Source organism: Larus michahellis, chromosome 2, assembly GCF_964199755.1.
Source record: "Larus michahellis chromosome 2, bLarMic1.1, whole genome shotgun sequence".
Lineage (NCBI taxonomy): Eukaryota > Metazoa > Chordata > Aves > Charadriiformes > Laridae > Larus > Larus michahellis.
Window position 1 is genome coordinate 10,604,356 of NC_133897.1, and position 116,527 is coordinate 10,720,882.

The 116,527-nt window shown below is 38.2% G+C and overlaps 1 protein-coding gene across 1 annotated transcript; it reads left to right on the top strand.

Annotated features, from left to right (window-relative positions):
• Positions 1-27,322: 27,322 nt before the first annotated feature.
• On the top strand, positions 27,323-106,847 carry UBE3C (ubiquitin protein ligase E3C). Its single transcript, XM_074574136.1, has 23 exons — positions 27,323-27,527; positions 37,785-37,838; positions 40,617-40,691; positions 41,384-41,530; positions 42,280-42,395; positions 44,231-44,388; positions 46,472-46,625; positions 47,414-47,634; positions 47,913-48,067; positions 49,855-50,042; positions 57,387-57,473; positions 58,169-58,326; positions 58,894-59,126; positions 64,090-64,194; positions 65,310-65,397; positions 68,768-68,865; positions 72,125-72,257; positions 75,948-76,195; positions 87,694-87,906; positions 98,321-98,509; positions 98,607-98,673; positions 99,550-99,680; positions 105,164-106,847. The coding sequence occupies exons 1-23, from the start codon at positions 27,462-27,464 to the stop codon at positions 105,332-105,334; spliced, it is 3,255 nt and encodes a 1,084-aa protein (XP_074430237.1). The 5' UTR covers positions 27,323-27,461; the 3' UTR covers positions 105,335-106,847.
• The last annotated feature ends 9,680 nt before the right edge of the window (positions 106,848-116,527 follow it).

Below are 116,527 nucleotides of genomic sequence, written 5' to 3' on the forward strand. Positions count from 1 at the left end.
TAAACCCACAGTCAGAGCTTTGGTAGCTGCCCCCCAGGACGGGGATGTGGCCGCAGGCTCCCAGAACGGGAGCAAAGCAAGCCCCGTTTTCCACTGCAGTTTTGCAGCGACCTCGAGGCTTACCCAGGAGTTCAGAAATCACGTCTTTGAAAACTTTCTTAATTTGTTGCCTGTGCAGACTTTCAGATTGTACAAAACCATCTGTTCTGATAAAAAAAAAAAGAAAAAGTTTAAGAAAAGCTTAAAAGTAGTTCTAGTCTTTATACCCCCAGAACCCTCCAGTACCGAAACAGAACCACAGGGGGAACACAACTACGTAGCATCAAATATACATATTTTTGGGTATTTCACTTTCACTAAAGGAAACAAAGTCTTAAGAATAAAGCTCCTACTCCAGGTATGCAGTAAAGTTGGAATTTAAGACGGTGGTGGATGGATTCAAAATCTGACCATGGACTGGGTTATATCAGGGAGGTCGATCTACCTGCGCAAGCGGCCTGTAAAGCACGAAGGAATATACAGAGAAGCAGGGGGTCTTGAAGTCGAATGCAGCAAAACCATTTTTAGTAGATTAGGCTAGTGAAAGATCAATCACAGATTACGTAAATATTTTTGATCGCACCCTGGGGCTGGATCAAGGGCTTCTCAAGGTCTCTGACGGCCTTATTTTCTGAGATCTGACAGCAGTTCCAGGCTGAACTGCTGAAAAGCTGCTATGTAATATAATTGATTTTAAAAAGTGCTATGAGTTATTCCGGCCAATCCAAGAGAGGGAAAATGTCCCTTCTGTCCTCCTGGCGTACAGATCATAAGATGGATAATAAAATACAGATCGTGACAGAATTGCTTTCCCCTCCATTTTGGAAATGAATGACTTCAAAGCATTGGCAGTCTCCTCTTGCCTGGGTTTTGAACTCCCAAACCCATGGTTTAGCATGTGAGGTTCTGACCATTGCGAAAGGCAAGGTAAGCATTTAAACGTTTTGGGTTTTGGCAAGCAGGGCAAAAAATCATCAAACCCTACAACTATTAAACTCTTGAGAAAACAAGCAACAAAGTCTGCAAAAAGCTGCAGCAAAAAGGAACCTCTCTTAATGAGGAGAAGCCGTGGCAGGAGGAGGAACACTGACGTTACTCTGGGACCACAGGGATGAAGAAGTTGACTGTCTGTCAACCCCTTGAAAAGGCAGAAGCTGAAGAAGGTCTGATGTCCCACTGGAACTTGAAATGGGAAGGGTGAAAAGAAAAAGAAGGAAATAGCTGGCAGTGACTGAAAGCACGCGCAAAAGAAAAAATTGTGAGAGCTTTGAAATCAAATCCCTGGAGAAGGATGTTTGCACACCCCTACTTATCAAGTGTAAAGAATTGAAGTGGAAAAGCTCCAGTTCAATCTGATTAACTGTGGCAGAGGAAGGGGAACCAGAGTCCACCTCTCCGGATCCTTGACCTCAGCAACATAAGGAATTTTTTAAATTTTTTTTTCCTGGAAGGAGAATTTTTTTTCCGCATGTTTAGGAAATCCTTCCCAAATACAGACCTTTACATAGCCACCTCCATAACTCATCTCCCTCGACAAGCAAATGACATGCAAACAAACAGAAATCTGCTGGTTTTCTTAATGGAAAGTACTTCTGGAGCAGGGATGTAGTTTAAACAATGGTATGGAAGTCTGAAAAACAGTCAGAATTTAGAAACACATCATCCAGCGGTAGCTTAGGTTTGTTCAATCCCACCCCAGGCGCAGACCAGAGCCTCTCAACAGCCCTACAGTTGACTGTAATGGAACAACAGTTACAAACCCTCCTTCAATCTGCTCAGTGAATAAAGCTGTGGTTTCCTCTTGGACTTCAGGCAGCATTAGGTTATGCTGCTGCCGAAGGAGTGGTCTCCTCATCCTCATCCAGGGGCTCCTGCCTTGTGTCAGCTCTAGCAATCATCCGATTGCAATTCATGTTCTTGGTTTGTCTGCAGACTAACCATTTTTGGGTTTAGGGTGAGTTTTTCAGCTGATAGATGGATTAACCCAACACACTGTGGCTTGCAAATTCACTCATAATCTCCCACTCTGTCCTTCTTTGCGTCTTCCACCCATGTGGCTCCCATGCAGGCTACCTGCAAGACTCCTGGGGACAGCTTACCCGGGCCTGTCTGAGAGCTCCTCTTGTGAGATGCTAAGTGACCAAGTCTTGGGTATGAAGGATTCCTCATGCCCCCAGTGAGCCCTAACACACCAGTACTTGAAGATCTTCTCTTTACACAGAGAGAATCTGGCCAGGAAGGCTGCCTTTGGGTGGTCTTCAACAGGCAGGGTAGAAACACCCAGTCTTGGATGCGTACAGGCCATCTCACAGGAGCTCACACAGACTGACGAGTCCTATGTGAAACAGAGATGCTCTTTTCACTTCTGTCCCCAGTTAGAAAGCAAAACTAACAGCCATCGCGGAAGCTGTTTGGACACACCAGTGTATGGTAACCATCATGCAGATTCCCAGCAGCTGTTTGATTCAGGTGTGTCCTTGTCTTTTTTCATTTGCTCTTCAGGGCCAGGCCAGTGTATGGTTTGTGTCTGTGGAGCGAGTGTGTTTTCTGCCCTTGTTCTGGGTCACCACATGAATGTCAACCTTTGCCAATGGGAAACCTTATTTTCTTTACTGGGAATGGCCTTTACTGTGAATCATCATATTTCTCATGCTCAAAGTTTTCACCCTGCCCATCAATCAGCAGGAAGATCACCATGTGGCACATGTCAGAGAGAGAAAATACTCCATGAAAAATAACTTCGTAATTTGTAAACACTTGCTGGAACTGTTAACCCAACATCTTCGTGACTGCTTACAGCTCCCAGGGGATTTCTGAGTGATCTTGCAAAAGAATAAAATGGAAGAGTTAAATTTGTCCAGCAAGGAACTGCCTTCAAGTTCTTATTTCCCTTGTGCAGAAATACTCTCTGTCAGCATGGCGGATGTTACCCGTGACCTGTTCTGTAACAGGCAAATCTCACGGCTGCTCTGTGTCTCACTTTCCCTATCTGCGAATCAACAGTAACTTCATGCTTTGAAGTTACTTTGATTAATGAACCGTTCTTACATTTCAATGGGTTTGGATGGGATCCCGTGAACTTAGCATGCCTGATGGTCCTAATGCTACCTCAGGTGACATTGCAATTGCCTTAGCAGTTATTTATGAGCAGCAGTTGCCTCTGATACAAGGCATCAGAGAGCTTAAGTGGGTTCTGGGGTGGGATGAATGGGAAAGAGTGATGTTTGACGCTGCATGCAATGATGGTTTCCCACATCCATAGGTCTGGGTCCCTGGGATGCGGGTTCTTGTCACAAGAGCATGCCCAAAACAAGTTGGGGAAGGGATGTGCCAGGGCTGGGCAATGCTGCAGGCACTGTCAGAAAGTCCTCACATGGGCATGAAGGGAAGAGAGCAGGCTGGACTCTGTCAGTGGAAAGCACGGAGCCTTGCCCACAGACCTTGTTAAAAGTACCAAACCTGGTGGCTGTCAGCACTTGCTTGTGTAAGAGATGTGGTCCCTTTCCCCTGGAGGCAAGCGAGTCCTGAAATAATTTTTTTTATTCCTCTCTCTGGCCAGAAATTCCAACCAGGAGTGAGGAAACATTTTCTCCTAAACCAACGTGTTTCTGCCAAACACTTTGTTAATTGGAAAGGGTTTTGTTGAAAAGTTTCTGGTCGGCTCTGGTGCATGCTGACACCAAAACTCGCAGCGAGCACGGTGGGACGTAGACAGACCCAAACCAGGATGCTACAAACTGGTGCAGCCCCAATCAATGTAATCAGGACTTAACATATGTTTCCCGTATATGTTATATCAGTTTACCTAGTTAAATCCAGTTAACTAAGTATAGCAAGAGGCAGGGGTTGTTCTTTCGTTCTGCGCACGCTGCCTGGAGTAAAGCAGCCCTTTAGGTTTCCTTACAGTGTTAGAAATTAATATAAAGTGAAGACATATGGATTCATTCTCCTCCCAACTATTCTCAAGCAACCTGGGAGCAATTTCACTAAAATCAGTTGTTACACTCTAAAGGTCAAAAGCGCAGGATTTTTGTAAAGTTTGTTCTGACAAAGAAAATCTGCCTTCGTTTCTGGCTGCTGCTGATTTGCTGAGTTGTCTCTGTGGTGCCGACTCCAGTATCAGCGAATGGGTTTCTCTCCAGGCATTTTCTCCATGAATTTCAGAATATCCTCGTTGGTTTATATTTTTAATGTGAGCTGAACGTTTGGTGGCTGGAAGAGGGACAAGTGCAAGTCTCCACTACAGAAGAATGGCAAACGATTGCAATGGGAACATAAAAATGATACCTCGTGTACCCGCGTTGAACGCTGGGAAATGTCATATCTGGCTCTCACTGAGTTTTAATAAAAATCAGTCAAAAGTGGTCACATCTGCATGTGACTGGTGACTTCCGTACCCCTGATGCAGTGCAGTTCATTACCTTTCTCTGTTAAAAGAAGATGGGGGCAACCATTGGACTTAGGAGTGTATTTGTGGATCCTAAAAGTTACAGGAGAAGAGACAGGGGGATTCTCAAGTGGGTGGTAGGACGGTGTGTAATTGTGGTCACTGCTGCTCCTGAAGAGAAGTTATCCGAGCCCTCCCACATTGAGGATTTGATTCAAAGCCCACTGAGGTGGAGTAGGAACATTTCTGTGGACTTCACTGGGCTCGGCCCAGAGCTCAGAGCAGGGAGTGTGTTCCCTTGCTTGGACGACATTTCTGAAATGCCCATACATGGGAACTTCATGGCACAGAACTGAAACAGGCCTTTCCAAATGTTACCTGACCCTCTTGCTTACGGCCTGGAGCCAGGCCCTGCGCTCACTGTGGGTGTTCCTACACAGTGGACTTCTGCCGGCTTAGGTGAGACAGCGGGAGATGTAGAGGAGCGTCCCCGATGAACACACCCTACTGTGGGTACCAGCCTTCGCTCCCTGTTGTTTCACCTGGAGATCCATTTACCTGTTGTTATAGCTGCCTACGCACAAGGACATTGCCTCCGCGCTGCTTCTCCTGTCCTGGTGAAGTGCTCACAGAGCCTTTGGAAAAGCTGTTTGACCTTCAATAGCCAATACTGAGGAGAAATATTTGTACTGGCCCAGCCTCATTCTTGTTTAATATCGAGCCCAAAACTCCCTAGAGGAGAGAGTCTGAGCTTGCTTGGCGCCTCAGCATTGGCCTGGCCATTTGGCTAGGAAGATTAAAAAATATTATAGCCTACTTGGCCAGCATATATTCCAGGCTTGATTCTTTCTGAATTCAGTAAAGATGGTTAAAGCCCAAGCCCTGGTGAACTGACAGCCAGCAAGGTGGAGAGAGATACCTTCAGTGCTCTCAGACCCGGTCTTTATTCCAGAACACAGGCGTAGCTGTACTCCTGGGGACACAGTTCTGTGGAGTGTGGTTCAACCCTGTCATTAGGATGCCACAAAATTAAACCAACGTGGTATTTTGCCCTCCCCCTTCCAGTGTGATTTAGAGAAGTCAGGTGAACCTTGTTTCAACCTTGTTCTTGGGTTCTAAGTGGTTGTTTCATTTAGGACATTTGACTAAAAGCCCTTTTCATGGAACCAGCTCCTTCAGGAAACATGCCAGCAATTAATGAAAGATGATAAAATAATAAAAGAAGTAATACATTAACTATATTATCCTTGCACATTTGGGCAGTCCTTTTCATTATATCCTCTTTATGGACATCCTCCAGCAACAATTGAAGAGCTGCTTTATTGCTGTTCTGTGACTGTTTTGGTTTCCAGACATTAACAAGTTATTTAAATGCAAAAGCTCTCGTTCGCTCTTCCATTTCCTACTGGTAGATTTGATGCAAATAACAAAAAAATTTCAGTATGTTACATTTATACAGTTTCTCTGTGTGTGGATGAATATTCATATCAAGCAGAATTTGGACCTTTGACTTTGTTCTTTTTCTTTCTCCTTCCTGCATATATACCTTATGGATACTCTTCTGGCTGAGTACCACGGTACTATGTGGCCATAGTAGCCACAGCCTCTTGATGTAAATGATTTATCTAGTGATAAGATAGCATCTTCTGAGTAGAGAAACCAGAGTGAGTCCAGCAGCCCACAGCACAATGATTTCTCAGTGCCTTGGAAGCAATAATGTCCCTCCCTCCTGGGCTAGGCGGGAATCCCACTGGAATTTCGGGACAGATTGCTCTCTTACGCAAATTTCATGGCCGTGTAACTCCTTTGGTGCTAGTTCCTCTGGCACCAGCACAAACACTAGCCTGGAGGCACCATTCAAATCATAGAATCATAGGATGCGTTGGGTTGGAAGGGATGTTTAAAGGTCATCTAGTCCAACCCCCTGCAGTGAGCAGGGACATCTTCAACTAGATCAGGTTGCTCAGAGCCTCATCCAGCCTGGCCTTGAATGTCTCCAGGGACGGGGCCTCCACCACCTCTCTGGGCAACCTCTTCCAGTGTCTCACCACCCTCATTGCAAAGACCTTCATCCTAATGTCTAATCTAAACCTGCCCTGCTCTAGTTTAAAACCATCGCCCCTCGTCCTATCGCTACATGCCTTTGCAAACAGCCCCTCCCCAGCTTTCTTGTAGGCCCCCTTCAGGTACTGGAAGGCCGCTATAGGGTCTCCGTGGAGCCTTCTCCTCCCCAGGCTGAACAACCCCAACTCTCTCAGCCTGTCAAAAGCTTGACTCCGTTTTTGCGCAAATCAGGAATAGCTCCCCAGGCAATTCTGACTGCTGGCACCAAAACAGGGCATCAAGTGGGAATGGTTATTTTTGGAGCCTAGATTTAACATGCAGGTTGGATTATTTTGCGGCAAGAAATGTAGGTATGGTCAAGCCCAATGAGAAAGCTAAAGGGGAATTGCCTGTTATGTTATTCATTCATTCCACTCCCCGCAAATGCCTTCAGAGAACTCATTAAGAAAGGCAGCAGCGGACCTAGGGCTGAGAGGAGGCGATTCCTAGGCTGCTTGGAGTATTTTTATGTATTGCGCAAAAATCAAATGCTGTATCTGATTTTTCATTCTGAAATAACCTTGTGGATACAGAGGTTGATGAAAACTGCCAAGGTTCTCACTGTTATTTTTATTTTGCCTTTATTTTCCCAGCTGGTTTTCGTCTGAAATAGCTGTTGTTCTAGCTCCATATATACAGTTGAAAATTCTCAACTATTACATTGTAGTTTGCCAGCCTGGAAGAAGAATGTCAATGAATTGTCAATTCTTTCTACTGGGTAATTGATTAATTGGCACAATGATAATCTCTAAATCAGCAGCAATAAATTCTATCATTTTTAATCTTGACCTAAAAGTACTAAAGCACTTCTAATTGCCACTGTTGCTGCTGTAAAATGACTGATTAAACTGCATTCATATCATAATCTTTGTTGCTCCTAAAATGTCTAATTGACAGTCACATCAGTGACTCAGTGCCAAGAAAGGAAAGGGATATCTTGCTTCTTGCTTTCTCTCAGGAATGCCTGAACGGGAAAACCTGGTCATTTTCCCTGGCAGTACCGGACACGGGCCTCTAATTGTAATTATTGTTGCAATGTTCTTTTTTGTCCGTGTTGAGTCCCAATGTGCTGGGTGTTTTACAAACCCAAGACAGAAGAGTTCTGAGAGCTGAAGAATAGGGATAGGTAGGAAAGCACAAAACAATGATGAAACACCACAGCAGACGCCAGTTCCAGTGTATCAGAACTATTGACAAGTTTTCATCAGGCATCAAAGCAATAATTTTATTTTCTACTTTATGAAATTATTTTCTAGCAATTCAACGCTGCAAAGACCCTGGAAGTCAGCTTTACCCTGCCCCTTGTATGCATTCCTAGGGAAAGGGATATAGCCAAAATCCCACCGTTGTGGTGAACCATAAATCCTGGGGGCCACGGGCAGCCGGGATTAATGAAGAACAGCCCAGTGGTCCCAGGATTAGGATGCCTGTGTCCAGGTTTCCTTTGTCCTCGTGGCTTCTCTAGGCTGAACACAGCTCAGCCTGAGCGGCGAACCCAACCCTCTTGTACGATCATCATGTACAAACGGGATTTGTAAAGTGGTACTTTAACCTTGTGAAAAACAGCATTTTCTGACAAAGAAGCAAAGCAGACCACGAGGATCCAGCCCTGCCTTCTTTGAAGTCGGGGGAATTGGGGATGTTTTCTGGCAGACAAAATACAGCTCACCCTTCCTGTGTGAGTTATCCAAACTGCCGAGAAACTTGACTGGCAGCTTCATGTTGTAAAAACCTAAAAAAAATGAAGTAAAAATAATAAAAGACCCAAATCCTGCTGGATTAAGCTGAGGCCCAACTTCTAAACTTTTGGGAACTAAGTATAAAAACTCGGCTAAGAAAGTCACAATGCTTTCCATCCCGGATCCTTGGATTCCGTTCTGGTTTATTCATTATCAGCCCAAGTTCTGTAGCTGCAACTTTATTATCGTTCTCATTCCACATGCAGTTTGCAGATGAAAAAATGCTGAAACTGTACCAGATGTGATCTGAAAGAAACCGAGAAAGAAATAAATCCAGACCACCATGACACTCTAACTATGATTTTAGATATTGTAAACTTTATCCTGCATTATTGCATTTGACAGTGTTACATTGTAAGTGGCTCTATTGCCTTAAAATAAGAGTCTGCAAAGCTGAAAACCTGCGGTTTAGCACAAAATTGGTTAAAGGAATCCAAAACATCTAGAAAACCATCATCAGAAGGATCAGAAAGCAGCACGAGCAACATCATTCCTTTCGCCTCCCTGCATCTTCCCGTGGCCCCAGGGATAACAGTGGGGGCAGCTGAGTTCTGTAGGATTTTGGAGAGAGGTACTGGCAAGGCAGAAGGAAATAAGGAGAGGAAGGCCATAGCTCTTAGCACAGGTTTCTCTCAGTAAATAAAGGTCAAACACCTGTGGGTGCAGATTTGCCATATGTGTTCTTAAACATACGTGTTGCCATCCTGGGGAGTGATACAAGTGACGGGGACAGACATGTCCCTAGAAGGACAGGGGGTTTCTCATCTCGTGGACATCTGAGGGGCTGGAAAGGCGGAACGCCTCCTCCCCACGCTGGGAAGAGCCCCACGTTTTGCTGCTCCGTGGTGCACGTGCTGTGGGTGCGGATATCGACTGGAGCGCAAGTGCAGTGGTGCAGCGTAAACCTGCTCCCGTGGGTCAGCGCTAAGGCTGCCCGAGGGCTACGGATTCATGCTGGTACCACACTGGCAGGTTTTTTTTACGTTTTTCAATCAGTGAGGAATACATTTAATGCTTTTAAAAAGTATTTTAATAAGTCTGTTTGGTTGGTAGTTTTTTTTGAGGAAAGGGTTTTGTGGGCTTTCTCATATGTCATTCTTGTTTGCTTTTGCGGGGCAGTTCCCAGCTCTAACGTTGGCAAGGGGTGGGCAGTGGCTGAGTGAATGGAGCAATGAGCTTAAGAGGAAATAGGGCTGTGAAGGCAGCCAATTTAATCTTCTCCATGTAAAATCTTGTAGGTGAGGAGGAGGAAACTCCAGCTGATGGCCATCTTTCATCAGACATTCGTGTCATTTCAAGTTTCCTCTATAAGGATTAGGAAGTATAAAAGTACGGAGTATTAATCATAACTGATTTGGTTGTTAAATTTGCCTCTATAATTTCCTTAGGGTTTTCCTTTCTTTCAGAACGCCCAATTGCTCCATCTTGTGCTTTAAAAGCAACATGAAAATGACTCTTAAGAACAGGTTGTGTTTTTCACTTTAAGCTTTTATAAAGAACACCTGAAGAGTTTGTCTCATTTCTTAAAGAAAAGGTTTCTTCAACTTCATTATTGCCTTAAAATTAGCAGAGGTTTTGTATCCTGGTCATTTCTGTTTTTCCGAGGTGGGGTTGGGTAACGTGGAAGGCGCGTGCTGCGATTTCGCTGATCACAGGTGTCAGGGCGGGAGTATTCTATCTCCAAAAGAGAGAGCTGATGTCTTATATCCCAAATGTCAGCAATTGAAATGAAACAACCATTAAAACCAAACCCACCCGTAATTCCTGTGGAAGCCACCTGGCTGATCAGCTCCACCACTGTCAGTCTCTTGTCTCCTGTGATGTCTTGACTTACCAGCTGCAAGGCACCACGGATTTCTGGTCCAGCCAGGAGCTGGCTGAAGAAGCTTAAAGAAAGAAATAAAAGCACACCATAAAAGAATTTCTAGTGAAGCCCAGACTGCATAAATGCAACAGATTTTAGGCCTTCCTTGAATGTTATGAATAAGTGAAAATGGATACAAGCCCAGTTTAAATGAAAATTTTTCAGGTTGTCTTTCTTCTGTTACGGGGAAATTCCTGGCTGATATTCAGGCTGTCTCATCCCATTTCCTCTTTTTCTGTCTATGTGTGCATGGTAATACATGTTATCGTATTGCCGCGCAGAGATCGAATACATCTGAAATGGCTTAACTGGAAGAAGCCACCATGTAAGTGATCCTTCATGGGAAGGTGTGGGATCGCTTCCTTGGTTTTAGCTATGTGGGGTCAGAACCATTTCTCGTGGTTCTCTGGCCTTCAAATCTGTGGCTGAGCATCTTCACCACATTCCCAGAGCCGCTGTATCAGGTTGGTGCACTGAAGCAGCAATGATGGGGTTTAAGAGCTGTGGGAGAATCCCGCCCACACGGGAACAGAGGAAGACACCAAACTGGGTCACTCTGAAAGATCTCACGCAAGACCTTGTATGTCTTAAAAATTGTAACAAAATCCATAAATAGTTGAGTGCTTCTGATGGCTAGCTTATGACCACCCTCGGTTGATTTGCATTTCAAGCTTTTCTCTAGAGCCGTGGGAGCTGTAACTTTGAAAGCTGGGACTCCCACAGAGCCACTTGTTCTAGGAGCCCGCAGAGCGGTAGGGAGACAGGAAAAGGGCAAGTTTGGGACTCAGACTGTGGCGATGGGGCTCTAGAGAGGGGCTTCTTTGGCCAAGAGGCTCTCATCCTGCAGGAGATGTGTTTGTAACTCGGCAAAATGCTGACTCACTCAACGGGCACAGCTGAAGTTACTGCTCTGATAAAATATGTTAACTCTGCTGTTCTCTGTGTGACTTGTCCTGGAGAAACACAGTGCATAGCTTATTCTTCATCACAAGTAATTAATACAAAATCAATTGTCTGACGCAATATTTGCCATGAAAAAAACTTTATGACAAACTAATATGGAAAGTAATTTACAACAGATATATTTTGGGAAGAGTGTTATATGGCAAGCTCTGGAATGTGACACTGTGGTGACTCAATTAAAGCCAACATTTACACATTAGTAAACCTTAAAATAGCCCATGTCCTAGATTTTAAAATAATCTACAAATGGCTCATTTTTCAACCTACAGACTTCAGAAACTATTGTCAGACAGATCCAAAGAAGAATTTTATTTGCCAATAAAATTTTCCAAAGGAACTGCTTTAAAAATGGTTAGAACATAATGTAATGGCTTTATCTAACATTTTCAGCTAATGGTTTTGGTTTCTTATGACTAAGAGTTTGGGACGGATACATCTTATTATTCATATATTAGAAAATAATTTCATTCCTATTTTAAATGCAGATGTCCATGCAAACCAAAGTGCTGGGCTGCCTTTTAAGTATTTGTCATCAAATCCATTAATCTTCCAAATTTTAAGTCCATTTGTGATTAGATCCATTTGTCACATTAGACAATGTTTCTTCTAAAATGATCATCAGTGGAACATTAAGTGACAACATCCACATGATGATCTGCAGATTGCAGAGGCAAGGCACAAAAAGATATTACTGAACCAACTTTTAATCTTTTCCCATATTTATAAGATTTTTAAACTGCCAAAATTTAAAAATAGTATACTGCTATTGCCATGAACATAATTAAAAAGAAAAAGGAAGAGTAAATCCAAGGGGTAAGACATGCTACATTAGCAGATTCATACAACTGGAATGTACCTTCTGTCTTTGTTTTGCTGCAGTCCAGTGGCCCGATTTCAGAGCAGTAAATCTGTGAAATGTACTTTTTTACCTTTAACACTGCTTTTCATATGAAGGCCTCGGTACAGGGTAAACATGACCAAAACCTCATATTACTACTACTAGTAAAGAGAAAACCAGTGAAACCCCCAGAAGAACCATGTTGATTTTCTTACATTGTGTAAGCTGTTCGACATATGCATCTGTAAATTTTCAGAAAACTTACTGTAATCAACTACAACTTTCTATAGTATAAAAACATCTACATTCCTGCTTTAAGGGCATATCTCAATGAAACCTTCAATGGAGAGACATTTTGGTGGTTTCATGTTAAACGGTGCCTCCAAAACTGGATCCGTCATCTTGCCATAGAAATTAAATGCACAAGAGAAATAATATGACAGGACTTGGATTATTTTTCTTTTCTGTGCAAGATGACTGCTGATTGCAAAGGACTGATGCAAAATTTGTACAGCTAAATGACCTCAGCAGTTTTAATGTCAAACATTAAGCACGAATGTTCTATTTGTTGGGGGTGATGGAAAATTGCACCATTTGCCAGCTATGGTCTGATACTTGGAGGGGTCATGTCCATAATTGCTATGAATGAGTCTAGCGTTAGTAGTGTCATCACCACAGAGGTAACACAGTTTATTTTCCCTCAGGTTTCTTTTTCTGAGCTAGCTTCACTTCAGTTGAATGACACTGCAAACTAACTTTTGAATTGTGCCCATATTGTTCTGCATTTATTCGTCTGACAAAGCCAAGTTTTATAATTCCTGGCAGTGGTAGAAGCTGACCTGCCCAGCAACTTCACTCCTAGTCAACATGGAAGAACATTTCTTTTTGGGCCCACAGAGGAATTGGGAGACGGCGTTGGATGAACAGAGCTGGTCTGGGTTCACACTACCTAGTGGCTGTGCAAGCACCAAGCATGGACCAGGCTGCTTCAGCATCTCTACCCTGGTGGCTTATCCAGCTTGAGTTCAACACTTTTTCTCACTCAGGCTAAAAGCTTCTGTCTGTGGACTGAACTAGAAATTACATTTTAATGATGACATCAGATAACTTTGCTGTAAGGCAGCCACAAGTCTATTTTCTTTTAATTCCAAAATCATTTGTCACTTGGTTGCCTGAACATCGATACCTGTTTTTGAAGGATCATGGATTAACAAAAAGAAGTAAAGTGTCGACAAATAGAAATAATGTGGGATTCAATAACTTTGGCATGATTGAACACGAACAATAGGTAACCTCACTGCAAAGCTACTGATAGCATTTTCTGCTTATAGGTTAAATTCCCATGCTGAAGTAAACCTTGGCAGACCAGCCTGCTTACAGGAAATAGGACAAAAAGTGATCCATGCCGAATTCTGCTGAGCTTTGCTAGTGCCTTCCTACCTGATCTTGGGCAACCCATGCAGTCTCTGCCTTGTCTCTTCAGGGTAACAAATACCTTCCGCCTTCCCTCACTCTCACGTCTATTAGACTCAAACTCTCAAAAGCAATGGCTGCTTTTTACTACTTTTTTAAAAACAATGAAACTCCAATTTCAGGAAGTCTCTAGATGATCTACCATGATCAAAATTACTTGAATTCTTGACATTTCTCCCTCTCGCCTTGTTTTTCCTTGTCTGTCACACTGTATGTTTTTACAGCCATATTTCTTGTTTTCACGTTGCAGCATTCAATCACGTGCGCTCTGGCAGTGCTCGTTGGGGAGCGTTTCCCAATCATCTTTCGCACTTTGCTACAGTGATCTGTTCATCATATTTCATTACCAAATGCAAGGTTAAATACATTATATAGACATTTTAGGCATGTGACTTGCAAGGTTAATGCAAGTACAGCAATAACGGCTCTTTGAATATAATTATACTTTCTCTGTATTCACTCAGCTATTATTTTTTTTTCTAGATACCAGGGTTGTGCTATGGAAAATTTTACTTTCCATCAGGCCTTGTTATTGGACTTCTTGAGATGAATGTTCTTAAAACCAAAATACAATCTACAAAAGATGTCATGTCTCAGGAAATTGTTACCAGAGATACTTTATTTAGTAAATTAATGATCGGCAATGACATATTGCTAGCATATTAAGTACAGCATGAGACTGCTCTGCAAAACTGTCATTCTTGCAGCAACAGTCTGAAACTAAGTAAACAGTTAAGTTCAAAAGTTAAACATATCTGTAAAGTTTGGTTCCCTTTTCAGTCTTGTGAACTCAATAGATAGTGGGCAGTATGGCGCCAACAAATACATTTCACAGGCTGTATATTTTTTTTCATCACAGGGTGTTTTGTTTGCTTGTGTGGCTCCTGAGGAGAGGAGCTTTAACTAGGAAATACATCAGTTCAGTGCAGAGTCAGGAAGAAAGACTGAACGTTATCACAACAGTTTCTAAAAATAACTTAATTGCAAATAACAAAAAGCTATTATTCAAGATCTTGTTGTTCTGTCTCTATAGCCAGGTAATCTTCATTACTACTTCATAGTAAAGTAATCTTTATATCTGCAGATTATCTGTGGTATGCTACCTGGTGACTCCCAACCACATAAAACATGCCACATCATTGTAATTTAAAAACAATGAAGGTGGAGGGAGGGGATTTAGTTAGCTGCAAAATAAATAACAATAAGCTTCCTAAAATCCTTTAGCATAGTCACTTGAAAATTATTAACACCAGTTGTAAGCAACAAGGAGATCAGATGCACGGATCAGTCTCATGAAACAAATTAATGACCTTCTATTCACTTAAAGGTAACTTTAAACTATACTATTTCCAGGAAGACTTCCAAAGGTAGTCTACCCTAGAAACAAAACCTGTTTAAAAAGCTTCATATGAACAAATGAAAATAAAAAGAGGAACACAGTAATTGATGATATTTAACCTGTACATCTTTTACTCTTTTCTCTTTTTTACATTTCTTCTTGTTTAAGCTTTACAGTACTTTGGACAGTGAGGAAAGAAATCAAGGTCAAATTGTCTGGCATAATCTGGCTGCTTTGCAACATTCCATCTTCCTTCAAATGACTGTAATCCAAATTTGGTGAAGAAAAACCTCAGTCAAGCAGATGTCTAAGCCGAAGGGTCACCAGTGATCTTCTCTAGTGCCTGTCCAGCCTTGGGCCCATCTTGTACAACATTTCTATCAGTGACTGTGACACACACATGAGGAATTTGCCAATAGTAAAGAGCTGAGAGGCACTGCCAATAATAAAGTGAATATGAATATCCATTAGAAAGAAAATACTGAATAAATGAAAGTACTGGAATCCAAAACTGAGACCAAATTTCATTGTTCAAAAGCATCCTGCCTTAGGGGAACCATCAGAAGAAATTCTGCCATGAATTGAACTCATGAACTGAAAATGTCTGAGGAAAAAGTCTATACATATATAAAAAGTCTGAGGAAAAGGAAGGTCAGGATGTCCCAGTGAATACCAGAAGTATTAAGAGAGAACAACATTATGCAGAGATGAGAAAAGTAAATGGAAACGATGCATTTACAGAACCGCTTCAAAGAGTGAAAGGAAAGCTTCACTATGACAGGGAAGACCTGCTCTGCAACACAGCACCCAGCTCTGGTCAGACGTGTTGACAAGAAGCGTGAAGAAGATCTAAGAGGACAATGAAGGAATGGGGAGCCGATCTTACCAGAAGACACAGTCGGTGCAGTTCCTGGAGGTGGCCTGAACCAGCCTAGCTTTAACCACCAGACAAACTGACCCTGCTCACTAAACCAGCAGAAAACTCTTCATGTCTTCTGTTGCATTATTTTTCTGCCAGTTTAATGGGCTAAATTGCAAGGTCAGACAAGAGCCAGAACCAGTTGCACAGGAAACATACACATGGCCAGGAGACAGAGGAGGAGGAGAAAATCAGGGATCATCCCTTTCAATGGCAAGAGGCTGACAGATTGACTCAACCTATTTCTGGCAACCTCACCTAGCTCAGCAGAGCACAGCTTGCTCAGCCCAGCAAAACTTGACGGGGCAGAAAGAAGATTTTGTCTATCAACACTCAACCAGATAAGACAGAGGCCAATGCTGTTGCAAGAACAAATGGATATAAACTGGATATACAGTTCATATCCATTGGACAGAAATGGATATAAACAGAGTTGGGCTAGAAATTGGAAGGGTTTTAGGCTCTGTATCAGTCATATTCTCCAACAGTTTCTAATGGGCTTAGTCAGGAAAATGGGAAAGGCATAAACACTGAGGGACAACCAATAAATACTCAAGCAAAAAACTTAAACAGAAGATGTTACTTTTTCACACACAGAGCATTTATAGGCATGCAGCAACAAGATTCTGCTCTTGGAGGATGTTACAGAGGTCAAAAGGATAAATGTAGTCAAACAGGGATTGGCCAAATTCCCAAAGGGGAAACCCATCAGTTTCTACTTCCAACAGGCCAAGTGTTCCCAGGATGCCGCTCCATAAATTTGTGCAAAGGATTGCATGTATGGACACTGTGGTAGCAGGGGACTGGAGTGCATGACGCAGGATGCGTTTTCAAGTCCTACATCCAAAGTGTATGGATCACTGAGAGGCAAATGGATCAAACTGCATGTCCTGTATTCCACAAGAGATCAAACCAGTGTTCTTATCTAGCCAAAATATTTGTTTGCTTAAGACTAGGGCACCAGATAGTGCAAAGCAAGCAAAGCTTGTAGGCAAGTTTCCATTTCTCAGTTAAAAGTATTTGTTTTGATTCTCTACTATTAATCACTGTTATTGACTTCAGTTGCTGTAAGGACTAATTGGTAAGCATAGAAAGTGGAACTGATACAAGTTAGTAAATAATTAATGCAAAACATAATTTAGACGTTGTTTCTGTTATTTGATTTACATGATTTAATTTTTAAATTACAGGTTTGTGCTCCAGAGATGTATAATACACAAAATTTAGCAAATGGTCATACCAGTGTGTTACACAGTTCCATAACATATTTTACTGCCAACCCTAAATATTCAAAAATGACGAATCAGACCCCAATAATCATGATACATCCTAAAAAATACACTCTTTTTAAAGGAGTCAAGAAAATCCTGGCTGCTTTAAAGTCAATGACAAACCTTTTGTAAAGTCAATGACGAAATCCATATGGGATTAATTTCAATTGCCTTTTGTTTTATATGAGCCTTTAGGACTCACCTACTTGCCATTTCCAGTCTCTGTAACCAGAAAATTAATTTTCCTCTTTAACTGACTGCTGGAGTTTTCCTACAGACTAATAACTCCAGAAGTGGAGGCAATAAGAGTAGGACACATTATCATAAGGTTTGTGCTGTAATTATGAGGGACAGCTGGAGAACAAACATTTCTTTTAAACTCATCCTGCAAGGAAAGGGTAGAGTGTCTCACGGGGAGATTTGATGAACTGGGCAGGAGTGCCCTCGGGATGAAGGGCTGGGAGTGTGGTCCAGACAGCTCTGAGCAGGTGGAAGGACCAAGCTGGGAGGGAGAGTGGGATGCAGATCCCAGCTGAGCTGACCTTGCCACTGCTCCTCAGGGGATAGATGGGTTGGGCAATGCTGTCTACTTTTGGGACTGTCCACCCTATTCCTTGTTGCTCCCACTTTTTATTACCCATTTCCTCCTGCAGAGGCAGGAGTTGCTGGCCTTGCTCTCCAGATGGCACAGTCAAGTGTGCACTGAGAGCAGAGCTGCTGTCCTGCCCTTGACAGCTGGCTGCCCAAGGCAGCTATCGGCTTTATCTCTGCCTGGTGTCAACCCTGCTTGCTGGGCTGCATGTGGGATGGAGGGAAGAAGATGATGACCCACAGAAAATATTTGATTTTCAGGCCATTTGCATTCAGACCAAGCTTGACACAAACAATGTCAGTGGACTAGATGCCATTTTTACAGAAGATGGACTTATCTTCTGCTGATGTTAGCTGACTTTATTTTTCAGACTTCATTGCTGGTTGAACCTCCAGGGAGCTCCTTCACATAAGAACAGTGATAGTGGAGCAGTGAAGACCTCTCTCGAGGCTGGAAAAAAGCATGGAAAAAGAGCTGGAAATATCCACTTGGAAGATAAGAGCTCAGTCTAAGGACACAAAAAAAGAAATCTGCAAGAAACAGGAATGGCAGGAGGGGTCCAAGAGGGACAGAAGCATTTTAAACTAAAAATAAACCTCAGTTCTCAAACTTAAATATATAAAGCTGTCTATTAAAATAACAGTACCAGATTACATCTCTACAGTGCCAAATAATTAATGACTTTTAATAACCCTAATAAATTTGGATTTCATCAAAACCTTGTTGCATACCATTGACTGTTTCAAGCAAGGACTATGAGCTCTGAAGGGAGACTAGCATTTGTTTTAAAATGTACACTGCTGACATCTTTCCCAGGTACATCAATTATAATTAAAGAGTAATAAGAATGCCAGGATGGACTTCTCAGGCACTTTCATGCAGGAGCCCTAGCATTTAAAATTAAATCCATTAATTGTAACTACTGTACGTTTGTGATCTCTCAGATAACGTACAAACTAATTCATTGCTTTTGCAGTCATGCCAGTCTTTGTTAATTAAGGTTTGTGATTTATTTAATCTGAGCAGGGATGTATCAGAGTGCCCCAAAATGGACTGATAAAAGGTCATTAGTTCATACTGTTCAAGACAATTTGGAATCTGATAATGAAAAATGTTTCTAGGCGCCTGACAAAAATTGATTAGCAAAACGGGCTCTAATTGTTTAAAGGAAAGCTCCATATTTTCTTCAACCCAGACATCTGAAAGTTTGTATGTTAAGAAGCTCTTCTCACTCTGAAGTGGCTCTGAAATACGTTTGAAGATAAAAGGCTGTTTTAAAATTATTGTTGGCATTGCTTAGGAGAGGAGGGAGCCACAGTGCTGTCATCATCTGGAAGACTTTATTTCTTTTTTCTCTTTCCATATATAGCAGCCAACATCACAGTCTCTGAGTGAGGCTCAAATATTAACAAATGTGTTCCTCCAAAAAAATACTGAGGTAGGAGCTTTACAAATGTGAAAGAGAGGCAAAGAGTGTGGGACTGATACGACTAAGTCATTGTGGCTTAGAAGGGACTCCCCTCTGTCTCAGCAATTGAGCAACAATATTGAGCATGGACTGGTATGTCTCATCTTAAAGTCAATGTTGGATGAGTCACAACGCTGGTATGAAAGGGAACCCAGAGCAACCAGCTCAGATGTAAATGACCACACTATAGCTATTAGGTGAAATGAATCACAGAATCACAGAACAGTTGAGGTTGGAAGGGACCTGTGGACCCTGTCCAAACCCCCTGTGCAAAGCAGGGCAACAGATTGCTCAGCACCTTGTGAAGGATTGGACATTTCACAAGGTATCTATCTGGATCCCATTCCAGTGTTTGACTACCTCCACCATGAAAATTTTCTTCCTAATAAACAGTTGAAAATACCCTAATTTCCTTCATTGCAACTTGAGTCCATTGCCTCTTGTCTTTTCACTGTGCAAGACACTCCAGGAGGAGTCTGGTTCCACCTTCTCTATACCCTCTCATTAGATAGTTATAAACAGCAATAAGGTCTTTCCTTCAGCTTCTTGTCTCAAGGCTGAACAAACCAAATTATTTCAGGGTTTTTTTGTACCATATGGTCCAGCTCCTCATCATTTTGTTAGTCGTCTGATGGATTTGCTCCAGTATTTCAATGGCTTGCTTTCCCTGAGGAATCCAAAATTGGGAAGACTCGCTTCCATCAACCCTCTGTCTACGCTCTATTTCATATAACCTACTACGCAGTTGGCTTGCTTTGCTGTAATGGCACACTGCTAACACATGTTCAACTTCTTGCCTAGGTCCTTCTCTGCAAAGATGTCTTCTAGCTCACTTGGTTACACAGAAAGTTAGTGGGAGTGCTGGGCATTTAAACCACATGTCCCAAACCCGGGCTGTGGCATCTTAATTTCTTCCTGACGGTATTTTGAAAATCCAAATTTACTGGCAGAGGTCAAAAGACAAATGTCATTTCTATGTTTTTCCACAGCAGCAGATGTTAACTACAGCCTTCAGAATCAGCACCAAAGTAAAATGGGACTTATTCAACAGTTTCTGGCACTTTTCTCAACATCCTTCTGTGACACTAATAATAATCCTGAACAATTTTATTGCTCATTTGTCATTTAGATCTTAAAGTCTGTTTAGAAGTGTCTAAGCATCATTGCTCCTTCTTTATGGATGAAGGATAAATTTCTTCTTTATTGTCTGGCTTGTCTTTAGTCACACGGAGGGTGAACCGCCCCCAGCTAACTTCAGCCACGCACATGGCAAGTGCCTAATCTCATCATGAACTTTCAGTCAATAAACACATCCAGTGAGCTGAGCCCATTATAAGAGAGGCGTTTCGAAGAGGAAGTGCCTCTCTGTGCTGAGAGGTCTAGATGGAGAGGCTAGACTAGATGTCTAATATTTAGACAGCTAAAATTAGATGACACTCATCTCACTTATAAAGAAATATAAGAGCAGGTAGGAGTAAAATTCATGAACTTCATTCTAAGGCAGCATAAACTGTCTTCACCCCCATTGAGTCCTGTGTAACCACGCTGATTTTTATCAACCACAAAGCTAAATTAATGGATCTGAGCCATGCAAAATCTATACAGCTCACACTAAGCTAATACACCCATGCAGAAAATTAATCTGGATAACTTGAATGATGCACAGAGGGAAGTCAGAACAATCTTCCAGGATTCCATGGCATTGCTGTAATAAATTCTTCTGAATAGTTTAAAATATCAGAATACTACTGTTTCCTCTCAGTTATCTGAATTGGTTTCTGGGACTTTTTTCTTGCTTTCTCTTAATTATTTTCCACAAGATCATAATTTGTGCCCCTTCAATATATTTTGGATGAGTCTTCACAATATGAGTTTATCAGCTGCCTTTAATTTCCCGTTTCCAGTAGGTTTTGAAAGTCACTTCGGTCTCATAAGAGCTGGTCAGTGAAAACTTATCTTCTAAAACTTATCTTCTGAGTGGGCATGGTACTGGCATGTGTTTTCATTATTTTTTTTCACTATTACAAGAGCCAAAGCCCTGTACATCAAACAACTCAGGTGAGTGTTCGTACTTCATGAACGTAGGTTGGGATGTACTGGGATCTACTTTTTCAGACATCCAAAACCTTTAACATCTTTAATTATGAGTAATTTGTTATGAAGGACCTCTTTAAATTCTTCTGAGAACTTCTGGAAGAAAACACTTCCATATATCCATATATCAACATACACATATCCACAAACACATACAAGTGTGCATGTACGTGTGTTTTTCTGGATCAGAAGGAAGTTCAGGTGACCTAACCCAAAGAAATAATATCTGGTCTGGTTTTCCTCAAACCACATGAAAGATATGACTTTGATAAGGTTCTTGTTTACATGGGCACCAAGGGAAGGTGAAAATACTCCAACCAATTTGAATAGGAAATGAAGTGGAACACGTTTTAACAACAGCTAGCTGTGTACTAGCCCATAGCACATATGTTTCTGTCAGCATAAAATCAGCATGTTGGAATTTGCTTGGAATGGCAATTTTTGTAATGCTTATATACAGGGAAAGCTTCCAGGTATATTAAAAGTGAGCCAAAGTTAACAAAGGTAAATATGAAGTTATATTTGTGCTCACATGAGGGCAATTATACTTTGCAATTGGGCTTTCAAAGACATCTAAGGATCCTGAATGCTTCATTCCTATTAAAATAAATTGATACTTAAGTTTTTAGGCACACTTGGAAAAGAACATCCTAATCTTTTATTATTTAGCTGAACATCTTTGTAGCACTAATGCTGGAATTAAATATATGTATAATTTTTAAACCCAGAAAACAAACTAGGATTTATGGTTAACTAATACTTGCCAAGTAACATAATAACGTCTCTCAATTATAGCTATAAAACTGTAATAAGCCCTTACCCCAACACTCCTCAGAAGACTGGATGTCTAAAATAAATATCTTGTTCAATCAGAAGCTGGGAATGAAATGTAGGGATCTCTGGGGGGATTTTTTTTCTATGTATATCTTATAAAGGAGCTAAGACCATAGGGTAATAACCTTTTCATTTTAGAAACTATGGCTATAAGGTTCCTCAGACTCTTCAGCTTGACATGCCTACGGAGGAACAAGGTATGAATGGTACAATATTATGAAAGGTACCAATTGTGTTTGACTGTTCTAGCACCTTGGAAGCAAGGACTGCAGACAACCTATATTCACGGATTTCTGACGGAAACCCCCAAAATCTCACTGAACCAAGCCAACAGAACACGGAACAATCACCCCGGACTGGAATTCAAACGCACCACTGTAGTTCACTGATCTGATTAGCTCTGTAGTACAGGATGGATCCCGTCCATTTTTCAAAACTGGGCTGAAGCCTTGAACAGTTGTTTTGGTAATGTAGATGAGGCTTTAGGTCTTAATAGTTCCTACAATTACTGCTGAATCTGGCCTTGGCTCAGGAATAAACTCCTTGTATTGAAAAGATTTACTACTCTAACTATATCTGTATCTCAATTTAATGAAAATGTTAAGGATAATTTGATGGTCTCTTGCCAGTGTAATTTTAAATAAAATGTCTTCATTCCTTGGCAGTGTCTATTGGCACTCAGGTTTAACTAAAGGAAGTGCTTAAGTGAAGTGCTTTTTACATTACAGTCTTGCCAGTACCTTCTGTAATAGAATAGATTTAATTTTCAGTGTTTTAACCAGAGTAAATAAATTAAAAAAAATAAATTACCTCCCACCATCAGTCCGTATGATAGCAAACCTTACTCAAGCATTACTAGAAATCAGATATTGGCCTATCACAGCCTTTGGACTAATCTCAAGGCTCATCTCCTGCAAATTAAAGTATTTCTAACTTATTTACTGTTCATTTATTATGCACTCTTGTAAAAAATGTTTCTGCATCTTGGGAAGAAATGTAGCACATAATGAGGCGCTGTCAGTGCATCTTAGATTTTCATCTCAGTTCAGCAAGTCAGCATAAAAGTTTAGGACACTTTATTATAATTGCACAGGGAATGGAAAGTAATGGTTAGATGGTGACAATTTGGCCATGATACCCTACAGTACTGAGCAATTGCCAAATATACTTTTGATTGCTTACCCTGTCTAAATAAGGAATATATGCACAGAGTGGGGCCAGAAGGACAACGCATCAGAAGTTAAATCGTCCGGGGATTAGTTTGACAATAGAAAAGATTGTAGATGTAAAATGGTGCTCATTCAAAGGGTAAAAACAGTGCGTACAATATTTATTTTCTTTTTAAATACAATTGATTTTTTTTTAATGTGTAGAGTGTTTACGAAAACTATAAAATCTGTCCCTGACAGAGGCAGTGTCTCAGTCAACTTATAGTAAGGTACCAGTACGTCCATAATTTTAAACATGCATAAGTCACCTCAGTAATGTTATCCTTAGCACCTAGTACAACATGAACTCAAGATCTTTATCACTGTGGGGAGGGAATTGTTTTCTCTTTCCATTATTGCTCCCCAACAAATTTTCATTCCTGGTTTTCTTCTGCTCAGTACCAAGGTGTCAACAAGCCACATTTAGAAGACAGTTTTGCTCCTAGTCACTCATTTGGAAAAGAAAAAAAGTTCAGGGAGCACCATCTTACAACAGTCAGATATGAACCACAAAATTTTTCCTGTCCTTTGGTACCATGAGGCATGCTCAGGAGAGAATCTATAAATAAGTTTCTCTGTAATGTGGATTGAATCACACTTTGCCCATATTTTCAACACATGTGACTATCTTTGTGTTGCTGTTCTAATTTCTATGGTGTGTATTTACAAGAAAAAGAAGGTATTTGCACACCCCCGGAAAACTTACCGTCACTCTATACCAATGCCAGAGCTTAAGCGCACTTCTGCTCAGGCATAGCCTCCTCTGATGTCTCCATCTCTGTACCACATCTGCAAGCAAAAACCAATATAGACTATCAAACCTAAGGACATCTCAGAGAAGACGTAAAACATGTTGAGACTGGGTCACTTTACATATACATTATGATACAGATTTGACTTGCACAAAGGATGGAAACATAAATTGGATGCTAGGAGAAAATCCACGACTTTCTGTGGTGAGCAGATAGGCACATTGTTGAACTTCCCCGTTTGCAGTGGTTTACCTAAACTATACTCAGTACTGTGTGTAAAAACTGCTTAAGAGCAACATATACTTAGAGATATATGTATTTAGAGATAATTTATATGTACTATCGATTCTTTTCTTAGAGCATGGGGATAGACTAGAGGTTAGTCCTACACCTGTATTTCTAGAATTCTTTGTTTTTAATTCACCAGGACATCCATATCTACAGTCTTCTTAGTTAATTAACAAATACACGGAAAATAAAATAAATTCATTTTGTTGGAAATGGAATACTTGCTGTTGGTGATTCTCAGACATACAGATGAAATGGCCCTGAATACCTGATTTCAAATAAAAAGCAGGAGAGGTCGATATTGATTGCAGGGAGTGAAGAAAATGTTGAGTAATGACATCTTTTTAACGGACTGCAGTCTGATGAACAACTGGACTTCTGCAGTCCAGCTGTACCTGGAAGCAACATGTACATATGCATGCAGAGGGAAAAAGGAACAATCAAAAGGCACAGACTGTGATTAAGAGAAAGCAAAAAATCTCGTGGAATGCACAATAAGGAGATAAGAAAGATGGGAAACTGTGTATGGAGCTAAATTCATTGCAGTGGGTGAGGCAGGTGGGTGATAACACAGCATACATACAAGAGCAATATTCCTAGATCCTCAAGTATGTGTTTGTCAGGGCTCTGAATGCACTGACAGGGCTTAATTACCCTGAACAGCTTCAGTTGGGACCCCCTCTCACTCACCCCAGTGCTCATTGGTCCATCTAAGCTCAGGCGTACCTGTCTCCAGCCCTGCCTCCTGGATGGACCTTGGACCTACATCGCAGCACTGTCTTCTGCTGCTTGTGACTGGACTCCCCTTGCACTGCCTGGAGCTGTCAGTGGACCCTGTGACCATTGCCAGGCTCTGCTCACTGTGTCTGTGGGATCATGTCCTGACTGGAGAGGGCACGGCCTGTGCTGGAGTCACACTCTGCGCTCATTCCTCTTCGTTCATGGAGCAGCCCTGTTCTTGCTGCTCCCCGAGAACATTAAACCAGTCTCCGCTCAGACTTTTTGACTAATTGACACCGAGTTTTCTGACTTCTGTATATTTTCTCCACTGTGATACAGATGTATATTTTGTCCTAAAAAAATAAAAATAAAACACATTTACAGTTTCTTTTATGCTTCCATAAATTCACTATATTCAAGATACAAAGACTCAGTTTATTCTGTTATGTAAATTTTCATTTAATAAAATTACAAGTAGAGTGGCCTCTAGGGGCACATGCAAATCACTAAGACTTCTCAGACAAACATTCATCAGTTGGACCCATGTAATTTATCAACTACTTCTTCAGAAGGTAACAGCCAGGGTTAGCAGAGGAGCTTGTGTCCTTCTGACACTGGAGCTGGAACCTGTCAAACGCGTCTCAGTCCAAAAACTACTTCATAGAAACCCTGCTCTCTGCAATTTCAAGTTTCTTTGGCTTCTCACATGAGGAGGGATTAAATCCCAAAATTGGCTTTGCTAATGATAAAAAATTTGGCACAAAATCATGACCTAACAGTTCGCTTCCGCCCTAATGAAAATCAATGAATTAACTGCTAGGGTCACCTAGACTAGTCCTTTTCTGTATGAGACTTACAAAGTTTATCAAGCCACTTGAAAAGAATGCTGTCATGCTTGGGAAAAAAAAACTTGCTACCACTCCCACATAGAGTGGTGTGATCAGCAATGCAATGCACTGACACTATTAATGAACATTTGACGTGGTATTTCACAATGCCCTAAACCTCAACTGCATTTGTAAACAGTACTTATAGGAGGCCAGGCTTCCTTATACTGAAACTATGTTATCTCAGGAAATGCAGGGTTAATATTGACTCTTGCCAAGCACTTGTTCCCTTATGAAAAGTCAGAAATTTTAAAATTCAGATTCTTCTGAATCATCCAAACCCAAAGAGATCTCAACAACTATTACATTTGTCACTCAGCTTGGCAACAGTTAAATGGCATTGTTCTCTCTGTATGAAATAGCTCTGAAGCGCGTACATCATCTCCTGACATGGATCCTTGCCATTTGTTTGTTGTGATATGCCGATGCAAGAATTCATGAGTTAGGGCTCAATCAAATTTCCACTGAAGGAAATGAAAGCTGGATTTGGCCACATATATTTATTTAGCACCTCATAGCTGCAGACTGAATAACTGCTTTTTGTTATTGCTGTTGGGCATATCACCTCTCTATCTGGAAGGATGCAATCACAGCACTGAAAAATGGAGAACAGGCTGAGAAATATTAAAGGAGTCTCAGGTGCAGTTTCACCATTCAGGTCTGTTGCTTTTATATTACTGCCCTTTTCGCTCACTGCTCTTCACCAAGGCCCTGATCCTGTGCAGACCCCACCTGCGCCAGGGACTTTCTTGATGGATTTTCAGGTCTGTGTGAGCTCAAGAGCCTGTACTTGGGTGTCCAGCGTCCCGCCCTCAGACTGCTCGTGAAGTCTTTGCAAGGGGGTAACGTCTGTCATACGCTTATCCTATGAAAAGGACAAATTATACACATATAAGGATTTGTTACAAGCACAAATATTTAGTATTTTTGCCTCTGCTTGCTGTTCACGACACACAGGTGAGGCCCTTTCGGCGACAGCAGTGTGGGGGTCCTCACCGAGGCTGAGGAAGGGGCCCCGCACCAGGCCCGAGCAAGACCCTCGGCTCGGCCCCGGCCCGGAGGCGTTCCGACGGCTGGAAGCCCAACTCCAAACGCCCCCCTGCACCCACGGGAAAGAAGCTTTAGAAGTTTCGGGGCTGGCGATGAGGGCGGGCGGGGAAAGGCGGCTCCGACCTACCGCCGCCGCGGCCTGAGGCGCGGCCTCACAGAGCCCGGCGCGTCCCCGGCGGTTGCGGGCGGTGCGCGCGCCGCCGCGCCCGGTCGTCGTGAGCGCGCTGGGGAGGCTGCGGGCGGCGGCCATCTTCTCTCCACAGCCGGCTGCTCCCCCAGTGCAAGTGAAGCAGCCCCCTCCTCCGCTCCCTCCCTCCTCCTCCTTCCTTCTCCCTCCCACTACACTCAGCCGTCGCCGCCGGTCAGAGAAGGGGCGACCGGGGAAGCGAAGGCCGCGGGGCGGGGAAGGCGGGGGAGGGGGGGGTGGGAAACCGGGCCGCCGTGAGGGGAGCAGCCCCGCGGGGGCGGGCGGGAGGGCCGCAAACTGCCAGCCCGGGGAGGCGGGGGGGAGCGGTTTGTGCCTCCCCGGGGCCGGTGGCGGCCCCTCCGCTCGCCTCTACCGACCGGCCGGCGCCCCTACAGCGGGGTCAGCTCGGGGGCCGGACCCCGCTCTAGATGGGATAAGCTGTAAACATGTTTAGCTTTGAAGGGGATTTCAAAACAAGGCCCAAGGTGTCCCTCGGAGGAGCGAGTAGGAAGGTAAGAAGCGGCGCCTGTCTGTCTCCGCGTTCGTGTCTGTGTTCGGTTCCCTTGTATTATCGGTATTTTCACCATTGGGCCTTCAAAAATGGGAGCAGCTATGACTAAGGTTTAATAGAGGGGGGAAAAATCCTCCCCTCCTGATGATGTGTTTATCTCAGATCTCTCTGGCTCTGTGTTTTTTTTTTTTTTTATTTTTTAAATCAGACCACACACCCCCTCCCAGGCTGGCAGTGTAGTAAGAATTGTGGGAAGCGAGGAAATGTCTCTAGCTCGCCCCCCCACCTCGCACGGGATACGGTGTGTTGTGGCTGGGGGCACCTCCCGGGGCTGTGGGTCTCCCGGGGAGGGGGAGTAGGGAAGGATGCGGCGACCCCCTGTCACCTCCCTCCCACGGGAGAGCCTGGGGTGAGCCCCCATGGAGGGTTGGGGACGGCCTGACACGACTGGAGGTGAATGTGAATGGCGGGGGTGGGGGCTTCACCCACATGAGAGGGGGCTGCGCGTCACAGATTTCGCATTTCTCTGTCAAGTTTGCGTTCCGTCAGTTTGTCGTGTGCAGGGTGAGTAGCAGCTAATTGTCTGCGCTACCAGCCTGTTCCATCTCCTTGGATTTATTGACGGAAAAGAAGCGACGTGGTTTATTTAGGTCTTGCTGATTGGACAGAGTAGTCAAATGTTTAGTCAGGCACTGAAGGGCATAGAACTACCGAAGAACGAGAGAAAAGACAAAGTGTTTCTAGAAGTGGCCTCGTTTGTAAGGGTCACTCTAATTCAGTACTAAAATACTGATTCCCCACGTTGTCATTGGGCATGGTTGTGTGGAAATATTAATGACTGCTTTCATTAGTATTTTTGAATTTTAATAGGGGTAAAAGTAAGTCGTAAGCTTTTCTTATTGTGCACTGTAAGCAAGTTAGGCTCTCTGAAACTTTTAAGGTTTGGCGGTACAGTTAGGAAACTTGAGCTAAAATACCGCAGCACGATATATTAAAATCACAGTGAGGTTTGCATTTTGGTGTATTGTCTTACATAGTTTATTCAAGAGAATGCATACCAGAACTGTATTTAGATTGTGCAGCTTTTCATCTGAATTGTCTTCTGTTTATCTTAAGACATTTCTGTTCATTGGACTACACAAAATAGCATTACACGAGTCAAAAATACCATAAATATTCCCCAGTTGAAGTAGGAATTGGCAGAACATACCCTGGTCCTTAGCTGTACGCTTGAGGTACTTTGCAACTTTTGACACTGACTTGCTAATAGCGTTACTTGCAGAACTTGTTTCCTTCTACAGAAGTAAACAACTGTCATAACATCTTCTTTTACATCTACTGATTTTTTCATGAAAAAATCAGCAGAATTCTGTCTATTTTAATTATATGGGACAAATTTATTAATGTTACACAGGTAGAAGTTTTCAAGGGCAAATATTAAGAGGTGAAGGAAGTGGAGACTGAAATTGGTGCATAACCTTCACTCTGTCCAATGCAGAGGTTGTATTTCATGGTCAGATTGATACTGACCGGTCCACAGATTTCATGATTTTACACTACCACATTGAAGTGCTTGAGCTGCATCAATGCAAATCAGTTAGTCACAGCTTTGGACATAATGGTTATATGGACATAGTAAAATGCCCTTGAAATAGCTGCTTATTTTCAGAAACTATGTGCAGTACTAATGAAAGAATTTATTTAAACAGTACTAAGAATTACTTCTAAAACTTTTATGTAAGCATACTACAGCAAGGATTGGTGTGGCAAGTGCTTATATGGGTTCCATGAGCTTCTCATTATCTCATGTCACAGGCTCCTTGCGATGGTGTTTCCCATGCCTATGGGCTTCAGTTTTACAGAAGGCAGAATTGTAAAATATTTCCTTTCAGCTTTTTGTGCACATGGGAAAAAAACACAATTGTTCTTCTACAAAGGGAACCTTCCCTCCCCAAGATACAGTGTAGTTCCATCCCTGCACCTCTGCGATACTGTTAGCTGGATGCTTAGTACTGCCTGTTTTGATTCCTTTGGTGGAATAAAGCACAACTCAGAAATACTGGTAGAATCTGTATGCAGGCTGCTTAATGCTAAGAATAAGTCTCTACCCAATTTGGGGACATTTCCCAAATGTTGTTGTACCTGTATAGCTACATTAGCAAGCCCCCCCCGCCCCCATATGAAAGCAGGGACTCCAATCTGAGGAGACAGTCAGTGCCAAAGATGCCAGCAGTCTTCCTGATGTGGATACAACTACACCAAAATAAACCATCAGCAAAACTGACTATTAAAAGAGTTGTTTTGATAATATAACTGCAAACAATAACCATGTTGGTCATGGGTTGGATATGTTGATACCCTGTCTGACATCACCATGTGTGTCTGTAGTGTTTCCTTAGGCCTCATGGATGTGCCACTTCAGGACATTGTTTAGTGGTGGACTTGGCAGTGGTAGGTTTACGGTTGGACTCAATGATCTTAAAGGTCTTTTCCAACCTAAATGGTTCTATGGTTCATTGTGGTGGTTAGAAAAGTACTGAATCTAGTGTGCTTTCTCACCACTAACTTTCATGGCATTTTTGAATAATAAAGCAGAGACCTTCAGGTGTGTTTTTACAGTGTTTGCCTCTTATGTTCACATGTGTTACGATGGTCTGAATTACGGATGCTGTGGAGGGACACTTCAGTCCAGCCAAACCTTTTGCCAAAAAAGTAATCTTTAAGTATCACTTATTTTTGTTAAAATCCTGGGTCACAAAATTAGTGTTGTTGAAATGACTAGCCTTGTTGACCAATCCTTTCAGAACATTATTTTAACATTAAGTGTAAAAATACAGGTAGTATTGTCAGTGTTTGGACTTTTCCCTCCGTATCTACTTTCAAAAATCTGCTGATTCATTTGGACTATTTGCATTAGTTGTATATTTGTTTGAGGGTATAGGTATTGTGTTTTATTTACAGTATGATAAGTTATTTTTTGTGGGCTGATTTTTATTTTTTTTTTTATTTTTGGGGGTGCTTATTGTCACCTTTAAAACATGATTCCCTGCTTTATGAGGTTCTTCAAAAGTTAATTTCAGGTTAAGTTTTAATTATAACTGGCAAAACACTTTTTTTTTTTTTTTTTTTTAAACTTCTGAAGTAAAATAGTCTCCAAAAATGAATACTGTTATTGGACTCTAGTACAGGAACATCTTGAATTACTCATGGACTTTCTGTACAGGATGGTAATTGTTGCCTGAAAGGCTGTGGCTGCAGAATTTCTGTGGTGTGTCAGGCAGGAAAAAAAGAGGTGCGCCTGAAGAGTTGGTTTGGGGTGAGGTTGAAATTGAGCTAGTCCAACCTAACTGTGCAGTGGACTGAAACAGATGGTCCTTCACCTGGGTGGTTCCCAACTCGTCCTTTGTGTCCCATACGGTGAACATATTTCTGCAGGGTGGAGTGTCACCATGCCTTCTGGTGGCAGCTGTCAGGTTTCACTGATTTTATGGTGAAGTTGGACTCTTGGTGGCATGATGCAGAATCTGTTTAACCACGTCATCTTGATTTGGTGCAGTCAGGCCTAGTGTTTCTTTATTAATTTTATCAGCGTTAAGAAAAATATGAGGTACCAGTCCTTTAGTACATCCATGCAGGGGGATCCTCGTGCCTGTGCTGAGGTGTATGAGGAGCTCTGTAGCTGTACATTATTCGTTTAGGTTGTGAAATGTCTTGATGACATCCTAAACCTTTAACAGGAAAAATGGTTAAAATAATATTATTAAGTCAAATTTAGTTGAGATATTGAAACCATTCTATTATAAATCTCCAAACTGTTTAAAATGGAGTATTTTTAAATTATAATGCCAGTATGAGGTGGTTGTTAAAAAATCTTCCTTTCCAGGGATACAGATGACTTAGCACTGTCATGAAAGTGAAACCAACTTCACTGAGTTTCTTTTTCGGTTTGTTATTAATGAACAAATAGGGATGACTCATCTGTATTTTAAAAAGTCTCTTTAATTTCTTTTAACATGGATATTGTTAATAATTAAAAATCTTTAATTTACAAAGTTTATTTTAGTAGTTACTGATACGTTTTCTTAAATTAACAGCATAACAGTAAGCATTAGATTCCTGCATATTTTTCCCCCTGCTCTCAGCTAAAGTGCAGAGATAGAACTGCAGAAGTACTTTGCTTTTTGTTTTCTGTATTTTATGCATGAAGTAACTTCTTGTGGAATAAAAATTAATGACTTAAAAACAGTAGGCTGTAAGATTACCAGTGTATGGAGAGGTCTGCAGAGGTTGGGATTGCTTATGGTGATAGATGTCTGTGGGATTTAAACAATGATGGGACAGATTTGAAAAATAGTTTTGTTTCTGTCTTACTGATTGATTGAGGAAAGATGTTAATAATTTCAGGAGGGAAGAATTAATGTTTTATTATATCTTACTTGAACCTACACCAGGTCACGATGGAAATGAAATGGTGCTTGGGATTTATAGTACAGGATTCTAGGTTACAACTACAAATTTACAAATTATTTGTAAATTGGTGGGAAAGAATTGCACTGCTTTGCTCCATAAGACCTTCATCCCATAAGGCACATGGCTTAGATCCTTATGCAAGTGCATACCTCCCTCTGAGTCAGAAGTGTGCTTTGTCCAGAACGTTGAAATGTCAAAGCCTAAGTCTTGAAATACTCTTTGAATTTCAGATCTGTGGTGTAGAAATATGATGAGACCATCAAGTAAAATAATGACCGTCAGCAGGAAACAATATAATAAACGCATACTAGATTCTTGTGGATTTTTTCCCTCTCAGTGACATCTGAAATTCACCTTATTTGAAAGGAAGCTATGAATGATGGACTTGTATTTAGCTGACAGCAGTGATTACACTGTTATTTTCACTTATGTGATAATTTCTCAGATTCAAACAAAAAATTTCTGCTTTTATAGATTATGTTTTTTTCCCCTGCATGTTTCTGAGAAAATGAAAAGTCACTCAACTACAATGATGTGTACAATATACATCTTAAAAATCATAATACAGACAAACTTGAGAGTAAATTTAAGAGCAACTTGATTGCATTTCATTTGACCTCTAGAGCCTCCAGTCAAGTTCTGGTTCCACTGTGCGTGGCTTTGTAGTTACAGAGATACAGGGCTTTCCAGATACTCCCTACATCCTATGTTAAAATTTGAGCAAAAACGCTGAGGTGTTTTCTAGCAAGTACTGTGACGTTGATTTCAGTGAGGCCAGGCTTTCCCTGGCCAAATGCCTTTTCCCGAGCATATTTTAAGTGCTTTAAAATACGTTCTTCGGGAAGATGGTGTTCTCTGTGTATAATTTTAACCATGATGTAAATAATCAGAGATATGAAGAGTCCCAAACTGTTCTAAAACAGAATTTTTCAAGCTGCTGAACATGTTTTACTCAGGCTGGCTGAGCTGTCTCTCCAGTGAAATTTAAATTGATGAGGTTCAGTTTCAGACATTGTGAGTCTTTTAAAGTGCTAATTTCTTTTAGTATTCATAAAAGCCAATTGAAGTGGCATTTATTTTGTCTAACATAATGTTGGTAACTAGAAACACTGGTGAAAACCACTTTCGAGGGGGGATGTCTCCAAGTGTCCACATTTGTTCTCTACAAAGAGGTGCTACAAAATCTTCCTTTTATTTGATGGACATACTAAATATGAGCGGTGAAAGGAATTTTATTCTATACATTTCTTAGGTCACTTAATTTGCTTTGGGAGTTGTTACTGATGTTTATGTGGTTCAAGCTAAATTCAGCTGAAAAGTCATGTCCCTCATTTTAAGGAAAGAAAAAAGATGTCCTGGGTTTTGTAGACTAAAACCATACGCGATTTTGTAATTGTCCCCAAAAGTTAAAAGATCAAGTGCTTATTTGTTTTTTCATGAAAATGTCCTAAAAGTCATGCCTTGTACTTTACGTGATCTGTTGTAATGTTAAATAGAATTGCATTCTCAACTAAAGAAAGACAATAAATCCTGGTGGTTTACAAATAAATCTCAAACATATACTAATAATATTTAAATTTTTGCATCAATGTATTTTTGTTATTTTTTTAAAATATGCTCACTGTTTAGGCAATACCTGAAAATAATTACTTGGTTTCACCTTTGCATCTGGCATATTTAGGTTTTAAATTTACTTGTGTGGATCTAAGATGGCTTGATTAACATGACAGTCCACGAGTGATCAATTTCAGATTTTAAAGAGTCAACAAATACTAGGAGTATTTGAAAAAAATTTATACTTTTTTTTTTCTGAACCTGAATTTTGAGCCAAGAGGGCTGAAAGTTTATTAACGCTCTCAATGCACAGTGTCAAAATGAAGGACAAAAAGAATCATAATTTGTGTATTTGTTTATGTTATTCAGTCTTTGTGTAGGATATGTAAAAGCTAGGAGTTGTGTAAACATACTTTTGCAGCAAAATAGTGTGTTTCATCAAAGTGAGGACAAGAAAGCAGTTTTCATTCAAGTTTTTTTTTTTTTTCATTACGTATTTGAGTGGAGTTTTTGAAGCACCGACATTGACATTTTTACACTGTCGGATGCGGTTGTTCTCGTCAACTGGTCTGTTACAGCAGTGGTGCAACGTTGACCTTTGCTGTGGTGAATAATACGGTACATAACAGTTTTATCCTGATGTATAAAGTAACATTTTAAATATTACTTAAAATTTCTTTGATGGTAGTCACAAGCTTTCCTTTCCGTATGCTGTCTTCCATCTGCTTCCTTGTTTTCACCTCTTTCCCCTTTCTGTCTTACTCTTTGAGTCATCATCCACGTCACATTGCGTTTTGCTGTCACATACTCTTTCTTTGCTTTCTTGTTTCTTTGTGTCATGCCTCACATATTTGGTGAAGAAATGTCTCAAACTGGGTTGTTCATGGTCCTGCAGCTGGCATGCTAGAGCCTGAGATTGGTTGTCTTTACCAAGATCTTCTGTTGAAGGAAGGAGCAGACAGAAAAGGGACTGTTAATAACATGAAAAACACAGTGTATTCCCTGCTCTGCACTTTGGAGGTCAAGCTGCTGCAGAAAGAAGACTACATCATAGAAGGTGTTGGGAATTTGGTTCACTAAATGGCTTTTCACTTCTTTTGAGTTAGGGTTGAAGGAATCAAGACAAGCTGGTGCTTCATTCCCCCTAATGTGTCTGACTGCCTACCGTGATAGGTAGCCGTGATACCTGGCATCTGCCTGTCTGGCAGGTGAAGAAACAAGGTAGCGTGATCATCACAGAAACTGGGCCAGGAAGGTGGGGAGTAGGAATGAACCAGGAGTAGGAATGAGCTAGGTGTGATCTTTGGAAGTCACTGTCGGATGGTCTCGTACTGTGAGTAGCTCTGGCTGTCAGTGGGCAGGGAGAGGTGGTGGAGCAGCGGCTGTAGCTGTCAGACTCACGTGACCATATGGGTGGGAGCTGTCAAATGTCCATCACTTATCATAATGCCATTGTCGTTCACAACCAGTCACAGAGCAACAGCTGCAGAGTTTAACTCCTTTTCACTGTTCTGATTATTAAGAGGCAAGGTGGGGAGGATTTCAGAGATGACTGTGCAGTTAGCTGTCTTAAAGAAATTTGTTAGAATGTCCTTTGTGGGCAATGAAGTTTATTTCATAGTTATTTTCACCTCTTTCTCACAGCAGGTTTATTTTCTATTGCATATTTACTGTTGCTTTTTAATTTCTGAAGAGATGGTGTGCTCCAGTTGGGTTGCATAACTCTGAAATAGGTATAGTTTTTTTGCATTTAATTTAAATACATTCTTTAGTCATAGTTGTGATTCTGTTCCTTTATATTTCTGATCTATGTGTGTCTTGTGAACAAGAGCAACAGTATCATTTGACCTGCAATAATTTTTTAAAGTTGGGATATACTTACCTGGATATCTCATTCTTTGTTTTAAGACAGTTTCTCTATTGTATTTAATTTACACTGTATCAAGTTGGTGTTTCTCTTTACAAATACTCAAAGCAAGTATGTGACATTGACTAGAAACTTAAGTTTTGTTATTTTTTTTAAAAGTGGTTTAGTTTAAAGAGTGCTTATTTCAAAGAGATCCGATTCCTGGTCAGTGCAAAGCTGGTGATACACTAAGTGAGGATACACTGCCCTCTTTTATCTCCCCCTCTCTCCAAATACTTAAGATTATTTGGCTCTGATAAGCCCTCTGGCCACTTATTTTCCTTTATTAACTAATCCATTGCATTTACTCTGGTTGTATTTTTTTCATACCATTCTCTTCTCTGCTCACATGTAGCAATTTGTCTTTCATTTGCTTTTTCTTTCAATCCGTTCTGAAGTGTAAGGACAAATTTAGCAACATTGCTTCTAAGCAGAAATTCTCTCTATATGGCACTGCCTCCAGAATGAAACTCCCCAAGCAGATTGAAGAGTTGTCACTGTGATCACTTCACTCTTTACTAACTTCTTTCTTTTTTGTAACTTTTTTCTTTTTTTACTAGCTTCTTTCTTTTCACTAACTTCTGTAATGCATTGGGTATTGGCTGTTGCAAAATAAGTGATCCGTTAAAAAAAGTTCTGAAACTTTTAGCCATCTGTTGGTTATTTATAAATTTAGTACATTATTTTGTCTTTTTTGTATGTGTGAGGTCATAATCTCTTGCCTCACATTACCAACAGACCTGGAGCCTTTCCTATTGCTTGAGTGGAGATACATCATCTTATGTATAGATTTTGTTATGATTTGTTTATACTGTATTTAACACATGGAAAAAACCCTGTCTTTAGAGGACAGTAGTGGTAGTTAGTGGTGTCTTTGGACATAAATACTGTCTTTAGAGGAGAAGATGGTTAACCTTCTTGTGGCTTTTTTTTATGCTTGCGCCAGTAAATGATCTGAAATACAAACCCAATTTTAAATTCATTTTTTGCGTCTGTGTCTGTCTTTTTTATTTCTCTCTTGGTGGTCTGTGTTAAAATATTTTCTATACTAATGAAACTAGGAGAATCATGACCTTGCTTACTCTGTATCATCAAAAAAGAAATGCAGAAGAGTTTTTCCCTCAGAGTTTGTACCTGCATATAGACATTGAAAATATTACAGCACAGTTGTTTTTGATGTGGTTAAATAGTTCATAAACATTTGTTTGCCAACTTCAAATTTATTTTTATGTATTTTGCTATAATACATTTTCAGCTTGAATGTATTTTATTTCTTTACTTCTCTAGACTAATAGGGGCGTAGGGTGAAAATGGAAGTTCTTATATGTGTAGAAGAAGCAAAAAAAGAAAATAGTTTCCTTAAATCCATCGTCTGTTTTAGACTGGATTTGGGAAGGTGTCAGGGTACTTTCAACTCTCATTGTCTGCAGTGGGAGCTAAATACCTTGCATCGGAAAGGAATTATTTTGTATATTTCCTTGGAAACTACACAGAGCCATCCAGTAAGAGATACTTGCAAATAAAGCTTTGTTTATATTTTGTAATCTTTGTGTACTGATTTAAGATTCTGGTTTAAAGAGCTAATACACAGGTTTTCTATTGTAATGGTATTGTTTTTTAGAGACCTCATAAATACTTCAGTGTTCTTTACTTTTTCTCTATTGGAGAGATCACTGTCCCTGAAAGTTTCAGTTTGTAGCCTTAATTTGGGTGAAGGGTTCAAAACTTTAAAAGAAAAAATTCCTTTCATTTATGTTATATAGGTCTGTTTTGACATCTTTTCCAGATAAGTTTTGAGGAAAAGGATAAGTAAATATAAGAACTTAATGCCTCTTTGCAAGTTAGACAAAAGCACGGGGATTTGGAACAGTATGTGATTACTTTGAACGTGCCACAGCTTGTTGCATGCACCTGGGCCAATAACTTACGTATGCTCCAAGCAAGGAAAACACTTGCTAAACATTTGGTACTACCTGGTAGGATTGGGACCCTGTTATGTTTCAGCTCCCCCATTTGTAAATCGATGATGTTTGCCTAGATTATTTGGATGCTGAGAACACAAACCTGGACAGGGTTCAGTACAGTTTGCTGCTGTTTGCCTGTCCCTTTTCTTCTTACATAGCTTCCCTCTGTCACTGTGCTTCCGACAGGGCTGCATAACATGTATTTGTAAGAGCAGAAAATGATTAACACTTACTTTTCTCCAGTGTTTTACATATTACATATCGTGAACAATCCCCAAAGTGAAGTCTAGATTAAATATCATTAACACATTTGAATCAAACGTTTGAATGAAAATGCAATTGTGTTTTTTTTTTTTCTTTATAGGAAGAAAAGGCTTCTCTCCTGCATCGTACTCAGGAAGAAAGGAGAAAACGAGAGGTAAAGTAGACTGTAAGCGTTTGCATGGACTTATCTTTGATGTAGTAACATTTACAGTCCAAAGTACTTCATTCTGCTGCAGTCGTACTTAGTTCAGGAATGTTTTGTTTCAGTTTGCAAGTTCTACATAGTCGTCCAGTATACTAGAATTGACAAACGGTTTGACTGCTTTTAAGGTGCTTCCCAGAAGTGATTTTCGTCTCAAAAGAAGGTAGTTAAGCATGCACGGGGTGCAAAGGGAATTTTTCCTTTTATTTTGTTGCTTATGTGATCTAGGCTTTGTTGAGAAAAGACAGATATTTGGATAGTAAATCGCATTTTTTTGGCGTTTTCCATAGTCTATTACTATGGGTTGGGCTCGGCAAACTGTTTTCTGCTCCTGGTTTTTCTATGGTTTCTTGGGTGACCTTCAGCAGTTCACTTTCCCCAGTGCATGCCTCAGTTCTGTGGAGGTAGAATCAAAACAATCATACTTGAGTGCATCCTAAACTGCTTTGAAATCACCTGATAATTGAGGAGCAATGAGGAGCAGTTGTGAGGCTTTAGAAAATCTTAAAAGTGGTTTGAGAATGAAGTTTACTGCCATGGATAATTCAGTCTGGAATAATGTAAAGGAGGAACAGACATTGAAAGGAAAAATAGCGGTTTTAAAACATTAATATATGTGGCAATATGAAATCAAAACTTAGTAATGTGGAATTAAAAGTGAATATCTTCATTTTGTCATTTTTCCACCTCTGATATGAGTAAAAACAGTTGTTGTCTTTAAAACGAGTTAAAAAGTGTAACTGTAGTTTTCATGCCAATCAAGAATAAAGAGCTGTTTGGCCCTTAAAGATGTGTTTGACCCTTGCTAGATTAAATACAAGTTCTGCCGTGGCTCCTCTGATTGTGAGGACGGTAACTGCTTTTTTTCTTTCCACCCTGGATGTATAATTATGGACCAAGTTAAAGTATGAAGTTACTAGGATTTCACCAGTTAGTTCAGAATGCTGTTTTATGAATTAAATTTATGATCAGTGAGTCCTTATCAACATACGCAGACGGAATTTTTTGCACTTCATAAACTTTTGGCCGTTAAGTTGCTTAATTCTGTCTGCTGCACAGCTGATGCAGAGTCATATATCTGTATATATACACACATACACACAACGATTTTCTGTGACATATATCGGATTCTCACAAAATGAATGACTCCTCTGAGAATGAAACCAGTTATGGCTTTTAAAAAAATGCCTGTATCAGAATCTTAGCAGTGACCTCAGACTTAAAACCTTTGCAATTACAGGTCGCTAATTGACAATTATGTATTCTAGGATAAAAACTGTATCTAGAGAAAAGGAGAAATACCTACTTTTCAGTCGAACATTACATTATGATTATGAAGAGACAGTGCCTCTTTGTAATTGAAACTCTCTCCTGCTTGCCCCTGTACTTTGCACTTTTACTGTTTTGATACTTTGGAGAGAAAAATACCCTTTGGTCTATCAAAATTTTGATTTTGATCTGTGCTCTAGAGGTAATTAGAGACTTTCAAGTATATGCTTATTCTGAGAAATTGCTTTGGGGGTTGGGGTTTCCAAGATAGGCATTGAATAGCAAATTCATCTGGTGTTTCTCTGGTCAGTTCAGGTTAAGTTCAAGTTTTCGAGAGTTGAAAGTTTATGTGAACTTTCCCAAATGTATTTTAATGAAATTTATAAAACATGTTAGTGGTTTGTTTTGCTTGGTGGCCGACAGAATTATGGGCTCATTATAGTGCAAGGATTCATGAGGTTAAATAAAATTTCTCTTCTCAAAGCAGGCTTTTCTCTTTTTTTTTTTTTTTTTTTTTGAACTCTTGATCTTCCTACTTTCCCTTCCTCAACCATTGCTTTGTAGCTCTAGGTTCATGAGAAACAACTTTATTTACTTCCCTCTTTCATCCCCTAAGAAACTATACGGACATTATTAGAAACCTAATTACAGTAGCCACTTCCCTTAGATATTTGTTGTGATGGAATATGCTGGGGCTGTTGTCAGTGGACTCACTGAGTGCTCTTTTCATAGTACCTGAAGCAAGTTGGCTTTCAGTTCCCCAGCAAGTGAGACCTTGTTAAAGGGATGATTTTAAATACTCTTTTCTAGCTACTGAGGAAGACATCATAAAATGACTCAATTTACATGTCTGGTTTGAAGGAGAGAGCAAGAATTTTTACTAATTTCCATATTGTGCTCCCGGGCTTAAAGCATTAAGCCTCTTTTCCTTTTGACAGCAGTATTGTCTCCAAATAACTGGGTTTTTTTGTTGGTTGGTTGGTTGGTTTTTTTGTGGTTTGTGTTTTGTCTCCCCCCCCCCCCCCCCCCCCTTCTAAACTGCACCAGCCTCATAATACTGATCTGTTATTTGAATGGAAACAAATAGGCAGGTCTTCAGTGTTAGCTGATCTACGCAGAAAGAGGAATGGTGTAATTGAATTTTATTAATTCTTTGATGTTTTAGTATTAAGACTTTGTCTAATGAAATACAAATGTGTTTATTTTGATTTCTGTAGTATTACATACTTATGAGTATTAAAAATTCTTTTGCAATATCTTTATGGTAAATTTACAACTAAAAAAATAAAAACTTTCTCCCTGATTTATGTATATTGGATGCAAACCTTCAGTTTATTTTACTAATGATTAGTGCTTAATTTTAATTTAAAAAAATCTTTTTGAATACCACTTTAAATATAGTTGTATGAATTAGAGTCAGCGCCATAATATTGATTTTGATTTTCTCGCTTTGCTTTAAAGGAAGAAAGGCGGAGGCTGAAAAATGCAATAATAATCCAGTCATTTGTAAGAGGGTACAGAGACAGAAAACATCAAGTAAGTATTTATTTATTTAGAAAGATGTAAAACAGTTTTGTTGAAAAATAGACTTTCTAGTAATAAGTAATTCCATTGGAACATCTTCACCTTTTTGAATATTGTGTGTGCTTACAAAGTGCAAGTTCCTTTTCCCTCTTGACATTTTTGTTTGAACCTCAATATTTTAGTAGATGAACGTTTATTCCACAAAGCATGTATGTGACAGTGGACTTCGGAATGATTACACACTGTTTTTTTGAGCTGACAAAGCATACAAAACCAGTTAGGTATTAGTAGCTTTCACACATCAGTGGAGCTTTTTATCCCCAGTATGTCTAAGGTGGTAGTTTGAGTCAAAAAGTTGTTCTTTCTAAGCTGCTGTTGGGTAGATTATTCTAAGAAAGGGTTGTATCTGTTTAAATTTACTAATATTTATTGAGTAAAATAGATGAAAATGTTTGATGTGATATTCTTTACTTGAAAAGCAACAAATTTGTTGCAATGTGTACTTTTTGAATTACAGAAAGCAGTTATGGCCTTAACTGTGTTACTGTGTATGTGTTTTGATCTTTTAACAAATATGTGTTGCATCCATTTTACTACTTTGCTAGCACTTTGGATGGGAAACTGCAATGAGGTTTTGAAAATTTTGCATCTCTATTTGAAATCATAACCATTATTGATATGTTGATGCATGTCTTATTTTTAAGCACTCTATCCAAAGAAGTGAATTCGATCGCTGTGCTAATTTGGCCCAATCTGGAGGAACCTTTTCCACTGCTAATGGAGCTAATTTGACTCTCTTAGTTCGTCAGTTACTCTTTTTCTATAGACAGAATGAGGATTCTAAGCGTTTGGTGAGTACTATAACATACTTTGATCCATAGTACTTTTATTTCATGCACTTTTAAAGTACTCTTTCACTTGAAAGATTTTGAAGGGACGCAAAAAGGGCTTTGACCAGTTCAGTAAATTCTTTTAAGAATTCTGGCTTTTGCTGGCCTGCACTCTTGTCGTTTAGACAGAATAGCTTAAAATTAGATTTTATATGTGCACACACACAAAAAAAATCTGTGAAATAAAGCCTTGAAAAATCCTGTGTTTATTATTCACAGTAATTTATTAAAAATATTAAACTTCTATTAGAATTTAATTTATAAACAGTATTTTCCACTTAGCCATCTAGTCGTTCCTAAAGCGTTTAGGTTTTTTGTGTTTTTTTTTTTCCTTGTTGGTCAATAATGCTGGCATAGCAATTGCAAAGTCACTGCAAACTTCCCTAATGTACAAGTAAGTATAATTCATAGCGGATATTAATAATGGACATTTAAAGAATTATGGTTATTTAAAACAAAAAAAAATCAGATAAATTTGTTGCAAGAGTAAAGTTATTTGCAAACGTAATTCAGTCTTAACTTTGAAAGTTTAGTTCTAGCAGTTGTGTAGTTTGTTGTGTAACAATTTTTTCTCAGCTGAACATGAGTGTCTTAGTATTTTTAAGTCCTCCAAAGGTATCCAAAACAGGATAGAAATATTACTATCTGTATTGCAATAAATAATATAACTTGTTGTTATAAAGAGTAAACTTTTGCATATCTTTTCCCAGGTATGGATGTGTCAGAATTTAATTAAACAGAGTTCTCAGTTTGTTAAGCAATTGGATGGTCCAGACAGACTTACTTGCTTATTCCAAATAAAAAGACTGTTGGGTCTGTGTTGCAGGTAAATTGTTTTTTCTGTATGCTATTGTCTAAAAAGTGTTCAGAAATTATGTTTGGCACTTCTTTTGTTTCTTTTTGCAGCAGGTGAAGTATTAAATGTAAATTTATCTTAGAGAGAGGACTGTTCATGTAAAATATATATGTAGGCTGTGGTATAGAATGCTTGTTCCTATGTAGGAACAATGGAATTGACTTTCAAGTTCAACATGTGCTTAAGGGATGCCCTGCCTAGGGATAAGCTTAAGTGTGTTCTTAAATGTTTGCTTATCACTATGTCATTAGCAATATTTGTGGAAACCAGAAGGTTTTATTGGGAACTGGTAGTGATTAGAAGGTATATCTGAATTAGACAAATGTTCCAAGGATGTGCTTTGGATATATTTTGTTTTAAAACAGTTAATCTATCAAGGTTACTTGAATAGCTGGCAGCTAAAGCCTAGTTTTAGAAAACAGTATATTTGCTCTTATTAATAATGGATACTAGTTATACTTTAAAGTAGCTTTAAAGTTAAAGCTTTAAAATAGCTTTAAAATAGGTTTTTTTTTTCCCTTTAATGTTCAGGCTTTTTTAGAAAACCGTTTCATTCAAGTCACTGGACCTTGTGTTCTGACAATGGTGTAGACTGTATGTATAAGAAACAGTGACAGCAGATACTAAAGACGACTTGAGTGGTGGGCTTCATAGTCCACATACAGTGGAATGCAGCTGTGGTCTCACTGGATTGAATTGTACATTTTCACTACAGTTGAAACTGAGGTTTTGTAAATGCAGCTCTGTTTGTATTCCCATTCTCCCTTTCTGACTGGGTGATGTGGGAAAACAGGAGTGGAAGAGCTGTTCCTGCCTCCTATACACATAGAGAGGATGGAGGAAGAAGCTCTTCCTGACTTCACCTTGCCAGCACGATGATGGGTGTCTATACTTACTTTCAGAGCTATTTTAATTTTCTGAAAAAGCCCAGACAGCGAGCAGTGGGACAGGTAGCCAAAAAAGTGTTTCCCTGGGATAAGCTCATATTAAATGAGAAGCTGTAGCTTTTGATGCTATGGAAAAAAAAGGTGAAAAAAAGGGTATTGTAGCAAAAAATGGCAGTGTGATTGCAGCTACATCTGCAAAAGAGATCTTGTTGCCAGAGTATCTTTTTTTTGGTTTAGTGAAATGTCTTAGCTATGGTGTCAAAAGAAATTTTTCTGATAGGTCCCATCTTTCTGAATGGCTGGGAAAGCAGGCACATTGCTAGAGCAACTATGCTTATATACATCTCATACTAACAACTCCTTTTAATTCTAAACAGACTCTTAATCTTCACCATTTCTGTTGTTAGTGGTGGTTGTTTCATAAGCAATTTGCTAGAAGGATGGGATGGTTGTATTTTTAGTATTTCAGTCTGTAATGAGGGACATATTGGTTTAGTTATACATAAGACGTTCCTCAGCGTTTGTTCCCAGCCCATGTTGCTCCGGGGCTTTCATGACTTCATTTTTAATATGGGTAGTAATACATGTTGGAAAAACATGTATTATTCTTTCCTTCTCTTCCAGTTCATGCAGTAGACCTTCAAACTGTCAAGTCATTGAAAACAAGAATTTAGTAGGATTTAAAGAGAGTGCTGTATTCATAGAAACTCTGAAATTGGGAATTATTATTATAAAGGTGCTAATAAAAAGATGTGGCTAAGCTACTAAGAACACTTGGAAAACAAATGGAAATAAGTTATTTTAAGGTGAATGCGGAAAGGTTTTTTGGTAGTTTTATTTTTAAATCAGTGTGCATATGCCTGTTGTGAAATAAAAGAAATATCTTGTTAAATAATTTTGTTTTCATTTTATTTATAGGCTATTGCAAAATTGCAATGACGACAGTCTGAATGTTGCACTTCCTATGAGAATGCTTGAGGTATTTTCATCTGAGAATACATATTTGCCTGTTTTACAAGATGTCAGCTATGTGACATCATTAATTGAACAAATTTTGCACTACATGATTCAAAAAGGTGAGTAGCTAGGAACTATAAGTTGTGAGAAATACTCAAAAATTAAACAGAACATGTAATACCTGAAGACCGTGTTGTTCAGTCACATTTTGCCTTTACCACATGTTGAATGATGACTTGATGAATTAAGTGCTGCGTACACTAACCTATAGATATATATTAGATGGATATTTTGCTTGCAATGAGATCATTGCTTGAGAAATTACTGTTTGACTTTTTTTGGAAATTCTGTTTATAAATTGAATATTCTACCAAGTTACTTATACAGACTTTTACCACAGATTTTGAGTAGGTGGATATTACCTAACAGGAGTTTTATTCCAGGATCTGTTTATGCACACACACACGTGCACATGCGTGCATGGGCACACGTACACACACTGTGCCAGGTCTAAGCTTTAGTTGTGTAACAGTTGGGTGTTGTTTCGCAGTACGGTTCTCTATAACTGCTAACGTTCGATATTATCATAAATTGGCATTGCCTTTTCATCCTGCTAACAGTAGAGACACCTTAGCAAAGAGATGGTAAACTAGCTTTTATTTCCCTTGTACCATCATCAGCAAAACTGTTTGTAACTGCAATCAGTTACACCTGTGCAAACATACTTGAAAGTTAATGAGTTGTGTAGTTATCACCAAAATTCTGTTTTGTCTTGATTTTGCAAGACTTGTGGATGGGGAGAAAAGACAAAACCATTATGAAATAAACATCTCGGATCCGTCTTCATTGGTGTGAAATGTAAAAAGAGCACATTCCAATTTGTTAGTTAATTGTTGGAATAATTCTATGTGTGTAGGTTTTAAAGTACGTTCAATGGACCAGGCTATCTTATCCTGTTATTAAGGATTTGGTTTTAACTACTACATGTTGAAGTTGCTATGAGGAAAAAAATGACTGTTATTGTAGCACACTTATTTTGCTTGCCAGGCATAACTAAAACTATAGAAGTATTTGTCTCATTGCTTACTATATAATAAGTATATCTTCCAGAATACTTTAATACGTTATACTTCGTTCTTTTAGTATAATATTCAGTTCTCGTAACTGATGTGTGAAAGTTTATCAAGATGTTAGATCATAAATTTTAGTAAAAAAAAATAAGCTTTCTGAACGCTTACAGTCAAACCAAAAAGAAGTGGTTGTGTGCAACTACAGATGTTCTGTCTCCTGTTCATTTATGATGGTTATTTTGTAAAGAATCTGTAATCAGCTTTTTTTAGTACACATTTTTCTATGTAATTTGTCTTGTCAGCATTGCTAAGGTATTCCTTTATAGTGATTTCCACTTGTTGCATTGTATGTCAAGTTAGGTAGTTGCTGATGAAGGGTCTTAGGGGTCTTAGACTGGGCCTCTCAATAACGCAATGCTATTTATGCATTTATAGTGGTTCCTGTAGTAGTGGAAATTGAGTTTAGGAGTTCATTGAGCAAGAGGAAGTTGGTTTAAGAAGAATGAAATCATATGATTCCATTTGTACTTTAGTGAGACAAAAACAGATTACACTCTACACATCTCTTCATGGCTTGGGTGGTAGCGCATTTTATTACTGTCTGAGAGGTCCCTAGTTTGGGAACAGTAATTGTATTCTTCAGCCTCCTAAGGCAAGGTGGTTATAGAATTGAGACATTGTGCCAACAGGACTGTTACCTGTATGATGCAGTCATGTTTTGGAGGAGAGGGGAAAATTCATCATTTCTGAAAGGGTGGAAGGGCAGCTGTCAAAAACATAACTAGAGTCACTCAGAGGAGAAAAGAAAGTCTTTTTCATAGGTTGTTGTTTAAAAAAAATCAAGTTATTAACTTCATCAGCAAGAGTGGTTGGTCTTTGAAAAATCAAACTGACTCTGAATGCAATTACCTATCTATGATTTTATAAAGTGGAGTTTCCAAAGAGGCTGTTGGTATATCCTGTTAGTTATGTGAATGTTACTTGGACTATTGTAAAATGTATTCCTTAGTAAAGCTTTGTGCAATGAATTGTAAAGTATTTTTCAAGTTAATAATGTTAAGTATATAAGTTGTTTTGTATGGAAAAGAAAAAAAAATACTGTATTTTAAAAGTGGTATTTCTTAATTTGCAGGCTACTACAAGTCGCTTTATTTGTTAATTAACAATAAGCTTCCCTCGAGTATTGAGTATTCTGATGTTTCTCGAGTCCCTGTTGCAAAAATACTTCTGGAGAATGTTCTGAAGCCATTGCACTTTACATATAGCTCCTGTCCAGGAGGTGCAAGGTAAATAAAGCTAATATTAGATATTTGTGTACTTACTTGTTACTGTCAAAGGTGCACAGTTTGTTGTTGGGTGTCTGGTTATTCTTTCAGTGCAGTTTGCTGATTCATTTGTAATAGTACTGATTTTTGGTAATGTTTTTCATTGTTGAAACTATGTAGTTTCAGGTGTGTTTAAGAAAAAGGCAATGAAACGCTGAAGACGACGATAAACGAGAATAGACGAGAATAGTGGGTATCATAATATGTGGGTACACAGGTGTGGAAAAAAATAGATGAGAGCAGAGATGCAGCTAAGGGCAGAAGAGAATTTTAGAGTTAAAAAGAACTTTGTGACAGAGGAACTGAGGTTTATGAAGAGAAATAACTAAGTCATAGCTATTTTTTTCAAGAGGAATGTCGGGTTTGTAGAAATCCGGTTGTATCACGTGATAGTGTTTTGTGTTAAAGTAGTATTTTGGGGGATAAATAGTTATTGTGGCTTTTTAATTTATTTTTTATGTCAAGAATGTAAACACCAAATTTAACTTCAGAATAGTTTTTTTCTGAGTTCCTGAAAAGTTTAAAGGATAAGATGAAATGTAAGATCATCAGGAAAAGCACGTAGTGTAAGAAGTTAATTTGTGAGAAATCTGAGAAATTTGGTTTATTAGCACAGGATTAATGAAGTGCATCTTTGCAGTCTCGTTGATGGACGTGTTCAAACTTGCAAATTGATCTATTATTCCATGGATATAAATGTGGGAAATCTTGTCTATATTTTCTATAAAGACAATTTTTCTTCATTTCAGGCAGCAGATTTTTGCAGCCTTCACAGAGGAGTTTCTGGCAGCACCTTTTACAGATCAGATATTCCATTTCATCATTCCAGCGCTTGCTGATGTGCAGACCATTTTCCCTTATGAACTCTTTCTGAATGCACTATTACTAGCAGAAAGCAGATGTTCAAGAAGAAGTGATCAAGCCCCATGGCTTTTTTATTTCGTGTTAACAGTTGGAGAAACATATTTGGGTGAGAAAGCAGAATGGTCAATTTGTTGTTTTTTCATATTTGAGTTAATGCGTTATGTATTTCTACAACGTGGTTCATTGCCAAGCAAAAAGGACAGTTTGTGGATAAAAGTGTTGGAGACATCTGTTTTATTAGCTATTCTTACCCTTTTCAGTAAAAAGTACACTTCATTTGATAAGATCTGGCATAATGTGTTTTGTTTGGGTACTTCTGGTAAAATACATTATAGTACAGTGTGATCTGACTAATGATCTTTTATTTCAATGTATGTGCTATAGGATCCCTTTCAGAGGAAGGACTTCTTGTGTATCTGAGGGTACTCCAGACTTTCCTCTCTCAGCTGCCTGTGTCTGCTGCTGGTACAAATTGTCAAGATGCAAACAGTGATTCTGAAGATGAGGATGAAGAGATCAGTAAAATGACAGCTACACCAGTAAGCAGTACAGAATTGCTTTGAATGAATTTGTATTATAGCAGCAGCAAATACAGGCAAAACCAGAAGCACCATGAAGTCCAGTGTTTTCCTAGCTGCATGTAGAAGGGAGCATGTTTAATGTTTACTTCTTAAAAATAGATGGCTGCTCACTGCAAGCGAACAGAATTGGATGCTTACGTTAAAAACAAAACAGAACAAAAAGTCAACAAACAAGAGGGAATACCTGCTTTCTGTAGTGTAATGTATAGAGACTGTAGTGTAAATAGAACTTTCGCTATAGTTTAAACTTCCACCAGTAAAATGAATCCACGCTAACTTTAACCTCCTAACACTCAGGTCAAGGCTTTGAACAACCGAAGTTGGAGAGATGTCAACAGGTTCTTACTGGCCTTTATATAATCTCTGAAAAGACACTACCATTCAAAGGACTTGTGCAATGTGCAGTCTTCCATTATGGAATATGTGAAATTTAACCATGTTTAGAGTTCATTAAAAAAAAAAAATAGCCTCCTAGATTATTTTAGCTCCCCACACTGAGCTGGAAATTCCAAATTTCTGTGTCTCAGGTATTCTAGGGCTTCCTGGCATTTTCTTAAGTGTTGAAAGCAAAAGCGTACCAGCTCTATAATGCCTACTTACATTTCATGTAAGGTGATCTACATTTCTGAAAGATGCAGCTTTTTTAAGACCTAGATGTTGAGAGTAACCTCCTATAAAGAACCATACTGTTGGGGAATATGGGCAGCCTTTTACTTGTGCATTTTTAGATGCAGTGTGTTACTGTTACCCTGGAATCTTTACCAAGATAGTGTGAATAAAATATTTAACTTACCAGCCACACACACACTGTATGTGATGTAAATATTGGCAGATTCTACTTGTGGCTTAGAGATATTGGTGATGTTTAAAAGGCGTTTAGGTAAAAACAAAGAATAAATTTCTATTCACAGGTAACTTACAATAATTTGTAAATTGGAGAAAATCTGCTCTGAGGAGGCTTTAATAGATAATACTGTTTGTTGCAATACGTTTTTCTTGTGTTTCTCCTATGAGTTTTTTATGTATTCCAAATTCCCATGCATGCCTGTCTTACAAATTAAAAAAAAAAAAGGGGTGGATGGGTGGGGAACCCCTCTTTCTTAAAAATTAATAATTAGATAACTTGTATCCTTCAATGATCCAGACTGCTTTGCTCTGTTGGGGGCAAGATAAAGAGAGGAAATAAGGAAAAGAAAATGCCGAGCTCCACTCAGTTTTATGGCAAGAGAAAGCATTCCTCTTCATGCGCTTCTGGTACTACCCAAACATGTGTGTTAGCCACCCTGAAGTGTTTTGTTGTTTGTTAACCCATGGGTTATGAATGAGAAAATACTGTTTGTAAAGGAACTTAGAGTAGACATCCATTTCTGGATTTCATGTCCAATGCTGACTGATGTCAGCGGGGAAGAGATGACTATTCACATATTTTATGCCAGTAAGTGATGTTGCCTTATTGTATCCAACTGTTTCAGAACATGCCTGCTTTAAAGGCAGTCTTTCCCACTGGACTAAGTGAAAAGGTCGATACCACAACCCAACAGTTGCCTACCCAGGGATTTAAGTTGGCTTTTGGGTCTGATGTTTTTAATAATGCTACTGGGATATACATATGTGCTTGCATTTTAATTATTGTACAAGAAGACTTTATGTTCTAGTAGAATTCTGAGGTGTTATTTTTTTTAAAAAAAGGGGATACTTGATCATTAAAAAGACTTAAAGCAAACTTTTCTTTGATATGTTTGTAGGGCGATGGGAGAATATCAGTTCAGTATATAACTGAGGAGTGTCTAAAGAAATTGGATACAAAGCAGCAGACAAACACTCTGCTGAATATGGTTTGGAGAGATTCAGCTAGTGAAGAGGTCTTTACCTTGATGGCATCAATCTGCCACACGCTAATGGTGCAACACCGAATGATGGTGCCAAAAGTCAGGCAAGTATAAATAATAGTGATGTTGAACTGTAGTACATCTAAAATTGGTTTTATTAGATAGAGTTGTTTCAAAGTCTTGTGGTGTTTTTTTTTCCTGTGCTTTCCTCTGTGATCAGATGAAATAAATAAGAATTTCAGAATTTAAATAATAATTCCAGGCGAACCAAAGAATGGATTCATTCTGTTTCTTATTTTACTTCTTGTTTATTGTGCTCTCTCCGGAGTAATCACTGAATCCAGAAGTGTAAATAAGTTAGCCTTATTTACATCATCTTATTTACAGTCATCTTGCAAATAAGTTAGTCTTCTATCACCACAGTGAGGACTGTGGAGCAGGTAGTATTTGTGATCAGAAAATCACACAAATAGGTATTGCAAAGATTCTGGAAAGGAGTTTATCCATCCGCTTGCTCAGAGGCAGTATTAAGCATTTTTCTAGCAGAATTTTGTCTAGGTTGTTTTTAAAACTTTCAGTGATACGTATTCCACAGTCTCTCTAGCTGGCTGAGCACCGAAACCAAAGTGTTCTCTACCCCCTTTAATATATAGCCAAAATCTCTCTTGCTACAAATTAAAACGATTCCTAACTGCTGAAACCCACTGTTGTTGTTTGGGAAGAGCTTTGGCACCTGAGACGGAGATAAAAGACTTGTTCATTTGTACAGCATTCTCTTACAAAGGCTGCAAACCACAAATGTCAGTAACAATGGAAGAAGATTTGTGACCTTTTTATCATCAAGCTAAGACCCATGAGTATTAACACTATTCTGGTGCAAGTAGTTTTGAATAAGTATGTAGTTTCTGGTAGTAAAGTAAGTATTTAGGGAATGTTGTAAACATAATCAATTCAAACTGCATTGTAAACAGTGATACAGAAAACTAATTAGGTGCTATCTTAGCCCAATGGTGTTTATAGCTGTTAGAGGAAGTAAGATGTCAGTGAAACTGTGATTGCTCGATTAGGGTAATTAGTTCTTTGTAGACTAATTGCATTAGAGCAGGATGTGAGACCTGAAGATCATAGCAGCAGTTGAATTAGTATGCCGGCTTTATTGTTGCAAGTAGTACATTGCCTTGGATAGTAATTACTGAGTTTAAATGCATCACTGCTTTGACTTGAGGTTTGCTGGTGACTGTGTGGAACAGGGCGTTTAATGAATAAAGAAGTCACACAGAACTTTAATTGTACGAGTGTAGCATCTGTTTCCTCTGAGAAGCTGTATTGGGTCTTTGCAGTTCTCTGTGGTAACAGGCTAGTTACACATTGGATGAATTCAGGAGTTAGGAAAGCTCTACTCATCATCTTGTAATAGAAAGTGATTTACAAATTTTAACTTTCGAAAAGCTCCAAAATAGTTGAATTCACTAATTTTAGAAAGAGGTAGCAGAGATACTAAGATTTGTGTCAGTAATACCAATGGAATTACTTTCATAGTAAAAATGAAGTTAATTCATACAGGTATTTGGTAAATTAAAGTAGGTATTTAATTACTAGTTCTGACTTCCAGTCAGTCATAACTCTTGGGTTTGCCAGGCATCATCGTGTCAGTTCTCAGTGTTTTGTCCTATTCTCGGTGCATTTTAGACCTGCCCTAAGTTACCAAGCAGCTATTCTAAACATTCTTTTTGGGTATTTTTTTAAAGAACATTTCATGTTGTTCTAAAGGTAGTAAACATGTGCCATTTCAAAAGACAATTGAAACATATATTTTTTTGTCATTAATTTTAACTTTTTTTCATTGCCTAATGATTTTTTAATTGCCCAAATGATTTTGTCAAATTTAATGATAATATTTTGAAAGATGCTTGACTTGAGACTAACTTTTAAATTATTTAATATTCAGAGTAAAGTGTATCTGTTTAATTAAACTGTGTAGAAATAGTTAAACAGAAATAATTTATTTAAAAATGCTCTCTTATTTTCTGTTCGGAAACATACTGGGTCAAATGGTTTAACAGATAGAAAAGGTTGTTACAAAAACATTGCTTATTTAACAGCATTTACAACTGTGATAGAAAATTATAATTAAAAACATAAAGGCTGCAAATCAAAGTGGGACATTAAAGAGAGTAGTAACTGAAAATAACTTTTCAATAACCGTAAAGAAAATTAGGCTGTTAACACAGACTTTGGAAGGGAGGAAACAACACAAACCTCTGTATTGTTTTTATAGTTCCGAGGCGTTTTTCCTTATTGAAAAAAAGATAACGGTACAGACTTATGTCACTCCATTAAAGCTGGATGGTTTTTCTTCTTGTAGCACCTCAGTAATCTTATTACATATTATATGGTGTTAGGAACATCAGTGTTGCTGCATTAGCTCAGTAGTTTCTTTGGTTTTGCAAGAGACCAAGAGAGGACAGAACAAGATACCCAAAAATACAATGTAGTTCTGAACAGAAGGAGCAGGCCTCTAAAGTTCCTTTCTGATTCTCTGCAGAGAGTGGTGGGATCCAAAGGTGGATTACTGGAAAAGCACATTGCTTTGGATTAGAATTTTGATAAATTCTGAGTAAGTTCTGGAAAGCTGCAATCAAGCCCAATTAAAGAAAAAGGCCACGAGACTGTAAAAAATCTAGCTGTAGCTAGTATTCAGTAAGCCAGACGAGAGGTCTAGAATGTAATGAAGTCGTTGGGAATTGTACTTGTTTTCAGAGGGGCAGGGCTTTAATCTTTCTGCTGTAAAGTTGATGTATATTATTGAATACAGTTAATTAAAAAAAAAAGAGAGAAAACATGAGTCTTGGAATGTAGTTCTCATTATAAAGAGATTTGCAAGACTTCGTTCATCAAAACTGTACTTTAAATAACTAGTAAATTCTGTTTCTGCAGAATATTTAGGGGCTTAATTTAATACCATAGACTTCAGGTCATCACTATGGCTTAATATTAAACAGTGATGGGAACTGTTCTTGGACTGGGACTTCACTTGCTATCAGCCGTCTGATTAGTGCCCCAGAGTAATTGCTAATCTTGGTTTAACAGTTTCATAGTGACTGTATATTACTACTATTTAATGAATATAACATTGCTAATCTTAACCTGTGGTTGAAAATTGTTTGGAAAACTGACATTCTGGTGTAATAGTAGCAGCCTGTCTTCATCCGTGTGCTGAAGATAGTTAGGCTTTACATGAGGCTATTTAATAATTGTTTAGGGAGTGTTCTTACACTGGTGTGTTTTTCTTAAAACCAGAATAATTTTATATGAATTTTTTACTTTTGTTTTTTCTTTTTTTAAGCTTCACTTTACATTCTTGGTCCAATAGAAAGAGAGGCGGAAGCATTAAGCAGCCTAAAGAGTGGTATAGTTCATTTAGGGATGGCTTTGCATGCTGTCTCCTACCTGTGACACCTTGCAGTTCTGAAGTGTCAAAATCCGCTGCCCCGCCAGCAGTGACCTTTCGCAGACTGTATGAGCTCCTCTCATTCTAGTGTATTCTCTTCATTAACTTAAATGGTCTCAGTGGGAAACTGGGCCCAATTTATGACCTAGACTGAAAATCTTGCCTTTAACTAATTAACTTGTAGTGGTGCCTCAGCTAAATTAAGCTTAATGGGTCATTTAATCTGTCCCATTGCACAGAAGGAATTTGACACTTTTTTTAAACCAGAGGTGCCCAAAATACTACTCTGGTAAGTACACATAAATCATGTAGCCTTTGTGGACAATTAGATACCTATGGAGAGAAACAAGGTTCTAAATAAATGATCGTTATGTACTCACTTTTGGGAGCAGATAATTTAATTTGGTATGATTAAAATAGATACTTAACAGAAACCACTGGAGTGAATTTAACTCTATCATAGCCTGTGGCTGAAACAGTGTGCCTTTTCGCGCTTAAAAGGAGCTTATCCTTTCTGGTAGTAGAAAAATGGTTCTTCTCCCAAACCACAGTGCTAAATCTGCATATTGAACTTTACATAAAATTGTTAATTAATCCATTCTATAAAACTATATATAGTGATCTCATAATAAAGGAAGTTGGTGGTATACAGTGAGATTTTCAAGAAAATGTAGAACCACTAGATGGGAGGCGTAAAAATCCAGGGTTTAAACTTTAGCCACTTGGTTTGTTCTTAGAACAGTACGAATATTGAAAATGAAACCTCTGAGTTAGATTATAAAAATTTACAGAAAAAAAGTAACATCTAATCTTTTTGATTTCTAGTGTTTGTGTGGGGGAGGGTTTTTTGGTGTGGGTTTTTTTTTTCTTTCTTTAAAGGAAAAAGTGATTAAGATTGTATGGACACTCAAGCTTTACGTTAACTGATTTCTAAACTTTTTGAGTTAATAATGCTTTGTCTTCAGGGTATGTAAGCTATCCCTGTAATGTTCTGCAGTTTATCAGGAATTATTATTTTGCACAGTGTCATTTTAATGTAGTTCTATCTGGAAATGCTGTTTTTTAGCAGATGCACATCTTTTCTCTGCCAAAGAAAAAAAAACAAGGTAGATTTTGACCTATTTTAATTATAAAAGGTTTTAATATTTACTTTTTACTCTTTAAATTTAAATTTTTTTTAGGCTTTTTCATGTTTTTTTTTTTTTTTTTTCAATGTGAAACCAGAAATTTTGGAACTTTTTAGTACAGCCAATTTCTCAAACTTTTGCAGAGATTTCAAGGCCATCCTTGCATTGTGGGTGGTTTTTTTTTTTTGGTTATAATTGTTATCTTCTACTTTGAAAGTCAATTTCTATACTTGGAGTGGGAGGGTAGTAGTTTGTTTCTGCTGTCGTTCCTTCTGCAATGGATTATATTTCAGGTGAATCTAGTGATGTGAAATTTTTGTAACACAAGGCCTAATTCACCCTTCTATGTTTAGTTTGTAGTTTCGTGTTTATTTTCTGGTAACAGTATGGAAACTTGTGAATTGATGAATTCCTCTGCTTCGTATTTCGTAGGTATTTCATATTGACAAAACAGGCTGTATGATAACGTGTTCTACCAAATTTGCATTTTTGTATTTAACCAGATTTTCAGGGAAGGGAAATGTGAAAGTTGAATACATTCAGCATTTCTGGAATTGGGCCATGAAATATAGCAGTTGCTACAATTGACTGCCTGAATCACGGATATGGAATAAAAATGGCTAAAACTTAGACAAAGGTTATTATTATAAGCTCTTAAGGTTTGTCTTTTTTTTCCCTTCATTATTGCTGAATATTGCTAGAATGAAAAAATGAATTACATTATGATAGGTTCAGTGTCCATAATGTTTGTTCATTTCTGCTAAAACTATTACATAATTTCCAGGGATGATTGTAAAATTAATAAGTTTTTACTTGGAAGCCCTATGAGACCTAACGGCACTGTGCCAAATTACTTTTCATTTCAAATATGAGGCTGAAAACTGAAGGTCACTGAGGAAATTTCTCATTTCAGAAACCAAGACATCTGAGCTATCATTCACGTATTTAAACATTAAGATACAAATCCTTGTTCTAAATTAGCTAGATATAATAAGCCCTTCGTTACACGATAATGCATAATTTCCACCCAAATGTCAAAATAATGTGACTTTACAAGGAAGTAAAATTCCCATGTATCCCATGTTTATTTTTTAAAAATTCCACATGTTTAAAGTAGAACTTAATTTTACAATAAAACTTATCTTAAACTGGCATTAGCTGCAGTTGCTTTAAATTTGAATCATTACTAATGATCACCAACATGCAACTTCTCTGGAATATGTGAAGCTCCCAACTCTTTTTCAAGGTACTAATCTATGCATTTAAAATTCAAAGTTTTTGAAACAAGAAGGGTGATATTTCAGCAAAGACGCACCGCAGACCAGCGGTTGCTTGTATTTCGTTTTCCCTTCCGCATGCCCCCTTTCTGTTTCCAAAAATCCCTGTACCTGTGAAACTCTGTCCTTTCTGTTTGGTGAACGATTTCTGCCCTTCCTAATGCTGCTTGATCCTCGCATAGTTCCTTGTCTGTGCACCTGGCTTTTGGTGAATACATGGCAGTTGAGAGCCTGAAGAAGGGACGAGCCGGGTGGGTGCATGAGAGAGGCTGTACTTCAGCCAAGGCAGCAAAAAGAGCCCGCAGGGCTTCAGCAGCCAGTAAGCGAGGACCCAGAGGCATGTGGCACTATGCAGGATTCGTGAGAGGGCGTGTAGGTTTTCTTGTGGGTTTTTTTGTTTGTTTTTGTCTTTGGTTTAAGTGGCAATTCATTTATTCTCAAATGTTTTTAAGAGTTTACTGATATTTTACTTTTTTCCCTTAGTGAAATGTGTGCTTCCTTTCCTTTTGCCATCTGGCAAATTTTAATTTATCCAGGTGGTCCATAATAAATACTGTTTTTTTCAGACAGTCAGGCAGCAGCTAGTCCACCCTCCCTGCTCCCATTTCCCAGCCTCCTACTTGTTGTATGTGTGGTCAGAGGGAATTTTGGTATTAGGAGACTGTTGACCTCTGAGAGAAGATGTGGATCTGAGTATCTGTTTTAGCTTATTTATTCTAATAGTAATTAGAATGAGGAAAGTAGCATTTAGGATAACTAACTGAATATAGTTCTTCAATATCTGAAAAATGACAGTTTAGTCAAATCCTTTTTGGTTTCCTAGAAGACATTAATTGTTACAAATTGTTTGTGACGTATGTTGCTTCCTGTAGGGGAAAAAATAGGCTGGGGGAGACTTTTTAATTCCAGGAATCTTTTTATTTCTCATTTCTATAAAAAGTTTATTATGGTTCAGTCCTGTATATAACTGACTTGTGAACACATACATTTATTTTTACAGGTGTGTAAACCATTTTCTGTCTACAGATGGATTAGTGTAATGTGTATGGGTAGCTGTCCGGACAGACATTGTTCTGTTCATGTTGTTGTATCTGCCAGGCAGAATATAGCAGTAAAATCGCTACATAATTGTAAATCAATAGTTGCTTCTAGCATAAAGTATTCTAATCTACTTTTCACAAAAATTGCTATGTTTGTTAATGTCAGAAGAACCACAGAAGTGACCTGTTAACTAGTTGGTGTGATTTTCTATATTAGAATTTTAAAAAATCTCAAAGAATTAACGCGGAGCATATGTTATTTTTATTTAATGTGTGTTTAATTCTGTGGAATACTGCAAACTTGGGTCTATATCATGAGGTTTGTTGCTGCATTAATGAGAACTGTGTATTTTAGGTATAAGGATTTATGTGCTTGTTTTTCAGCTTTGAGGCTTTCACCAGATTTGGTTGGAATAAGAACCTCCATCTTGAAACAATAAATTTGAATAGTTAATGTTTGAGAAATGCTTGACAGAAAAGTTCTTACAGAAACATTGTGCTTTGTAAATACAGTATTTTGGAAGGCATAATTTATTTGAACTTCCTCTTGCAGGCTTCTTTATAGTTTAGCCTTTAATGCCAGGTTCCTGAGGCATCTTTGGTATTTGATATCTTCAATGACTACACGAATGATTACAGGGTACGTATTATACCATTTTTGAAACTGAGTCTTTGTTAAAATAGAGTATATCTAGTGAAAAGAGCATGAGGGAATTGGTGGTATAACTGCCTGTGGAAGACAATTGAAAACAAAACTGTAATGATTACTTGGCTCCTATGATTTCATAAAACTGAGCAAAATCTGGGGAATTGGACAGTTGTAGATAATTATATGTAAATAAACAAAATATTTATTTAAAATAAGATGGATGGGTTTTAGTTTTTGGAGTGCTTACTAGCATCAATATAACAGACATTGAAGCTCCAAATACTTCATCCCAAGTGCGTGAGTTTTATCTCATATACTTTGACTAGTCCAGAAATTGTTGCTAGCAGAAGCACGTTCCCAGGAACTGAGGCACTGGACCTCCAGATTTTTTCTGTGCTGATATGCAGATAAATTACTCTTTGCTTTGTGTCTCTGTTCTCAACCAGAAAGTACCTGCAGCTTGCAGTGAATGCCAAAGTTTATATATCATCAAGACACTGAGATCCTATAGTGACAACAAATTACAAAGAACAACCTTATTTTGCAAGAATGGGAAATAGTTATTTAATTGAGAGTGCCATCCTTATTTTGCTGTTGAAACCACTACTAAATATTTTTAATAAAATGCTGAAGTTAATTAGAGTATTTAATTAACCACCTCTTTAATTTACATTTTATATTTTAAGGTCAATGGTGCCACTCCTTCAAGTGATTTCAAGAGGCTCTCCAATGTCTTTAGAAGACTCTAGTCGAATTATCCCTCTCTTCTACCTTTTTAGTTCTTTATTTAGTCATTCACTTATTTCTATTCATGATAATGAATTCTTCGGTGATCCAATAGAAGGTGAGTTTCAAGCATGATAAATATCAGTGCTTTGCAAAGTGGTTTTTTTCGTAAGGCTACAGAGTTCTCTGGGCAATGATTTGCTGACATCTGTGGGGAAGGCTTTTCTGGGCTGACTTGCTGATAGTCCCCTGAGCACTCAGCTGTCAGCTGGCTCTTTCATGGTGATTACATTTAGAAAAAAGAGGAAAAAAATGATGGTCTGCACCTTGGGAACCCTAGCTTTACAGGGTCTGATATTGAAGTTCTTAATCATGATAATTTTTAATGAGTTAGTGAAGAGAGTGAAGTTCTTCTGGACTGAACCTGTAGCCTAATGTAAAAATTCTACATAGCAGGAATCAAAAAGGAGAATAAGAGAATATTGTAATTAAAGTTATTGTGACTGCAAACAATTATAAGACTTGATTGCCTTTACAAATGGATACTCGTTCTCTTTTGGGGTGATGTTTCTTTTCTCTGCCTTTAGATTTTGCGTGTGAATATTAAAGTTCCAATTTAATTGTTTTTAATAACAAAATGATTAATAAAGGAATTTAAAGAATCTTAAACTTGTGTTTTATGTAGTTGTAGGTCAAAGACAATCATCAATGATGCCTTTTACACTAGAAGAGCTTGTAATATTATCACGCTGCCTTCGAGATGCATGTTTAGGAATCATAAAGTTGGCTTACCCAGAAACAAAACCAGAGGTTCGTGAGGAATATATTGCAGCATTTAGAAGTGTTGGAGTAACAAAAAATACAGAAATGCAGCAATGTATACAGACGGAACAAAAAAAGTGGATTCAGTTATTCAAGGTAAATTGTGTCAATTTTCAGAACATATTTAAATAAAATTTTCAGGCTTCTGCTGACGATATGAAATTAGGTAATTTTCTTTTCCCTAATTATACTTTTAACACAGTTGTTACATGCTTTTTTTTAACACAGTTGTTATATGCTTTGTGGCATATATGCTAAACTTTGAGTAAGTAAATTCTGATAACTGTAACAATTTTTATTTTTTTTTGCTTCTAGCCACTTTTCATGCGTATTCAGTTTATAAAAAAAATTGCTGTATAGAATTTAGGTTTTAACTTGAACTCCCATTCAGCAAGGTACTTAAGCGTGTCATTGTAACTTTATGCAGGTGTGAAGCTCTAACTGAATCATACAATTACTGAAGTACTTCTCTTTTGGAGGCTTCACTAAACTGATACTTTGCTGCATATTTTTTTTTTTTGTGTTCTACTGAAATACATTGGTATTACTTCTTTTGGGTTCGCTGGAATACTTATGGGATGGTGAATCTGGCTTAGCAAATGTAAACTTAATGTATGTTAATTCTGGTACATTATACCAATGTAATTCTGCTAGTTTTATCCATGGCATCCTACCTAAGACATGAGTTAAGAGAAGCTGAAAATGTTGGCAGGAAAAAACCTAATATAACTGTTGCCGAAAAAAAGGAGTGCTTGACTTGTCATGAAAATTCTGCAGCAAACACATCTAGTCAGCTAAAATTGCTCATTAAAGAAGTGGGAGCAGAAGAAATGCATTTTCCAAATTGAATGCTAGATTTACAGTCTGTTTAATACTGGCGACCTCTCGCACGCTAATGTTCAGTTCGAGTCATCAGCTGTCCCTTCAGGTCTTTTATCACTGCTTTTGTCAAGCTATCTATTTAATTGAAAGAAGTTAATTGAATGAAAATGATCAACTAAGCTTGTATTAATATTGCTAATGGAACTTTCTTCTTGGCCATGTTTGGAGAAAGATGTCATGCTAGACTTTAGGAAAGGCCCATTAAGGCTTGCACTTAACCTGATGGGCTAATTAAGGAATGCTTATTCATTCTACAAGTCTAAGATAGCCTCTATCCAGACTATTCTGCTTGATTTTACAACACATTTCACTTATGAGCATAAGCATTAATAGCAGTGAGAGTAACTGATAATGTTTTGATTGCATTGAATACAGTCCTAATGCACCACTGAATCTGTAATTTGCACAGATTGATCTAATATATGTTTGCACAATTCAATTTAATTACTTGTCTTTAAATTGCCAAATAAACTTTCGATTTAAAGGTCACAAGTGAAAACCCCAATATGTCTATTTTTCTAAGAAGGAAGGCATACTAGGGGTATTTTTATATATGCAGTTTATATCATGCCATCTTCTATTTCTTCTCTTTCATTTGTTATATTTAATCAATCTTTTTATAAGCTTCTTACATTTCAGGTGAATTTGATAATATTTTGCTGTCGTTCAGAAAGTTGTAAAATCCCAAGTTACTCTGCCTCATTTTAGCAGTCAGGAATTCAGAATGGAACTGTCCAAACTCGGTGTGCTCTTGCTATTTTCAGGAGCCAGAGTTCTCTTCCATTAGCTGAATTACAAATGTAAATCTTGAGGGTATCTCCAAGGCCTTGTTTCTACCCAAAAGGAAGCTAAGCTTCCCATGTTTACTCCTTCAGAAATCTATTGTTACAGATAAAAATTCAACGCATCTGAAGTTCATCTCATCGAGACTACCTGATGTACACAGCACTGAGTCTTTTCTGAGAGTAGTTTTAAAATAGCTTCTTGCAGTAAGCAGGCAGCAATACCTTCTTCCAAATCATTAAAACAAAGCTAAAGTAGTTCATCATAGATTTAAGGTGCTGAAGTAGAAAATACTTTTGCTTCTTTTACACTATGTCAAATATATGAGAGATTTATCTTTTCTAAAGCTTTTGCAAGCTGCCTGCAGAGAACAAGGCACGTTCCTTCCCTATCTGTGCTTTTAATTTCTCATTTTTATTTTTCTCTTTTCTCACATTTATTTTGCATATTTTTCTATGCCACTGTTATCTAATGAAATACATTCCTTGGTGGCAAGATTTCCATGTGAAAATGTCTTTATTCAGCGGAATCACCCTTTTTTGGCTTGGTATAATATTGAATAGTGTAGTCAACTGTTTTGGATTCCATAGAAGGACTTAAGTTATGAGTACATGAAAATGGGTTTTGTCAAATAAAAGAATTACTTCACTATCCTGAGTTAATCCTATGAAATTAAGTTGTTAATTCTGCTGAATTTTAGTTTCTAATCTTACTTACACTTGGTGCTTTATTGGAAGAAATACCCATTTTAATATTATTTATTGAAGGGTGTCTTTCTTTTCAATAAAACATACACTTACAAAAAATTTTACAAAGGAGTCCTGAGTTTAGAATGCTAGTGTTCTCAGTACCCATTTGATGTGCAGAAGGAACTCCATTCTCACCTATTTTGATTCATCTTCCTTTAAGGATTCTTTAACTACTTGTGAAATATTTTATTACCATTATCTTCACGTGAATAATTTTTTCTTATCCCCCCCCTTTTTTTTTTCTAAGTGTAGTGGTAATGGCACCACAGAGCTTCAGTGACTCATCTAACCTGCACTGAATTTTATAAGGGCAAGGTGATGAAAATTCCTGTGTAATCAGATAGTTCCCTTAATAGCATTCTTCTTTATTCTGTCTTTATTCAAGACCTTACTTTACAAACTGGATCTTAAAAGGTCTTTTGTATAGTATCTAGACACAGAATCCTTTAGAAGGTCCATTAAACTCTTTGTTATCTTGACACCTGCCCATTAAGACTGTCTTTTAGCAAGATTGCTTCAGCAAAGCTTTGTGTATGTTTTTTCCTATTCATTTTTCAAGTGCTATAGTTCTACCTTCAAAACAGATGGTTCATTGTAGCAGTGATAATGTCTGTTAGGCTAGTAATTTAATATTCTGGTCATTCCACTTAATTACGTTTTATGTAGTGTTGGGCTAAGTTGGTTCTGCTTTGGAGAGAAGGCATGCAACCCAGTGACAATTGTGCTTGAGATGTAGTAGTTGTTAGTTTGATATAGCTTGATATTTCTACTTTTTTTTTTTTCTGCATTGGAGGAAACTGCCCAGAAAAATCTTAAAATTGCAAAGACACCCTGATGACCATGATAACCGTTTTTCTCAACCTCCCAATTTTGTTAGAAGATGTGCATAGACTGGTTATCTATACAGTTTTCTCATTTTCTCTGTGGTTGTAATAATGATGGAATTTTGTCATTTGAGTTCCTAGTGAATGTAGTGATTTAAGCGGATGTGATTTTGGGTGTGTGAAGTATGGGTGTATGCATCATCACCCACTGTCATTCAGCTGATAAGCAACAATAGTGGGTGATGATGACCACTCCTACTAGGTGGTTTTCAGGTAAATGGTTATACCTCTGTTGGAAAAGGGCTTACTGACTTAACACACTGAAGGGCTTTGACTTAACACAGTTTGTAAATAATATGACAATAATACAGTATATAGTGCATATTAAATGCAAATTACAACCAGCCACCCCACACATGTATTTTTAGGACTGTAAGTGTTTTTTGTGCTGCTTATGGTGATCACCAGAAGAATATTTAGTAACCATGCTTTTTCTGGAACTGGTCGTTTTGTAATCTGCTTTCAGGCATGTGAGCTATAGCCCCTTCTTAGGAGTGGTTTTACTTTCTGAATCTGGTGTGTTGTATCCTTCAACGACACTACAGTAGGTTTTACTGTACAGTATAAACAACTGAGCTGGTCAGGGTAGGATTTAAGAGACAAGAACTTTGAGGGTACATTTTATTTGACAAATTGGTAGCCACTTCTGGATGAGATGATCTTTTTTTTTTTTTTTTTTCTCTGTTAGCTTTGAAAATACTAACAAGATATGCAATGACAAGAAAAGAAGCCTGTAGTGTCTCTTCAGATGTAGACCTTTACCCTTAAAAATGTCAGCATTGGTGTTTTCACATACGGATAATCCCCTCAGTGTCTGAAGAGGTGATAGCATCAACAGATACTTATGAATTCTCTGAGGCAACTTTAGCTGGAAATGCTTTAGTTAATGAAGCAACCAGAAGTAGTCAGTCTTTCATGGACTTTAGAGATGTATTTTTTGCTGTTATGTTTTGCTGGCCAATTTAGTGCTTCTGCCCTCTCCTCTACTTTCTGAAGTTGATGTTGGCTTTTATACAGTTTGGCCATTGAGAAACACATCCCACCATCTTGTGCTGACTAGTTAGTTCAGTTTATTGACTGTAGGCAGAAATACCCACTGTTTATTAGTTGCTCTCTCAGATTTGCTTAGCGTGGAAAGATACATGTGACCTTTGTTGCGAGATGGCAAGCAAAAGTTCCATTCTGTGGATCGTTTTCCTTGAAAAACGATGCGTTTAAGAATCCTCCTCCTTGTGGGCAAAGAAAACCTACAAATCACCCAAATTGTTTGTGATCTCAGTTTTGGAATAAGAGGTAGTAAAGAATAGCTGTCTTCTCTCTTCTAAAACACACATCTATTCACATGTTTAATGGTTCTGAAAACCTATATAAACAAAAAAGAAAAAAAACTATATAGAAGGCCATTGTATAAATTACCTGGTTAGGTGTTACTTTCTTCAAATAAGTAATTTAATGCTGGTAATGATTCGTTGAGGCTTAGGTGTTGCAGGGTAGTCCTAGGATTACTTAGTCCTAGGTAGTCCTAGTTCTTAGGTTTTGGAATGAGACTTTAATAACCCAATTTTTTGATGACTTACAAGTGAACCACAATTACTTACTTGCAGTCTGAAGTATTTGAGTGTAAGAGCAAGTTTTCTAAGTTACAAATAAGTAACAATTTCATACGTTACTGAAAGATTTTCTTAAGTTATTGCTTGTGGGTTATACAGTTTCATTCATAGTGCTAAATCTATATTGAATGTATGTGTTTCTGTCACGTAGGTCATCACAAACTTAGTGAAAATGTTAAAATCTAGAGATACAAGGAGAAATTTCTGCCCACCAAATCACTGGCTCTCAGAACAAGAAAACATTAAAGCAGATAAGGTAAGAGTAATATCCCTTTTCCACATAGCCTTACAGGTGCCAAAGTTTCAATAGTGGTGTTTGATTCCTGACTATTAATGATGTTGACGTTGCACAAATTTAGCATGGTTCAAAACCTGGAGTAATACTGCTTTTCTCTAATGTAGAAGTCTTGCATCTCTTAAGAAACTTTTATGTTAAATGACATTTCCAATCCATCAGTGGGCAAATTTTTCAGTTCTCTTCTGCATTTATAGCAGAGGGGAATTGAAAATCTGATAGCATTTTGTAGCATTTTATTTTCTAGGTATTTTAAGTGCTTCTCGTAATAATAAATGCTAAATAAAAGAATTGCTCTATAGTGAGGAAAAATCACCCTAGGTTCTCTTCCAAAATAAAAGAAAATTAAGTAGCATTTTCTGTACTTATCTCATTTAGAATTTTTTTGTTGCAAGAGCTTTTGAAAAAAATTACATTGTTGGAGCTTAATAAGTATGTATGTGCATGAAAAGAAAACACTAATAGGAATGTGCAAGTGCATCCTTTGAATCATTGAAAACTTGGATCTTAAGAAGTTATAATTACATCTCAGATCTAGTTACATCTCAGAGACTACTGTGCACTATTGGATGTCTTAACAATTGGAAGTTTTGCACGGAATAGTTGACAGTGAAATGTTCTGTTTATTTTTGATGATTGCACATTTGCTTGCCTTGTTCAAGATTTACATTTTGCTGCGTGACAGTTCTTTATAGTTCTTAGGAAGTAGTGCCTACACACCTTAGAGAAAGTAGCAGTAGTCTTAAAATGTGCTGCTAACCTGATTCTCAATGCAAAGTAAACAGAATTTATTTGATATCTCAAAATTCAAACTTAGCTTCTCTACTATCTTAAATACTAGAATTTAATATGACTTTGCATGGTATTTTTAAATAATACATGCACTTTCTATTACGTTGGTTCTAATTTTTCAGCTCAGCTTTAAGGCACAAGTATGAGGAGAAGTGATTAGAAACGAAGATACTTAGTCATGCAGACACTCTTGGATGTGACAATTTTATGTATTTACTATGTTGTAGTAAATTGTAATATGTAATTAGATAATGTTTAACTGTAAAATACTGCTAATTTATTAGGTTACGCAGCTGTATGTGCCGTCTGCTAGACATGTCTGGAGAGTCAGAAGAATGGGGAGAATAGGACCATTGCAATCTACTTTGGATGGTAAGATACTGTCTATGCAATTTTTACTTTATTGAGCTCCGTTTAGTATTTTCTATAAAAGTCTTAATGATAGTGAAAAGCAGGGCAATCTTTCATAATTTTGTTTCAGCTATTTTAAAAAATGTGTTTGTATACACATGTGAGTGTATGTCTTTAGAGTATTTAATGTATAACAGCTTTCCCCAAGCTTCTACTGCGGAGGGGAAATGATGAGGTGGACAAATGATATGTGTTAAAAATATATGTATTAATGTGTATAAAAGGCAGTTGCATAAGATACAAAATTAGTAAAATTGCAGAAGATAGAAAGCATTGAGGTTTTGGTTTTACTATATACTATAAAGAAACTTCTTTATTATATATTAAACTGTAACAAACAAGCTTTAGGTACTATGATGAGTATTAATTGCAGTTTATAAATATTGCCTCTAATTAGAAAAGGCAGAAATGTAACCCCTTGAATTACTCAAAATATGGAATTCCCAAAGAGCAATGAGAGAACTGGACCAACTTAGCAATTAGGGTAAATTTACACTAGTTTAGTTGTGCCAATATACTTTCTCAGGTAGGCAGTTTTTCTTTCCGTTTTTCATACCTTTATATCTTCACTATTCTAGAATTTTACCTGGCGATGCTCAGGTAAAATAATAATTAAATCACTAATATTTGTGAAGATTTAATAATGAATTAAAAATGGAGCCTTTAAACAGCAAATTGATTCATCTGTGAGAGTCCGTATTCTCTTTCAAGATGGTGTAATCTGCTTGAATATCTTAGCCAGATACAGTAGATCATTTAGAGAAGACCGTAGCCTTTGAATGCTGCCGTAGAGTTGTACAGAATTAAGGGCTTTGTCCAAGGTTGAAATGTAAGGACTCCTTAAAATTATATTTTTTATTTGAATAGCTATGATGGTAGGAGTTTACATTGATTACCTTGTTACTCTAGTTCCCAGGAAACAACTAGTTGGTCCAGTGTAAGTACTCCTCAGAATTTTGAATTGAATATTTTTTCAATTTAGTTTCTTTCTTTGGAAATTGCCTATTCTAAGCAACTGATAATATGAAATCTTAAAAGCAGATGTTTTAGCAAAAATTGCCAGGCTTCAACGGGCCTGTATCCTCTATGCCTTATGGACTCTACATCAGTAATCCCTCTTTTTTCCATTGACCTACATGGCTCTTGACAGCTGTGTTGTCGTGATGCTCTCCACTGTCAGACCTGTTCCACATTTACTACTCCCAGATTCTCCCCCATGCTACTAGTCTACTAGGCTCCTTCCCCTCACGCATAACAGTACCTTGTGCTCTCTCCTTTTTCTTCTTTCCTGTAATAGCACCAGTTCCCTCTGTTTCATTAGCTGCCTTGGTCTGGACAGTTGGTAGATAAGGAATTCACGTGCTGGGGCTGGTGCGGAGCAGCTACATACCCCCGTTTGGCTGGCTGGCTGTCAGACAAGCTGACATACTGAACAGAGCAGATAACTGAGCTGCTCTTGCTGTTTCTGGAATCAGGTCACTAAAGGAATTTCTCTTCTCTATCCAGTTGAAAATTTTCACAAAACTTAGTATTTTTGAATCTCCTATTTGTCACAGTTAAAATTCTGCTGGTTATCTCAAAAGGCGTGTTGGAGGCAAGATGGTGAGGAAAGATGATGCAGTGTGTTCATGTAAACCTTGTTTTCATATGAAATTGGGATAAAAAAAGTGCAGTCAACACGAATGTGTGAAAACAAGCAGGTATCAATGTGCACCTGACTTGTTTAATCCCACTTGACTCCATATGGGTTAAAGCCAATTAGCATGAAAGTACTGCTGAATCACATATGGTCATGTTTATTTGTGCTTTTTCATTTACTTAAATGGCAGACTCGTGAATTCTAAATGCCCTCTGTATTGATGACTCCATCCCATATTTCTCTTTAAAGAAAGAAGCTGTGATGGAGAAATGCAGATAAAATTGACTAATTGACTGGAATAATTGAACTGTCGAAGTCATGTAGTAGTTTACCTTTGCTGTACATGCACTTTTTATTTAAAATGCTTTTAACCCTTAGCTTAATAGGCTGCATACATTGACTTTAATTAAAAATGTTTACTAAGTAAACTAAGTGTAGTCACAGATAAGCATTTTATCAGAAATTCCAAAGGCTTGCAATGTTGAAACCTGCCCCAGATGAACATACATCAAGTATAGTGATGTTTTGGATCACATCATGTTAAATTGGTGCTTAACATATCCCTACTTAAAGTGCTTTGAGGGGTAAAACCACCACCACCAACATTGAAGTGATGTCGAGTTGCAGAAAGGCAGCAAGATGCTAGTCACCACAGGTAGGAGCCAAAGGAAGAACTTGAAACAGTCATCATAAACTCCCAGATGGGTATTAACGTGAAGCATTTACTTCAGTTTTGTAATATGATCTATAAATAGTCTAGACTCTGGAGCCTTTTTTTGAGAAGATTGTTATTAAACATGAAAATTAAACAACTAAGGAGTAGTGGGTTTTGTTTCCTCTGTAGACTGAAGCTAGGTGGACCTTTAACTACAGTGCCTAGTCAGTGAGCAAGACCATTTTTTTTTTTGCTGCAGTTAATTAACTTACAGTCAGATACATGCTCAGCAACTGAGTTTCTTCCCGTGAAGTTAGAGCAGGATTGTCACCTGTACTGTGCGTCACCCGAAGTTGAGTTGTTTCCTAAAAACATCCTCTGTGAGTGTAAGAAGGTTCAAAGGAGCTTCGTGGCAGCTTGGGAACTGCACACGATTGAGTCTCTCTGCTCTGGCTTCTTGAATTAATTTCTTAAGAACTTTTTTCTGAAGCACATTATACAATTTCTTGATTTTTATTTTCACTATTTCTGCAGTGACTGGGATTTAATGTGATCACTGTGACCTTGCTGTTGGGAGAGAAAACCCATTGAAATAAATGTTATCTTTCTGTTGGTTTCATTAGATTTGCATTAATTCTTAGTTTTTATGCCTAAAATGATTTGATTGTAGGTGTTGTAGTTGAAAGCACAATACCTTTAAACTATTTTGATCACTGGGATGGGAATATTGTGTATTTAATTGAAAAATTAAAATGTCAATTATAAGAAAATAACTTTTTTTTCCCTTCTGAATAAATTAAAAATACAGGAGTACTTATTTTTATACACGTTTTGTTTTCAATGTGTTTTCACTACTTGTATTTCAGTTTGCCCGTACAAACTAATGTTTAGAGAAAGGTAAGGCTTTGTGTGACTGTTAAAGCAAATAATCTATTTTAATGGATGTATGTTTATGCAAAATAAATTGAGTCACTTTATACAACTGCTTAAAAAAATGTTCTTTCAAAAATTTTTAAAATTGTCATTTCTATTTTAAGTGGGTTTGGAACCAGCACCTCTTTCTGTATCTGAAGAACGGCAACTTGCAATTCTGACAGAGCTACCTTTTGTAGTTCCTTTTGAAGAAAGAGTAAAGGTACCTAATTTCTAATTTAATATGCATTTGGCTTTTTAGTTTTTTTATTTTCAATAAGTGTAAAAAGAGGACTTAGCTAAGTAGAAACCGGATTGTTTCCCTACAGAAGGATGTGACAGGCTGTACTGTTCAGTACTCACGTGTCAGCTGAACATTTGAAGTTAATTACTTTTCTTTTCTTTTACTAGTTATATTAGCCTTTGTAATAATTGTATTAAAATTAGAAACATGTATTCGAAGATATGAGAGCAGTTGTATGTTTATAATGAACTGCAGTCCTGATTCAATGATTGATCTACATGATCGCACCCTCTTGTGGTAAGCAGAGCACTAACTAGTTGTGTATCTGTAATAAACAGATTGCAAGGTCAAGACTGGAGACTTTTGTGCAGTGGGTGGATTTACTCAGAATGAGATGATGGATGTCCATTTTGGGGAAAGTAACGCCTAGAGATTAAATTTCTGCATTCATAGCTGAGTAGCTGAACTTTAATAGAGTATGTGGTTTAAAACTTGCAAGATTCTTGTATTACTGGATTTGCTTTTGAATGTTTTCTAAATTTTAAATATGTAATTGTTAGTTCTGTTCCCTATTCCAGTTTGCATCATATTTTTTTTTAAAGCTATTACTCTGTTACACACAGTTTCTTTTCTGAACTGCTTTTGTTGTCAACAGTATCAATTACTTAATGTTTCCAAGACAATTCAGGGAGCAGTTTTTAAGTTGCAAGACACCATCAGGGGAATGAAGAATAGTTCCACAGGGAAAATAAATCAGTATTTGTCAAAAAACACAGTGACAGCTTTGGTAGAAAAGGAGTGGTTTTTTTCCAAGCTTCTATGAAACATGCGTTCCAACAAAACATCTCAATACCATATGGCAATATTGCACTAGGATTACAGGGAAACAATTGGAAGTGAGCTCAAGCAGGGGTCTCTATGTCATGATTTAGTCACTGTCTACAACATCTGGACTTCTTAAAGTTTTGTTGAGATGCATATATGTTAAGTTTCTGGAATTCATAAAGCCTTATTTGGTTTTACCACAAAAACTGAAATAACAATTGGATGAGAGCTTGGAAAGAAGGATAAAGCTATAGACTGAACTTTTCTACTTCAAAGAGGCGATCCTCTTATACTGCTTTTTGGACGAAGTATGATCCTTTTTATTTAATAGTGGGTCTCAACATCCTTTTGGAGTCTCCTGCTGCCCCTGTAAAACAACTTGAAGTAAGAGAGGCAGATATACCTTATTGTGGTCATCTTGTTGGTTTTGGTTTGTGTTTGTTTTTTCTTTTTTTTCTTTCAATCAGTTGCCATCTATTATGCTGTAATTTAATGTGGTAATACAGCTCGGTGCTGTTTCCATGTGTCCTTTCATTTTCTGACTTCATGAGACTTTTTTACCTTGAATTACCAGGTACTAGATACTCTTAAGCAATTACTGAGTCCAGTTTCTTGGTAGGCTCTTCAGCCTTCTGACCCTGGGGGATGTTATCCTCTTTAGCCTTAAGGCACATTAGTGTGCACCTTTCAGTCTACTATTTGCCTGTGGGCGGTAATGAATCCAATTTTTATCAAGTGCCTTGATTCTCACTTACTTAAGCCATACTTTCATCAGCTTGCCTATGGTGATGTTAATTCCTATCGTGTGTACTTCCATCAGCATTGCTTACTTTTCTATGTGTTAGTCTGAAGTAATTTTAAGTGCTTCAGTTATGCGTTAGGGTTCTTATTTTCAGGAGTAACGTATGCATGAGCATTGGATTCTGTAGGAGTCCAGACTCTGTATCAAGAAGAATTTTGCTATTAGACATACCTCCAAACAATTATTTCCATCTACTGTTTTGTAGTAATAGTTAATACACTGTATTTAGCCATGCCTCAGGAAAGAGAATGGTGGTGAGCATGTTCTCATGCCCTGTACATGAAAAGAAGGCATCTGTGGCTATGCATCTTGATGTTGTAGAACTGTAGAAAAATTTAGGTCAGAAGGGACCTCTGGAGTCCACATCCTTCCTCATGCAGGAATAACTTCAGAGTTGGATCAGGATGTGCAAGGACTTGTCCAGATGAGATTTGACTATCTCCGAAGATGGAGATTTCGCAGACTCTTCGTGTAACCTCTTCCGATACTTAATTGCTCTCATTATGGATATTTTTCTTTTGATTCATTCAGCATTTCTCCTTCTGCAGTTTATGACTGTTTTCTCTTGTCTTCCTCCTGTGTGCACTAGGGAAGAATCTGGCTTTGTCTACCCTATAGTCTTCCTCCTTGGAGACTATTTCCTCCACTAGCTACAGTTGTCCATAGAAACAGTAGATTTGAGACCTTACTCTAGCTTTGTCTGCTGTTGTCAGATTTTCCTCTTTCATGGTAAATTTGTTGTTTTTAAATGTCCCTGGAGACTCTTACTTAATCTTCCTGATTAAGAAAGCAGTCTGTGATATGGGGAGATTACATCCCTTGGAAAATGTGCTAGGCTGCTTACTGAATATGGGAAAGATGCAAGAGGATGCAGTAAACAGACAGTCGCTGGACTGAGGGTATATTGAACAGCGTTGTACTTTAGGCAACCCCCTCCCATGCTACATCTTGGTGTAGAAACATGATTAGCTACAGTTACTCTTCAGGTGAACTGTAACAGGTTCCTGTTGTGAAGACTTGCAAAGGGACAATGTGTGAAGTTTGATTTGTACTTCAGCTGCATTCTTGTTTTGAATTGGTGTGATGCTGTGGTTGTTTAACGTGGTAGTGCTATCCACTGTTTTGCTTTGAATTATTTGTTTGCTGCTCCTGAGAGGAGAACTGATATCTAATTTCTTGTTACTGGGAGTGTTCCTAAGTGTTATAAAAAATGACTTAGCAGTTTTGAGGATTGCCTCTGTGTGCGCAAAATACTCATGTGACCTTTTCCCTTTGTTTTTGAATACTTTGCGTTGCAGAACTGTGAAAGTTAGGGAGGGGAAACTGGAATAACTGACACAATGTCTGTAGATGTGCCCCTCTATGTAAAAAGAACTGAGGATGATATCTTAGCACGGAAAATGTTTTTTGCATGTCTGTCCCCTCTCCTTCCCTCCCCTGGGATATGGCTCTGTATTATGTTCCCGCAGCTCAGTGAGAGAGAAGACAAATCACTTGAAAGTGAGTGCCCAGAAGCAGCTCAAAGGATAGTAATAGTAGTGAATAACCATCTCTCATTGAATATTTAGGTCTGCACAATGATATGATTTCTTTTTTTGCTCATTTTAACAGATTTTTCAAAGACTGATCTATGCTGATAAACAAGAAGTTCAAGGAGATGGGCCATTTTTGGATGGAATTAATGTGACTATCAGAAGAAATTATATTTATGAAGATGCTTATGATAAACTTTCTCCTGAAAATGGTAGGTTTACAATTAAGTTCTGATCCGCTTGTTTAAAACATTCAGCCATTCTTACCACATAGTTACGTATTTCCTTACTTGACTAGGATGATAAAGTATATAATCTCTGAGGTGTGAAAGTTCTTACAAAGTTAAATTTCCTTGTTTTTACGTAAAGTAATGCTCATCCACATTCTTTTTGATTATTGCAGTCTCATTATCTTTAACACACCCTTCCTTAGTTTAAACCTACTTCTGTGGGGCTTTTCTTCCCATTTACTTGTCCAAATAACTCTACTTTGTATGTTTATCTATGTAGTTTATTATATATTACCTGCTTTGGTAATCTATGTCAACAAAAATATCCAGACTGCACAAGATTTACTAGGTACAGTGTGGCTGATAAAGATAATGCAGTGCACTTTGTAGTGATAGTACGTAGTAGTATATATTTGCCACATTGATTTACATCATACCTTTAATGTGAATTTGTGTGAGAGTAGCTGCTCTAGAAGCCAAAGTTCCAATGTAGGTGAAACCTGGCAAAATAAAGTCCTTATTAGTTATAAGGTATTTTTGCACATGAAAAGAATATTTGCCAAATACTTGAGGTTTGCCATGTGAATCTTAACGTGCTGTGCCATGTAATTTCCCTCCTGGAGAACTACTTAGTTTACAGAGGAAGAAGAGGTGTTGGTATTCTTGGGCAGTATGAAATTACTGGAGATCACTCCTTTTCTTAATTTCCTTTACTCTGGTAATGTTAAAGATACTATTCTATATATAAACAGGATTTTGTATTTCAATACCTGTGTTTAAAGCTGTAACTATCTAAAAGAGGTACATTCAGAATAATTTTAAATTAAGTACAAATTACGTTCTCCTGGTTTTGGAAGGTTTTAAAAGCTAATCAGGAGATGTCACTGTATAATCATCTGGATATTATATGTGCAGTTGACTTGTTCAGCCTCTTTCCTAGTGGTTGGGAATAGTTTCATCATACTGAGTTTAGTATAAGTCATTAACTGATTTCTTAAAAAGAGAAAGATGAAATGGAATTGGAATATAGAAAAAATTGAGTCTGTTGCATTCCCCCTCTCTCTCCCCCAAATGTATGAAAATACAATTCAGACACTGCAGTTTAAGCTTTGGAATAATGCAATGTCAAGTAACAGGCAAGTCAACTTATTTGTTTAATAAGAAGGTAGCTTTAAATGAGAAACACATTTTCTGTGAAGACTACATTTTGACTTACTGTAGTTTTATTAAACTACGAAAGCAGTTTTAGAATGCGTGTTTCCTCAACTTAATCTACAGTCTGACAGTCTGGGGTACTGGCATGTACACCACCTTTAGCGAGGTCACAGGCAATGTGAAATTGAGGAGAATAGTCAATATACTGAAAGGTCAGGTTACTGCTCAGACGGCCCTTAACAGGCTGAAGAAAAGGGCTTACTGAAACCTCATGAAGTTTAGGAGAGACCAAAGCAAAATCCTTTACCTGGGCTGTAATAACTCCATCTGGCAGCACAGACTGAGCACTGACTGGCTAGAAAGCTGTTTTCAGTAAAGGACTCTGGGCTGCTTAGTGGACAACACATTGGACAAATAAAGAGTTCCCCTTGATGAAATGAAAGCTAACTGCATACTGGGCTGTATTAGCAAGAACGTAGCTCACAGTTTCAGCACCAGTTAACTGTGTCCAGCTGTGGGCTTCCCAGTACAAAAAAAAAAAGACATTAACATACAAGAATGTGTCCTCTAGAAGGCTGCCAAGATGATACAGGCGACTGAAGCACATGGCATATGAGAAAAAGCTGTTATCACCACAGCTGGGAGGTTACAGAAGCCAGTTTGCATAAGGTGCAATGGTGACACGTGCAGCAGTGGTGACATGTCTTCCTTAGGAAGAAAATTACTCATAAAACAGTGACAAGGGAGTATCAAATAAGCTTATAGCAAGCAATGGACGTGGAGTAATCTCTAGGTGAAGATTTCTGTCTTGTTTACAGGTACAGAGAAGCCATAGTGGTAGTTGGCCATTGAAGTCCGAAAATCTGTTTTTCTGCATGTGTGCATGACACACCATGTATACATTCTCTGAGAAGTGAGCTGTTCAAAGTTAATGTTTCCATAGTACCTTAACTGACATCATTAAGAAAACAAGCTTGGAATAGCAGAAATGTACTAGGTTGGTTCTTGTGGGTTTATATTTTTATTTGGTTGTCATATGCTTAATAATGTGCAAACATTTCTGAATTATTTTTTTTCCTGTGATTGGAATTTTCATATTCCATAATAGCCTCCAGTGGACTCCAGTAACAGCTTAGTTTCATTCTTGCTGTTTGAGTTATAAAATTGAGCTCTTCTTTTCAGAGGTTGCACTAACTTGGGGTCCACCTCTACCTGGTCACCTGTTTTGACATGTGAATTTGTTTTAGGACCATTTTTCCCTCCTTGCTATGAATCTGGTTGGCAGTACACAGAGGAAGATACAAATAACTGATTTTCTTCGTAAGGCTTCCAAAAGCATTAAAGCAACATTTTCCATATATAAAAGTTTTAACTCTAATGCTCAATATCTCGGGAATTTCCAGACAAAGCATGTTGGTATGCTTGAGAGTCTCTCTTGCCACTGGAAGCGTATTCTGTTTTCATGTTTTGAATGGTGACCTATTGCAGCACCTGTGGCTAAAAATGGCCATCCTGTATTTCCAGCCAGTAGAATTTTGGTGCAGAAGAGCATTTCACTTGAATGAATAACTAATAAGTAATTTTTTAAACTAGCTGACTGTGAATGGGAGGTTACTAGTAGATGTAGAGGCGTTTGCTAATGGGTGAGTGCGAGTAAGACACTCAGTGGTTCAGCAGAAATTATGTTGCTACAAAGTGCTGAAGATTCTTCCATGGACATCAGCTGTCCATCCATAATGTGTGCATTTGTAGCACATGGAAGCAGTAGAAGGTTTTATTGTTACTGGTTTATTACTGGTTGCTTTGCTGGGACGCAAGTGCAGTCAGTGCAAGGGTTCAATTAAAAGCTGTGTATTTGGTTAGATCTTTGGAAGCCTTCAGTGAACTGAGGTAAAAGGTCCTCCTTCTCTGTTACGTATACATAGTTCAAGGACCAAATACTGCTTGATGTCTCAGGTAGCAGCACTCTATGAAACAAGCAGAATACCTACTTTCAGAACGTGTCCATCTCTACCACACCTTGCACACTGGAATTACATGACATAGCAGTGAGTCCAAAGTGTCAAAAATACTGAGTTCAACTTCAAAGAGTATTATTTAATGGTGTAGCTTTAACAGTCAGCCCCTCTAAGGGAATGCAGCGTGTGTTGACGGTTCCTTCAGACAGGAGAAAGCTGAACCTTGCATTCACAATATTTTCTATAAATAGAATTTTACAATTATTCTTGGGCCTCTTTAAAATATTTTGTAAGATTTCTTTTTCTTCCCCTATCCAATGTTTTTCCACTCGATTTTTTTGATGACTCTGAAAGCAAGATCCTTTGTATAAAGTGAGTTTAACATACTGAGTATTTCAAAATTCTAGTAACATATTTTTGCTACAGTCCTATTTACTAGTTCAATTTTTTATATATAGTTAGTGTAGGTATGTTTGTATGTGTAGTTACATGTGTTTTTATCCAAACAAAATTCAAGCAGATAGTTGTATTTGAGTTTGTCTCTCTCCTTTCTCTGCAGAACCTGACCTAAAAAAGCGCATTCGTGTTCACTTACTTAATGCGCATGGTCTTGATGAAGCTGGTATTGATGGTGGTGGAATTTTCAGAGAATTTCTGAACGAACTCCTTAAATCAGGATTTAACCCTAATCAGGGATTTTTTAAGACCACCAATGAGGGACTTCTTTACCCTAACCCTGCTGCACAGATGCTTGTTGGAGACTCTTACGCCCGACATTACTACTTTCTTGGAAGAATGCTTGGAAAGGTAAAAACAGTGTTGTATGATATAAAGCTTTAGCAGTACTGAAATTATTCAGTAATGTTTTTTTCTTTTTAGATTGGGGTAGGTGGGGAAAAATGGTGATTTTTCTAGAATCGAGGTAAAATAACTTTCAGATGTTGAATTTGAACATTATTTCCTCAAATCACACAAATTTCTGGTTCATTTTAATAAGTTACATACTTGAGAAGTACAGAGAATTTGAGATAGCCTGACTTGCCAGTTAAGCAAAGCGCGCGTATGTCTACTTCTGTGTTTAACCTCTTGCTTGAAGTTAAGTTGATCGAAGCCAATAGAACTGCTCTGCTTATGGTGGTTTTTAACGTGGAGCTTTCTGGAATTTGACTGCAGTGATATTTTCATCATTTTCAGAAAAAAACAGTTTCTATTTGCATGAGGTATATAATACTTGCTAGCATTTAAAATTTGCTATGAGCATTTACCATACTTAAGAGCCATATGCAAATTAACTTTTACTTATTCTGCTTCGGTTTTCCTATATCTTGCATCTTTCTTGAGTTTTAGTGCTTGATATTTTTGGTGTTGTGAGTGAATGTTCAAAGACTAATACCTGTTGAGCTAGATGAAGAATGAAGGTAGGGCGGAGAAAAAAAAAGAGGGAAAACATTACAAACATCCATTACATTCAGTTTTCTTTTATGGTCAGGTTTAGTACTGAGGCTATTTCCTTCTAACCCTTGAAATAATTTTTGCTAATAATTGTGAAACAAAGTTTGGAATACAAATTCCACTTCAGAAAAAATGTATTGATTGCTACTCAGCTGTCTAAAACAGAAGGTATTTAAGATGTAAAAGTCCCATTTTACTGCCTGAATTATTTTGGAGGCTAAAATCCTGCTGACTTGCAGTGAGATTTAACATCTAGTTGGATGTCCTTTTAGTGTAGTTGGAAGCGGTTTAAGAGGATGTTGTTGGCAAACTCGAGTTGTCAAAACAGAGTGCTGTTCTTTAGAGTTGATTTAGATTAAACTGCCACTTTGTAGGCAAATTCACTGCTAATGCATCCTAGCTATTGCAATATCCAGACTTACTAAATAATGAAAATTTCAAATCAGCCATTTCAAGAAAATAATCTTTGAAGGATGTTCCCGCTCTTAATGGGAGATGGATTCAGTACTAATACAATAGTGTGTAATTACGACCGATGTTACATATCCAAGGCTTCATTTTCTTTCTACATCTATATATTTTTGGAGTGGGGAAGCAAATACTGCTGTGGTATTGTGAGGAAGTTACTCCACAAATGTTTACCTAGGAATGAGGCAGGGCTCAATTGTCAAGGGGAAGTTTGAAACATTATTTAAAAAAAAATTGTAATTTTTTAATCTTTAATTTCCTCTGTCAGAACAACACATTGCCTTCTGTAATTGGATTTCAAATATTAGCATAAAGGCAGAAGTTGCAAAATGTGTTTAATCTCCCATAGCGTGCTACAAGTATAGTTTTGGTTTTGTCTTTTTAAAATCAGAGGATCTATTATTTAACATTTTGAAAGCATAAATTGTTTCTGTATTTGCAGTGTATTTACATAAGGTAAGAATTGACAGTGTTACTTAATAATTACCCCTGCCCAGGTGCACAGACACCTTTTTAGGAGTGTATTTAGAGACTTGATGAATTAAACAGAAAGATAAGGCACGACCATACTATTCAAAACCTGCCAGTATTGTGATCTTGGTTATGTTATTGAATACTCACTCATCCATTTTCAAAAATGTGTCCATTTTATGCTTTGCACAGGGTTATTTGAGAGCAATAGTGGATTATTAAAAGCCCCTTTGTAAACAAAATAGATATAATGCAAAGGAAGCAATCAGGCATCCACAGCAATTTCTTATTTGTGGAAACCAGTATGTAAAGAGTGCTGCTACCAAAAACTCTCACGTAAGAAGTTTCCATGTTATCAGAAAACAAATACATTAAAATATAATAATTTATAGAAATTCTCTGTCTCTTGGTAACCATTTCATACTAATATCCAAATACATTTAACTCTCAGTACCGTAGGATTTACACCTAATTCAGTTTTTCTTCTCGGGAAGTTTCTAACAGCTTGACATCTTCTGTGTTGATTACTCAGTTCAGAAGTAGAAACATCTGAAAATTTAAAGCTTAGATTTAAAAAAGGTGTATCTAAATTATTTTAACCCTAGATAAATAATTGACTGTTTGGGGTGTATTTTTGTAGTTAGTGAAGAAATTGAAATCTAAATGCTATGCAAACTGCATGGCTGTCCATGCAACTCCTACTGATCACTGATGAGCAAAACATCTTGTAGAGATAATACCATGTCATCATGTAATTGCATATGTTGTCTGAAATCATGCTTTAAAAAAAGCAGAAGTGAGTTTGCTTAAACAACAGCTACTCAAACACTTCCAAGGTTTACATTTCTCAACTTTCAGTGACTTTACTCTGTAATGTAAATATTATTTTAACATTGGTAGCTTTTAGGCTTTTTCCTTTCTCTTCCTTAAAAGTAAAAGCTCGGTGCTTGGTTCAGTAAAAGCTGCACAGCTCTGGCAGCAGCCTCACACCGCTGCCGGGACTTGAAACTGGACCCTTGCTGTTTCCCCCACTGGAAGCACAGCAGTGACTTTGAGTCCCAGGCTTCCTTACCACATGCAGTAGTTCTCTCAGCGCTAACAATCTTTCCACGTGCGGACCTTCCTGCTGCAGCTTTGGCAGTGTTGTGGACTTGGCTCACAACACCACAAAGGTTGTCACCCTGGCAGGCCTCCAAAATGTTGAGCAATGTAGCCAGAGAAGGGAAGTTTGGAAGCAACACCTGAGAATCTCAAGTGAGGATTTTCTCTGTGCCGATTCTTGAATGGTCTGCTGTAAATCTGGAAAGAGGGAAACAATGGTTAACCATTTCAGCCAAAGCAGCGATCGGTAGAAAAGTAGCAGATACAGAATTAAAACCTGAACTTCACCATGTTGAGACCTTATCTCTGATTTTTATACCATATTATCTGTCTCCATTTCCAGCTAACATTTGCATTTATTATTAATGTGACAGACATTGTGGAAAAAGATATTCTTTGCATTTGGAGTTATTTGACTTCAAGTAGATAATTCTTATGATAATGTACTTAGATTTCATGAAATATTAGCATTAGTTTAAGAATATGGCAGGAAGTCCATAGAAAGATTAGAGTGATAACTTTTATTATTTCCTCTTCTTCCTTTTTGATGTCAACCTGCTAGTTCTGGCATGTATTAAGTTTTGCAATGATTGTCTTTGCACCCTTAAAAAGTGGCTTTCTGACACTAGAGATTTTTGTCTAATACACTCAGCGTTTTTGATTATACGGAATTCAGCCATCTCCATTTCTCTTCTCTTATTCCAGCATATCGAAGAGCACTAGTGAGTCATGCGTTCATGTTGCTGAAGCACTTATACACTATCCTTGAAATACATTTTTAAGTCTCTTTTCTTAAGCAATAGAATCTGTAGTCCTTGGAAAACACTGAATATTATATTATATAATATTATTATGAATATTTTATTGATGACGGTTTAAGTTGTTTATTTTCATATGACTTTTTGTACGTTACTGTACTGATTTAAAATATAACAGACTGCTCTGTGCATATAACAGACTGCTCTGTGCACACATCTAAATGTTGTTAAACATACTTAATTGCAAAAAAAGTTGTAAAATGAAACATTAGCAAGGTAATAGTAGAACAAATACAAATTTTATTACCCTAGTAGTGAATATGTGACCGTTAATTATTGATTAGATTATTTTTCTATATCTTAGAGAGTGTGCCTTGTCATTCCAGTTTGTAACTTTGAATAGAGCTGTGATAGATCATTTGTTGTTTGAGATATTATTCCTGGCTGGAAGGTACAATTCTAAGATTACTGGTGTCTACAGTATCCATTTTGCAGAAAAACTAAAGTAGTTCTTAATCATCCTGGGGCCTTATCTAAAGTGGATTGAATTAGTGGGAGTCTTTTCACAGCAAGATCTGGATCAGTTCCTAAACTCTTAAATCATTAATAAACTGCACATACGGAGTTAAAACCTTCAAGCAAAATGTTTCTGATAACATATTTGTGTGCCCCTTTTGCACCAAAAGCTTATAGAGAGAAAACAAAGCAAGAAAACGCTACAACGAGAAGAACTGGGGTTTGTGTAGTCGACTATTCGATAGGCTGGTGCATCATGCATTGCGCTGCTGCTCTTCCTGGTTCTCTGACTGTTGAAGGGTTTTTTTTGTTGGACTTTTTTTTTTTTTTCCCCTTCTGATTTTTAGACTACCCTTTCCCTTTGCTTATTGTCCATTTAATTAAGATCCACTTTAGCTTGGCTAAATCAGTGCACTCTTAATTGATTTGTGCTGCAGCCGCAATTGATACTACTAGTACCTACAAAGGTAGGTATGGAATTACTGATGTTGATACAAAGAGCAGGTAATTTGTATAATTTTTTTTGTTTTATTAATATCAGTTACCCTGCACATGATTTTGTAGACTCAGCGTTTTGCTTAAAAGCAAGTTAGCTGTTTGTCTCTGAAAATCCTGAATCATCTGAAATGGAATCAAAATGGAATTTACTATGTAACGTGGCGTGCTCTTTTAATTATGCACTTAGAGTGCAGAAACACAATCATAAGAGAGTGAAATTGATACCTTATGGAAGTTATTTCAAGATTTATGAATGTAGATGTAAACTAATCTGTATATATTTTCTGACACTGTTATTCAGCCTGACAATTCCTTTGTGTACTGGTTCATTTAACATAACCAATTATCTTTTGATTACAAATAGCTATGTTAGTACTAACCCTGTAAATATATGTCTACCACTAAAAGACTACTGAAATGTGGTATTTTAACTCTAAATCTTTAGGAAGGAAAAGTGTGTATTGATGGATTGCGATATTTATTGGGTCATAATGTATTTAAATTTTCTTTAATGCATATGTTAGTGATTGTTTACCGTGATAAAGTGCATAGAGGTCTCTGCAAGGAGTTCTGCATGGAAAGAATTACCTCATGTCAGTGGTCACTCCTCAATTAAAAGTTCCATTAGCAGATGATTCCTGCTTCTGGTTTGTGTACTGATTGCATTTTATTGCCTCTAAATCAGGTTCCTAGACAGGGAATAAATAAACAGTTAAGAGTGTGTGGTAATGGTATCCTGATCTTTTTTCACAGTTGGGAACACCTACGTCCATTTCAATCAATTAGGTTTGGAATATTTACTGAAATTCTTTATTCTATTTGAACTGTCTTCAAAAATGACTAATTTCGCAGCTATTAAAATACAGATTTATCTTAGAAGCATATCCAGAGGTTAGTTGTATAGTAGTAAATGTTTCGTTTTTTCAGAAGATTAGAATAAGGAGGAGATGTCCTCCTTTATCTTCAGTTCTCACTAAATTATGTTTAAATTTGAGACAAGAAAAATCTATTAAGCCTTTACTGGAGCTTCAGTAGTGCATGACAACTATCTGTTATCCGTTGCATCCACAGGTACCTCTAGTCCTTCCCTCTCTCCTGCCCCTCAAAACCTCCCAAATGACATTGACAGCGATTTATATCACTTATATGGTGTAAGTTACAGAGATAACTGTTCCTATTAAAACAGAAAGAAAGTACCAAGCGGATGGAATGGTGGTTTTCTGCAACATTTCTGAAGCACTCTGTTTTTGTAATAAAAATTCTTGTAACAAAATTCTGTATGTCCTGAGTTCTTAGAGTAAAAATACTAGCATGACTTTCCATTTTTAAATTTAACTCAAGGTCATTATACTTGATATGCTCCAATGGAGTCTTTGGAGATGGATCCCTACATTTTTATGGTGATGTGTTCACAAGTCAGTCATGAGTTCGTTTTGTGCTTATCTCACGCTTGCAGCCAGTTCAAGTATTTGCACTGACTGCGCCAGATTTGACAGGCGCAGGCCCTTCGCATCTGAGCCTTCCTACCCCAAATCTCCAAATTTCTATGAACTTGTACATACTGCCCTTCAAATTCCCAGTGAGTGGGAAATCAGAAGTAAAACCAATTTACAAAAGGCTTTCTTTTTTCTGAAAAGAAAAAAAAGAATAAAAAAAAATTTAACTTGGAGGATACTAGCACTTCCACAAGGAGTATTAATAAAGCGCTCTCAGTAGTCTAATTGCAGGCATCTAGCTGTGGAATTCCGGATTCCTACTTTTTTAAAAGACAGAAATGGCATCCAGTATTTGAACAGAAAGCGCACCATGAATTTTTGCAGTCATATAGGGAAGCTGTTGTACGAGACTTCCCATTACTATGGTGATAGGAATGCATCTAGAGGTCTCTGCTTTTGTAGAACTGAGGGAACTGAGAAACAGTGACTTAAAGCTACCAGGTAGCAGACGTACTGCATTGCAACACCCACCTGATAGAATTAGTTTTATTTTATCATATTGGTATTAGGAACATTGTCAATTTGGTTTTCCTCACTTTAAAGCACATTATTAAGTATATCTGTAAGAAATTATTTTATCTTAAAATTACCAAATGCTAGCTTAAAAAATGCCTCAAAAATACGAGTACATGTTAATTTTAATGTAACTTATATTTTTAGTTTTATCCTTTTCATTAGGGTAGAAAAGGCTTTGCTGGCTCCAAAAGCTTTGTGAGTGTGATGAGTTATTTCAAGGATATAAATAATAAGGTAGAAGGAAGTTCTAATGGTTTTGCTATTTTTCTATCATTTTTATTAATGGTTCTGTACAGCTTTGAAGATCTATTGCACTCTGTAAGTGCTAAGTATTATTTAATAGTAACTGTTTAAAATGACTGAAATAGAAAGGGTTATGGTCTTGGGGGCTGATTAGGGAAATAACTGAATTTAAACCCAGTCATTTACTGCCTTGGCCCATAAGCCATGTGTCTTTCTAGGGGTATGACTTTAGCATTGTTTAGGTTTTAAAATACAGTTCTGGGTTGTAAAGGATTAATGGAAAGTAGGAGCAATGGCTGATTAATTATTTTTCTTAAGAAAGATTTTAGTTGAAATAATAAATGAGATAATTAATTCTAGACCTGAAAGTGTAAGTAAAGGCACTAAAGCTGCCTCACAGTCAGGGAAGTTTAGTTGGTTCATCTGTGAATTTGTTTATACAATTTGAACCTTATTCAGCATGTTGTAATGCTCTTGTAACCTCTACTATATATAACTAATTTGTCCAAAATGACTAGACTAGCTTAAATTTTGTCCAGTTTTAAAACATGGCACAAAGCCTTTTTTTCCTGAAGAGCTCTTACCTAAGATATCTTGAGATAACTAGGAAAACACTATGGTGAAGAGTACCAAAAATAATCTGTTACTGAAAACCGGATCTGTTTGCTTTGTTTTGTTTAGTTGTTTCAGAAGTTTTAAACTTATTTTAATAGTTATCTAGAGATGTCACAACTTTCCCTAGAGAGTTTGAAATAGCGCTGGGAAACCCAGGGTGGCCCTTTCAGCAGAAATAACCTTTTAGCTACTGGGAACCTGTCACCCTTGTGATGCTTGTGTGACTGCCCTTGATGTAGACATCCCTGTCTCTGCTTCAGACCAGCCGCTCACCCCAGGCTGCCATCTGCAAATTACACTTTGGTGAAAGTGGAATTCTAATACTCCCAGGCTTTCAAGGAGGCTCTGTTAAGGTGTTTGTTCTCCCCCATCTAAATGTTAGAAGCTAGAATTCTAATGTCATATTTGACCATCAGGTGCTCCTTTCATGACTTTCTGCATGGACTTTTTGCTTTATGTCAATTGCAGTTTATGGGACTTCAGGACAGAGGCAATATAGTCAAGTCAGGGGCTCGTTAGATAGCAAAGTTGGGAACGTGAACTCTCAGAATTCATCATAGAATGGCATCGGTCCCATAGGATGACCGTAAGAGTTAAAGGAAACTTGCCAAAGGGGGAGAGTACTTCAAGTTTGAAGGAGATTAGTTTTAAAAAAATATATTGGTTAAGCTTGCTGGCTTTGATCTCTTGAAGCAGTGTGTGAACAGGAACTTCTGACTTACAGTCAAACAGAAGTTACCTCCCTCCAAGGGCAAGCCAGCTTCTTCCATCAAAGTTGTTTGCTGTCTGCTGGAGCAAAAAAGAGGACCACCTCTGTGCAGAGAGCATGACCTTATATTGTATTAAAGTACATATATAAGTATATTCTAACGGTGCAGCTTCATATTGCAGCTAATTAATCTGACAGCTGGTTACCTCTGTAAGAGGGGGTCAGCATTCCCTTGCCTCTCAGTGGTGCTGGCTCCTGCCTCCTTTACGTTGCTGTTGCAGAAGGACAGTTCAGAGAGTTCAATGGGCAGAAAACTAAGCTTAAAATTGGGTTACTTATAGCTCCCCAAGACACTTCACTAAGGGAATAGAGAGGAGCGAATCTTCCCTTTTGGCCATTAGATTAGCTGCAGTAAGAAAAATACCCGTCAGTGTGGACTTCCATGGAAAACTCACTGCTCTAAGGCTGTGCTTCCATTGAAACAGATGGTCTTGCGGGTCCTACCTGGTTTCAGCCATAGCCGTGAGCTGCATCTGACTTGGATTTGAAAGCAAGCTCAACTTCAGTGTCCGTGCTATGTCCACCAGCACCCACTCCAACCCAACACCCCAAACTAAGCACAACACAAATAATCTGCAAATTTTGAACCTTATTCATCACGTTGCAGTGCTCGTGCAACCTCCGCTATACGACTCCTCTACTTGGCAAACAAACCCAGTTGAATGAGCAAGCTGATCAGTGTCGTTGCTCTGGCAGGAATGGGTGGCAGCAACAGGCAGCTTGTGCTGACTGAGAAGTTAGGGACAGGGCAGTTAGATGGAGACTGAAAAATAAAGTTTCAGTTTATTTAGTCATATTCAATTGTACACAGCGTTTCTCAGCATCTCTGCACAGTGCTGGAGCTGTAACGGTGTAATTCACATCTTTGAAACAAAAAGTTTATAATTATTTTATTTACCACAGTTTGAGTGCATTTTTTTCATTCATTAGGACAGCTTGACTTTCAAACTAATTAAACCACTACTGTTTGTCTGTTTCCAAAAATACTTTAATACTGCAATCACTTAGCTGAGAGAGGAAAGAATAATTAAAGTTATTCTCAAGTTGCACAATTTAGTTTATTTAAAAATGCTTTATATAGTTTTTAGATGAAGTTATAAATGTTCACTTTGGAACTACCTGAAGATTAATAGTGATGCATTTGAAATGCATTATTTTTTTATTGATTCTTAATGTAGTAAATTACTGAAGTTATTTGGCAGCAAACAGAAATAGCCAGTGATGTTGTTCACATTTATTTTCCTGATAGCGTCACAATTTGCATTAATTGCATTGCAGCTGCACTCACTTATATTAAAAAGCTTCTACTATAATTAATCCTTTTTATTTCAAATCATTTTGGCACAATTTCTAGCAATAAACACTCATAAAAGACAGACACTTGAAAAATAACATACAAGTTTCTTCAATATACCTATTGCTGTTTTTCCCTGACAAGGAATTATTGATAGGCTTCTGGGATCAAGTGTTGCAAGTGGCTAAGACTTAAGACCAGTTTGAAAAATGCTAAGTGGATTATTTTGCATAAAAAATAGACAGGTTTTGAATTTGTGTAATTAACCTGTGTTTAGAAAATACCTTGATTTATGTCTACATTTGTATTTCAGTTGCATACATTATGGAAATTTAATTTATAATCCATTTAGCTGATGTGATCATAGTTTTTAGTGCTATCATTTATTAGTCCTTGTATATTAAATGCTCTAAAGGCTTAAACCTGCCTTGTGTAAAAAATTACACCTCTACATTTACATTTTATGAGTCATAGATGGAATTCCATTTTAAATTCGGGTAGCTTTGATATATTTAAGGAATTACAATGGCTTTATTGTTACTAATGCAGGAACAGCAAACACTGACCTTATACATTGCAAATTAATGATTTATCCCTCTAGTTTGCTTTTAAAGTCAACTATACAAATGAGGATTTCGACTTCTACACCTTGAATAAATCATACAGCTCTAAATATAATGCACCCTTTGGCTTTGAACTCGTTATTCTCAATTCTTTCTGCAAGGTTTAACTCACTTCATAGAAATGGTCTTTCAGAAGTTTAAGGAATTGTGTATATTTTTCTTAGTGTCTTTGTTGGAATATCATTGAGTGATTACAGCTACATTTCTTCCTTTTTTTTTTCTTTTTTTTTTTTCTTCTCATTGTGCTTCCTTTTCTAAGTTTGCAGCAGATTATGGAGGAATTAAGTAATGCCAAAACACTGCTCTTAAAGAGTAAAAAGAGAACAAACAATAACGTTGTGTTGATGATGCCTTTTCTGATCAGCTTGGCAGTGATATTGATGATACCATAAAGACTTGGTTGTCATTGTTAGAGATGCTGATGTGGCAAACAAACAGCACGTTTTCTTTAAAAGCAACAGTCTTTTATTTTTCCTTTATTCATGTAGGCTTTCTCTAAATGATGTCATGCTTTCTAGTTCTGAAGTTTCCATCTCTCCTTTTGAGAGCCACCATAAGTAATTTTTTTTTTTCAATCAACAAGAAGTTGTTACTTATTGTATGAAAAATACACAAAGTTGCTTTGTGTTACATTGAAATGTGGTCGTACAGTAGATCAACTGAGAGTGGTATTGCTGGAGTTTTCTGCATTTTTTGAAAAATCTTGAGGGAACTCAGTAAAAATACTTTTTTTTTTTTTTATGAGTGCTGTATATTCGGGTCAGGCTCACTTTTGGTTCAGTAATCTTTCGACAGGTGTGTAACAGCGTTAGGTATAGGAAAGACTGAACATATGATACAGTCATAGCTGGTAAGCTCTTGGCTTGGAAATTAGGATGGTCTGATGATTCATTAAACAGTAGAATTCACCAAAAGTATGCAGTAATGAATCTGCATGACATGCAAGAGAAATAGTTTGTTTGGATTCGTTTAAAAGGTACTGGTTTTACATAGTTATTTTTAAGGGGCAGACTGTTTTACATGTAGCAATTGATACGAATGGAGAAGTATTGCTTGTGGCGATGCTAATGGAGGTAGGGATGCTAACTTTTTTTTGGAAGACGTTCTTGATGCAGTTGCATTATCCTTTAGCAAACTTTGCTTTTCTTGCCAATCTATGCAATGATGTACTTCCTCTTTGCTATCGTACTTCGGACAAGAAGATTAATGACAGATGACCAATGACATTACCTTTTAAAATCACCAAGATTTTACTTAATTTGTAAAATTTGGGAGCTTGCTATTTAACAAGAATATCTGAATTTCAAACTTGATGAATATTTTTAAATTCATGCAATACGTGGGCTGTTGCTATATGAGAAGATCCTATTCAGGCACCAAATTAAAAAGAAATTACCAAAAAGTTGGGAAAAACACAATAGCCTTCAGAATTCCTGCATGTACAACAATAAAATCTAATGTGCTTTTAATTGCTTTGTTTTTCAGGCTCTCTACGAAAATATGCTGGTCGAGCTGCCATTTGCTAGTTTTTTCCTCTCAAAATTACTGGGGACAAGTGCTGATGTTGACATCCATCATTTAGCTTCACTGGATCCAGAAATGTACAAAAATCTGCTTTTTCTGAAGAGCTATGAAGGAGATGTGGAAGAACTTGGACTAAACTTCACTGTGGTAAATAATGACCTTGGGGAAGCACAGGTAAGAATGGCTTTTGCTTTTTTTTCTTTTATGTATGACTGATGAATCGTTACTACCCTTACTAACTCATTTTTTAATTTGAAAGTGATGGGAAACAACTGTTAAAGGTGCTGTGAGGCATCACAGGGATGCTGACTCAATATTTGAAGTAGACAATAACTAATTGCATACTTAAAAAAAATAACTTTTGATGATGACTTAAAGCTCTGATCTTTTAAGCAGTAAACTGTAGTGATTATTTCTAAGAGTCATACATTAAAAGTTCTATTGCCCAAGATAATTTCTTGAACAAAATATTTTATGTTGTTTCTTTGATTGCACTTCAAATAATTGCAAAAGTTAGATGATATGTAAACTATAGAAGTACTGGCTGATTTTGGAATCAGAGTTAGAAATCAGAATGTTTTTAAATAATAATGACCCTTTATTGTGAGATAAGTGTTGTCTCCATTAGCTGTAATTTTCAAAGTAGAGGGCCTGAAGTTAGATCTTAATTTTTTTTTTTTCTTAAATCCCTCCTCCCCCCCCCTTTTTTTTTTTTTGAGGGGCTGAGACACCAGGTGAGTCAGGTGGGAGAAATGGGTGTTCAGTGCTTCTAAAAATTGTGACAGTTAGGTCCTTAATACGAGTTTTTAACGTGATTGTACTTGTAATTAAATTATGGCTTTTATTTGCTCTGTTGTCAGTACTAAAGATCACTTGTGCTCTTTGTAGAAAATCAACATCGCCAGAGCTTCAAAAGTGTGCCTTTATTTGCTAATACAGTTAATCTCCTTAGTTGAAGTCTTGTCGTGCTTCCTCTTTCATTTTGGAGGATTTAAAATTGGGCACTACTCATGGCCTACTTATACTTGATTATGGTATTTGTTTAATAATTGGATCAAAAAGGTAGACCTGACAACATTGTGACATGCAGCAGCATCCTCATTCAGCCTTGTTTCTTGTGGAAGAAGCAGAGGCTATAAAAGCGGGTAAGCAGTTCTCTTGGCTGTGCGTGTTGGTCGGGGAAGCCTGGGACTGTGCACATCTCTCAGAAGCAGCAGCACCACTGAGATGCAGCAGCGAGTCCTGGAAACTGTTAGGTTGAGTTCTCTACTGCTGCTTAAATCATAGCAAATTTGATGTACAAGACTTCCGCTTTAACAGCATCAGGCTTGGACTTTATCGTTACTCCTCTGTCATCCATTTCCTGTCATTTTAGAAAATCCTAAAACCTGGATTGCATCACAGTTTTATAATAGTGTCCTCAGATTTGGGTTCCTGAATCATACTGAAGGGCAGAGTCAACAATTGCCTGATATAAGTAATGTTTCATATTAAACATACGCCGTATGCCATTTTTTTTCCCTTGGGTTACACTCCCTGTATGAAAACTTCTGACCTGCACTGTTAGAAAAACACTCAAAAAGTTGAAATAAAGGCATGTGGTACAGATGTATCAGAAAGCCTGTTCTTAGGGTGTCTACTCTGTTGTACAGTATTGTACAGTTGAGCGCCTGCTCTGCTCTAGCATGTGCTGTTAAGTCACTGATACTGAATTGAGTTCTACAGTGTCCATTTATTTGGTTAGTGGGTTGCAAAACACACAAGATGACAGTTTCCAATATAACCTAGGATTTTCCTGGGGGGGGTGCGGGCCGGGGGGGGGGGGGAGTCTGTTGTTTGTATTCTAGAGCCACTCATTTAAATGAACTTAAAGTAATAGTTTTGTTGATTGTAGCTAATACAAATGCAGTTTAGTCTCTATTTAAAAATGAGAAGTAGCGAATATTTTCTGGAGAGCTTATGGTTTCCACACGTTATACATCTACTCTGTAGGTCCTCAAAAATAAGCCACACAAGTTAGAACCTACCTGAACATGTAAGGTAGAAGGACATAGAAAAGAGAAAAAGCTCAGAAATAGCATACAAGGGGATCCAAGTTAGAGATGTGTCCAGCTCTACCTACTGCAACAAAAGCTTGTAAAAGGTGCGTTCTTGCAGAGAAGCCTAATTTGTTCGTTAAAATTCTCTGAGGGCTATGGGTAGTATTATCAAGACTTGATTTTTAATTATTTGGCATAACTTTAAAAGGAAGATTAACTATAATAGTGAGTTTCTGAGCAACTAAATGAAATGTAAGTTAAATTCAATATTCTAATACTGTATTGCTATGTTTATACTTAGAGAACACTATACGCGTGAAGCATTAACCATCTTTTAATGAGACTGCATGTTATTGTAGTTCAACAGAACTAATTGGTTCTCGTCACTGTCTTCTGTGTTTTAATGCAATAAGTTACTTTTTATATTTAATTTCATTATCTTAATAGACCTCATACGGATAAATACATTTTGTCTGGTATTTGACTCGTGTAACCATTGCATGCTAATTAATTGTGTCAAGGTAAGGCTAATTCACTTTGGGAAAGAGCTTAATTTGCACTCCTTATGTTGAATGTACATTATCACTAGTTTTCAGCTAAACAACCACTTTAGCCTCTAATAAATTAGTGCCCAAGAAATGCATCATAAATCTATCATTGTAAATAGCTATCCTCATGACAGTGTCCATCCAGCAATTGTGGCACAAAAGCATTATCTGCAATGAAAGACACATTCAAAAGGGGCTCTATTGCCTCTGTCAGTAATATAAGGTAGAAATTCTATTATCAGCGTATTGATCCCAATCCTGTAATGTGCTTTTAGATCCCATTAAACTATTGTCAAAGTGCATTCACCAGAAGTTGAAAAAGGTACTTAATAATTTGCACATTAGACCTGCTAATTAGGGGAGCTATGCCATCAACTTTTATCTTCCAACCCCAAATAGCTTTAGCTGTTGATAAAGAGCTATCTAACGCCGTGATGCCAGCCTAGACTTCGACTGTTGTATCTGCTGCATAAAATGGTGGCCAGTAAAAAAGTCTCAAAAGAACATCAGCCTGTATTTACAGGTGCCTTCAGGTAGCTGTGTATATTGATTTTATTTTTCCTTTTATCTTTTAGATTAGATGATGATAAAATAGTTATAAAATGCTTATAATAAGTGTATGCTGGTCATACTTCAAGCAGGTGCTCTTAGAAGCACAGGAGAAGGCCATCCCCATGTCCCGAAAGACGAGCCGATGGGGAAGAAGGCCAGCCTGGCTAAATAGAGAGCTTTGGCTGGACCTCAGGAAAAAAAGGAAGGCTTACATTCTCTGGAAAAGGGGCTTAGCAACTTATGAGGATTATCAAGATATAACAAAGCTATGCAGGGGGAAGATTAGAAGGGCCAAAGCTCAATCAGAACTCACCTTGGCCACTGCAGTTAAAGAGAACAAGAAGAGATTTTTCCAGTATATCAACAGAAAAAGGAAAACTAGGGAAAATATAGGTCCACTGATGAATGAGACGGGTGCCCTAGTGGTGGAAGACACAGAGAAGGCTGAGTTACTGAATGCCTTCTTTTCTTCGGTCTTCACTGATAAAGCCGTCCCTCACGCATCCCGTACCCTGGAGGCAAGGGGGAAGGTCTGGAGAGAGGAAGATTTTCCCTTAGTTGAGGAGGATGGGGTCAGAGACCACTTGGCCAAGCTGGACATTCATAAATCCATGGGCCCTGACGGGATGCACCCGCGAGTGCTGAGAGAGCTGGCAGATGTTATCGCTAGACCACTCTCCATTGTCTTTGCAAGGTCATGGGGAACAGGAGAGGTGCCTGAGGACTGGAGGAAGGCTGACATCGCTCCAATCTTCAAAAGAGGCAAGAAGGAGGACCCAGGGAACTACAGGCCGGTTAGTCTCACCTCTGTCCCTGGAAAGGTAATGGAGCGACTCATTCTGGATGTCGTCTCCAAACACGTTGAGGAACAGGAAGTTACTGGAAGTGGTCAGCATGGATTTACCAAGGGCAAATAATGCCTGACCAATCTGATAGCTTTCTATGATGTTATAACGGGTTGGCTGGATGAGGGGAGAGCCGTAGATGTCATCTACCTTGACCTTAGCAAGGCTTTTGACACTGTCTCCCATAACATCCTCATTAGGAAGCTGAGGAAGTATGGGCTAGACGAGGTGACAGTGAGGTGGATCGAGAGCTGGCTGAGTGACAGAACTCAGAGGGTTGTGATCAGCGGCACAGAGTCCAGTTGGAGGCCTGTAACGAGTGGTGTCCCTCAGGGGTCAATACTTGGACCAATTTTGTTCAATATATTCATTAATGACCTAGATGAAGGGACAGAGTGTATCCTCAGCAAGTTTGCTGATGATACCAAGCTGGGAGGGGTGGCCGACACTCCAGAGGGCCGTGCTGCCATCCAGCGTGACCTGGACAGGCTGGAGAGCTGGGCAAAGAAGAACCTAATGAGGTTCAACAAAAGCAAGTGTAGGGTCCTGCACCTGGGAAGGAAGAATGCCAAACACCAGTATATGTTAGGGGCGGACACGCTGGGAAGCAGCTCTGAGGAGAAGGACCTGGGGGTCCTGGTAGACAGCAAATTATCCATGAGCCAGCAGTGTGCCCTTGTCGCCAAGAAGGCCAATGGCATCCTGGGCTGCATAGGGAAGACTGTGGCCAGTAGGTCGAGGGAGGTCATTCTCCCCCTCTACTCTACACTGGTGAGGCCACAACTGGAGTACTGTGTCCAGTTTTGGGCTCCCCAGTTCAAGAGGGACAGGGAGCTACTGGAGCGAGTCCAGCGTAGGGCAACCAAGATGATTATGGGACTGGAGCACCTCCCTTATGAGGAAAGGCTGAAAGAGCTGGGACTCTTTAGCCTGGAGAAGAGAAGGCTGAGGGGGGACCTGATTAATGTTTACAAGTATCTAAAGGGTGGGTTTAAGGAGGATGGAGCCAGGCTCTTTTCAATGGTTCCCAGTGACAGGACAAGGGGCAATGGGCACAAGTTAGAACATAGGAAGTTCCGTTCAAATACACGGAAAAACTTCTTTACAGTGAGGGTGACAGAGCACTGGAACAGGCTGCCCAGGGAGGGTGTGGAGTCCCCTTCTCTGGAGATTTTCAAGACCCGCCTGGATGCAGTCCTGAGGGATGTGCTTTAGGTAATCCTGCTTTAGCAGGGGAGTTGGACTAGATGATCTCTAGAGGTCCCTTCCAACTCTGAAGATTCCGTGATTCCGTGATAATAAATTCAGGAAAATACCTCCTCTTTTCAGACCTCCCTTGCTTCCTCCCCCCTCTCTCTCAGTGAGGAGGGTGAGCTTTGTGGCTGCCCAAGGGAGGAGAGGATGATTCAGAAATGTTAGATTCTGTACTCAGTGAGTCTTCTTAAACACTGATTCTTGAGATTGCATGGATCAGAATGGTTGAATATGGGAAGAGTCCATAATCAGAAGACTCCATAAATGAAGTGTAGAAGCATAAATCCACAGAGAAGCACTACAGTATATGTGGCCGCAGTTTCTATTAAATCCATATAGTAGAGAAGTGGAGTGTCAGGACACCTTCTTTGGCTTTTTAAAACGGATGTGAATGCCATTGTTGTTACTGAAAATATGTTGACTCACTAAAGGAGAGTACTTTGCCTTTAAATTTCCCTGAGAGAAAATTTTGAAGCCTTAAAAATAATTCTTAAAGTTTCTGTCATGGCAACTTCTTTACTAGAATACAGTGGCTTAGATGAATGATTTTGGAGGTTTTTCAGAAGGGAAACATTTAAGACTGATCCTTCTCAGGCAGATTTATAACACTTATGGCAAAGGCATTCTTAGACATTCAAATGCAATCTCCTACCTGGAACTCCTGCCTGAACATCTGGAAGGCAGATGACACAGAAAGAAAGCAAGCGTTTATCTACTTGTTTTCAGAATGGGGAAAAACTTTAGGGGTGATGTGAACAAAAGTGATCAGAGTCCAAGACAGAAGATAAAATATTTTAATCTGTCCTAAAAACAAGTTTGTAAGAATTCTTGACTTTAAGAGTGTTTTTTGAAATTGCACTGGAGATGTCTTACCTCTTCATACACAAAATACCTAGATGACAGGTCCCTTATTCTTTCCTAAAATATTTCCCACTTTACCCTCGAAATGTTCCCTTTATCTCCATTAAGTTTGTCTACCAACAGAGACTTGTTGTCTCCCCATAATCACATTACAAAGCAACTTTGTGTGACAAATTATAATTATCAGTAAGCCAGAAGATAATCCCCTGATCCCCTGAATTCTGCTTGACAAATACTGTGATATTCACTGTTTTCCTGATTTTTGGTGTGTATTTATTTCATTATTATGCTAACGTTAAAACAATAGATGTAATAACTGAAAATGATCATCTGAACCATTCACTCGAACTGCAACCACACATAAAATGGAGATTTCCTTTTTTCTTTTTTTTTTTTTTTCCCCAAACTGTGGTGGTTTTCCTAAGTGAAATATAAATGTAAGTTGAGCACAGTTTTTTTAGTATTGTACCTGCACAAACATATAGTTGAATTTATAGCCAAGAAAACGGTAGGTGCAGGCAACCGTAGTTCACAGTGTGTCTAACCTTCAGTCAGAGGCCTAATGCAGTACTTCTGTCCACGTCACCAAAAAATGCAAAGCACCTTGTCTTGCAGATTTTTAAAAATATGGGACTTCTATATCCCATTTTGATATTTCCCCTTCATTTCGAAAACAGACATTGTGACTATGGAATCAAATTCATTTCTCTATGGTATTGTCTGAATGATCTGAATACTTGTCTAAACAATATATGTGATTTGATTGCTTTTAAAATCTGTGATTTTGATAAAGAACCAAGTTAAAATGTTGTTGGTTTACTTTTTAAACTTAGATCTACAAACTAGAAGATAAGGTGATGACACAAGTTTGCACATTTCGGGAAGTTTTATATTCTCGCCCGTCCTGTGTAACTATCTTGCACCATCTAGTGGTGAAAATTGGGTGGATAAAAATAAAAATGTAAGCTGTTAAATCATTTTAGATTGTTGTTGTGGCCTTTTTGAAAAGGAACTCTTCAACAATCATTCCTGTCATTTTAGAAGTGGGGGTTCTGCAATAGCCCCTTTAAAATGCCATGAAAATGAGGAATGAGTAAAAAGTGAACTATATCTATGTTTACTAGACTTTTAACGACAGCCCAAGTGTTACTGTTTTCTGTCTCTTTTTTACATCCTACTTAGCCTTTATGGCATAATATATTTCTTATTCCTGCTACATTAGTTCCTCTGTTTCAGACTGTGATGATACTTTCACAAAACGGTGGTAGAATTAATCTCACATTGACAAACCCTGAAAATGGGTAATTAGATCACTGGAATGAATGCTGTAGGCTTACTTGTGGCAATGCAGGGTTGGGGGGAAGCAGGGGAGTGATGGAAGTGTTGCTGGATCAGAAATCAAGCTTTGCTACTTAAAACTATAAAAATAAAAACAAAAATAGGGTTTTTTTAGAAAGTATTTTTTCCTGTTTTCTGAAAATAGTGGTCAGAAAGAGTACAACAGTTTTTTGGTTTTTTTTTCTCTGATTTGCAGGAAAAACATTATAGGGAGAGAGAGTAACTTTCATTATACAATGAATACAGCTTTTCCAGCATCCTTAGACCATTGTGGAGAGCAAACATAAGCATAAATTAATCTGTATTGTGATCTCTATTTGCTGACCTGCAGGGAAGGGTAGACATTTTACTTCACCTAGTGCTGGGATGAATCTTAAAACACAGCAGTTTTCTAGAACACTCAGCCAGTAGTTCTCTTTTGCTATTTTAGGGAGGAAGTCAGTTCAAGCATCTTTTTGTGTAAATAGAAATTATTGTATGCAAATGGTATAATAACTATTGGTTGGTTTATTGTTGGTGTCTGTATTCTTGAGAGAAGCTCAATGAGTTGGGTGATACAAATACGCTTTAATATGGCCAAATTCAATGTGTCCATACTTCAAAGAGAGGAATTGTATTTAGTGCAGTACTGCCAAAAGAACAGATAATTATGCAGTTCTGCAAAACAAATATAGAAGATTTGTAAGAGGGCAGATAGCGAAGAATTACTAGTGTTGAGGTCTCAGCAATGATCTGTTCATATGGAACATCATTGGTAGCTCAGGTCCTATAACACTTAAGAGGACAGGAATTAAAGTAAGAAGTAAGCGAAAGATTTCTGATCTTGTTAGGCTTTGTAAAATGGTATTTTATAGGAGGAAATTAAAGGAACTTGACATATTTTAGTTCCATGAAAAAGTCTCGGAGAAGATTAATGAAGTTGCTGCTTGTAAGTAATACATCATGGATATAATTGAGGAGGAAAGTAAAGAGCTGGTTAAATTATAGGGCAATGTTGAAATAAGAACAATGGGTATGAACAAACTTTATCCATTGGACTCGAAGTGGAAATTAGAATTTTTCTAATCATTATATGAATCCAGTTATTGACTAACTTCTCAGTGACAACAGTAAAACCACTCCAGTGGTTGAAGCACAGTACATTTCTAGAGTGCGTTGTTGGCTGCAGTAGCAGGAGAAGGCTCAGTAGCACAGTGGTCCCTTCTCATCCGATATTTACACCGTGGTATGGAACATATCCTATACTTCTACTACTACTCCTTGTGGACTTTACCAGGAAAATATCCTTACCCTTAGGCCAGCCAGTGGCACCAGGTACTGGCCTGTACCCCCTCTACTGGCCGGCTGCATGGCATCCAAGGCTCCGGAAGGGAGCCTCTCTCCCCAGAAGAAGCTATCCTGCCTCTTGGGTCCACAGTTCTTGTTGAAGGGGACTCGCTCAGAAGGGAGCAAGCTCATGTGTGCAGGGAGTGAAAGAGTCAGCTAAACCGATACCTTTATTTTACTTAATTCTTCAGGGAGTAGGACTTAAACATAGTCACTACTACCTACACTCAGAGATGGTGGGGTATTGATGAGGTTTTTTACTGTAGGTGTAACAAAATCAAGAAGCTTGCAGCTGAAGTATTAAAGTGGGAAGACAGACACATTTTTAACACCTATTGTAATTCAGGTTGTTCTAGCTTATCAAGGAAAGTGGTAAATACTCCATCACATGGAGGCTTTACACCAGGATTGCCTGTCTCTCTAAAAAATGTGCTCTAACTCATCTGTGGATTTATTGAGTTAAATACAGGAATCTCTAGACAGAATCCTCTGGCCCGTGTTATTTGGGAGGTCAGATTCACAGATCTTAATGTTCTCTTTTCGCCTTAAAAACCTATGAATCAAGTAAAAATCTGAATGTTCAAAAGCACTGCAATTTTTTAATCTTACCACTTTGCATTTTGCTTAGTGCTGGAACAGCTGACGTTATTAGGTAGCATGTTACCAAAGAAGCTGTTCATGTGTTTAATTCTTTGTGCTCTAAAGATGTGATCATTACCACAAACTGAAATGCGTAGTTATTTAACAAAAAAAATATAATTAAAAAATTGCCGACTCCAAAGTGTAGAAAAACAGACTTTTTTCTGAAGGCTTCAGAAGGCGACAGTATCTTGGCTTTTCAGGTTTTTTTTATTCTCCTCTTGGTACTCAAATAATCCCTTCAGATTTGGCTGCTACGCAACAAAATTATAATTTTGTAGTAAAAAGTAGAATATGTCAAGGTCAGTAGTGTTTTAGTAACAACTACCATCGATCCTCGCTTATATCTTAATGCGATTACAGTATCTTTGTTTTGTTTTGCTTTTTTTCATTAAAAATTCTTCCATGCCAAGGTGTCTTGATGTACTTGAAGGACAAAAGCTTCTCAGTAGAAAAACAAGGCGTATGCTTGATATTTTTTGTTTGTTTGTTTTGTATTTTTATTGAAAGTACTGAACATGTATAATTTGGATTTTCCACCGTAGGAATTGTGAATGCTTATCATCCTGTAAATTAGGCTTGTATCAGAATCTTAGTTTTGACTCAGCAGACATTGCTTTTACTATAAGGTGATCCTGCAGAATTCACAATCGCCAAACAGTCAGAGCAGAGCCTGGCCAGTTGAGCACAGCTTTCCTAATCCAAGTGGAAGGAGAGCGCTGTGTGTGAAGTCCATGCTTATACAGGCTACTCTCTCTTCCAGGGCAGTTACCAGCATGTGAAGCGAGGGGGGAGCTTGCCTGAGGGGAGGATTTTCGTCTGACTTTGTGTGATTTGCAGTGGTAAATTTAGTATTAGCCACTTTCTCCTAGAAAAGAGCTCTGACTTTGCCAAATCTGCTTTCTGGCAATAAACCACGAGGCCATGCGATCAGCTGCATTAGCAGCTTGGAGGTGTAGGTCTAAGAACTGGATGACATAGAATGGGCTCTTACGAGTAAACAGCCCCCCCTACCTTTATAACTTGTTGTAGTCTTTTATCTTATTTTGAGGTGAATATTCTTGAGTATATTCTAGTAAACTTCAAATATATGCATCTCTTACTAGAATGTTTTGCATTTCAATTTTATGGTTACAGCACACAGAATTAAAGTTTACCAAGATGATGAGAATTATTCTGTTTATAGGTGGTTGAGCTGAAGCCCGGTGGAAAAGACATTCCTGTTACCAGCGCTAACCGAATCGCGTACATCCATCTGGTGGCAGACTACAGGTTAAACAAGCAAATTCGGCAGCATTGCCTTGCTTTCCGTCAGGGACTGGCCAATGTTGTGAATCTTGAATGGCTTCGAATGTTTGATCAACAGGAAATACAGGTAATTCTGCCTAAAACTGCAGAAAACAATTGCTTTAAACAGAAATAAATGCTAATTTTTGCCTGTAATATAATTGTCTAACTTCCTTCACTATTAGGTTTTGATTTCTGGTGCCCAGGTTCCTATTAGTTTGGATGACCTTAAATCTTTCACAAACTATTCAGGTTAGTATGTTTTACTTAAATAAAAAATGTATTATGACTGACTCGGGAATAAATAAACTTGCTTGTTATCCCAGCTTTTAAATAAAAGTTGTCAGGTCGTTCGTGTTAACTTTGGCCAAAATCTCTAGAGACTGGAATTTCAGAAGATTGGGTAAAATTACAACCTAATTCTATAAATGCTGGGAGATACAGGTATGCAGTTTATTTTATTTGTACACTTAAATGCAAGTTTATAGCCAGATAATTAGAGAACATGTAATTCTCTTTCTAAATGGATGTTAGTTGATGTTGTGTCTGGTTGCCCTGAAAGTAAGTCTGCAAATGACTTTGGGATGGTTGTTCCTACCACTGCATTCAGATACTTACCATTTCTCAGCCAGCCTGAAGAGAGCTCATATTTCTTTTCCTTGTGAGAAATGCAAGGTATCTTCATTTTTCCCTGCATTTATCATGAATGTGATCAAAAAGTAGCTACTATATAATCAGTTCACATCTGAGCTTACCTCAAGGTAAGTCGATTAATTAAAAAACCATCCTGAGTCTTGCAGGTTTTGCAAACTCTTGGAGTAAAAGGCAGTAATCCAAAGTTACTATGTAAGTGCTAAACTAAATAAAGTTAATTTCAAGTAAAGAAATAGGATTCAGTGAAGAAAACTGTAGTTAAGAAGCTGAGGGAGACAGTAGCTGTAGGTAAGCAATGAATGAGAAACTCAGAAGGCAGTGATCAAAGAGATCTGTAGATACTGGAAGTCAGCAGTGTAAGCCTGCTGGTTTTAATATTTTCCCCAAGCTTTTCAAGATTGATACTTGTTTTCTGAATAATTTATTTCTTACATAAAACTATTCTACCTATGAATCATTTAAATCTCATTGTAGGTGGCTACACAGCAGACCATCCTGTCATTAAAATATTCTGGAGAGTTGTAGAAAGCTTCACTGATGAAGAGAAACGCAAACTACTGAAGTTTGTAACAAGCTGCTCTCGACCGCCTCTTCTGGGCTTTAAGGTACACGTCAAGTTTCTGTGAATACTACAGATTATGATACAAGCTTTTCTTGTCTACAGCCGTTTACAATTTGAGAAGAATATTCCTCTGTGACTACAGGAACAGCTTCAATGTTTGCACTTGCATGTATTACGAGTATAGTTGTAAAATATTTCATGAAATGTTGTTCTGCTGTTTTCTATTTTAACTGCAAAATTTGATAAGCCTAAAACCACATCAGTTAGAGCGATTACTCTCGTCGTGGAAGATCCTTGCTACTGTTCCACGTTGCTGTACAGGAGCAGTGTTGCTACCAGTTTCAAGGAACAGGTTGAGTTAAGAATGATGTCTTTTAAAACAGGCAAAAGAGGATTTAGGATATAAAAGCAGCTATTAAATTTAAACCTCTTAAATCAACCATTTGAAGTGGGAGATGTGTTGTTTCCTTCTAATTACCATTTATCTGCTTATAGGGTCACAGCTCATTAACTTTTGCATCTAAATATTTAGCTGCTATCTTTAGATTGCTGTTTACAGTAAAGCTTAAGTATGAAGAAAACTTCAGTGTACTGCTTATAAAATTTAAGAGAGGGTGAGGCAAGTTGAAGACATTTTGAAATTAAATTCTGGGGATGTTCTACCCATGAGTTTCAGTTGGGCTGCAAAATTCTGTCTAAGAACTGGCCATGGTCTTAATTTCCCCTAAAACGTAGGAACATTCAGTGCTTCTCTGTAAGAAAATAAAAGAATAAATTGCTCCATAGCAACACCATCACCTTCAGTACAGTGGTCAACAGTGTGTTTAATATTGTAAACAGGATGTGCTATTTAGTAAAATTAACACAAAGGTGGGTTTATGTGGAACATAAATACAGGCATTGCATCATCCAGTTGCTTACAAGTAAGAAAAAAATTTGTTACTAAACAAAATTTGGGTACCTGTGCTTAGTAAATTTTCATGCTATAAGGTAATGTGATACAATATTTAATTAGTAGTGGATAGTAACTAATTTCCTACATTTATTACATAAAATAGGTAGATGAACCCATAAGAAATGAATGCAGGCATTGTGTGAGTCCTGAAGGTTTATTAGCTGTTTTGTAAAAGAAATGGTTTTCAATGAACATTTTGTCATTATAGAAGTCCTTCAGGGACAGATACTAACATTTTATATAGGAACAAGGAATTCAGATATACCTAATAGGCTGGAGACGGAAACAACATATTTGGAATTTTGCACAATTTTTTCTTGAATCATACTGTGAAAGTTCATTCTGGTGGGGTTTTTTTGGTTTTGGTTTTTTTGGGGGGGGGGCGGACAGGGGGAGCGTGTTTAATTGGCATTTAAAAAATTACTTGGAAGGCAAATTCTTAGAAGAATTTCTTCTCGGCTATAGGAATTGGGCCCTTTCCTGTAACGTGTCCTGCAGGTGACACACGATAAAGATGTCAGAAGTAAAAAATGAAACAACCCCCCACCTTCCTCTTGCACACACACAACTTAGATGTTTGTACTACTCACCACTGTTTTTCTTCTTCAAACTTTTGATGATCTATTTTTCTCATAAAAACAGTTTTCCTCTGGAAAACAGGCAAGACGACACTCTGATACTGAAATCACAGCGGTCTCCTTCGCACACCTTTGCCACTTGAATGATTTAAAACATATAAAAGCATATGTGGGCTGTCATACACTAGTATGTAGATCAGTTGTTACAGGTGAGGAAAGAATACTCCTGGTGGCTTAAACAGCTCTTCTTTTTAGGCTGCAGAGTGATTTTGAAGTGGAAAAGTCATTTCTAGTGCCACATTCTGCAGGGGAGCGTGGCCCTTTTCCCTCGACTTCCATCCATCCCCTTATGCTGCAACTTCAAGCTCTCTTCCCTCGTCTATCCTTTTGTTTATTTTCCTGTTTCTTCCTAGGCTGATAGGGGTGTGCAGCGCTGCTGTTGCAGCGTGTCGTTATTTAAACCTCCCTTTGGTGCAGTTGCTCTGTAAACCTCATGCAGTCTTATGCTCCAGCTGCTGTAGCAAGTGCTGCGTGGTTGCTGGTAGCACGTGGATGGGCACCGTATCCTCCACCTTCAATATCTGCAGTCTGTAGCTCAGCTACACTCCTTTTATAGGCACCTAAGAGAGGAATGAGCACTTTCAGTTGGTAATTTGACTGTTCTATGTGTCTGCTTCGGGATGAAATGAATCGTGTCTTAGATCCCACAACACATACTAGCTAGGTCCCCTTGAACAGTATAGAGAGCCTGGGGTGACGAGATGTGGATATGGAGACAGCGGAGATGGCTGGTTAATCACATGAATCCTATCTAGGGTATTCGTTGATTAGTTTATGCGATTGGTTATTTAAAAGCCTGCAAGCATTGCTCTTAAACTCTCCAAGTCTGTGTGAATATCACTGTACAGTACTCTGGCAACAAACAGGATTTTATAGGACAGTGGGAAGAACAATTAGGAAGCTGTGGGATGATACCAAGAGAGAACAGCACACATCAGTCATGTCATGAGGGGAGAACTGGGAAACAATTGTGTGGAAACAAAGTAAAGAGGAGTCTCCATTTGTTGTCATCCTTTTTAATTACAAGGGGAGAGCAGGAAATGTAGATGTAGCTACCCAGCTTTGAGGTTGCCAGCCTGACATTTGAAGAGATGGAGGAAGTGAATCAAAAGTCTAAAAATATTAAGGCTGACAGTGACACATTAGCAACAGGATGTAGCGAAGCTGAATGTGGACAGTTGAAGTTTGTGTGGGTATTTGGGAGATAGGCCTCAACCTGACTTTAATGTACTTGGCTAGGAAAAAATGCAAGTAAAATAGTCATCAAATTTTCAGCATGACAGCAATAAGTTAATAGATTAATTCACTGTACAACGGACTTGCAAGGTCAGCCACATGCAGCAGTCTCGGCAACGGAAAGCAGAGTGGAAAGGCCTCACTGCTGCTTTGCTGGGCAGCGCTGGGCGGGAGTTAGGTCAGTACTGGCATGGTGCTTGCAGAAGCGTCTTGTTAACACAGATTTACCAACAAAGCAGGGGGTTGCCGTGAAATGTTTGCCAGAAAAGGAAGCGGGTAACTGGTATTGTCATCAGCAGTCACATCTTGGTAGCCTGTGACAGTGTGTGGTTTAGAGCTTTGAAAATGAAGAGTGCAAAGCCCCAGGAGCGCTGAGTATTACCAGCCAAATAACTGTCTGAATATATCGATGTTGATGGTAGACATTAATACAAGCAATCTTCAGAATTTGTTTACAGTTTTAGTATGGGTGCTGTATTTTCCTGAGAGGAACACAATTTCTGGTTCTCACTCTGAAATCTTCTGTATGCTCTCTATTGTGGAACCTTCAGGTTTTCTAAAAGTTAGCGCATCTTAATTTAAGATAAGGAAATGTCTCGACATTCATAGCTTATGGAGAGCACAGTCTAGCTTTGCATCATTTCAAAATTTTAAACTCTTACTGCCAGATTCAGACTTAGAATAACATTTACTAAAGCTAATTAAAGTTTAATAAGTTTAATAAATGTGATTGTTACGGACAGAAAAAAAAATCATTAAAGCATGGTTGAAAATTGTTAAGTTCCAATCAGGTCACATAATAAATGGATGATACTTTTCACTTCCAAACTATTGCAGTTTCCCGCTGCACAGTATTTAATTATGCAACAAATGGTGCCCTTGGCTTGACATTTCAATTTAGAACTTCATTTTTCCATTTTTAAAGCTAAAGTAGGGGAATTCAATTAGCATTTTGAAAGGAACACTAAAAATGCAGCATTTTAGCCATGAAATACTTTTTAAGGCCTCCATTTGAACAATAATTTAGCTTAGAATCTAATTGACCTTCTGCCTTTGGAGCTGGGATTTTTTTTCCCAGTTTCTAAAATCAGAGCTCTTTTATCTCAGGCGAGCGTTTGATAAAATGAATGAATACTTTCCTGCCAGCAAAAGCAGTGCTTTAGAGGTAACAAATAAATATCTTTTTCACTATTTTTAACTTTAAAAAAAAAAATCAGATTTTACTAAAACAATTAAGTACTACATACAAAATGTGTTAAAAATCTGTTCCTCAGATCAGTAGTTATCACATCAGAAGAATAATCAGGGTTTGACAAATTTATATCATTACAGAGTCGCTATGCACAACTCGTGTCTTGCGTATGTATCATCCCAGTAACAGCTGAGTGACTTTATAATCACTCAGTAAATAAACACTGAATATAATTGCTTTAAATAAAGTTAGGTCTTTATGTGGAGAATATAAAGTACCTCTTGATTCAGAGTTCTGGAACACGGTAGTGTAAATACTTGCTTAATCTCAGACGTGAACAGATCCACTGAAGTCATTAGTACCGTTTGTCTCGAAGTTCATAAATTGTAGGCTTGCAGAAAGATTAGTTTAGACAAAAATCCCTTTAGGGCAAGAAATGCCTTTAGTGTTTTATCAGGCAATTGATTTTAACAGAGAAATGATCATTGTATATTGTGGTGAGTAGAAGGGAAATGATGGCTTGATACTTAGCCTCTTGAAGAATTTCTTTTATATGTTGGGGTATGCTAACAAACTAAAGCTCTAGAAGGAAAACGCTGAAAGGGTGTGTTTGATCATGGTTTCTTCATTTGTTTGGGGGTTTGGGTTTTTTTGGCTGTCACAAAGAAATTGATGTAGTACTATAATTTGTATTGGATCTGGTCATTCATCTTTTTTTTACATAGAGCATTGCTTTGACAACTAGAGAATCTGTACATAAAATTGGCATAGCACATCACTTCATTAGCTAGAGCAAAATTATCTCTGCTGGGATTTTTTGTGTATGCAGAAACAATGTCTTCCCTGCCGGGAAAGAAAAAAACCAGAAAGTATAATTCTCAGAAGAGGCCATGTCATTATACAATGACAAACATTATGTCATTCAAACACGACAAAACATCCTTTTCCATCCGCCTCTGTTACTGCTAGTGGGCTGTAGTCCCCTGTGTTCAGCGTGTTTCACTGTCAGAGAACTGCAGTGTAGCAGGAGCCCAGCCTTTTCCTGTTCCTACAGAATGAAGAGCATCCACGGGCATTTGGGAGGCTTTGTAAGAGGAGTCCGAAGTTGTGAATCCCAGGTTGTTTCTCCCAAATACAACAAAAAAATTGTTGCACGCTTCTGTACTACTTTTTCCATTTCGCGTTTCACTGTTTCTGTAGCATCCATAGACTTGCAGAATAGAGTGTATAAACAATGGCAAATTATTATTTTTCATTAGAACCAGATAAATTGCTTTGTGTTTTGCAGATTAATGGATCTTGATGGGGACAAGGTAGAGGAAGGCACTACACAGTTCAAGAGTGCTTTTGGGGCCATCAGGAACAAAAGAAAATGACATTTGAATATGTTATTGTGACAGATTTTAATCTAATGATTTATTTCTAGAAATTCGTGCCAGCTGTTACAGGGTAGGTTTTGGCTTGTATGTGTTTTTTGATATGCGTTTCCCTGTTGCATTTTTCAGGAGTTGTATCCTGCATTTTGCATTCACAATGGAGGATCTGATTTAGACAGGCTACCTACTGCCAGTACCTGCATGAACTTGCTGAAGCTTCCTGAGTTTTATGACGAAAATCTTATGCGAAGCAAGCTTCTTTATGCCATTGAATGTGCTGCTGGATTTGAACTCAGCTGAGTCGAACTGACGCTTATTTGGATGATGTGCAGAGGAACTAACCAGTGCCTACTCTATAAGCAGCACCCACACCCAAGCAGTTTTAAGGGAATTGTGTCTAGATTTCTGCAGTTCTTGTGTCTTATCAAATGTCCTCCAATAGGTTTCATTTTTAAACACGATTTCTTAGTTAGCTTTCATTAATTAATATTACATTGACACTGCTTTATGATTCAAAACAATGAATGCCGTGTGCAGTGTGGCTGTTTTCTGTGTTTATGCGAAGAAAGAGGACATTTAAAGAACAGTGACATCTCAGTGAAATGAACCAAAGATGAAGCTTTGGCTTTGTGCTGTTCAAACATAAATAATTTCACAAACTGGCAATAAAGTTGTGTACCATGCAGCACATTGGGATGAGACGGGGCTAACATCCTGTAATTAATCTCTTAGATGGAAGTGAAGCAGATGTTTGCAGATATCCCAGAACTGGGAGGATGAAAATGCTCATTACCGATAACCTAACATCTTTACTTACGTTGTAGAATTGTTTACAAATCATAGTTTTGCAGAACTGATTTTGTTTTATACTACCTTCCCTCAAGATGGTAGGCACTGAGATAAAACATTTATAGTATTCCATTTGTGCTTTCTGAAATACCTTGGAGAAATTGGATTCGCATTATTTTAAGTTCAACCTTCGGCTGCGTCATTATCACTTGAACACTGTCATAAATGGATGTGACTATCCATGTTTCCTCTGTTCTGTTTCTGTCTTTTCTGCCTGTACAGATTTTTTTTTTTTTTCAATGTATCAGACTCCTATTGCATAAGCAGTACATACAGAAGTCATCACTTTGGAAAAATATACATGTAACAACTATTAAAATTATTTGAACCAAAGTTATCAGGCTTTATCTTTTATATTTGAAGCCTGTGGTGTTCACATTCCTCTTCCCTATCATTTCTTTTCATCTTAAATACCACATCTGTGCCGTAGACACTAGTCAAATTCATTATTTTTTGTGATTAAACAGCTTCTATATCCATCTGCCTGCAGTATTTCTGCTAAGAAAAGTAGGTGGGGATATGCTGCTTAATATAATTCGATAGATGGGGAAAAAATTGCTTTCATATGGAAGGAACTGATCCTCTCGTAGTAGGCACATCGTTGGGTATTCGTATGCAAACTGCAGTCAATTTAAAAGAGGAACTGTGGTTCAAACTGTTAAGGTTCGTAAGTGCATCCCTCTGAACTTTAGTTTTATATTTTAAATCATCAAAATTTACAATCAAATTTGTATTCATCTCTTATGCAAAAAACTATTTTGCTGTTACTGGAAACTGTTGGATCTCATATTTAATACGCAGTAACCAGCAATATCCTTTTAAAGGTAGGGAAGCTGAGTGATTTTGAGATGTTTACTAGTAACCGTATAAAAATGTATAATTTCTTAATTTGGGTAATAAATGAAGTGTTAAAATACTATTTGTAGTCTTGATGTACAGAAATAAAATGATTGGTTTTCTTTTTGGTTTTGCTTTAGGCTTTTTATTTATGTTAAATGTTACATACCCAACCTATTCTTTATCCCCAAATTCTTTTCTTGTATATTTTTCTACATAAATTATGGAACTTGTAAAGAAGCTGAAAAAGAGATCAGTAATAGTGGAACTGCCTCCTCCTAATTGCAAACCTGAACACTTCTTTTAGATAGCATTATTTATTTTAGAACCTAATGCTTTAAATATTTCGAAATTATTTTTCAACTCCATTATTTTGCTATATTGGGTAGTGTTGTATCCGTATTTTGTAAAATTAAATTTAAATTTTCTATTGAATATTCGTATTTGGAAGACGGTGTTGGAGTCATGCCAACTAACTGTGACCGGTAAAGTACGCTTTCTGCTTTCGCAAAAGGAGACAGAGCTCAGTATTCCTGCCCGCCGCCGGGAACGCAAGTTCAGCAGAGAGGGGTAGGCTGGGGGGAAGCGCGAGTTGCAGAGAGGTGTAGTCACGTAGTTGCAAGAATCACGCAGCTGCAGGAAACTTCGGAAGAGAACTTGAGTTTGCTGAAAATACTCTGACTCTTATTTCTTCAGTATGTAGTACTCGGTGATCTCGTTTTGTGTATTCTGTACATTAAGTATGAAATGCTGCCGTACTGGAGCCAGTGGGGCTGCAGCCTAGATTTCACTCTGCGGGCGGTCAGTTGAAAATCTGCGCTGCAGCAGCTTTACGCCACCTCCAGTACCCAGACTGCAAGAAGAAGAGGGCAGGGCTTTCCTTTGGCAACCAGTGCTTTTAATTCTGACTGTCGGCTGTTTCCTTGCTGTAGGGATGAAGCACGAGTCCCTGCTTTTCAGTGATCTATTGCTGGATATTTTAAGGAGCAGGCGATAAAGGTATGACAAATAATATTGGTATAGTTAGTCATGTCCTGAGGAGCTAAGTGGTCTAAATGATCTCTCATAGCTCTTGTGTAGCAGGAATTGTTTATATATGAAAATGGATTTTCTGTTTTTTAAAAGCAGAGCAAACTCTCTCCCAGTTGTGATGCTCCCGGAGTTTCGGTAGGCAGAGCCAGGCAGCACTCTGCGTGCAAGTAACCTGAAATATTATTGTAGATTTTGATCATCAGAATTGTGGCACTAATAATTATGGGTTTGGAGTCTTTCTGTGCAAGACAACCCTTCCTTAAAGTCAGTTTCTGTACTTCAGTGTTTTATCCTGCTAATTCAGTATACTTACTTGCTTTTTGAAAAATGCCAGCATTTTCTGTTTGTTTTTTGTTTTCAAATACTTTTCTTTACAATTTTGTAACATCTTTTAAAAGCATTTTTGTCAAGGTTTATCTTGATGATGGAAGAGGTCACAAATTCTTCATCTCTCCAAAGTTAAATGGCATAAAAGCAGAATAAAAAAAATAAAATTAGCACTTGGTCTGTTTATCTCAGTGACAATTTTCCCGGCTGTGGGTTTAGTCCTACTAGCTGGATGAAAAAACAAACAACAACAAACCAAACCAGAAATGACTGTCTGCCTTCCTTAATCTCAGTTGTCTTCCATCATGGCCCGGAAAGCCAGACTTGCATAAATTTCACAAAACTCGTATATTTTAGGGAGAATTTATGTCTACAAGAGAGGAAAGATTTGGCTCCAAGTTGCATGCGTAAATACTGAGCCGACAGAACTTTGATTTGAACAAAAAGGATATCTCAAGTTATTTTTGTGTGGGGTGCTCCATAATTAAAAAAAAAAGAGCTTCCTGATGCTATTAGTAGCAGTGTGGACGGGGTTTTTTGGCATCACTTGAGTAATCTTGCACAAACATCCTAATTTGATCTATAAAGGGGTTTGGAATTCAAAGAAAACACTCGAAGGAGCGCAGTGAGCTCATGCTAAATTTCAGTTTAACCCAAAAGCTATTTGCTAAATGCCAGTGAGACAGCACATGCTCTTTTCACCACTGAAACAAACTTTTCAGCACAGAAACAAAAAGGAAAAAAACAAGAGAGCTGCTGTTCTTGGAATGTTTTGTTGGAGCTGTAATTTTATTTGTATTTATATGCAAAAACTTTAAAACATTTGCTCATATACATGAATCTGTGTTAATAATGGTTTGTGATGTAAATGCTTGTTACTATTTTTTTTTTCATGATGCTTTGCCTGTCAGTGAAGGAGAGAAGAAATGGTCTGTAAAACTGATCAGGATATCTATATTTTTATTGACTTCTGCTTTTGTGAATAAAATAATTTGAGTTTTCTTGAAACTTTGCAGAAACAATCTCTTCTTTCATTTTTTGCGGTAAATTTGACATTCTCCCGCTAAAGATTGATGGTGCTGAATAGGTTCTAAAAGGGAAGCTAATACTAACTGTTCGTTGGTGTCAAAGTTACCACTGCTCCTGGCTGATTTGTAACTTCAGTTTCCAAGCTCTGAAGTTCCCGCTCCGTCAGTCAAACTGCAGCTCAAAGCTTTAGCTTTGTTTCGGTGTGTCTTTCAAACAACGTAGCTGAGATCACTGATGCGCTTTGAAAAACTTCCACAGATTCCCTCCTTGGATAAAAATACGGGAAGTTATAATTCATACTGCAGAATGCCGCTCTGTCAGCAAACACGTATAAACACGTCTCTCAGCTTCTTGAATTCTAGCACATATGCAGGCCGCTGAAGGTGTATTTGTCAAAGGAGATAAAAAATAAATTACAATTATCTGCTTCCCTTTGCTTTTCTATTATTTTCACTGGTAAATACACTTTTGGTTCCATGATAGCATTTATAAAGTTAGTATTGTGCCTGTTTATTTTGGGATACTTCCAAATATATATGCTTCAGGTTATCTGCCAGTAAAAATGTAAACAGAAAATTGAAGAAAACTCCTCTTGTAGGAGGGTAATTCATAGCACGAATAGAACACAAACGCCCAGATGTTTGGCCTGTGTTTCAATATGTATCTGGCAGTCTGGAAAGCTCACAAAATTTCTGATGTGTGTAGAGAGACAATGCAAGGCAAAAAGTGATGATGAAGTTGCACCATTTTAATCCATTTCAAAGAAAACAAAATAGTTGAGGTCAGCAGGAATGGCTGGAGATCACTTGGTCCAACCCTCAGCTCAAATCAGGGTCACTCAGAACCTCGTCCCGTGGAGTTTCGAATGTCTCTGTGGATGGAGACTTCACCACCTCTCTGGGCAACTTGTTCCAGTGTTCAATCACTTTTACAATAAAATATTATTAATAAGGTTTCAACACAATTTCTCATATTCCAGTTTGTGCCCGTTGCCTCTTGTCCTGTAACTGGGCAGTACAAAGAAGAATCTGAGCCTTCTCCAGGCTGATCCCAGATCTCAGCCTCTCCTCGCATGACCGCTGCTCCAAAACCTTAATCGTATTTGTGACCCTGCACTGGACTCTCCAGCACGTCCATCTCTCTCATACTGGGGAGCCCAGAACTGGACCCAGCACTCCAGATGTGCCCCGCCAGTGCTGTACAAAGAAGGACCATCTCCCTCAGCCTGCTGGCAGTGCTCTTCCTCATGATGGCCAGGGTGCTGTTGGCCACCTTTGCTGCACGGGCACTTTTCTGGCTCATCTTCAACTCGCCCACCAAGAAACCCCAAGTCCTTCTCTGCTGAGCTGCTTTCAGCCAACTGGCCTCCAGCCTGCAACTGCTGCACGGGTTTACTCCTGGCTGGGTAGAGAACTCTGGACAGAATGAGCTGAGTACTCAAGTCTTGAGTCATATTTCTTAGTTTCATGACTTTCTTCTTTACTGGGCTGTTTGCTGTAGATGATGTTTGACTTCTCATTTTTGCTATCTTGAGACAGTACTTTTTTGAAAACGAAGTTCCTGGCTCAGCTTTACTCCATCCCACTGTCAGTGTCAGTGATTCATTCACAAGGGCTATACATCTTAGAAAAGCTGCGAGTTTTGAGGTATATGGAAATTCATTCCAAGAATAAGGCTGTCATGTCTTTGGAATAAAGAACAAAAGTCGAGAATTTCCCTAAGAAACAACAGAAGACATTCAGCTGCATTCTCTGTAGACAGGGCTTTGTTGTCCCCACGTAGGTGGCTGGGCAAGACCCAAGTAAACAACTCACAGCACCAACAACTGTTCTTACAGATTTTCCCCCACATTTAGCTACTTATAATACGTATCAAGTGTGCTCTTGTTTCCTGTGCAGATTATAAATAGAAACTGCTGTCTACAATGAAGTTTAATGTCCCTTGTAAGCACCCCATGTAATGCAGGAAGTTTATTTTTATTATAGTAAATGAGTAGGGAAAAGATGGGAAACAAGATGTACAGGTATGTAAAGAAAAATCTACACAGCACAAAACCACCTAGCACTTAGAAGGGTGTCTAATTTTTGGTAAAAGTACATTTTGAAGTTATTCTGACAAAGCAAGCCGACTTGAGGATTTGCCGACTTCAAAATGAAGTTCTGTTTTCTCTTGGATGTTGCTTTGCACTGTCACACTACCTTTGACTCCTATCAGGTGTAAATTCCTACAGCATTCGTTTCTCTCTTACTTCTTCAGTGAACACAGTGGCATCTTCAAAGTACCTTTTGAGGAACGTTACGCGATTGGGGACCGAGTGTACTGCGCTACTTCTCTTCCTCGCCGCATGCCTGTAGATGTCTGTTAATAAACGGCACTTAACCAGGTAAAGGTTGGATTTAAGATTTTGTGGCTTTGCTTTTTCAACTTCCACTGCTGCTTTGTCTTTTCAAGGATTTTGCAAATCTGTTGTCAACCACAAAATAAGACTCAGTAAAAACTGAGGTCTCAATTATTTTCTCCACTTTTTATAGATGCTAAGCGTCGATACAAAAGCCATAGGACTAATGCTGAATGTTAAATCACCTCAATGCGTACTCACATCTTCCGAAGGCGCAATTTGTTGGACAGACTCCTGTAATTTGGCTGTCTTCTGCCGAGGCTGGGTAGCCCAGTGCTAGGTGCAAACCAGCAAAGCACGTTAGACAGGAGAAACACGGGAATTCTGACCGGCGCTCCAGGACCGCTTGTACATAAAGGCACACAGAGGTGTCCTACAGACTTGATCTCATGCCGTCAAGGGGTGAAGTTTTCTCACGTGTTGGTTAAATCATTGCTACATTTTATTGCCGGAATAGCTGCTCTCCAGCCTGGGACTAAGTTTACCTGTCCACAGCTCGGTAGAAAACATAGACTTTGCAGTGTTTGTTAATGTGTTTATAGGAACAGCTTGTTCAAATGTCCTACTATATTTAAGATCATTCTTTCCTGCATTCCCAGAGCAGCTGTTAGTTCATTCTGTGTAACATTTGACTGAAAAGCAGTTTTGCATTATTTCTATTTTATTCTCTGTTTATAGTTACACATAGCTCTTGATTTTTGAAGAAGGAAACAGGCATTCACCAGATGGTGTTATTCCAGATCATCTCGCTACTTCTGCTTACCCAAATGTTAGATCTAGGGAAAGCATCTCTCATCAGCTGCTATGTAGTTTTGCTGCATGTTGTCAAACACATCTTCTGAAGAAATTAGTTCCTGCTAGCCTTTGTATCTTTAATTAAGAATAATTCTTTTAATTACAGCTCTGCTAACTGTTTTTCCCCTCTGCGCTTTCAGGCAAACAGCAGCAGAGCTCAAAGTTCTGCGGAGATATTTTAGGTCTAATTGTCTATTAGATCTATATGGCTATTGATGAAAAATGACACAGAATTAACTAATATTTGGCACTATTTGGCACTGGCATATGGATAAGAAAGCATATCCCTGATCGAGTTAATGAACATAACTGCTGATCAAGCTGTCCTTGCAAAGAATTAGCACTTGCCGTAAGCTGTGAGATCTTCTGAGGGCCCCCAACAGCAGTTAGGTTGTTGCCTGCACACCCCAAATAATCAGTAGAATACATCTGATACTTCACGAGGAATTGCCAAACCCCCAGCAATGCTGAAATGCTTCAACCACTTCCAAAAGCATCCGCTCGGCTCGAGCTTTTGGTGACAGAGGAGTCCAGAAAAACTTGCAGCCTCTTGATTACCTGAGAAGCTTTGTACCGATGAAAACTGAGGTTGTGCTCGGCAGAAAAACCCTGGAGAATGCTAATGAAAATTGGTTATTTTGTGCTTTTAATGCTCCTACTTAGAGTTTTAAACATTAGGTGTATTGCCCATATTTCAAGTCTAATTGTTTCTGATAAGCTATCAGCAAAAAGTTAATGCTTATATTTAATTAAGTGGCACTTTCCAGAATTACTTTGCCAGTAGTACTATAATTAAATGATGTGAGAACAGTCTTTGATACATATGCTCATATTCTTTGCTAATACCAAAAATAGGATCTGTAAATCTGTAAATAGAAAAACTGGATGCATTAAGCAGCAGGCTAGAGCGGCAGGCCAGGAAGGCTGCAGCCATTACCACATCAAGGGGACTAATATTAATATCTCTCTAATGCAGCATTTTCAAGCATTTCTTGTGTTCTGATGGGCTTTTCATAATTGACCTCCATAAGTCATAAAAAATGGTTAAAAAAAAGAATCTGGGAACTATGTGAATTGCTAATACCTCCTGGAATGCTGCCACATTATTTCCATCATTAGGTTATAGCTACCCGTTAGGTCTGAATTCATCTCACTTAACTTCAGCCATCTGTAAGGTGGCTGTCGAGGCACTTCCGATGAAAGAGAGGCGACCCAGAGACGGAGCTCCAGAGGCTGCTTCTTTCTTTACTAAAATACATCTCCAAAGTGGGTGGAATAAATCATGCCCTGAAGGTGCCACCTCCTTCTCTCTCTCTTCATAGTCGGAGGCCTTAAACTAGATGCTTAACTTTCAGGCAGCTGAAGTTACCTGAAGTGAAACCAGACCTTTGCCTCCTGTTCCCAGGTGAGAGCTGACCATTCTTGAACAATGACGATCCTTCGATAACAGAGTTTATTCTGACTTGTGACTCAGCACTTGGAGACCAGCCCACGTCTGCCTGGATCTTTGACACCTGTGGCAGGTCTGTGAGCAGAGGCCTGCGTACGGCCAAGGACACAGTGAGCAGAGCACACAGAAACAGGAACGCAGATATCGATACGGATGGAACGAAGAGGAACTGCTTCAATATAAACATGGAACATGAAAACAGCTTTCGTGTGCTTATCTTGGTGGGAACTGAATAAGGTGACTGGGTTAGCGATCTGAAATATGTGTTTACTTGCCCAGCAGGTGCATGGAGAGTTTTAGAGGTCGGGTATAAAAGCTGAGGCTTGAGAAGCAATAAACGATTTCGTGCTCAACACAGCCAGAGTCTGTGCCTTCATACACCACAGACACCAGCTTTGACAGACCCACCAGCCTTTATCAGCTTCTGTTATTGGAATGTTGATCCTCTGCCAGCAACATCAGATCTAATGCTATTTAACGCAACATTCCAGGCTTTTGCTGCAAGCAGCTAGCCATAAAAACATGGGATGCTTTTACTTTGCACTTTTGCAAATTCCTTTGAAGAAGGTTTTTTGAATCTAAAAGCTTTTCTATTAGTCCTATAAGTAGATCTAATTAAATATGTTACCTCTTTCTACGAGTCCTGCCTCTAAAATCCTTCCCATGACATTACCTCTGATGAGAAGCAGGCGGTTTTGGCTCTTTACGTTATGCAGTTCCTCCTCCTTTTGTTTATTGGTGTTAACTTTTTACACAGAGACTGCAAAATCCTTCTGTTGCATAGAAAACTCTGGAATGGGCAGTTCTCATTTAGGGACTTTCAAACTATTGTAAGACACCTAAATATGATTAATGCTGAAGCTTAAAAATAATTCTGAGAAATCCTAATGAAATGAGTGTGACTGAATATACAGATCAAATCCAACTATGGGTCAGAAGAATTTTAATGAATTCTTGGGGAACTAGTCAGTCCTGTCCTGTGGTACCTGGACTATGTAACTTGGATGAGAAAAAGGGGGGTAAAAAGGTGGTTCAGCAGTACACGATTAGCGTTACGAACATTGTTTATGAGAGTGCTACTGGTAAAAGCAAAGTAATCGTAGCCATGATGTCCATTTTCAGTGGCTCTTTCGGTGATCTGGGAGAAGCAGGGACCTTGCCTGGACACAAATAGATTAGATGACATTAGCCTAAAAAACCTTAGAGGCTTAAGTGACCCTCTGAAGACCCGACGGGGTAAGAGGTGGGTGTGCTGCCAAACTGAGCTGAGGCAACAAGCACACTGGGCAGAGCGGCATGAAAGCGGCATTTCCTTCACTGCTCGCCAGCTAGCCACGTTCTTCTGATCAGAAAACAAACAGAAGCCAGGAAAACAAGGCCGTGAATGTGTATGTTTTCAAAACTAGCTTTGAATTTATGTTTGTCTGTTTCTCTGATAAATTCTACGGGAAGCTGAGCAAAAGGGATAAAAAGCTGTCACTGTGCATGGTTTTGTCCTGTTAGTCTTGTGCTCCCAAAATGACTGTTCACACGTAACCCGCTTCCCTGCACGAAAAAATGTGGAGGCTTAAACCTTGTCAAGATGACTTCCAATGGAGTGCTTGGTCATTGACCAACAAGGGGAGCTTGAATCACAGGTGGGAAGTAGAGACTTCTTCTATGGGAGGAGCTGAGCAGTCTGATGGACGCTGTGTTACAGACAACCTCGGCCTGGAGCCTCTGGAGTTATTTCTCTCAGCTCTTAAGACCTTGAGATAGAAATAGAACGCTGTAATTCCATACAGAATTATGCTGCTTTGCCACTGTTGTTCCACCTGCGTGGATAAATAGAAGATTTTATGGTCAGCATCCATCATGGCATAACTTTAATATAAAATCTTTTCTGTAAACAATTAAAGCAAAGTAACTGCCTCGTGCTACCTGCAGCATGTTTACCGCAGGTGAGATTTTTAAAAGAATTAAGACATTTCATAGTTTGTTCTCACCTGTCATCCGTTATGAAAGGTTGAGCAAAAAAAATCTTCACATCAAGAAATGCTTAAAGCGTTAAATAAAAATTTTATATGATCTCCCAAGCTACACAGTACTGACCCGCTGCTTGCCTTTGCACTTGCCAGGCTGGGAATCCTCTGAGGTTTGCAGCCATAAGTTTTACAAAGAGCCAGTCTAACCTAGTAGTCTTTTTTTTTTTTCCCAAGTGGATCAACAACTCGGACTTCACAGCTCCTTGCTGATGAGAAACTAATAATGGTGCTAGGTGTCTCTCTGCTCTAATTTTAAAGACTTGTTTCCATGACCACAACGTAGCATCAAATCTCATGGAACAGTATTTCTTTTGAAGCTTGTATTTCCCCCAAAGCACCAAGCCTATACTTTTCTTAGGGCTGTCCTACTGCTTGCCTTGCTGGTTTGTATTAGGTTTTCCTCTGTCTTATTCCAAGCTTGCTTTTTTCTTTTTGAACTGATCCCACTCCCACATAAACACCTCCAAATTAATGAGTAGCCTTTCAACTGACTTTGTTTGGGGAGCGCACGCTTTAGGTGTGGAAAGCCTCTAATTTCACCTTGGGATCTATAAATCAATGCATCCTCCAACTTTTTAATAAAGGGCAAGAAATGTAATTTTACAGCAATTTAAATCATGGACAAAGTCCAAATTTTTAAAATAGAATAATAACTTGGCTGCTTACGCTTTACTCTCGGCCATGACACTCGGAAAACCACATACTCAAATATAACCCAAAGGATGCTTAAAATACACTGGAACAGCAGAAGG

What these genes read in the sequence shown, in the direction of transcription:
- UBE3C (XM_074574136.1), top strand. Translation starts at nt 27,462, where the DNA reads ATGTTTAGCTTTGAAGGGGATTTCAAAACAAGGCCCAAGGTGTCCCTC. An exon ending in GTAAAATGACAGCTACACCA is followed by an intron (nt 48,068 to 49,854) that starts GTAAGCAGTACA and finishes ATATGTTTGTAG; the next exon opens with GGCGATGGGAGAATATCAGT. An exon ending in AAAACATTAAAGCAGATAAG is followed by an intron (nt 64,195 to 65,309) that starts GTAAGAGTAATA and finishes CTAATTTATTAG; the next exon opens with GTTACGCAGCTGTATGTGCC.